At 50.3% G+C, this 143,463-nt stretch overlaps 1 protein-coding gene across 3 annotated transcripts; it reads right to left on the minus strand.

The window, feature by feature from the left end:
• Positions 1-14,793: 14,793 nt before the first annotated feature.
• ACTN1 (actinin alpha 1) lies at positions 14,794-110,331 on the minus strand. Of its 3 annotated transcripts, XM_061180957.1 has the most exons (22): positions 109,847-110,331; positions 57,439-57,553; positions 53,317-53,436; positions 45,919-46,005; positions 44,031-44,118; positions 43,413-43,491; positions 39,484-39,565; positions 38,167-38,252; positions 31,536-31,628; positions 29,967-30,197; positions 28,172-28,319; positions 25,094-25,244; positions 24,540-24,648; positions 23,889-24,029; positions 22,865-23,047; positions 22,443-22,577; positions 21,186-21,365; positions 20,304-20,450; positions 19,263-19,343; positions 18,725-18,790; positions 17,345-17,503; positions 14,794-15,512 (listed from the first exon to the last, which is right to left on the minus strand). In XM_061180957.1, the coding sequence occupies exons 1-22, from the start codon at positions 109,949-109,951 to the stop codon at positions 15,354-15,356; spliced, it is 2,745 nt and encodes a 914-aa protein (XP_061036940.1). In that variant the 5' UTR covers positions 109,952-110,331; the 3' UTR covers positions 14,794-15,353. The 3 variants fall into 3 exon arrangements, with proteins under 3 accessions (XP_061036940.1, XP_061036939.1, XP_061036938.1); XM_061180956.1 differs by lacking the exon at positions 19,263-19,343; XM_061180955.1 differs by lacking the exon at positions 18,725-18,790 and having other exon boundaries at positions 109,847-110,330.
• Between the last annotated feature and the right edge of the window lie 33,132 nt (positions 110,332-143,463).

Consider the following 143,463-nt stretch of genomic DNA (forward strand, 5'->3'; position numbering starts at 1 on the left):
CCTTTCTCTGCTCCAAACTCCGATGTTTTGGTTTGTTTGGCCCCAGTGTGTGTGTCGGGCACACAAACTTGAGTTCGACAACAATACCACCACTCAGAAATAAACACTGAACATTTGGGGTATGTTTCCTGTATACAGTCACTCACTGATGTATAAGCTCAATATTGGGATAGAATGTATTTGCTCTTGTTAAAAAATAGACTGAAGCTATTACAAATTTTATGAGTTTATTTGAGGAAAAATTGATTCAAACTGGGCAGCATCTCATCTAGCAGAGAGAAAGGAGCTCCGAGGAGCTGTACAAAGTGAGACTTCTATAGGCAGAAGGGAGCAGGGACAAGGAAGTTAAACCAGACAAAAAAGCAGATTGGCTATTGCAAGGCCTCTTTCCTTTAGGGGATGGCAGGGGTCTACCATGCAGATCACCTCCCTAGTGCTGATCAGGTGAGTCCTGATTGACTGGTTTAAAATTCCATCTCTGGGAGAGGCCAAAACTATAATTAAGTCTCAGTTTGGTGACATGGGGCTTTGAAACAGGAGAGAAGGGGACAGGGCACAACATTTAAAAGAATGACATAGCCATAGGACATGACAAAAACTGGTTAGAACTAACCAGATCCAAGATGGCGGAAGATTTGACTTCCAGTGAACCTTGAGCCTCATTATACACTCACTGTAATGCATTAGCTAAATGACACACCCGCCAGCGCCATGACAGTTCTGAGGCCGACCATCAAAGATCAAAAAGTGGGCAGTGGCCCAATTCCTGGATATCTCTGCCCCCTTCCCCAAAATACTTGGAATAATCCTCCCGCTCATTAGCCTATGAAATTACCCAGCCCATAAAACCTAACCATGCCATATTTCAGGGCCTCTCACCTTCTGAGATGGCCCATACTCTGTCTGTGGAGAGTGTTTCCCTCTAAATAAATGCACTTCTCACCTATCACTTTGTCTCTCACTGAATTCTTTCTGCGACGAGACATCAAGAACCTGAGCTTCATTAAGTCCTGAGACCAGGTGTGTGATCTCAGATAAAAGACCGTGAGTTCAAGTCCCAATCTGAGTTGCACCGTTTCAGCTTTGCATAAGTGACTCCACTCTGGGCCTGTTGTCTTGCTTTTAACAAACCCCATGAGGAAACGGAGGTTAACAGAATTAATTAAGTTGCCCAAAGTCACACAGACAGGAAGGGACAGAGCCTGGGAGTTGAACATAAGCAGCTAGGCTCTGGAGCCTGTGCTTTCAAGTGACAGGGTTCAGGACATGCTACCCTTAAATACGGCACCTGGCATATTGAACATGCCAAGCTGAAGGATTTGAGAAATTGTACGTGCAGGAAGGACTTTCTGACCTTCCCCTGAAGCACGTTAAAAAAAAACCTTGTGTGAGAGGTGCCCTCCTTATGCCCAGAGGAAAAGAGCATCCTTATCTCTGAAGATGAAGGGACAGAGATAGGAATCTGAAGGAACAGGCCTGGCTAAGTTTCCCCTAGTTTACGACACTTCCCTCATGCTTTCTGTCCTTTCATATTTCTCCATGACTTTCCATTCTTCATCAAACCTAATATAAAAGTGCTCAGGTTTAACCATTCCTTTAGGTCTTCATTTTCCTTACGAAGGCTCTCAGGTCACATAAAATGTATATTAAATAAATAAATATACTTTTCTCTGGTTAACCTGTCTTTTGTTACATGGCCCCCAGCTCAGAGTCCAGAATTTAGATGGGTAGAAGGAAAGATATCTTTCCTCCCCTACATAACTCTACAATTTCCTTTATATCCTACTTTGGGCTTAAATTTTGGGCATTCCTCCATGCCATCATGCATTCTTCTCCTACATTTGTGTAATACTTTGTATTTCTTAGTGAGCAAGGTTTAACCACACCACCAAAAAAACAAAAACAAACCAAAAAACAAAAAAAAACCTCTCAGCATCAGCCTGACACCTGACTTTAGCCTTTCTCAAATCAGGGTCCTTAGACCTTCCCAAGTTCAGGAATCAAAAATCCTATGAGTATTTTTAAGTTTTGTGTTCATTGTAATAAATAATCTTAAGATTTTTTTACAAGTTTTAAAGGTGAGGTTTTTATATCGATATTTCACAACTGAAAGACACTTAAAGTTGAATTAGCCCTTAAATTTTCATGTCAGGGGGCTTCCCTGGCGGCACAGTGGTTGAGAATCTGCCTGCCAATGCAGGGGACACGGGTTCGAGCCCTGGTCTGGGAAGATCCCACATGCCGCGGAGCAACTAGGCCCGTGAGCCACAACTACTGAGCCTGCGCGTCTGGAGCCTGTGCTCCGCAACAAGAGAGGCCGCGATAGTGAGAGGCCCGCGCACCGCGATGAAGAGTGGCCCCCGCTCGCCGCAACTAGAGAAAGCCCTCGCACAGAAACGAAGACCCAACACAGCCAAAAATAAATTAATTAATTAATTTAAAAAAAAAAATTTTTCAAGTCAGAATTTCTCAAACTGGGTTCTGGGAGGTTTTCTTAAAAATCTGTGAGGACGTGTTCCTTTTAAATGAAATTATTGCTCCTGGTGAACTAGCCTGTTTTCCTGAGGATTGCCCAATATGTGCTTTCCCCCAAATGAAAAGTATTTTAATATATGTAATTGTAAAAATAACACTCGCTTCATGTAAAAAAAAAAAGAATCAGGTAATACAAATGGTACAAAGAGGAGGTCGTGAGGAGGGCACACCCTAAAGAAAGGAGAGCTATGGCGGGCGAGGGGGAGTGAGGGGGAGCCCGAGGGGTCCTGGGGGTGGGGAGGAAGTCCTCCTGGTTATGAAAGCGAAGGCAGGGGTGGGGATCCTCTTGCAGGCAAGGCTCCTACTTGGGGACCCAGTGCCTGGGCAGGAACAGCCAGTGTGGCCACCACCCCCAGCCTCTGGTACACCAGGGCCAGGCGGCCCCAGAATTCACCCTCGGCTGCCAGTGCTACCGAACCAAAATCGGGTCCCACGTAAATCACATACACATTCTGGCAACTGCCAGAGGCCGTGCATCAGGTGAAGCAGAAGCCGAGAAACTAGTGCCCCTGCCCCCAGCTCTGTCCTTCCGCAGGCCTCCCCTCCCGGCTCGCACAGCTCACAGAAACTCCCGGGCCCTCTCTGGCTGGAGGGCCTGGACCCCTGGGGCACAGAGGAGGGGTGGGCGCACATTGCCCCCTTGGCCCCTCAGGGCCCAGCCACGGAGGCAGCCCCATTCCCCAAGCAGCCCTTCTCCACAGAGCCGGGTCGGCAGACTCACAGGCTCTGTCTTCTGCCCAAAGAACTGAAGGTCTAGGCAGGGACCCCAAGACCCTTGAGGCCTTGAGCCTGGGTGAACATCAGGCCTGTGGCCACAGCCCCAGAGGGCTTTCCCAACTCCCTCGGGTGCCCTTCCTCGGCTGTTAGGCTGGCCAGGGGCCTCAACTGGGGGGAGCACAGCAACAGCAGTGGCAGCGGGGCCCAGATTGAAAAGCTGGCCTCCCTCCTCGCAGCCTGCCTCAGAGTTTTCCTGCTGCTCCTGTGCAAGCCCTGGGTTTACCTGGTGGGAGCTCTTCACTGCAGAGGGTGTGTCCTGATTGGATGGCACTTGTGGGCTCCCCTGAAAAGCAGCCCCACAGCGACCGGGACTTGGCTCCCAAAAGGCTTGTTACAGCACCTCATCTTCCCCTGTGAGGCCCTTCCCAGGAACTAGCCGCTCCAGATCCCAGGACTGATGCCACCCTAGTGACACCTGGGGCGGCTGCTCTGCAGGCCCACCAAACCCTCACTCAAGCCTGCTGGTGGCAGGTGGGGCGAGTCAGCTCAACAATATTGAAACCCAGTCCCCCAAACCCGAGTTCCTCTGCTGCGTTTACGATTAACCTCTCTATGCAAAACTTTATTCCCTTTCTTGTCCCACCCCTGTACCCTCAGGATTGAGGAGTATCAAAGAAAAGGGGGATTGAAACTGAGCAGGATCCTGTGAGGCCCTCCCAGGTACAAAAACCTCCATTTCTCATTTGCAGAAAAAGGCTTTAGTCTCCTAGACCTTCCCTGAGTTCCAAAGAGCAGATTCAGCCACTTACTAATTAGGGAAGTGAGGGCATGGAGAAACCAAGGAAAAGCAGGCAAGAAACAATAGTGCAGAGATAAAATAGAGTCCTAGTTTCTCTTCAAGGGATGTACATAACAACCTGATATATATCTATGAGTTGTTCTGTGGGAACTAAGGCCCCTACCCACGTGGAGGATGGTAACTACATGCTGAGACCTCGACTGGCTGGAACCAGAAGGCTGATGATTGAGATTCCTGGAACACTGCCCTGTTACCTCACCACCAGCCAATCAGAGGAAAGTCACACACCTGCAGCCCTCGCCCCAAATGTCGCCTTTAAAAATGCTTCCCTGAAAACCCTCAGAGAGTTTGGGTCTTTTGAGCATAAGCTGCCCATTCACCTTGCTTGGTCCTTGCAATAGACCTTTTTCTGCTCCAAACTCCGGCACTTCGGTTTGTTTGGCCTCACTGTGTATTGGGCACACAAACTTGGGTTCAACAAGGATGCCATCCTGTGCTTTCTCCGTGCCTCCTGCCAGACAACACAAAGGTCCCCAACAATGCCAAGGTGCTTGATTTCCATGGGGGTGCAGGGGAGGGGAAAAAATCTTTTTTTCCTCTACCCTTCTTAGGTTCATTGTACAGGGGCCCTGTATATTATACTAACAAAGGACAGATTAACAAGAGAAAAATAAACAGAAGTTTAACATGTGCACCCCACTTGCACATGGAAGCTCTCAGAGTCGAGTAACTCAAAAGAGTGGTTAGAACTTGGGCTTGTGTAGCATCTTAACAAAAGATCAATAAATTTTTAGAGAAGTGACATGCAGCTCGATATCAAAAAAACAAACAACGCAATCCAAAATGGACAGAAGACCTAAACAGACATTTCTCCAAAGAAGATATACAGATTGCCAACAAACACATGAAAGAATGCTCAACATCACTAATCATTAGAGAAATGCAAATCAAAATTACAATGAGATATCACCTCACACCAGTCAGAATAGCCATCATCAAAAAATCTACAAACGATAAATGCTGGAGAGGGTGTGGAGAAAAGGGAACCCTCCTGCACTGTTGGTGGGAATGTAAATTGATACAGTCACTATGGAGAACAGTATGGAGGTTCCCTAAAAAATTAAAAATAGACCTACCATATGACCCAGCAATCCCACTACTGGGAATATACCATGAGAAAACCATAATTCAAAAAAAGTCATGTACCACAATGTTCATCGTAGCACTATTTACAATAGCTAGGACATGGAAGCAACCTAAGTGTCCATCGACAGATGAATGGATAAAGAAGATGTGGCACATATGTACAATGGAATATCACTCAGCCGTAAAAAGAAACAAAATTGAGTTATTTGTAGTGAGGTGGATGCACCTAGAGTCTGTCATACAGAGTGAAGTAAGTCAGAAAGAGAAAAACAAATATCATATGCTAACACATATATATGGAATCTAAAAAAAAAAAAAAATGGTTCTGATGAACCTAGGGGCAGGACAGGAATAAAGATGCAGACATAGAGAATGGACTTGAGGACACGGGGAGGGGTAAGGGTAAGCTGGGACGAAGTGAGAGAGTTGCACTGACATATAACACTACCAAATGTAAAATAGATAGCTAGTGGGAAGCAGCCACATAGCACAGTGAGATCAGCTCCGTGCTTTGTGACCACCTAGAGGGGTGGGATAGGGAGAGTGGGAGGGAGACGTAAGAGGGAGGGGATATGGGGATATATGTATACGTATAGCTGATTCACTTTGTTATACAGCAGAAACTACACACCATTTTAAAGCAAGTATACTCCAATAAAGATGTTAGAGGGCTTCCCTGGTGGCGCAGTGGTTAAGAATCCGCCTGCCAATGCAGGGGACACGGGTTTGAGCCCTGGGCTGGGAAGATCCCACATGCTGCGGAGCAACTAAGCCCGTGCGCCACAACTACTGAGCCTGCGCTCTAGAGCCCATGAGCCACAGCTACTGAAGCCCGCGTGCCTAGAGCCCGTGCTCCGCAACAAGAGAAGCCACCGCAATGAGAAGCCCGCTAGCTGCAATGAAGAGTAGCCCCCGCTCACTGCAACTAGAGAAAGCCCGAGCGCAGCAACAAAGACCCAGCACAGCCAAAAATAAATAAATTTATTTTAAAAAAAAAATGTTAAGAGATGTTAAAAAGATGTTAAAAAAATTTTTTTTAGAGAAGTGATAAGACACAGGAAAAGGACTGAGTTTCTAGGATGGAAAATTGTGGGAAGGCAAATATATGGGGAAGCCAATGGTAGCTAAGAGCTAGTTTTAGAAAGGTTTGTGTGTAGATTCCTCTGATGCTGTCTCTGGGTTGCTGAGGGTCTAGAGTTGCAGCCAGTGATTAACTTCTGGACTTCCTGGTAGAGAGCAAAATTTACAAATGATACATACATTTACAAATTTATGTCCTGCTTTTAGGCAAATAGGAGAAGGGAAGAGAGCTTTTCTTGTATCTTCTTCTTCTCAATTGCCTTCAGTTCAAAATAATCCTTATGTCGAAGTGGCATATTTTGGAGTGGCATCAGGGGCTACCCACCATGATGGAGTGCCAATGAAAGGAGCCTCAAAATAGAAGAAAGGAGAGGAGGGATTTCTTCTCTCTTGGGGGTTCACACCTTGGCATCCTCATCTGCAAATTGGGGCCATCAACCTCCAAGAGTCACCAAGGACGGGAAATGAGATTGCATCTGTGAGCACCTACCAAAATGCTTGGCATGTAGACATTAGTTTGAATCAGAATATATGACTATTATAAAGTTCTTTCTTATGTCCTGACAAATTATCCCTCCTATTAATGAGATCTTAATCTAACGCTTCCCAAAGTGTGGCCTGTGACCCTGCTTGGACTACTTACTAGATTCTACCCATAATGTCCCGGGGACAGATTCCCAGTTGTCTTTGCTCCTCTTAGACCCACTCAATCACAATCTTAGGGGACAGAGCCCTGGATTCTGCATCTTTGACAAACTCTCTAAACAATTCTTGGGCATAGCAAAGTTTGAGTACCACTAGTAAAGTGAATGAAACATTCCTTCTGGAGATTAGAGAGACCTGGGTTCAAATCTCAGCTTGGCCACTAACTTAAGGTTTCTATGTCTTGGTTTCCTGGTTTTTAAAATGGGGATAATAATAGTATGTGTGACGATTAAATGCAGAGAAATTGCTTAAGACTTGGACCAGCACAAAGTAAGTGTCAACAAGTGTTAGTCATTGTTTTTCTCCTGCTAAATGTTGCTTCTGCTGTCCCTCTGTGGCACAGACCATGGCCCCCAACATCCCAGGAACAGCCCAGCTGGGACCCGTTGGGAGCAGTGCAATAGCAAGCAAGGAGGATGTGAGGGCTCGGGCTCGGGTCTTGCTCCCTGCTCCTCTCAAACTGGGAAACGCTGTAAGGACACATCTGGCCACTGGAGGGCAGCATCCACCTAGCTAATTTTAAGAACAGCTTTCTCAAAAACCAGCCTTCTGGTAGCAGTGTGGGGAAGGTGGAAGCCTTAATGGGGGCTTACTGGACACCGGATTAGTTGCTTCATTCTAGGATTTCATTTACATCCACCCTACTCTAGGCAACCCTTAGTGAATAGATGTATTCTAAAATATAACGTATAAAGAGAAGTTTTACGTAAAGAACCCTATTTTCCCATTGCCTTGAACTATAAAATGAGAATTTTGATCCTAACTCTGGGCTCTCCCACAGGTGCCCAGTGACAGTTTTCTGAGTGCCCACATGCCTGACCACGAGGACTCCCCACACCTCCCCAAGGCATGCAGGAATCTCCCTATTTTCCAATCCTGCCAGCTGCTGGCTGCACATGAAGAAACACATAGGCAGCCCAGAGAGAGGTGGCAGCCCCCTTCCCACACCCTTGGTGTTCCCTTCTCAACGCGGCAGCAAGGACAGTTTCTGCAGCCGGCAGGTCCAAGTGTTCTAGTACTGTGTGAGGACAAGGCATGGGGCCCCTGGGCGCCCATCTCAAGAGTCTCAGGTGAAGTCACTCTGCCAAGCATGTCCCCAAGAATGGTCTGTGTCTTAGTTTGGGTTACTTACCCCCAAGGAAAGCTCTAGACGATGGTGTGCTGTGAACTCACTGGACTGAAGCAGGACAGCATGTTTGAGAATGAAGTGCATCCAGAGAAACCAGGTCCTGCTGGCAGCATGTAAGCCCCTGCCTCAGGCATTACCTCTGGACACTTCAGTTATCCAGGCCAGTAAGTCACCCTCTGGCCTTACCAGCTTGGGTTGGGTTTTGTGGTTCTTGGTCTAGAAGGGTCCTAACCAAATAGACAACCTAATAGTTACTGAGCATCATCCTCAAATGACGCTGGGTTGAGTACATGCATGAGATATTACATCTAATCATCTCAGGCTGATTGTGTATGAAACCAAAATACCCTTTTCTCTCTCTCCATCCCCCCTTTCTCCTCCCACCCACCTTGGCTCCAAGCTTGGCTGTTCTGGACAGAGCAGGAAAAGGAAAATGTGTCACGAGGTACCAGGATCCAGTTCATCTCACTCACAGGCTTGAGCTGACATGGGGCTAGGTCTCTCCTCCACTGCAGCATTGCTTCATTTTGTCTGTTAAAGACCAGCTTTCCATGCTTCTCCTGCAATTGGCAGATAATGTGAGCACAAGCGTCTTCTGAGTTTCCAAGCTATTGGTCCAGCCCAAGATCAAATTAGCTCTTTGAAGCTGCTTCTCCACACTGTTCACTCATATTAAGTTGAGGATCTTCTTGGTCTCCTTTCCAGGGTATCTCCCACATCCTGTTTTTTTTTTTTAGACCCACTTTCAGGGTTTTACATGCATTCCCATGAAATGTAACCTTATAAGATTACTCCCATCATTATTGCCTGTTGAGATCTTTTGAGATCCTAATTCTCTCATTTACCTTATAGGCTTCATAGCACCTGTGGGTTTGATGAGTCCAAGTCAGTAGGACTTAAACAAAACAGAACCAACAATCGGTCCTTACAGCCTATAGCAACCTCTCAGAAGTCATCAGGTTCATAAGGCAGCACCCTCTGGGCACGCTATTTGTTTACACAGCCACTTAGCACTGCAGTGGGGCTCTCTATCGTCCCCACCAGGAACAGAGAAGACGCTGCTTGTCTGAATTTCAGCAAGGACTGAGACATCTTTATATTGCTCTTTCTGAAGAGCCCAGTACCAACCCCAAAAGAAGACAATGTTAGTCAAGCAGGCCTGCTGTTCATGGAACCGGGCTGCCCCCAGGGATGACTGCATCCTTTTACAAGTGTTCACAAACCGTCTTTCAAATAGCTTGCTTTCAGAAGCCATCTTCCCAGGTATTAAGAGTTTGCAAAATCTCTCTTGCACTTTCTGTTGGAAAAGTAGGATTCAAGGAGATGTCTAAGAAAAAAAGGATAATTAGAAATGGAAGATGCTAGAGAGGGGCGATTAGAGACCATATATTAAAGTAATCTGTGATAAGAATGGATGTTTTACATTGCCTGAGGATCTCTTAGCTTGCCGAATTACATAGAGTAGGTTTAGGATGAATCTTTTTTTTGTTCTCTCATCAAAAATAGAATCCAGAAGGTTGGGGAGTTGACAGGGAATCTGTTCCGTGGACCGTATTTCATTGAATCTAAAATACGGTCAGATTTAGAAGATGCTCCATTATTTTATAAACCATCAAGAAAGAAAATGTGTAACCAACTAAACTGTAAAACAATGCTTTCTTATCATTCTTTTATTTTGTACTTATGTGCATTATGTACTTATTGAAAGAGCTCTTTTAGACTTTAAACGTTTTTATCATCTGTCACTCCTGTGCAGAGATAAAAAAGAAAGTATGAGCAAAACAAATTTGCTAAAACTTCCTCAAACGCAGAGTCCAGCTCTTCTGAATTCCTTGTCAGAGTCTTTAAGTGCATTTTCCACACGCCATTTCGATCCATAGCATTAATAATGCAGCTTTTCATAAGAGAGAGCTCCACTATGACCTCCAGATTGTCTTTCTGTATACCCATTCTGCAGGCTTTGATCCTGGTGCCTGATCTTACTAGAAGGTGTTAATGGAAGTTTGAGACAAAACCAGGACTCACTTTCCTACTTCAAAAGGGCAGGCAGTGACTCTAGGTCATGACTGCGACCTTGCCGACAGCAATGGTAGGATACCATTAATTCTAACGTGAGATTGGTCATAAGCTACATCCCAATCTCAGAGATGTGAAAATTGATAATGAACTGAGGTAGCTCTTATAAGGTCGCCTTTTGAGTCATCTGTCCCACCCAGCTCCTGACCGATGGCCTCAGCCTCATCCACTGGTAGGCATCACCGTGTCAGACCAGGCCAGGCTGGGCCAAGTGGGTCCTGCAATCTTGGAATTGGGACTAGCTTCTTGTGTAGAGGAAAACACTGGGGTACGTGGGGTCAGCCTCTCCTACCACAGGGGTCATGACCAGAGAGAGCTGGGCCCGAGAGAGGAGCGAAACTCCCACACAGAGAGGGGCCGAGATGAGATGGAGAGATGGCAGGCTCCTGGCTTCCCGAGGGCTTTCTGGGGGCTGTGGCCAGTCCCTACCTGAAGCTGGGCTGCCGCCTAGGCCCTGGGTTCTGGAGACACCCTGAAGCCTATTTCCCCTTCGTCTCTAAGCCGGCGAGGTGGTCCAATCACTAGCAAAGGGTCCCACTGCAGCACCTTAGCTGTGCTTGCTCAGACAGGGGCTCCCCCACCACTCTTGGGGCTCTGAAAGCCTCCATGGTCACAGAGTGGCTTCTAGAGCTGTAGTTTAGCTGAAGGACCCTATCCCACCATGTCTGAGTGTCCTGTTATCTCTGGGCCCTCCCTGCCTCGACGTAGGCTTCCAGTTCTGATGTCCAGGTTTGCCCGGTGCTGGGTGTGAGAGGGGTGTCTGTCCAGTGCCATCCTCCAGGGCACTGCATGTAGACAAGGTTCTTCAATGGTTTTAGTGGCCATGCTGCTGCTTAGTTACCTCTCTTCTGTCCCCCTAGGTTCGGCCTGGTCTGGGGGTGAAGGAGCAGCCTATGACCTCGGGACAGACTTGTCCGTGTGAGGTCATCCACCCCATCAGGGGTTAAGCCCACAGCCTTCAGCCCCTCAGCCAGTGCCACTAACCAGGTGAGCTAATCAGCCTACCCACCTCCTGCTGGGCCTAGTCATTCTGGCCCTTTCGGGGTTTCAGAGCTTTGAAGCTTCCATCTCCCTCCTCTGCAGACTGGCGATTTTAGGGTTAGGAGTTCTGGTCCAGTAGCTGTGACAGCCTCCCAGGGCTGACGTTGCAAGTTCAGGCCTTTGAAGCTGGGGTGGTTTCTCCAAAGCCTCAAGCCTGTAACATGGGTCACTGGCGTCAGGGAGGCAGCCAGGCTTCCCAGAGGCCTGGATAATGGAGCAAGTATTAGTGTCCTATTGTTGCTCTAACAAATTACCACAAATGTAGTGGCTTAAAATATGAATTTATTATCTTACAGTTCAGAAACCCAAAATGGGTCAGCCGGGTTGCATTCCCTCTGGAGGCTCTAGGGGAGAGTCCATCTCCTTGCCTGTTCCAGCTTCTAGAGGACAGCGCATTCCTTGGCTTGTGGCCTCATGTCATTCCAACCTCCACCTCCATCATCACATCTTCTCTCTGACACTGCTGCCTGGCTCCCTTTTAGTAAGAGCCCACCCAGATAATCCAGAATAACCTCCCCATTAAGTACCTTAACTCAATTACCCTCTGCGAAGTCCCATTTGCCATGTAAAGTAACACAGTCACAGGTTCCAGGGATTAGGACAGGGACATCTTGTGGGGACCGTTATTCAGCCCACCACAGAGTTCAAAGACTAGAAGAGGACTCCTCTTAATGGTATTTTCCTAGATGTACATTATATGTTATCACCTGAACCTTTGACCCCAAAAGCCAGCAATGAGTAGGAAAGGGACTTGAAATCGCCTATTTAGAAATAAGTAAACAGATGAAGTAAATCAAAGTCTTAGTACTAATACTTTGGTGGTGTTCAGCAGTTTTGTAAGCATCATGACAACCAGTGGGTTAATTTAAGGTGACTGAACACGTCAGAGAACCTGGCATATATTATTAGCTTTGTGGTTTTTCATCTGAAATGTATAACTGAAATGAGACATGTGATTTTAATTCTGGATGTGTAAGAGAATTGTTAGTAAACAGCTTTGAACTGCTCCAGAGAACATGATTTACTACCTTTATAATATTTCAATTGCTTTGTGCTGAGTGAAACTTTGCCACTTGGATTTGAATCTTCCTGGGTTGGGAGTCTGATGTCCCGGAAAGAATTATTAAAACTTATAAATACATTTAAAATATTTAAAGGAATTTAATAAAATTTGCAAGTGGGGTTGTTTTGGGGGATTAAATCTGTTAAATGTATGAATGATTAGGACAAGGAAGAGTGTTTTTATTTTTACAGAAAAATTACATTATCAATAAAACAAGATGTCCATGATGACCTTAAAAGCTTAAGAAATCAATTTTTAAGATTTTACCTCTTTAACAGATCGAAAATTAATTTAATTATAGTCATTTGCACACATACAAGCACCCCTGAACACTGAGAAACGCAAACTCTTGAAGGCTGTGGAATAACTCTGTAAACACACTTTGTTCAAATGACTCACACATTCTTTTAAAAATTGATCATATCTCTGGAAATTGAGGCTTTTTTTAAAAAAAATATTTTGGCCACGCCGCACGGCATGTGGGATTGAACCCACATCCCCTGCAGTGGGAGCATGGAGTCTTAACCACTGGACCACCAGGAAGTCCCTGGAAATTGAAGCTTATTAAAGCACTTATATCCTGAGTTTAGGAAACTTTCTGGTTGGAACAGTTTCCCTCTCCTCAACTCCTGTACCACCATGCCCTTGGGTAGACTTGCATGTAAATAGCTAAAACAATGTATCTTGCTTATCAGCCTCTCTCAAAAGACTTTGAGGGCAGGCTCTGGCCTTTTTCCCCAGTTTTCCCCACAGAGCTGCAGTCAGAGCAGACCCACCTTGCGCATTTACTGGCTTTTTACCAGCCAGTGGTAAAACCTATAGGAATGTTTCCCAAAGCAAAAGCCAACCTCTCTCCCCATGTCTTTTCTCCTGAGCAGCCTTGCCTCTTTCCCAGGGCAGGGGTGTTCCAGAAACTCATAGAACTAATTCCTAAACAAGAGGGCCTCACACTGAAGAACTTGTTATCTTTGGCCCCAGTTCAATAAGTTCTGATTTAGGCTTAGTCCTCTTTTATGAGGGGACGCATCATGTTGAGGGTTCTCTTTTTAAGAGATCCTTCAAGTGAATCCCTTGAAACTTAAAATAAGATTGACCACAGCTAACATTTATATGCACTAATATTTTAGGAGCTCTGTGTATTATAGCATCAACTTTCCAACAGCACTATTACTCCCTGTTAACAGATAAGGGAACTGTAGTGCGCAGTTAACCATTTTGTAAATGGCAGTCATGAATTTGCACACTGGCAGTCAGACTCCACAGACCCAACTCCCTGTAACCACTACACCAAACTGTTTTACTCCTAGACACAGCCAGAACTGGAACACAGACCTTTAGCTTCCGTTGCTAAGTTACATTTCTGTAAATCACTGCGCTGTTACTATTACTGATATCATCACTGGCAGTCTTCATTGCCTGATAACCTCGAGGAGGAAACACACGTAAAGGGAAAAAACAGGAGAAGCTAGAGCAGTGCACACAGATGTCCCGGGGACCTTGTTATAAGGCAGATTCTGATTCAGGAAGGTCTGGGGTGGGGCCTGAGAGCCTGCATTTCCAACAAGCTCCAGGTGATGCTGGACAGCGGCCATCTGCGGGACAGTGTGAATAGCAAGGGATGAGATGCCTCTGAGAATGTGTCCCCTGTCGCAAAAATAAAAGGAATGGGGGCATGTAGATGTCACAGAGCTGTTTGATGCTGTAGGAAACAAACGAAGGTGGAGTTTACTTTCAACTCAGAGGAGCCTCGTGAGGAAACTACCTTCTCCTTTTAAAAACGAAACTGAAGTGTAAGAAGATGGAACGCGCCAAGGTCAAGAGCATATTAGGGGTGGTCCAGGTGCCCCCACACCATTGACCCCACACACACTTCTGGAAAACAGTAAGCAAGGAGCAAGCAAAGAGCTGACATGGAGTGTTGTTGCTTTAATATGGTGTGTGCCAAGCTGTATCAAAGTGGTCCACACTTGCCAATTTTCTCCTGACCATTTTTTTTTTAAGTGTTGCTTTTTGTAAAAAAGTAATTAATTAATTAATTTTATTTTTGGCCGCGAGGGTCTAGGGTCTTCGTTGCTGTGCGCGGGCTTTCTCTAGTTGCGGCGAGTGGGGGCTACTTTCGCTGCGGTGCACAGGCTTCTCATTGCAGTGGCTTCTCTTGTTGCAGAGCACGGGCTCTAGGCGCGCGGGCTTCAGTAGTTGTGGCACGTGGGCTCAGTAGTTGTGGCTCACGGGCTCTAGAGCGCAGGCTCAGTAGTTGTGGCGCACGGGCTTAGTTGCTCCGCGGCCTGTGGGATCTTGCCCGACCAGGGATCGAACCGTGTCCCCTGCATTGGCAGGTGGATTCTTAACCACTGCCCCATCAGGGAAGCCCCTGTCCCGACCATTTTTAGCGAGCAATATTTTTTTTAAAAAAGTGTGTGCTGATAAATAGGCTAATTACACCTCTGGACTTAAAAATGAGAAGACAAGCCACATAAATTCTCTTCCTTAAAAAAACAGCCATTTCAAAAGATTTTCTTTAATATCATAAAATAATTTCATGGACAGGTGAGCTAGCAAACACACATGCACCAATGTGCCTTTGACAAGATTATCCCCTACCCTCACCCCCCCCCCCCACTCCACATCAAGGTGGACATGAGATTGGAGAAATGAATACAGCAGATGGTACAGATAGAAAAAAAAAATCGATAAAAAGGATGGATATAATATTGTGCTTGGTTATTTTCCTATGTCACAACAAAACAAAACATTTCGGTGCAAATAGTTAATTCTTCCTCTTTTCCATTTAAGTCTGGTGGAGAAAAAAATACTTTTTCTATAATAAAATATGTGGTTTTTTTGGTTTTTTACTTTTTCTAACGTAACTTTTTTTTTTTTGCAGAAAATAATTTTGTAAACCGTCACTTCGCGGGCTGGGAGGCTCGATGCCACTTGGGTCCAGCTTGCCCCTTTGGAGGCAGAGCGTGAACCAAACCCGGGCGGGAGAGGGGGGACAGCTGAGGTGCAGGGCTGGGCGCGCACGGCGGACGGGGGTGAGGGCGTGGACCGGGGGGAGCGGGCTAGAGGTCACTCTCGCCGTACAGCGCCGTGGAGAAGGACATGTAGTCCAGAGCACCGGGCACGGCGTCGGGGCCGGTGTAGGGGGCCATTCGCGCGATGCAGTACTCGGCCTGGTCAGGCGGCAGCTCACGGCGCAGCTCGTCCACAGTGATGTAGTTCTGCGGAGAGAGCGCGGTCAGGACGGCGGGTCAGGGCGGCCGTAAAGCAAAGCGGCCGCAAAGGCCGGAGGCCGTAAACCTCACTCGTGACATTAGGTACCCTGTTCCGTCCCCGTTCTGGCCCTGTCCTCATACTTCTGGATATAGAAATACGTTTGTGTGTGTTGTGTACATACACACACGCACATGTATATTACACATATATATGTACGTATATATGTATGTGTATGTATATAAATATATACGATATATATACATATACACATATATAACCATATACATATGTGTATACATAAATATGTACTATATACATATACACATATATAACCATATACGTGTATATAAATACATATGCTATATATACACATACACATATATAACCGTATACATGTGTAAATATATGATATATATACACATGCACATGTATATTGCACATACATATGTACGTATATATGTATGTGTATGTATATAAATATATACAATATATATACATATACACATATATAACCATATACATGTGTGTGTGTGTGTGTATATTTAAATCCCCTTACAAGTTTTCCACTTCTATAACTACTTGAGGCGGTTTCCAAGCTAACTGGAAGTGCTACCTGCACCTGTAATCTTTCCACGTATTGCTCTAGCCCGCCCCGACCTCAGGCTGGAGCAGGAACAGCAACACCATATCTGGTGGGACAGAGTAGGGCCCCTCACACCCACTCAGCTGGGCTCCGAGGACATCACCCAATTCCTGCAACTTACATGAGCATCAAGTTTTGGGCATCATCGCCACAGACAGCTATCTGAACCGTGTTTGCAAACTTGGGACCTGACCCCACCTGGCCTGGTTCCCAGTCTGGGCCTCTGCTTTCTCCCCGCCTTGGGCTTGCCCATGAAAGTCTACTTGGAAGCTACTTCTTTTGGGAGCTTGAGGCTCCACAGGAGCTCAGGGGCTCTGACCCACAAGGCGGGCCCCCGTCCTATGCCCTACTTCTGCCAGAGTCCCCCAGGAGCCAGTCTGAAGGAGGGAGGGGCTGGCCCTCAGGTCACTTCAAAAGTCAGAAGACCAGGTCCCTTTCTGGGCCCCGGAGACCTCCTCTACAAAATGAGTCACTTCAAGGAGGTGGTTTCTCAGGGTCCTTCCAGCTCCAAAGTGCTATGACTCTAACACGCTGCCCTCGAACTTAAATCAGACCTTTAGGAACCACTTTGTGGGTTTAGTCTTTATTTCCACATAGATTGAGACATTGCAGAAACTATACTCCCTATTGGCTAAGGAAGGATGGTATAAGGATTATCCTGTGAATTTTTCAGAAAGGGAATCTGGCCTGTAGATGCCTCTGCCTCCAAATTCCTCTGGATGCTCCCATGTTTCCACTGTCAGGCAGGGCACTGCAGGGAACTTGGGAGATTTGGAAAATTGAAGCTGACTGCTGCTCAGGGTAGAAAAATGAGACACACGCTTCCTTCCTGCTCCCCACCTATATGTCATACCTTGTGCCCAGAATGATATAGGGGCGAAGTCCAAGCTCTCAGATGGACCTTCCATCACCCACTCACACACTCCACCTGACTGGACTGCCCTCCACCATCCATCATTTCATCACCAGTATCTCATCACAAGTATGACATGCAGTGTCCCTGGCAGGGGACCCCCTTAAGCTAACGCTGTGTCCTAATGCCTTAGCTGATCCCAGGACATTACAGAAATGGGTAGAGGTGACAGCAAGGAGGCCCAGGGCGGGGGGTTGGGGGGGAGGAGCAGTGGAGGTGCTCACGACCACCCCTCCAGATCAGTCCGCCCCAGCATGGTGCCCACACCACAGCAGACCCACCTTATCCCCGGCCAGGATCTTGAAGGAAGCCATGACTTGGTCTGCTGTATCTGTGTCAGCCGTCTCACGGGACATAAAGTCGATGAAGGCCTGGAACGTCACTACCCCTAGGCGGTTGGGGTCCACAATGCTCATGATGCGGGCAAATTCTGCCTCTCCCTGGAGGGAAGAGCCAATCCCAGGCCTGTCATCCTCTCAGCCACGATCTCCTCTCTCTATGGACCTGAAGCCCCTGCGGGCTCGGAGTAGCCTGAGGCTATTAGAGAGGACAAAGCAGACCCCTGACCTAACCTGGGTTGTCTTGAGGGCATGATAGGAACATAATACCCAATAGTGAAGACCCAGTTCACGCTTCCCAACCTCTATGGATGCCTTGATTCCTCTTGGAGCAAAAATGATAATGCTGATAATAATTAACGACAGCAATGGCTAACACTCACATAGCATATACTATATACCAGGCACTATTCTAAGTGCTGTGTATAATTCATTTAACCCTCCTCACAACCATATGAGGTAGGTATTTATTTTATTATTTCCATCAGGTTTCAGATGAGAAACCTAAGGCCCAGACAGGCTTAGTGACTTGCCCAAGGTCACACAGCCAGTAGGTAGAAGAGCTGAGACTTGAACTTGGGTGGTCTGCCTCCACCACACTGTACTTTCTATGTGTCAGACATGGGCACAGCACTCACGTGAGTTCCTTCATTTAACCATTACAACAGTAGGGCAGGGTTCCCCTCACCTTATCCAGGCCCCCAAGCTGGTGATGGCAGAGCTGGGATTTATTCCCGGGTTCCCTGTTTCTAAAGCCCGTGCCCCTGCCCCTCTGCTGGGCAGCCCATGGGCTCTGCACTCTGCACCACAGCCCAGGCGTCGCCGGGCTGCCTGGCTGAGGCCCCTGTCCTGCTCAGAAGGCTGGCACGAGGGCTGGCAGCTGAGAAGGTTGGGGAGGGGCTTGAGGAAACGGCAAAGGGGCAGCAGGCCTGGCTGGAGCCATCACACGGGCAGAGGTGGAAATCTCCACGCCTCATGCAAGATGAAGCAGGACCAAGCCCCACCCAGAGTGCCCACCGCCAGTCCTTCCTGGCAGCCCTGGGGTCAGCCCCACCATCCACAGTGGGAGAGAAAAGGCCCAGCTCCACTGTAAATATCAAAAGATAAACCAGCAGAGAGAGGCGAAAAGGCCAGGTCTCTGGGACACAAACAGGCCCTGCGGCTGGGCTCAGCCTTCAGGGCGCCATCTTCCCCATGGACCAGAATCTTGAGGCCCCTCTGGGGAGGGCACCCTGAGCCCGAGGGCCTCCAGCCCGCCACGGCCAGGACTCGGCCTCTCGAGTCAGCTGGCTGCCCCTGGCCAGAGAGCGGGGTTTACATTACCATGTTGTAACCCATGGAGATAAGGCAGGCGCGGAAATCATCCGTGTCCATCATGCCTGTCTTCTTCTGTGGGGCCAGTGGCACCGAGACACAAGGAGGAAGGGCCGGCCGAGGGCCAGGAAGACATGGCCCAGGTGGCCAGAGGGGAGGTAGAGGTGTACGGTTTGGGGGTCAGGAAGGGGAGAGGAAGGTAGGAGGAGCAGATGCAAATACACATCCGGGGAAAAAGTCCACAGGAAGGAGGAAGACAGAGCAGGGAGATGCAAAAATCCGTCCACAGGATGGAGAGCGGCGAGGAGAGAGGAAGGTGGGCACCGAGCAGGTTCCCACGAAAGACAACCGAGGGCAGAGGTCGGAGTAGTGGGAGGAGGAGCCCGACACGGGCCGGGGTGGGGACAGCAGGAGAAGACGAGCCCCGCGGCCCACAGGAAAGGGGAGACAGCGAGATCCAGACAGAGAGAGAAAAGAAAAAGGAGAAACGCGTTATTTCTCGCCCCGGACGCCACCCCTGAGCGTGCTCCATGCAGGAGGCGAGTACCTGGGGGTCGTTGCCAATATCATAACCCAAGCTGATGAGGCAGGCTTTGAACTCCTCGGGACCCAGCGTGCCGGAGTGATCCTGGGGCCGCCGTGCGCCAGCCAGCGAGCCATGCGGTGCCAGGGAGGTGGAGGCCGTGAGGGGAGGGGTGGGCCATGCCCCGGTGGAGGGTAGCGAGTGTGGGGAGACACAGGGACAAAGGCATGCGGAAGGGGAGGGCGGAGGGTGGAGGGTCGGGGGAGGAGGGGAAATAAAAGTGCACACGGTTAGACACACAGACGAGGCCCAGGGGCCCTCTCCCTGGCACACTCAGCCCTGCTCCGGAAGGCAGGCCACAGGGGAGCACGGTGAGCCACAGGGGTAAGCAGCTGCCTCACAAGTGCCCAGCCCACCTCCGGCCCTGCTGCCCAGACCGGGGTTTCCAGGAGGGTTCCACCCACCCAGGTGCCTGGAGGGCAGTGAAGCAGGCAGGGGGGGTGGGCAGCACCTAAGCCCATGCTCCCACCCCCTGTGGCCACCGCAAAGCCCCAGGGCACTGGGAGGGGCAGCCCACGCAGAACTGTCCTGTCCCAGAGCTAGGAGGAGAACCCAGGACTGACAACTCTGACACCCCCGCAGAGTGTCCCAAAGGCTACACTGGGGGGGGAGGGAAGGAGGGAGCCCCTGCTCTGTCCTGAGGCAGAGGCAAGGGATGGTCCCCACAGCCAGGGGACAGCAGACTTTCCCTTGAGGCTATGGCAGCCTGGCTCCCAGGGGTTGACTCCTGGTCGCAGGAGACCAAGGGTCAGGGGTCAAAGGCCCTCTCCTTAACTCACAATGCGAGCACTCTCTCCAGGAAAGCGGGGAAGCTCATGGGACACCAGGACAGCTTCTAAGGCTGGCTCAGTGCGGTGCAGAGCCAGGGCAGGCTGACAGCAGTTCCTCCCGGCCACCACCCCCTTCACTTGCCCAGGAAGCGGGCCCACGTGCTGGGCAGTGCCCTCCAGGGCCCTGGGGCAGGGGCTGGGGCTGCCCTAAGCGAGTGCAGGGGGCGGGGCTCACCCGGTCAAAGTGGTTGAAGGAAGCCCGGAACTCATTCATCTGCTCCTGGCTGATGCCCTTGGCATCCCTGGTCAGGATCTGGTTCTCCACCTCGTTGATGGTCCTGGCGATGGTGGTGAGGAGTTGCTCCCAGCCCACGCGGATGTGCTGGGGGTGGGCAGGGCCTGTCAGCAAAGGGGTCCCAGGCCTGGGCCACCCCTGCTATTCCTTCCCCTGACCATCAAAATGGCCAAAGCAATCGAACCAGGCCTTCTGTCCAGATTTACAGTGTCTCCAGAGGCAGGGGGACCAGGACAAGGACAACCCACCAGGACAGAGGACCCTGATGATGAAGGGGGAAGCACAGGAGGGTGGTGGCCTCTGCCTGGGATGGCAGAGACCAGAATGACCAGTGTGGTCAGGTCAGGAAGGAGGGCAAAGTTGGCAGCAGGAACAACTAAAGGACAAAAAAGTGGGTAATTCCCTGAATATCCAACTCCATAACCTCACACACATGCCTTCACGGTCAAAACAAGTAGGTCATTTAGAAAGCAGATGCCAAGCCAGTGTTTGGAGACCACCAGCCTCAGAATCACCAGGCTGCTTGTTAAAAATTTAAATTCCTGAGCCCCATCCCAGACCTAGTGAATCAAATTCTGGAGATGGGGCCTGGAAATCTCAACAAGCTCCTCAGGAAATTCAGAAGGCACTGAGGACTGAAGACCCAGAGCTCCAGGAGTGAGGAGAAGCGAGTATCCCCTCACTTAAAAGCCAGAGTTTATCCTACTATGACCAGTTTTCTTGGATGATGGGTAACCCCCCACCACTACCCCAGCCCAGGATGGTGAAGCAGAAGGGGATCTGGGGCTCCCTCTCTGGAGAAGCAAGGCTGGTGCCACCCACCTCCATGGTGTAGTTGGTGTGCTTGTTGTCGAAGATGAGTGCCTCCTGGATGAGCTGGTGGTCGCCCTCCAGCTGGTCGATCTTGGGCTTGTAGTTGACGATGCTCTTCTCGTATTGCCGCAGGTGGCAGAGCTGGTCCTCCAGGGTCCCGTGCATCTCAATGGAGATCCTCCCAATCTCCTGCTCACCCGGGAAGGAGGCCCTTGTCAGACCACCCCACTCTGGGCCCCTGGGGTGGAGATTGGGGCCCCCAGGTCACTGACCAACCCCTCAGATGATTCTTGGCATGGAAACAGCATCATAAAGGAGTATGACCAGCATTGTTATCACCGGCTGAATACCTCCCGTCTCTTGGGCACCTCTCAGCCTCAGGAAGGGGATGCAAGGTCAGTTGCTAACCTAAATGTTCACTCCTCTGCTCAAACTCCCTTCCCAAGCCTATTCCCGGCTACCATCCATCTCAGGCACTCTCCCACTGAGCTGGGTTCCTCACAGGCTCAGCGCACCTCACCTGCCTTCTCAATGGCCATGCTCCTGCTCTTCTGTTCCTAGGATGCCTGCCTTGCCCACCTCAATCCCACCTGTCTCCGTGGTCCAGGACTAATCCCCGTTTCTGTCAGTCTTTCATCCATGTAAACACACCTTGCTTGTAAAAGCACCTTCTGTGCACTCAGTCCAACTCAGCAAATATATCCCGAGCACCTACTATGCACTATGTGCTAAGCAGGTGGGGGTGGGATGCAGGGAAGACACAAACATGAACTCGACGTGGTCTCCGCCCTCAAGGAGCTCAGAGGGACACCATGCTCTAACCCACACAGCGTCCCTTCCTTATCTACATCACCCCCATACCTGGCCCAACAATTCAGCAAAAAATTCCACGCTTGCCCAAAGCTCGGTTCTCTCTCTGGGGAGATCACCCTGTCTGACCAAGCTCACGACTCAGGAGGAAGGGAGACCTGGTCAGCCACATAAGCCAAAGGGCAAGCCGAGTCAGTCACCTAGGCACTGCTCCTTCTGGGGGACCTTCTCATGTGACTCTTTAGTGGTGTCCCTGCGTGGGTCTTTGCTCTCAAACCAGACACCAGAATCACCTCACAGGCCTTCCCCGCATAGACTCCGCCCCTACCCACAGGGCAGACCAGACTCCACAGTCCCCGCAGGTCCCGTCCCAGAGGAGACAGGGCAAGCCTGACGGGCTGGGATGGTGCTGGGAAGGGTGGAAACCCTCTCCCTGCTTCCCACGATGGGACCCACCTCCATCTTGGTCTGGATCCAGGGCCCGATGACGTTGGCCTGGGCCGCAAACTGCTTGCGTAGCCTCTCGTTGTGCTGCTGGCGGGCGTGCTCCTCCGTCAGGGCCTGGTCCCTCCGAGGCACCAGCTGCCATACCTGAGGCAGGAACAACCATGGGACATTGGGATGGGCCAGCCATCTGCCCCCATTTCGGCAGAGGAAATGGAAGAGCCGTGAAGGGAAGGGGCCAGTCAGTAATAGAGTGAACACATTGACCTGTTCTAGAAATTCAGCCATTCATTTGCTTGACAGATAATGAGTACTTACTATGTGACAATGAAATCAATGAAAAGTCAGTGAAAATCAACAAAACACACAAAAATCCCCACCCCTCTGAAACTTACAGTGGCTCCGCCAACGCCCCACCCAGCCCTTGGACTCACATGGTCCCATTTGCCGTTGATCTCCTGAGGCGTGATGGTTGTGTAGGGGTTGGTGCCCGCCATGTTGACGTGGTAGGTCTGGACAATCTTGGACACCTCATTGTGGATGCCTAGGATGGCCAGGCGCTCCTTGTCAGCATCGGGGAGGGTGGCCTTGAACTGCTCATGGGCTGTGGTCAGTCCCTGGACATAGACGGGCATGCAGGAGAAGCCCAGTGACTGGGAGGGAAGTCCCTCCCAGTCACTGGTGCCTCCCGTGGGCAAGAGGAGCCAAGGGAGACCTGCAGGCCCCAGGGTAGAGGTGGGTGGAGGGGCCACTGGAGGCCGGCCCCACACCAGCTGGGAGGCCCAGAGGTTATCAACCCAGGGCTCTCGCGGCTGAGAACCAGGATGGCCGGGCTGGCCACGGGAAGGTGCCGACAGCTTCACGCTCAGGACTGGTGAAGTCAGCAGCAACCCCCCGGGGGGTGCTCACCACCCCACAGTCAGGTCGGGGACAAGGGGTGCTCCAGGTCCGCTCCTCAGGTGACCTCCCCCAACACACGTTCCTCAGCACTTTGCAAAACCTTTTTCATCTGACACTCTGCAGCTGAACAAAAGAACAGCTTATTGCTATGAAATGGGCTCCTAGATAATTGTTAGGTTAAAAATATAAGGCTCGGGATACAGTTTATAATGAACTTTTTGCATAAAAAAGGGGTGTGGAGAAGAACATGTTAACAAATAAATGTGCTTGCCTACGCAGAGACCATGTGGTCATATTGCTCACCTCTGGGGAGGGGCACTCGGAGCTGGGGGACAAGGAAGGGAACTCATTGCTTAGCCTTTTTAGCTTTTAGATTTTATACCATGTGCGTATATTACTGAGTCAAAATAATTAAAATGCAAAGCTTTCAAATCTATAACATCCTGGGGATGCTACCCTCAGTCCTCTCCTTACAGGGGCAATCCTGCAGGACTGTGGGCCGCGGGCAGCTGGGGAGCCGGCCTCCGGGGGCAAGGGGTGGGGGAGGCGGCAGCACACCTGGATCTCCTCGATAGTGTGCACGATGAAGGTGTCCTGCAGGTCCTCCATGGCCCCCTCCATCCAGTTGTTGAAGGGTGCGGCCCGCTTGGCATATTCCAAGTACAGCTGGTCAATGGTCTCCAGCAGTTTCTCTGTCCGCTGGGAGTGCCAATGGCATGGGGGTGGGGAGGTGTTTAGCAAAGTCATGTCCAGAATCACCGCGTCCCCCCACCCCTATTCCCAACAGCCTTCGAGATCCTCCCGGCCAGCCCAAAGGGGTTCAGGTCTGGAAGCACAAGACTAACTCAGACAGAAAGAACAGGCTCTCTCTGAGGTGCTGGTTCTTAATATGGGGCGTATGGACCACCCCCCAACTGAGTCACCCAGCCTGGCCCCCAGAGAGTATGGTTTGGAGAACAAGAAAGTTCTCAAACAGCTGGGGTGGGGCTGAGTACACTAAACCGGGAGGATGGGATATGATTAGGACATCTTCATCAGGGCAAAGGCCAAGTCCAGGGTCAGTGTGAGCCTTCCATAGGCAGGCCAGGCCTGGGGAAGGCCCGGGGAACCCAGTGGAGCCTCTTAGCCCAAAGCAAAGAGAGTCACGAAGCTGGAAGGAGCACACAGAGTTGCTGAAGGCAGGCCTCCATCTCCCTCGGGGGCCCTCACCTCCAGAGCTTCCCTCCGCTTCTGGGTTAGGGCCCCCAGATTGTCCCACTGGTCACAGATCTTTTGGCACCGGGCGTTGACACTGGGTGAGTCGTAATAGTCCAGCTCACTGGGAGGGAGGAGACAGGAAGAGTCAGATGACCCAGGTGACTTCCATGGCCTGCTCTCCTCTCCCTGGGGCTGGGGCGAAGACCTTCCAGGACTCCCCTCCCACTCTCAACTCCTCGGCTTTCAGGAGACCGCTGGCAGGAGACCAGCGAAGGCCAGTTCTCCTCTGCAAGGGCCCCCACCCCAACCCTGCCTGTAGGCCATGCCAGTCTTGACCCCAATGCCCAATGACAGGAAGCCACTAAGACCAGCCGAGAGCTCAGAGCCAAGACTTGGTCATCCTCTGGTCCCACACCAGTTACAGGTTAGGACCGAAGGCCTGGGACAGAACGATCACAGGCTATTCCCCACCTGGGGGGAACGTCCTTAGCCTTCCATACTGATGACTTTTCAGGCCACACTCCCACCTCCCACAGCACCCCCCGCGCCCGCTGGGCCGGGCCTACTTGAGCTCCTGCGCAATGGCGGCGATCTGCTCCACGCGGTCCTGGTGGGCGGCCAGGTCGCTCTCGAAGGCCTCGTGCTTCTTGAGCAGGGCCTTGATCTCTGAGAGGGTGGCCGTCTCGTAATCCTTCTGTCGCAGCATGGCCTCTTTGCCTGGGGTCAGAGACAGGGCACAAGGCTGGGCGGGAGCCGGGAGGCCCCACCTTCTTGACCCCAACTACCCACCCCTCACGGCCCGGGAGCTCCACTTCTGGTACATCCCGAGGAGACGTGCCCTATACGATGATCAATTATCTGCAGTTCGAGAAAGCAGATGTGCAACCGGAACACCCATCCATGATGGGGCAGGGGCGGGAAAGTCACTACTTTCCACGGAGCATGTCAGGGTCATTGGGCGTGGTGATGTACAAAGGCTATGCCGGACTAGGAGGGGAAGTTAGGGCATAACATGAACTTTATAAACAGCAGGAAACAATGATCTATGCCTGTGGCATAACCAGGGAAAAACAAGCCAAGTCCCTCGGGGATACCCCATCTTTAGAGTTTCTCCAGTTATAGTTGTTGGTCCCCAGCAGCCCGGCAGGGACCCCTCCCCTCAATTACACTCTGTGTGGGTAGCATGTCCAGTGCACTCTGCACATAAGCCATCAGTGGCCAGAATCTTCTCCAATCATCAGGTGCACAGCCCTCCCTTTTTAGGGGCAAGGCAGACTTGGATTTCTTGGATTTTAGTTTCCCAGGAGGAAAAGGGGATGAGAAATGACCTCCCAGACTGTTGTTAGACGATGGTTATCAGCTGCCCTGGGAAGCAGCTGCTGCAGGACAGGGGCTGACCTGGCCTTGCGTTGCCTGCACTCCCACCTCCTGTGTTTGCACCCATCAGGGATGCTCAGCCCCTCTCAGTAAATGAAGGCTGGGCTGTAAGGTGACGGCTTCTTTCCTTCTCTCTACTCTTTTTTCTTTGTCAGAATAATAATATGACAAGTTTAGGGAAAAAATATCACAGATGAGCCTACTTATCTACTCCTTTTCAGTCTTGCCTTATATGGATGTTGTGTTAAAACCATCGGGTGTATATAAATAATGTTTCCTGCTTTTAAAATACTCAGCAGCACATCATCAGTTTCTACTCTGGCTCCAGCGGCTTTTACATGAGCCACTCTGATGGCTGCATGACATTCTGTTGCATGGCTGAAACGTCACTGGCGTAACCACTCATTGCCCTACCATGGGGCGTTCAGGCCCCTCAGCTTGCACTATTGTAGATGGTCTCATCGCAAACATCCCAGACACGTGACTTCAGCCATGCTTAGGGTTAATTTTTTAGACAGTCTCAAGAAATGGAATTCCCGGGTAAGCGGGCAATAACACTGTCAAGCGTGAGTACGTGTAGCCAGACTGCTGTGCCCAGCAGCTGTGCCAGCATCTACTACAGGCATGCCAGCACCTCTCATGCCCTTGCTGGTGGCTGGCAAGCTGGCGGGGCCAATCCTTGCTCTGTACCTTTTGGCAATCTGTTCCTTGGCTCCGGAGAGGACACGATAGAAGCATGTGGGTGAATAGGTGCAATTTCCACCATCCCCCTTCTACTCCGCACAACCACGCTTGGATAAATAGCTCCGTACATGCGCAGTGGAACCTCATATCACTGTATACAAAGCTCAGCAAACCCCCTCTGCTGAGTCAAGCACACTCCTATCCCCCACCAAGCCGCGCTACCCCCAAGTGGCCGTCCCTACTCATCTCCAGCCTAATGTCTGAGGATCACAACAGAGCTGAGTGGGAGTGTCTTAGGGCACTGAGCTCCACTGGCCAGTTGGTCTGCCCCAGGGGCTCCAGCTGAAAAGGCTGCATGGCCCTAGGAGATCGGCAGCATGGCCCCCCTCTCCAGCCCCAACCCAGGTTCTGAGGAAAAGACCATTCCAGGTATGATCTTCTCTCTTTGGAGTTAACCTTAGCTGCCAACAAGCAGACACCAGACATGGTCCCAAGAACCTCCAGGTCAGAGTGATGGAGACACACAGGTGCTAAGGCCAGGGCTCCAGGTTACTACAATGGGAGGCCAGAAACAGGAAAAGGGCAGGCATTGGAGGGAAGATATCAAGGGCTACCATTTACTGAGTGTGTTACATGTGCCAGGCACCCAACTAAGCATAAAATGCACTTATGATATGTAAGCATATAACAACCCCATGAGGAGGTATGCTGAGTTGAATAGTGTCCCCCCAAAACTCATGTGCAACCCAGAACCTCAGAATCTGACCTTATTTGGAAATAGGGTCTTTGCAGATGTAATTAGTTAAGATGAGGTCATACTGGATTAGGGTGGGCCCTAAATCCAATGACTGGTGTCTTTAGTAGAAAACTGAGAGGCAGACTGAGTCACAGAGACCCAGAGAGAAGCAGCCACGCGATGATGGAGGCAGAGATTGGAGTGATGCTGCTACAAGCCAAGGAACACCAAGGACTGCCAGCAACCACCAGACGTGGGGAAGAAGCATCAGACAACCTCCCCCTCAGAGCCTCCAGAAGGAGCCAACCCTGACGACAATTCGCTTTAGGACTTCTAGTCTCCTGAACTGTGAGAGAATGCATTTCTGTCCTGTTAAACCACCCAGTTTATGGTAATTTGCAGCCCTAGGAAACTAATCCGGGAGGGTACATCATCACCTGCATGTAATAGACAGGGAAAGAAGACCACTGGTCCAAGTTACATTGCTTCAAGGTGGCAGCGTCGGGGTTTGAACCCCAACCTAATTCAGGGAAGAAGAAATCATTATAGTGACAAGAATAATTAACACATATATAGCATTGTACTATGCCAGGAACTCTTTTCCGTGCATCTAATGTATTAAGTCATTTAACCCTCATAAACCTATGAGGTTGGTACTATTATTGTCCCCACTTTACAGATGAGAAAACTGAGGCAACCAAACGGCTGATGAACTTGCCTAATATCAAGGAACTAGCAAGAGACAAAACAAAACAAATAAAAAACAAGAAAAAAAGGAGTTGTGGCTGGTGGTTCAGCACGAAAGCCAGACCCTTGGAATAGGGGGCAGGGGCTAGGCTGGCCTTACCGTCCGTCCAGGCCTCGTGGATGGAGGCCTTCTGCCGGAACTTCTCTGCCAGGTGGTCGAGCCGCTCCAGCCTCCGTATCTCATTCAGCAGCCACTCCTCATAGCCCTTCTCTGCCTGCTCCAGGCAACCCCAGGCGTTGTTGATGTCCTGTTAAGGGTGGGAGGCACAGGGTCAGCCCGCCTGGCCCCCGAGACCCCAGAGCTGCTCTATGCCTTCCAGGAGGAGCCTCCCCCCCATCTCAGCCATCCCCGTCCAGCCCGCACGGTGTTTCCCAGGGCTCCCGGGCACCAGGCCTCCTGGACAGAGAGTGAGGCCATCCAGCTACGGGGCGTTGGGTGTGCAGCTCAGTGGGGAGAAAGCCCAAGGCCCTCTGTGCTCCAGGACTGGCTTCTGACAGGATTCTGAGCAATCACAGAGGTCACAGGGCCAGCCACGGAGACAGAACAACAGACTGAACGAGGCAGGCAGGTGTGGGAGCCTCCCAGCCTTCCCACATTTCTGGGTCCACCCATGGGCCCCAGCCTCCGGGCCCTGGGCAATAGCCTGGAGCCTGTAGGGACCCTGGCCTGGGTAAGCCAGCCAAGAGTTGCCCAGAGATAGTGACAGGTGCTGAGCAGAAACCCACAGGCCTTCAGACAGGGAACCACTGACAGGGCCATCCCCTACAGTTAGCACAAGGGCACCCCTGGGCAGTGATGGCTGACCCAGCTCGAGTGCCACCCAGGTCACTGCCATGTGCCAGGGGCCATGCTGCGTCCACCCAGAGGAGGGGCTTTAAAGCACAGAGCACCCTCCAGCTAGCAGCAGCTCCGGCCTTCTAAAAACTGCTGATTCATCCTGAAACCTGTAAAAGGACTGCAATTTTCCAAACTGCATGTACAAAGTCACAGCCTTTTTCCTGTCCCCCAGAGTACCCCCCAGGATCCTGCTTCCTTTTCCAATGCTGTTTGCATGCTTCTCCCCTTCCCTTCCATTCCTGCCTTATATGCTCATGTCTCCTCATCAACTCTCCATTGCAAAGGGCAAAAGCTCTATCCTGTTGAATTTTAAATTTTCTTTTACATGTTTCTCTGGCTCATAAAATTTCTCAAGTTCTGAGGAGAGGGTAAAGAGGGAGGAATAACAAAAAGTGACATAAATGAAGAAAATTTTATGACATGGAAACCTGGTCACAATATATTGTGTTTTTTTTTTAAGCAGCTTATTAATTAAAACACGCTTTAGGATTCCCTTAAAAATTATATTTACGGAGACTAAAAGAATCTCTTCCCCCCCAACATCTTTTAAGTTGATCCTGGGTAGTAAGATTATGAATAATTTCTATTTTCTGAATTTTGCTTATTTTTACCTTTGAAATATCCTACCAAAAAAATCTATTACTTAAGGTAATAAAAAAATTTTTTAAGTAAGATTCCATGAAAGTGAAAATTATCCTTATTGCTATTATACCCTGTTTGGTTCAACATGTCAAGAGGGATTTTGTTTGCAAAGATGATTTTTTTTGAGGGGTAGGGAGGAAGGTGCTGGGGGCAGATCCAAGTGGATGTTCAGGGGTCTGGAAGGGCAAGTCTGACCCGGAATGGTGAGGAGAGAAGGGGCTCTGTTCCTGGGGAGGGAGGGAACCCCGCATGGCTGAGTGTGGGCTGGAGCCTGGGCGGTCACCTGGAAGGGAGAACTGGTCTCTGGAGCAGGGTGGGCGGGTAGAGAGCACACGCCCCCGCCCTGCCCCACTCACGATGCCACCTTTGATGGTGACCGGGCACAGCTCAGGGTGCGGGCGGTCCGGGTGCTCACCGAGACCATCCTGCCCTCGGAGGGCATGAAGGCGGGCCGGTTGCTGAGGCGCAGCTTGGTCTGCAGCGTGTTGAAGTTGATCTCCAGCTGGCACTTCTCCTGCACCTTGGGCGGCTTGTGCAGGCGCCGGTAGTCGCGGAAGTCCTCCAGCTTCTGCTGCATGGCGTGCATGGTGTTCTCAGGCGCCCGGTTCTCCAGCCACGGGATGGTGCGGCGGATCCACTCCAGCAGCTGGAGGCAGCGGGGGAGGATGCTGGGATGCGGGCAAGGACTGGCCTCCCTCTCCTCCTGATGCTGGGGGGGCATCTCTCCTGATGGCACACTCTTTCCCAACTACCACCCCAGGCCATTCGGCCAGGTTCCAGGGTGTTCCCTCTGAGAATCAAAGGCCTCATGAAGCCTGGCCGCTAGGGTACGTCAACTCACAGCCAGCATCACTCAACCTCCCTGCTCTGCCAAGGGAAGAGCTGGGGGCAAGATGGCTCAGCTAAGAGCAGGAGACCCGAGTTCTATTTCTAGGTCTACTACCTGGCTGGGCCTCAGTTTCCTCATCTTACCATGGAGGTGTGAACACTCATTCCCTGAGGCTCCTGCCACCTGACCTTCTAGGATTCTAGAATGTGGGTCCCTGACTCAAAAAGGAAGAGGCTGGCCTCTGGGGCACAGGCAGGGATTGTTTTGCTCGATGAGGTGATGGAGGAGGAGGAGGAGGAGTGGAAGTGATGAGAGGAAAGACGCGATCCCCTGCCAGGTACCAGGCACGTGGCCTGAACTAACTCATCTGAATGATGACGAGAGCTACGTGGTCATGGGGTTAAGTACTGTGATCCTGCCTCAGGTGGCGGAGGAGGTAACCAAGACACTGTGAGGCTCTGTGACTTGCCAAGGTGACCATGGTGGAATGGTAGTACAGAGATTAAACCCAGGCACCCGGGCACCAGAACTTGGGTTGTCACTATGCTGGACAGCAGATCTGATCTACCAAGAGGCGGGGCTGGGCTGTTCAGAGGGCTGAATTTCTTCTAAGGAAGAAGCAAGTGGAGCTCTAACCCCAATGCAGCCAGTGGCAGAGCAGCAAATCCAGTCCTGTACCCTCCTGTCCCCTGGGTGGGCCCGGCTGCTAAGCTAGCCTGAGCCAGCACTGATTTCCCCCCAATTCACGTCCTCTCAGAACCGCATACTCCTTTTCTATTCCAAGCGAAACCCCCAGAACAACAGTACACTCACTGATCTCGAAGGGCCTCCGAGGTCCCTTAGCACAGCTTTCACTTGTTAAGTGAAAAAAAAACAAGACCCAGAGCGGTGAAGGGATTTCCCAGGCTTACTCTCGGTGATAGAAAAAGCCTGGAACTCGGCTCTCCAAAGCCCAGATTGGCCCCTGACCCACCCTCTGCAGGAGCAGAGCCGAAGCTGCCCTAGGAGGACTGCTAGGGATGAGGGATGACACCCAGCCTGGGACTGTGCCTGGGCACAGATTTGGAGGTACGGGTTCTGGGGCTCCCTTGTCTCTCAGGGTAGGGCGGCGGGGCCTTGCCGGGGCCAGGCCAGGAGCACCCAGACGGTACCCACATCGCTGGCCAGCTTCTCGTAGTCTTCCATGAGCTGCTCATTCTCCTGGTTGACGGCCAGCACCTTGCAGATGCGATTGGCGGCTGTCTCGGCCTGGCAACAAGACAGAGAGGGTCACGGTCAGCCTCACAACGGCAGGAGCACCTGGCACACGCCTGTGGTGACAAGGTCTCCTCCCACCCCTGCAGGTCACGTGGTTGGAAGGCACCTCCCAAGACTCTGAATTCACAGGCGCCTCACCATCCTCTTTGCCAGCCCGGGCCGAGTCCCACAGATCAAGCGAGCCCAGACGGAGATCTTAGTGGCTGAACTGGGGGCCCCTGAAGAAGAGCCTAAGTTTGAGATCCAACATGTATGTTGGGAAGAAACTAATCCAATGACTGGTATAATCGAAATACTCAGCTCAGGTGGAGGGGTGAGAAAATCCATGCCCATCCCGGGGCATGGAGACCCTGGGATTCCCAAGGCTCAGGCTTTCAGACTGGCTTTGCCAGGATCTTGGAGATGCAGGAATTCAAATCTGGCAGTTCTAGAATAAGGTGCTGATAAGGAGAGGGGCCTCTCAGGACCCCTGCAGAATCTCTCTAGGCTCCTGGCCCAAAGCCCAAAGAAATTTAGAGAAGCTGCAGGAATTAAGGATCAACCCAGCACAGGCAGGATGTCCAGAAAGCCGGCACGGGCACCTCTGGGAAAGCTAAGCGCACATTCCACACCGAGTGCTGGGCCAGCCGACACCCGATGTGGGCCTTGGTGGCGAGAGGAACTAAATAGGACTGAACGGCAATCAGATGCAAAGGCCCAGAAACCCCAGGGGACACTGCTTCTCCCGCTTAGAGGGCATGGTGCACCTGACACCAGCAGGGGCCAGGCGCCCCTAAACCCACTTTGCTCAGGTGATCTTTAAATGCAGTTCTTGTGCACATCCTAACCCAACTGCAAGGGGAGGGGAACTCGAAGCCATTTTGGGGTCCTGTGATTGGAAGATGGCCTAAGGGTGGCAGCAGATAATGCCAATGAGCAAACAGATACGCATCCTGGGGCCCTGGAGAAGCGTGACCGTGCAGACGGCAACGGTTTAAGGGGGAGAAAGATGAGACCTTGCACCCGATTGATGAACAAGACAAAACGGGTATCAACTGCAGCAAGATAAACTGAGGCTAGGCATCAGGAAGAAGTTCCTGAGAATGACGGTGCTTTGACTTGGGAAGGAACAACTGAGAAGATGTAAATGCTTTTTCATTGCAGAACTCTGCAAATAGAACACACGCCCACCAAATCACGTGATGCGTGGGTGACTGCCAGGAGGTGTGTGCGCGCGAGGGGGCAGGATGAGATCACCATAAAGGTTCTTTCAAGCTCTAAGCGAAGACACTGCACCCTCCAGGGTGAGGTGTCAGGGCGGGTGGGCCTCTAGCAGGAGAGCTGTGGGCGTGGCCAAAGGGGGAGCTGAGAGTCCCAGGTCTCAAGAAACTGAGACAAGCAGTCACATCCTTAGATCCTCACCCGCTGTGCCCCAACCTAACTCTGTCCTGGAGATGCCAAGGCCACTTCTCACAGGACCATCAGGAACTCCTGACGGATCGTCCTTCCTCTTAGGAACCAACAAGCAACCATGGGGGATCCCAAGAGGCCACAAGGAGGGAAATTCCTTCCTGGAGCCCGTCCCAGAAGATGCGGGGCCCCGGAACGAGCAGGGTCATGGGAACTGGGCTGATGTCCCCATGAAGCTGCCCCAGGAATCTGCCTGGAGTCACCGGGGCCACTTCCCTTGAAGGCTGGGGAGGGGACCCGGGGGAGGCCAGTGCTCTCCCGTGTGCTGACATGTATGTAAGAATGTGGGGTGGCTGCAAAGCCCCCAGCCCAACGTGCTGATCAAGCAAGTAAGAATCACAGGTAGCCCCTAATCATCGGCAAGAAGCAGCTGCCACTGTGATGGCGAACGGATCAAGCCCACCTTCACCGTGTTATCCTGCTGATTCATCTTGAGATCCTGGGCTCAGAGGCCATAAGCTTTGACTTGTGTGTCAATTTGTGAACTTGGTGGACTGAGTGAGGCCTGTGCTCATGGGATTCTGGAAGACACGTACTGCGGGCCTTAAGGGCCTCGGCCATCCCTCAGAGGCTCCAGGGTCAAAGGGGCCTCCTTTTGGATGAAGTCTAGGGGAGTTCCCGGGTGGGCCTCCTGGGGACTTTTTATAAAGATCATCAAATGGGCTGAGAAAATATTTTATAGAAACAGGCCAAAGGATGACTTCCAAGTGCCAAAGGAAAAGATTACTGGAAATTTGTGTTGACCCTTCCATGGTTTGTTTTTTTGTTTTTTATGACCCACTTTAAGGTGTATTGTTATACAATGTAATACAAAACAATGTGCTTAGTTTTATATTAGTTATTTGTTTCTAAGTTATGGATTATTAGCCCCGGAGCGCTTAGCTATCCCCAAATGAAACCCTCAGCTATTCCAGGCCAAACTGCCACTCTACTAATCAGCATCAAATTAGCTGGTACAGGTACAGTCTGGAGAGGAAGCAGCCTCAATGCCGGTGACATCAAACAGCCAAATGAGGCCAAATGACGCGCCATGGCACTGCCACCCACCACCTACAGAGTCATGCGAGTGCCACGAAGATCTCATCTGTGACATTTTTAGTCAAAAATTTCCCAAATCTAGCTAGAATTGCCCATTTCCTTCCTCCCACAGCTTCCCACTGCCTAGTCTTTCTCCATGTCCCAAGTCAGCTCCCTGCCCTGGTGTCCCTGCCAGCGAGGCCCCCAGACAGAAGGGAGCCAACCCCACGGCGCTCCGCCCTGACCCCAGCTACCGACTCTGGCTTTGCCCCCAATCCTCACTCCAGGAAGCGGGACGAACGTGCTCTCCTCTGGAGGCTGCACTGTCACACCATGAAGCATCGCACAAGCTGTGACCACCTTCCTCAACCTTCCCTGAGCCTTTCAGTTGCAGATCCCCACCACTCAACCCTTAAGACCCTCAAGCTCCAGTGTCTCCTGCTCAAGAAAGCCTCCATGTCCCGCAGCCCTGCAGCGCCCCTCCCCTGCTCAGGTCTGCAGCAGAGCAGAGATTAGACCACAGCATCATGAGCTTCTTTTATTAAGAGTTTTCCCGGATGGACCATGAATCCCTTGAGGGCAGGAACGGGGTTTCTTTCCCTTAGAAGATTCACAACCAGCTGGTGACAAATGGAAGGCTGCAAACAGCATCCAGAACCCCCTAAAAGCATCCAGAACCCCCTACAGCAAGTCCAGTTCGTGCCCTAAAAGGCTGTTTCTCAGAAACAGTTCCCAATAGGCCATGAATGTTAAAGCAACAAACTACACAAACAAACTCTGGTTGCTCACAAGCCATTCTAAATCCCTCCAGGGGAAGAGGAGGGGAGAGGAAAGCTGAGAAAGAATGAGAACCAAAACCAACACGTCAAACAGAAGTTGGTCCTCATCTGACTAGGAACGTCAATCACACACACTTGCATCCATACAAGTACAGTATCCACACAGGCACACAAACACGTGTACACCTGCATGCACGCATGTATTAGACTCGGCTGTCTTTCTAGTTCCACCGCCCAAGGCTTGATAAGAGAAAGACAGTGAAGAGGATGCAGGGCACTGGGCGTGGGTTTCAGGAGACTTTCCCCCATTGGCTCCAGACAGGGAGACAGTCAAGACAAGAAGAGTCTATGAGTCTGAAAGACTCCTCCTTCTTCCACGGGAGAGGGGCAAGATTCCCCTCCCACCGGCCTGCTGAGCTGTAAGCAGTTGTCTGACTCCTTCGAAGTGGGATGGGAGGGGCAACTCTGGGTGAGGCCCCTGACCCAGGAGGTGAGAGGAACACCCCCCCCCATCCACACACCCCCACCCCATCCCCCCAGCTGGTGACCTTGTCCTCATGTATGGACAAAAGGAGCATGAAATGATTGCAACAGGGATGAGTGAGAGGGAAGAGGGCATGGGGGGAGGTGGTATGAGATTCGGGAGGGAGAAAAGCAGGCTGCTTCACACACACACACACACACACACACACGCACACACACACACGCACGCACACACACACGCACACACACGCTCCCTTCCGAGCATCATCAGCCAGGACACAGGGAAGGCTTCAGAGACAGGGAAGGCCAGTGTCAATGGGCATGAAGCCCAGGAGAGAACCCTGCAGGAGCAGGGGAGGAGGAGGAAGGAGAGTTGGAACGAGGGGAAAGACCACAGTAGAGAGCTCAGCCTAGCCCTAGGTGCAGGCAAGAACTCTGTGTGGTTCTCAGGGCTGGAGGCCCAGTGAGGCAAGTAGACAGATGGTGCACACATCCTGCCTAAAAGGTGGGGCGTAAGAGGGGCCAGAAGAAGCTGACAAGAAAGAGCAGCGGCAGAGGTGGGACAAAGAGAAAGAAGAAGCAAGAGGCAGGCCAGAGAAGAGGCTGAAAAGGGCTGGGCCTCCTGGGGATGCTGGGACACCCAGGACGGGGAGCCTCCAGGCGGGGCTGCTTCCTGTCAGGCAGTACCCATGAGGCCTGGAAGGAAAGTGAGGAAGGTCTTGGGTGCCCATCCAGGCAGGGAATGGGGCTGCTGCTAGCCCACATAATGCTTTTATATATATATATATATATTTTAAAGGCACCTCTTCCCCAAGGCACCTCTATTGCAAAATTGTCATACTTATTCTGTTAGAAGACATTTTTACTGCCATTTGCAAGATTATTTTTGTAAAAAATATTCAAATCTTCATGGTCTATGGTGCACACAGGGCACCCTTGGGTAGTACGCAACCTGCACCACTGTCCCTGGCAGGCCTGGTTGGGAAGGATCAGGCAGGACTCTGAGCCTGTGGACTGGACACCAGGGGGAAGGCAGAAGACTTTGCCCTGCCCTGGTTGCTGGGTAATTTGAGAGGGTAGTCTTGCTTAAGTAGATGGAGGGAGAGAGAGAGAAGTGAGGAGGTGCTGGATATTTAAGAGAATAGGCAGGAAGCAGAGCCAGGAACTGTGCTGCTTGGGATAAGGGCTCTCAACTCAGTCCAGGGAAGGAGCTGAGACCGCAAGCTTCTTTCCCGTTTGTGGCACCTATTATGCCCAGCGTGTAGGGGCAGAGATGCAGGCCATCCAGAGGCTGGCGTTCTCAGGCATCTTTAAGTGTCCTGGCCAAAGCTCAGAGAGCATCTTGCCCTCCTACAAGAGGCTGGGGTTGCGGTAGGGGGAGGGGGGCTTTTCTAATCCCGCCTTTCATTCCAGGGGCTGCAGTTCCAAGGGGCTGCGGCTGGAGTATCCAGGGCGGATGGAAGAGATGGGCAAAAGGGCGCTGGGAGAGAGGGCGAGGCCGAGGGAGAGCTCACCTTCTGCGCACCGAGAAGGCGTGGCAGTGACATGAAACATTAGGTCACATGGCCTTCCCATCCGGCCTTAGCGTGCCTACACATCTGCACAGAGAAGGAGAAGAGGTTGAGAGAAGAAAGTAGGCAGCAGCGGCGCAGAACAAACCCAAACAGCCATGGTGGACAGAGCACACAAGACAGACAGACAGACAATGAGAGAATGGGCAGAAAGAGAAAATGAGATGATGGGAGGAGAAAGGGGCTGGGGTGGGAGAGAGATAGGGAAGAGGTGGGGAAAAAGTGGGGGAGAGAGGGGGTGGGGCTGGGGAAGGTTGGGCAGAGGGTCGGGGAGGCAGGAGCATCGCCCCATCATGCATTTCAAAACAGGCCACTCAGACTCCATGCAGAGGGTGGGAAATTTGCCTGAGTATGTGGCAGCTCCAAGGCCCAGAGCTGAGAGGGCCAAGCCTGTGGTCTGTCGTCATAGCGACCTGGTTGTGCTTCTGGGGTCCTGCTTGTGAGGGGACCTGGGGGAGGGGCACCTGCCACCCGAGCTAAGCCTGCTAATGAAAATATTCAAATCTTCGGTGTCTGCAGTGTGAATGATGCCTTTGTGGAGTGCAGAACCTGCACAACTGGAATTTAACCTCAGGCCTCCCTGGGCAAACCTGGGTCAGGACACTTGAAGTATTCACCGCGGCCCACCCTTTCCCTTCATCTCCCCAAGGGGTTGTGCAGAATGACCCCGCATGGGGGCCCCAGGCAAGATATAGAAGGCGCCAAGGCCCAACAGGGCTGTGGAGAGATTTGCTAAACCACGCCTGTGAGCGGGAGAAAGGTGGGGGCTTCGTGACACCTCTGTAGAACAGGTCAGTGAAGACGGGAGGCACCTCCCCAGAGCTGCCTCCGTAAGGGACGCCTGCTGCTCTGTTAAAGCCGTAGCTTCAACAGAGGTGGGCACAGAGGGGCTGCTGCCCACAGCGCTTCCAGGCCTCCAGAACCACCCCTGTCTGATTTCACCCATGCCGCCCTTCCTGCTGAAGCCCGCCATCTGGGTCCCAGAAGGTGAGCGCTTTCCCAGTGTTCTCTGAGGCAGTAGAGGAAGATGAGAGAAAGCAGGGGGGCGGGTGGGAGAGGAGTTGAGCAAGAACGACATGCCACGTTGGCACCGGGGGCTGACGCTACCGAAGAGACAGACCATCGGACCCTGTCGCCAAGGAGAGGCGGGGAGAGGAGGGGCGGGAGGGCATGGCTTGGGGTCTGGCATGAGGTGTGCTGGGCAAGGAAGGAGCAGGGGGCCCCGGGTACCTTCTGGGCTCCAGAGAAGGCATGGTAGAAGCTGGACACGTAAGTCATGATGGCTTTCTCATCCGGGCGGGCGGTTCCGACGATGTCTGTCAAGAAAAATCTGGAGTTAAAGCCAGCTGGTGAACACATGATACGCTTCCTGATGTGATGGGGAAAGCAGCTCTCAGAACCACCAAGTCTTCTTGCCAAGAGGCTGAGCCTGCATCTAACCAGCCATCTGGCATCAACTTCCACTTATGGGAACGCGAGAGGTAGAGGAAGGAGTGAAATGGTACCCAAGGAAGGAAACAGACAAACCAGAGTAAAGGGTACTCGGGACAGCTGGCCTGGGTTCTACAACAAGTTCAATGCCAGGAACGAAAGGGGTCGGAGGGAAGAGAGAAGTGCAGCAGATTAGAAAAGACACAAGAAATAGAACAACGAAATGCCACGTGCAGACTCTGTTTGGATCTGGATCAAAACAAAGCAACTAAAAAGAAATAATGGGGAAATTTGATTCTGAACAGGGCAGCAGATGTATAAAGGAATTACTGTCAATTTGCTTGGTGTGAAAATTATTTTATGATTGCATAAGAAAATATTGCTATTTTTAAGGTATGTATTCTGAAGTATGTAGTAGTGAGATGCTGTGATGTCTGGGACTTGCTTTGAAATATTTCAACAAAGAAAACAAAAGCGAAAAAAAAAGAAAGTGTGACAAAATCTCAATAACTGTTCTATCTGGATTGTGGGTATATGGAAGTTCATTATATTATTCTCCCTGCTTTTGCATGTTTGAAAATGGCCTTACTACTTGACAGACATTGTCACAAACTATCATATCTTCCATCTATTCTCCTAAGGGCCCATTCATCTTTCCAAAAAGTCATTTGTATTTCCACAAGTGCCCTCTCTCCCACTCCCTTTCCCCTGTGAAGTCAGGTATGTATATAGACCCCAAACTCAAATCACCCCTTTGAGTTACTCATCACTGCAAGCTCCCATGTGTGTCCATGATGCACATGATAATAAACTTTTTTTTTCCCCTCCCCTACAACAACAAAGGACCACTGCGCTCTACCCTGGCACCCACTACCCTGACTCCAAGACCAAGACGAGGATCATGCTCAGGCAGCCCTTTTCGACACCAGCTACCACTTCTCCCTCCAAACCTCAGGGAATCTGTCTGTGGAATCCCTGAGAGACAAGTGACCCCCTGGCTCCCCAAATGAAGACCAAGCCTTCTCCCTTCTGGTCTCAGGTGCGGGGCCCGCCCTTCCTGGCTGCTGGACGCAGCCGGGAGAAGAGCCGAAGGCCCAGAAGGAAAGCGCCTTTCACCTTCTGCATCCAACATCTTGGGGATGTCCAGGTACTTCTCTGCCACATCGAAGGCCGTGTTCAGGTTTGTAAGTGGGTCGTCCTAGGGGGTGAAGAAGAAGAAGGCGGGTGAGAGGCACAAGAAGTCTCTGGCTACCCCCATCTCGATGATCACCAAGACTGGGGGCGGGGGGACTGCCACATGCCGCGGAGCAACGAAGCCCGTGCGCCACAACTACTGAGCCTGCGCTCTAGAGCCCGCGAGCCACAACTGCTGAGCCTGAGTGCTGCAACTACTGAAACCCGCGCGCCTAGAGCCCGTGCTCCAGAGCAAGAGAAGCCACCACAGTGAGATGCCCAAGCACCGCAACAAAGAGTAGCCCCCGCTCGCCGCAACTAGAGAAAGCCTGCGCTCAGCAACGAAGATCCAATGCAGCCAAAAAGAATACAATTAAAAAAGAAAGAAAGAAAGAAATGTAAGCTGAGACCAGGCACTGGCCTGGGAGCCATCGGTCTTGGCTTCTGGTTTCAGCTCCGCCACCAGCCAGCTGGACTGGTAAGTAAGCTAACCTCAGTCTCCCCGCCTGTTACTCAAGAGTTGGCCTAGGAGCTCTCAAGCCCCTTGGCACTCATATTCCATGAAATTTGGGGCTCCTTCAAACAGCTACAGTCTTCTGATTATATTCTGGCTCTGCTATCTTCTCAAGAAAACTTATTGGGGATTGGTGAGGAGATGGAGTAATCGGAACCCTTGTGCACTGTTGGTGGGATTGTAAAATGGTGCAGCTGCTGTGGAAAACAGTACGGAGGTTCCTCAAAAAGTTAAACAAAGAACTACTATATGACTCAGCAATTCCACTTCTGGGTCTATACCCCAAAGAATTGAAAGCAGGGACTCAAATAATTTGTACACCCACATTCATAGCAGCATTATACACAATAGCCAAAAGGTGGAAATAACGCAAACGCCCACTGACAGATAAATAGATACGGAATATTATTCTGCCGTAAAAAGAAAACAGATCCTGAGACGGGCACACTACAACATAGACAACCTTGAAAACATTATGCTAAGTGAAATAAGCCATACTCAAAGGGACAAATATTATATGATGCCACTTATATAGGTACCTACAAGAGTGGTCAAATTCATAGATACAGGAAGTAGAGTGCCAGGGACTGGCGGAAGGGGGAGTGGAGAATGATAGTTTAATGAGTTCAGAATTTTAGTTTTGCAAGATGAAGAGTTCTGGAGTTGGGTGGTGGTGATGGGTGCACACCAGTGTGAATGTACTTAATGCCACTGGACTGTACACTTAAAAATGGTTAAAGGGGCTTCCCTGGTGGCGCAGTGGTTGAGAGTCTGCCTGCCAACGCAGGGGACATGGGTTCGAGCCCTGGTCTGGGAAAATCCCACATGCCACGGAGCAACTAGGCCCGTCAGCCACAATTACTGAGCCCGCGCGTCTGGAGCCTGTGCTCCGCAACAAGAGAGGCCACGACAGTGAGAGGCCCGCGCACCGCGATGAAGAGTGGCCCCCACTTGCCGTCACTAGAGAAAGCCCTTGCACAGAAACGAAGACCCAACACAGCCATAAATAAATAAATAAATAAATAAATGGATCATCACATTTAAAAAAAAAAATGGTTAAAGTGGTACTTTAAAAATTATGTATATTTTACCACATTAAAAAAAATTTTTAATGTGGAAAAAAACCCATAACTTAGTCAGGGGAGCTCCTTGCTGGATGTCCCACTCGATTCTTGGTTCCCAGACTAACCTAAAGTAAACTGGCTTTGTCAGCCTACCACTCAGCTTCCGCATTTGCTAAGGTGAGAACCACAGGGTACAAAAGGATAAATCCATTCATCTGGGACGCTTTCAGGAAGAAACTGCTCAAAATAGAGAAGGTGGAGTCCTTCTGGGAAAGTCTCTGACAGCTTCCAGAATAATAAAAAAACACTGTCAAGCAGCAACGGTCATTTCCGTCCAGGCCCTTGGCCATCCTCAGGCCCCGGGTGCACACCCACCTGCCGTCCTCGATTCCCAGGGACCGCCAGGCCCCCCACGCCCACCTAGAGCGGGTGCCGGAAGGAAGTGCTTCCTGGTCACAGCCCTTGGCTCTACCCTGTTCCCAAGCACCAGAGGCTCTGGTAACCTCTGTGCTTTCTGGAAAGAATCCACGGTTCAGTGGGAACAGGTCTGTGCTAGGATTTGGGCTGGATTGTACTGTTGCTACTGACTTAAAGAGAAGGGGAGACAGACACAGAGAAACAGGAAGAAATGAAAAGACACAGAGAGGGACAGAGGGTGAGGAGAGGCTGGCCGGGAATGAGACAAAGGCCCCTGGACTCTCCCTTCCCGAACGGCTGAGGCTCCTGGAGTCGGGGGGCGGGGCGGGGGCCGAGACTGAAAAGCCACAGTCAGCACGGACCCCACTTCATACAGGGGTGGGGAACAGCTGTGCACTGACTGGCTGTTGCCCACCCCGGCCCCCCAAGCAGGGACACAGGCACACGCACGCCTGTCACCACAGGGCATCGGCTGACCACTAGGGCGGTACATGATGATGATACCTTTAAAAAAAGTCTCCGCCTCTAGGATTCCCCCACCTTGGCCCCTGTTTGGTTTGGCCACACAGCTTTCAGGCGGGTCAGGGGGGTTCTCAAATCGATTTGTTTTCTCTTTGCAAAATGGCTGAGTTAGAGGGCTGGGACCACCCCCCCATCCCCCAAGAGGTTAGCTGGACCCTCGCCCACATACACCTGGACACCGCCACGCACAGGGCCAGGCAGCGGGCTCTCTCCTTCGGCAGGTGGGCTCTTCCAGGTGGGCAGAGGCCCAGCCTCAAGTTTCAGGCCCAGTTTGGGGTTTCTGGAGGGGATAGGAAGCTACTCCTTTCCTCCCTCACAAATCCTTTTTGGCGGTTCACCCCACCACACACACCCTAAAACGGAGGTTCTGATGCCACAGAGCTGCTGCTGCACCAGCAACGTCAAGTCTTGCTTGGCCACTGGGGGCAGAGGCAAGGTGGGGGACTTCACTGAACACTGGGCTCTCCAAGTATCAAGGTCAAGGAGACAAATACCAGAACGGTCATTCCTAGAAGCCCTTTGCCAAGAGATTCAAGCACTAACAGGTAACATTCCAACCCGAGCTCCAGACCATATACCGGGGGCATGGGGAGGGCTCCACGGGTGGCCTCTCCTAGGATGTCTGCACCACAGGGCCTCTCAGTGCTGGGATGGGCTGAGAGGGAGGATGCTGAGTACAGTCAGAGTGTCCCGGACAGACCTCTCCCAGGTCAGGCCAGCATCTTGAACCAGCCCAGACACTAAGAACCACCACGAGGCTAGACACACAGCTCCCACCTCCTGGTCTGCTCCTCAACATCTTGTTGCTCAAGAAAACCCCCTAGCAACTTCACACCAAAAGCATAAATGAATCAAGCAGCAATAAAATCCCCAGCCAAACTTCAGCAATGAGGGAAAGCAAATCCATGGTGGGAACCTGCCCAGGACTGTAGAGCAAGTCTTGGACAAGGCTGGGATAGATGTCTCTAAAAATATGCAATATCTTAAATTATGAAAGTAATATATGCACCTTGCACAACCCAGAAAAACAGAAGGGGAAAAGGCCACTTAGTATCCCATCATCCTAACAAAATTGCTTTGGTGGTTTTGATATTTTTCCTGGCAGGTTGGACATGTCAGCAAGTATGTGCTATGCACATACATACTCAAGCAGCCTTGACAGAGGAGGTGTTTTTCTCTTACTTCTAGAAGGGTTGTCTCCTCAGCTAGTCTAAGGAGACTGACACCCCTTCACACTGGGCCATGGGCTCTCAGAACAGGGGGCCCAGTCCTGCCCATCCCCCACCCAACCAAGGGGGACCAGTCGGTAGGAGCAGCTGGGGGAGGGGGCAGGAGGGTCAGGTGAGCAAACGAACCTTCCGCAGCTTCCCGTAGTCAATCAGCTCAGGCCGGTGTCGGTGGATCAAGGCACAGAAGCCAAGGCCGTCCTTCCAGCTGCCCGGGGGAGAGAAGGGGGGCAAGCTGGTGAGTTGGGCCAAGCAGTAGGGGCAAAGCACTAAGCAGGGGTCTCCTTTTTCCAGAGATGAGTACATAACCCTTCGGAGCAGGAGCTGGGAGAAGATACCATGGGAAGGAACTTTCTTCCTGCCACGATCCCAGGCACTGGGGTACGACACTGTGGGGCTTGGTAAGTTGAGATACACCTGCCACATCCAACCCTATCCCCACCCAAGGTCCGGGGCCCTCGTCTGCTCTGTGCCAGAGGCCCAGGCTAGAACTTCCCAGACACTCTCCTTGGGGGGCTCCAAGGGCATCAACCAAAGGTGTATCAGGCAGTAGCTAGGAGGGAGAGGGCTCCTCTCCAGGAGGAAGGGGGCATCAAACGGTGACCCTCCCTTCCCAGAAAAGCGACTTCTTCCCCAAGTGTCTTTGTTCTGTTCTAGAGCTAAGACTGACCCAGCCAAGTGTGCCCTGGGGTCTTTGGGGGAAGCAGCCCAGGTTCCGCAAGGGTCCCTCAGACCCCAGCCACTCACCTTATGTGGAAGTTCTGAATGTTGACGTTTTTGTAAGGGGCTGTCTTTCTCTGACACCACAAGAGCAGCCCTTCCTTCGCTGAAGTCTCTGTGGGGAAGGGGATGACGGGCAAAGAGGTCAGTGGCTGGCTTGGTGGAGGGAGGGGCGTGGGCTCATGGAGGTCCCACCATGACCACAGGGTCCATGGTCCTTCACACAGGGGGTCCACACAAAGACCCCTAGATTTCAACCCTGCTGCTACGAGGCCACCAAATCTATTTCCTTGACAAAGTTTGAGAACTTATTTGAGAAACATAGAAGTAAGCTAGGAAGCGTTTCATAACTGGCCACCTTACACATTTAAATACTGAGAAAATGGCTTTTCAAACTTTCAGAATATCTCCCCTTCACTCCCTTTTATGCAAAGAAATGGCAACAATACAAAATAAGCTGGCAACTTATGTCAGGTGGCCACTTTGGGGAGGAAGGTTTGATTGGTCTGTGAAATCTGAAATCCAGGAATCTTCAGATAGGGGCCCCATGTGCCCTGTGGAGGACACACAGCCACGTGGGAAGAAAGCATTAGGACTTCCGGTTGCATTTAGTATTCATCTTAAAAAAAAAATGGTTTCCTTATATTTAATGCATGGATCGACACTGTTGCTGTGTGTAAAGCAGACATGTGTCAGTAAGATAGGGCAGGTATCTGAGAGGACCCCAGAAGCTCCCAGCCCAGGAGGGCTGCAAACCGCACCACCCCCATGTGTTCATGGCTGTGAATTGTAGGTTATAGTACTCAGTAAAGTGGGTTTGTGGATGATCTCATTTATTTTCGATTCACAAAATGTACTTTAAAATGATGTTAAACAATTCCTGCAAAGATAATATAATAATTCAAGCACAAGAAAACGATTAAAAAATCAGCAAAGCTAACGCTTCTGCTTTTAGTTCAAGCTCTTTGTCAGTCACATTACAAGATGAAAAAACAACGATTTAATCAGAGCTGACAAGATGTCTACCCAAAAGAATAAACTCATCAAGAAAGCTATTTGAAAACCAGATTTATATCTATTATCACTAACAAGCACCATGCCCTAAGTGACTACTGTGGGTATCTTTTTAACCACTTCAGCCCTAAATACCAGGTATCTATAAACCAAACTTAGAACTTCACATTGCTGTATCACCAAGTGTCAAACCAAGATTTCCATAACAGAGCAGTTTAATCCACATTGTTCTCATTAAAAATTATTTTGAACAAAAATCTTTTCAAGATTTGATTTCTAGGCCATTAAAATGAATAAAAAATATTTTAAAAATAACTCCACCTCATCTTTTAAAAATTTGGTTTGGTGTGTTTTATAATATGCATAGAAATACATGCATATAATTTAGTGCAAAATAAATACACACGTATCAGACATAAAGCTCAAAAACTGCTGGAGTGTGAAATCAAAAGTTTAGAGAGATCTCTGCCCCAGACCATGGTGGCCCCTTGCAGATCTACAAGGTGACCACCAGAGGGTGCTATGGGAGCAAAGTGGAGGACCTGGTGTGGGCTCACCCTCCTGTCACTCCCTCCTGACTGCTATTCCTCTACCCTTTCAGATTTAACAACCCAAGAGCCAGGTGGGGTGTTTCCAATACACTTCCCCACAGCAACCTTGGGCTTTCTCAAAGTGAGGGGTTTCCCTGGGGACAACACATCTATGGGGACCAGCACTCCAAACAGTTCTTACTTCCCTGTATACTAGGAGAGAGCACAGATGCCAGCGATGGGTAAGCGGCCCAGGATGTGGCCCGTGATCAAGGCCCTGTTGTCCCGGGGATCAGGGAGGAAGACGTGATGGTGAAGGCACAGGAGAGGTGGAACCCTGGGGATGGCATGGAACAGAGCAGAAGACCTACCTTCCACGGAGATGTCCTGGATGGCAAAGCGGAGGATGATGGTCCAGATCATGCCCAGGGTCATTTTCACGTTCCCATCCACGATTTCTACAGAAACAGCAGTAGGACACATTAAGAAGGGTCTCAGCAGGGACAGAGTTCACACTCCCTGAGTGCCCATGTCACTCCGTGCGCCACTTAAGAAGTCAATGACCACACACTCCACTTCTAGAGGGAAGTCTAAAAATTAGTGCAATTACATGTCACAGGTGTCAGGAAGGAAGTCTACTTGGGGGTGTCTTGGGGGCACCAGGAGAGTGGTCAATTCGACTGGGTACAACAGGAAAGGCAACAGAGAAGGGGGTGTCTTAAACCCTGAGTGGTGTCCACCAGCCTAACAGAGAAGAGGGAGAGAATTTCTATACCATCACAAATGTCCTGGCACCTCTGTGAGCTGAGGACCTCTGGGCAAGCACAGCTCTCAAAACAGCCATCCGCAGCTGGAAAGCCAGTGCAGGCAACAGAAATTAACCAACCCGACAAACTTTTATAAACTGCCACTGGAAGGATCCACTAACTCACAAATCAAGTTCATGATGCCACTAGCTGGGTATTTTTTAATAAAAAACGAACAACAGCTTCAAGATCACAATTAAGAGGTACCCCACTATAGGTTTCCCTTGTGGCACAGTGGTTAAGAATCCACCTACCAATGCAAGGGACACGGGTTCGAGCCCTGGTCTGGGAAGATCCCACATGCCGTGGAGCAACTAAGCCTGTGCGCCACAACTACTGAGCCTGCGCTCTAGAGCCCGCGAGCCACAACTACTGAAGCCCGCGCGCCCAGAGCCCGTGCTCCGCAACAAGAGAAGCCACCGCAATGAGAAGCCCACACACCGCAACGAAGAGTAGCCCCCACTCGCTGCAACTAGAGAAAGCCCGCTCACAGCAACGAAGACCCAACGCAGCTAAAAATAAATTAAAAAAATTTTTTAAATGAATAAAATCTATCTTTTTAAAAAAAAGAGATACCCCACTAAATTCAGTCTAAGCAGCACTTTCTAGACTTTTTAAAAAATGTTATAAATTCTATGAAGTTTTTTTTTTTTTTTTTTCTGTACCAGACTCAAAGGCAGGGAGTACAAAGATAAATAAGCCCTGTCTTTAAGGAGCCTAAGACATGGAGTCATTTATAGTCTTGGGGGTTGAGAAGGGTAACAATCAAATGCAGACTCCTTACCCTCACCTGCTTCCAGACCAGGAGATGGTAACCTGGCCCCATGGTGAGGGACTCTCAGTTAAGACTCAGGCATCCAAAGAATATCTCATTTTTTCCTACCTGCAACAGTAGTTTTAGGGGAGACCCAACAAAACCATAAGAAGGGGCAACTTCCAGGGACTCCTAATCCCCTGAGCCCACATCCACTTGGGTTTGCTTCCCACAAAACAAACCCCTTAAACAAGAGTGGATTCCACTAAGGAAATTAAGATCTCATCCCCTTCCTCAAAAGGGAGGGCAAAATTGCATGCAAGGTAAAGGCACTGAGCAGTGATGCCTGGCCACAGCTGCTTCTGGTGGGGACAGGGGGTAACTCTGCTGAGCCTGCATCAAGGTGCTGAGTAAAGGAAGCATAGTGTCCACTCTGGACATGGGACAGGATGTGACTCTTCCTGTGAAGAAGGGGGTTTGAATGCCCCTCCCAGAACCCTAGGCATCCGCAGGACAATGATCCAAGTTGGAGAACCTGGGTTAGAGAGACAGAGAGATGTAGCAGCATACGACCATCCTCCTTAATAACTAAAACAGCCGGCTGCACTTTGCAGAGCAGGCTTGCGGGGAGCGGGAGTAGCGTCAGTTAATCAGTCAAGAATCAGTTCCTTGTAAAGCAACGATACTCCAATGAAAATTAATTAAAAAAAAAAAAAGAACCAGTTCCTAAAAGTTTGATATTTTTAAAATGCCCTTTCATTTGTGACTCCCAATGGTTTTGCATCTGTAACGTTCAAAGTGTTTATATAAATTGATAAAAGTGTAAATTCATAATACATAAGTAGGCAAAAGACATGAATACACTTCACAAAACACAAAATACAAATAACCAATTTGTAAGAATGTCAGTCTCACTTGGAATTAAAGATATAAGATACCATTTCCCAGCTATTAAAATAGCAAAGTTGAAAAACAAGCAAACACACACCAGGATGGTAATAAGGCTACCATACTGTGGCTAGAAGTTTTTAAAAAAACAAAAAACACCTTTCTGGGAAATAATTTGGCAATAGGGAGCAAGCATCTTGAAGTTGCTCAATTTTTTGAGAGAAAAATTCTCTCTCTAGCCCCAGCCAGTGGAGTGAAATACAGAGTAAGGTTGCTGTGTGAAGGCGCTTGCTGCCAGGGTATTTATCATGACCACACACTGGAAACCCTGTGAAGGTGTAAAGTACAAGGCATGACTGAGCAAATCCCCAGACTTGTCACCCCTCTGCTCAAAACCCCCATTCGGAGCCAAAGGCAGTGGCTGGTGGGGCCTCTAGGACCCCTCCTCCCTCTACCCCTCCAGTCACATGGCCTCCCTGCAGCTCTCCCCCCGTCCTAGGATACCCCTCACCTCCCTCCTGTCTCCACTCACCCTTCATCTTCTCACTGAGCCCTTCCTGGACCTCCCATTTTACTTTTCTACAACTGACATATATATTTTTTTCTCCCTCTTCTAGAACGTAAGCTCCCTGAGGGTAAAGATCTTTTGTTTTGCATCACTGCTTAAGAGCCCAGCATTGTCCCTGACACAGAAAAGGCCCTCCATCAACATTTGTTGAATGAATGAACAAATGAATGAATGAATGAATAGGACACTGGAGGACACTAAACAGGCGGGTGAGCGGGCAGAGAACATAAGAGCACTCAGGCTCCTCCAGGACCGGACCCAGGTCTGGAACAGAGCATAGCTGTGCTCACCAAATAGACAATTAGAACATAATTAAACATTATGTTCACAAGTTTTTAATGACTTGGGGCCAGTGTCCCCTCGCCAGCTGCCCCATTTGTGAAGATCAAAATATCCCAGCCTCCTGCTGGCCTTGAGCTCAGTGTCCTCCCAGCAACAAGGAAGACAAGGCAGCTTCTTCTCTGGGTCTTGCCTACTTACGTCTCTCCTCCTTCCACAGAAACACCCAAGCCCTGGGGGTGTTGCTTACTGAATTCTAACTCCTACCAAAGAAGCAGTTTCACTCCAGAAAACATAGGGGCCAAGGACAGGCAAAGAGAGTGGTGTGTGTACAGTTAACAGCCCATGTACCACCCATCCCCAGTGCCCACCTGATTCCCCACACACCCTCAGGGTGTAACCCTCCCCAGAGGGCTCTCCTGCCCTGGTCCCGAGAACGGTAGATCCTTTCCCCAGGCATCTCTGTGTTTGGAGTAAGGGTGCCCATCTCATAGGCATCTATATGGCCTGAAATGCTGGGTCCGAAAGAAGGGTTCCAAGGCCACAACCGGGCCCCTGGGGGAAAAACCATGACGCTAGATTAACAATGTCTGGGACTTCCCTGGCGGTCCAGTGGTTAAGACTTCGCCTTCTAATGCAGAGGGTGTGGGTTCGATCCCTGGTTGGGGAGCTAAGATCCCACATGGCTTGTGGCCAAAAACCAAAACATAAAACAGAAGCAATATTGTAACAAATTCAACAAGGACTTTAAAAATGGCCCACATCAAAAAAATCTTTAAAAAACCAAACCAAACCAAAAAAACAGTGTCGCTGTGGGTGTGGGAAGAAGCCATTCCTAGACCACAGCTACCTGCGAAGCTGTTCACATCCTGCTTTTACTCAGAACCTGCCTCTCCCCCGGCCCCAGTCCAGGGAGGCAGTCACCTGAGCAGTATTCAGATGGTGGAATGAATGATGCCGAAGGAACTCCACGTGATAGAAACTAGAACCCTGGGGGTCACCATCTCCCAAGACCATTGGGTTTAGCTACTGTACCCGCCGCCCCCTCCATCCGAAGGACAGATGCTAAATCATCGAGCCCACCCCCAGGCTCTAGCACCCAAAGCCATCAAGCGTTCCCTGCCTCAAGATTGTAAAAGGAAAAATCCTTCTCAGGTGCTCTCATCTGGTTAAATCCCAACCACTCACCCACGTCAAGTCCCAACCCCGTTAAGTCTAGACATTCTAGAATCAAGTATCACACAAGAAATCCTAAGGATCTATTCTAACCCCTGCCGCGGTGTGGATGCTTCTTGCCTCTGGTCTCCATCTGAACATCTTTGGGGGCAGGGAACCCGTGCCTTTCCCAGAGCACCCTTTCCCTGCATCCCCTAAAGTTCTGTATGTTATCCACAGTCAGCCTGCCCACAGGGTCTTCCTTCCGGGCCTGGTTCTGCACGTCAGGGTCAGCCAGAGTCGAGACCTTGCCCCATGTGATAACCCTTCAAAGGTCTGGGGCCTTTCACCTGGGCTGGGCCTGGTCCCCAGGGCACCCCAGCCAGGACAATTGGCAACATCTCCCCCACCCCAACCCCAAGAGGGCTCCTTCCAGGTGATCCATTCCACTGCCTTTTATAGTCTACAGCAGTGAACTTCACTTCATTAAAATAAACAAAATCCATTCAGGGCCTCATCCAGTTTCCTGGCTCAGCAGAGCGGCCGTCCTGGCATGATCTCGGTGTTCAGCTTTTTTTGTTTTCTTTTTTTAAATTTATTGGAGTATAGTTGATTTATAATGTTGTGTTAGTTTCAGGTGTACCCCAAAGTGATTCAGTTATACATATACATATATTCATTCTCTTTCAGATTCTTTTCCTATATAGGTTATTATTTCAGCTTGAAACGGGAGCAAGGATCTCAAAGAGGGAAGCCTTGGCCTAAAGGCAGCAAGAAGGTAGGGAATGTCTCATTTTAAGGAGGCTTTAGAAATCTTTTGAGAAGCGAGGCCTGTGCCAAAGGAGCTAGAAAACTCCGGCCAGCTAGGTTAGGTGACTCCCCAGAGATTACAGGGGCGTCGTGAGCGTTTACACCCATGTCAGTCTTTGCTCCTTACCCCTCTGTTGAGACAACACAGCCAGCTTGACCTGCCACTTCAGAGCTGAGGAAAATCAGACATGCAATTTCTGTCCTGGGCCCCTGCAGAGGAGGCAGCAAAGCCTTGGGGTGATGGGAGAGCTTTAGACCTCAGCTCCAGAGCCCAAACCCCTGGGGTTTACTGGGCTCTGCCATATGGAAGCAGTCTGGCCCAGAGCCTGTACTACACACTTCCATTCCATCAACTTCTTCGAGCCTCAGTTTCCTTGACTGTAAAATGTGGCTGGTGACATGACAAGCCTATTAAAGTATCCTGTCTAGTCAGCCACAGATCTGGAACTCAGCAAGTGCTATTCTCGCCCATCTTCTCCTTTCTTTCTCCCCTTTGGTATTCAGAGTCTTTACAAATATATTTTTTTAGGTAGTTGTTAAATTTTCCTCATTAAAAATCTGGATTTCTGGCTTCTTTTGAAAAATTGGAAGATCTAGCAATGCTTGATGAGTATTCCCACACAGCAACAACTGGTTAGATCTACATGGCAGCTGCCCCGCTTAGAAGAACATGTTCTCCCCTCTTCTCCCCACTCATCCCTACCGTTCACCACAGCCCACGTCATACATCCTCTACTTCCCTGTCCCAGCGAGCATCTGAGCTTGCACCAGACGACCTGAGTGGCAATTTCTTTGCCTTCCCATACCTGCTTGGTTGAAACTTTTTCTGCCAAGTCTTGATTCCTCCCTAAGAGAACAAACTATTCTTTTCTTCTTAACAGGCAGCGATTATTTTCCCACTCACAAAGCGAAGTATCCTGCTACGCACAAGCCCTTCGAACATTTACTGAGCACTGACTGTGTGCATCATGCTGCCAGGAGCTGGGGCCACAAGGATGTAGAAGACATGATCTCTGCCTCACAGCTGAGGGGATGGGATGCATAAGGCACCACCCGTGATGGCCTCAAGTCCCCTTACCGGGGACTAGCCTGAGTCCCCGGTAAGGCAGGGGTCAGCAAGCTTTTCCTGTCAAGGGCCTGATAGGAAATATTTTCGGCTTTGCAGGCCATATGGTTTCTGTCGCAACTATCCAATTCCGCCTGTAGCAGGAAAGCAACCAATAATATGTAAACAAATGGGTATGGCCGTGTTCCAATATTTACAAAAACCCGGGTCAGCCAGGTTGGACCCCATGGACTGTAGTCTGCCAACCGCTGTGCTCAAGTTTCTCAGTTTGATGTTGATACATCAAATCCCTCAATTTCTAGAAAAAAAGAGGAGGACTTTAAAGTCATCAACCAGAGAAGAGATCAGCTCCTATGGATTTACTGAAGCAAGACCCTCCAACCTCTGCAAGGAAAGGCCACCCTCTGGGGTATTTCTCTGGAGTCACGCAGACCTGAATTTGAGTTCTGGCTTTACCACTTGCTGATGATGGGACTTGGGACAAGTTAATCTCGTCAGGCATGTATTTTCCTATTGTAAAATGGGGATAATAATTAGAGCCACCTCATAGGGCTGGTGAGGATGAAATGAGATCACTGGTGCAAAGGGCTTCAGCACAGTACCTGCTGCAGAGCAAGTGATCAGTAATCACAGCCAGGGTTATATCTACAATGAAGGAATGAATGAATGCAGACGGTGTCTTACTCACCTTTTGATCTCTGGCACCACACAGCAGATGCCCAATCCATTGCAGAATCCATGGGACACAGTCCTGACGGGGCCTAGTTATGGTATTTTATTCTAATCACCTCACGACCCTCCCTAGAGCCTTCAGAACCATTACAGTGCACACAAGAAATTGTGCGACCTCCTTTTAACCATTAAGAACATGTTAATAATGGTTTAGACTGAGCTTTAAACAATTTTTTTAAATTGAAGTAAAGTTGATTTACAATCTTGTGTTAGTTTTCAGGTGTATAAACAATTTTTTTGTAAGTAAAGGGAAAAGAGTCAAGAAGCTGCTCTGCAGGGAAATGATATTAAAAATGTTCCTAAAGGTGTGTAGACAGCCATCCTGCAGGGGGCTGCCTCCACCCAGCCAGGGTCTGCACACTCTCCCCAGACCACAGAACTCTCTGCTTGGGACAGCGCAGTGCAGCCAGGCCTGTGGAAGAGGGAGGTGGCATTCCACACAGGTGTATCCCACAGCACTAGGATTCAGCGGAGGGGTTGCCAAGGTGCAGAGACTGGATGGAAAGTGCTGTTTTTACATGAAGGATCCACGGGTCGACCAGGTGGAGGTGCTGGAAGCCCCACTTCCAAATGCCCCCAGGGATGTCTAGGAGTGGGTGGGACATAGGAGTGGGTCTAGGAGTCAGGCTGGAAAAGGCCAAAAGAACCAGGAAGTTGGGGGGTGGGGAGAATCCAGCTCCGGGGGGGCAGCCAGGGGCAGACCTTACTCACCTTCAGCTCCTATGGACACCAGCTTGACCCCCTTGCTGGCTATGAAGTCCAGGGCCTTGTTGACATTGGAGATCTTGTGCACCCTCATTTTGCCTCTCTCCGGCTTGGCCAAGCGTTCACCTGAACACAGACCGAGAGGGAGGAACAGGAAGTGAGATGCTGTTCTCCTACTTCTCAGGTCTAAACTGCTTGCAGCCACTCAACAAGTCTGTATTAAGCCCCTAACATATGCCAAGGACTTGGCTGTGTGCTGGGAATATGGGGGTGAACAGAACAGTTTGCTGCCTTCATGTACTTATGGTCCAGGAGGAAAGACAGATCTTCATCAGAGAAACACACAAATGAACAAATAGCCAGAAGGGTAAATGCTTAAAATAAATGCTTTAAAAGAGACAGCAGAGGAGGGCAGGTAGGAGGGTGAAAGAGTTGTGAGGTGGTCAGGGGAGGCCTCTGAGTGGGAGGCAGCCAGGCCCAGACTGCAGGGAATGGTGACCAAGGCAGAAGGAACAGCATATGCAAAGGCCCCGAACTCCTAGCCTAGATTGTTTTGGCCTGGGAGAGTGTTTGGGTCGCTCTAGAGTATTCTGGAAGAGTTCCCTGTGCGCTGCCACGGAGTCCCTCCCTCATTCGAGAACCGCTGCTCTTGTCCAGTTACTGCCTCCTAGGGGTACCCTCGGCTCAGCTCTGAGTCAACCCCCCACCCTCACTCAGCAGCCACTCCCCCACCCCACCCCACACCTCCAGCTTCCACAGGGGAGCCCCTGCTGCTCAGGCTTTTCGGTCAGAAGCTGCCGGGAAACAGGCATTGAGGAACGGGTTCTCCAAACACCCTGTTAAGAGCACAGACCACAGGTGCCCAGGGACCTCCTGAAACCATTTGAAAAATGTATATGTACAACATGTGTGCCCATATCTGGGGAACGGGCGCACAGCGCTCAGAGTCTCTAAGAGGTCAGGGACCCTAAAAGGCTGAGAACCACCATCCTAGGACCCTTGCACCTGCCACGGTCTCCAGACCAGCCCAGCAGTGCCCTCCCCGTCCCCTTCCGACCACATCGACAGTCTGGCTGAGAGATCTCGAGGGGCAGGGTGGCCCTGATGCTGGGCCATGCCCACCCTGTCAGAGCGGCACTTCTCCAGGGGGCCTCCCAACTCCCCAGGGGGCCCCCCAGCTTCTAGAGAACAGAATTCCTGCCACAGATGTCATTTGGCCTGGCAGCTCCCAGGGAAGCACAGCTGGGTTTTTATTATTAAATCAAGACTTTCCGCTCACGGCTTTCCCAAGGCTGTGGCCACTGCCCCCCTCTCTGGCAAGGCACCCTACCGCCCTCCTGAGCAGATGAGATGCCGCAGGGCTCACTTCCGATAGGATGGATGGAGGCAGCACCTCGTGCCCCCAGAAGGCTGCTCCCTCTAGAGCCCCAGCCCTTAGGTCCTGCTAAGCCTGAGCTCGCCAGCCAGCCCGCCAGCCACGTACACTGGCTGGAACGGGGCTTCTCCAAGACAGTGGAGGCAGCAAGGATAGTGGTTTTGGGACTTCAATCAGCACAAAACCACCAGGAGGACCTGCTAACTGCAGACGTCCAGTCCCCTTCCCCTGCTTCCTGAGTTTCTGACTTAGGAGGTCTGGGGTGTGGGCTGGGAATCTGCATGTGGCCAAGCAGTCCTGCTGATTCTACTGGGTGGTCCAGGGACCACACTCAGAGGACCTCTGCAGGGAGCACCCCCTTCCTTCTCCTGTTATCCTACCCACCTCCAGAAACGCTCAAGGAGGAAAAGGCAACATCTCGGTGACTCAATCTCTCCCCGCCCCACAGATGTGCACAGGCCGGCCCGTTCAGTGAGAGCACCTGGTGGGTATGTGGAAAAGCCCAGCGGGCAGTCAGTCACTCTAATATTTGTTGAGCATCACCTACATGCCAAGTACAGGTCTAAGCACTTGGGATACAGATGAGACTGTCCCCGCCCCAAGGGGCTCAGTGCGCAGTGGGGAGAAAACACATGAGCCAAAAATGATCCTGCCGCATGGCAAATGACACACTAGAGGAATCAATGGCCTGTTCCAGGAGCCCAGAGGAGGGAAGCCACTCAAAGCAGGAGCGGGGGGGGGGCGTGGTAGTCAGGGAAGCCTTCCTGGAGGAAATGTCTAAGCAGAGTTTTTGAAGAATGAAAAAGAACAATGCCAGGTTTGTTTAAACTAAGAAATGTTGGAGGAGGAGGTCGGGAAAGACACTCTAAAAAGCAGAGGAAAACATATGGCAGTTCCTAAAAAAAAAAATTAAATATAGACTTACTCTAGGACCCAGCAATTCCACTTCTGGGTACATACGCAAAAGAACTGAAAGCACAGACTTGAACAGATATCTGTACACCCATGTTCTTAGCGGCATTATTCACAATAGCCAAAAGGTGGAAACGACTCAAGTGTGAATTGACAGATGACTGAATAAACAAAATGTGGGATATATATACACGATGGAATATTATTTGGCCTTAAAAAGGAAGGAAATTCTCATACATGCTACTTCATGGAGGAACTATGAGGACATTATGCTAAATGAAATAAGCCAGTCACAAAAGGACAAATACTATATGAGTCCACTAATATGAGGAACCTAGAACAGAATCTGTGAATCAAGTTCACACAGACAGAAAGCAGAATGGTGGTGGGCAGGGGCGGGGGGGAGAAGGGAATGGGGAGTTGGCATTGAATGGTATGGAGTCTCAGTGTGGAATGCTGAAAAAGTCTGGAGATGGATGGTGGTGATGGTTGCACAACAATGTGAATGTACTTAATGCCTCTGTGTACATTTAAAAACGATCAAAATGGTAAACTTTATGTTAACGTATATCTTACCACACACACACACACCCCACCCCCCCTCACAGATTTCACCTGCAATGAAAATATTTTCAAGTATCGGGGAGTGGGGGAAGGCAGTCGGAGCTTGTGCAAAAGCACAGAAAACAGAGAGCGTGCCATCTGGGGAGGACTGCATGTGCCCCCACGTGGCAGAGGGTCTGAAGTCTGACACCTTTTTGGGAATAGTTAGTTGAAAACAAAGCAGGTGCCAGCTCATGAAGGATCCTGCTAGCTATGTTAAGGAATGTGGCTGCAGGCGCAAAGCCCCAGAGGGGCACTGAAAAGCTTCAAGCAGGGAACAGCGCGACCATATTTGGGCCGTTGGATGGACCCTGGCTGCGTGTGGGTAACGGAGGGCAGTGGGAAGGGAGAAGCTGGGAGGAGGGGTCAAAGGCCTCTGGACATTATCTAGGTGACAGCTGACGCAGGCACACTGACACCGTGAGGTAGCAGAGGTAAAAGAAGGATAATAGAAGGAAACAGAATGAATGAAACTTGAATGCCAAAGAGCAAAGGCATTGAACCCTGGGGCACATGTGGGGGAAGATGCCCAGTGAGATTCAGTATTTAAAAGGAGGCTCCAGGGAGAAGGCTGGACGGAGACTAGTCTAGGACTGGCGGCAAGGTGGAAGGTAAAGTGAAGAAAGCAGCTGAGATCCTCCAGTGCATAAGCCAAGGCTAGACTCTCGGGACCGCCGACCTTTAAGGGATGGTGGAGGAAAGGTATCCATAAGAAAAAGGAGGTATGCATTGGAGAGGAGCAGTCCCTCCAGGTATCTGGACACCCAAATTCCAAGCTGGGGGCTGGAAAAGGGGCTGGGATCACCTGGATATAGGTAGCTAGGTAGCAGTGGAGCCAGCGTTTGGAGATGGTCAGCCATGGTTGCTTTCTTGACCACAGAATCCTAGCATTTGGAGGAGAAGAGACCTCAGAGACCATCCTTCAAACCCCTCTTTATGCAAATGAGGATGCTGAGGCAGAAAGGCAGCGACTTGTCCGAGGGCACACAGATGGTCGGCAGCAGAGCCAGGACCAAACCCAGTCTCCTTGTCTGAATTCACACGTCACCCTCAACTTTTTTCAAGACACCCAAAGCTAGCCATAACCAAGGACAGAGCAGACGCAGAGGTGTCAGGGCAGCGTTCCCAAAGTGGCAGAACCCAGTGGGCAGTGCCTGATCCTGGGCCATGGTGGCCCCACCCATCTGGCATCACCTCACCTCTGCTCTGGCTCTCCCACGGCCAGTGGTCCAGCTCACCTGAGATGACCTCCAGCAGCAGCATCAGCTTCAGGCCATCCCGGAAGTCCTCCTCGATGTTCTCGATCTGCGTCCCTGCCTTCCGGAGGTGGGAGTTGCACCATGCTGTAAACGTCTGCGCAAAGGAAAGACGAGCAAGTGGTCAGTCTCTCCCACAAGCCACATGGTCTCTGAGGCCCTTAGGACCCGTCTGTCTCACGCCCTTTTTCCAGTTGTTCTGTATAAGGGGTTGGGCAGGCTGGTGTTGTCATCCTTGTTGGTCAAGACATCTAACCATAAAGGGCGAGAAACCCACTCAGCAGAGCCCATAACACCTCTCAGCGTGGTCGTTCTGCAGTCTCCTTCAGCTCATCGCAGGGCAACAGCTGGGGGGTCGCCCTGCAGGGCCAGTGGCATGGGTGGGCACCAGTGGGATGGACAAAGTAGCACCTTCCTTTAACAGCTCCCCTCCCAACCTTCTTCCCATGATAGACAAGAGGGATGTGCGTGTGCTGTCCCAAAGCTTTGGTAAGCCTGGCACACAGCTTGGGGGTGGGCAGGGGACATACTCTGATTCCTCATCTCCACCCACACTGAGAAGTGGCACGATTCCATTCTTAGCAGTTCACCTCTTAGATTATAAGGCTTAGCTTCGATCTTCACAGTTACAAGGTCCAGTATCCCAGGGGTAAAGTATTAAGCCTCATTAACACCTTAGGGTAAATAAGTTTATTAAATCCTTGTCCCCTTGGCAGCTAGCTAAAGGAAGATTAATCAGTTTTGTTGGGGACAGAGTTCAGAGGGGCAGTGTCAGAATAAAGAGAGAGAGGTAAGTACCCCCATGGTGTATGCGTGTGTATTTGGGGTGGGAGGTGGAGGCACCTTAAGGTGCAAAAGTACGAGCAAGAATTTCAAAAAGGGACTGTCAGGAGACTAAATGAAAGACCATCAGCACTGTAATTTCCTGATCTGTGGGGAGAGAGCAGCAACCTTGAAGCTTCTGTATTAAGCCGACCATCAGGCAGGCCAAGCTATCCTGCGCCAACAGCACCCTCTGGTGGCTCACACGAGGAACAGGGTGACTCAACAAACACGAGAAAGAAAAAGCGTGCACTTCCATTTCGCTCGCCCATCCAAACAGAACTTGGGCAAGTGTCTCTCCCCAGCTGTCACAAACAGAGAGAAGAGCTCTCTTACTTTAGATCCAATCTATTCCTTGGCAACTCAAGACTCCTCTGCACCAAATGGTACTCTCAACTACATGGGCGCTCAAGAGCCAACCTTCCGTCCCCCACAGCAGGGCCAGCCAGCTCTCTCCCCACCTGTCCTGCAAAGTGGCAATGGTGACAGTGTTAGATTTCTCATAACAGCAGCAACCGCCCTGGAAATACTCCTCCTCTTCGGAAAGGTCACCAGACTCATGACCCCCACCACCACGTCCTCTTGCCCTGGGGAACTCCAAAGTGAAGTGGCAATAAATGGGCAGGAGAAGGGGGCAGTGCCACAGCAGTGAGTACTGGGGAGAAGAAATGGCTGCGTAGGCTTATAATCAAGAGTTGACGAGCCTGTGAGCAAGAAGGGGAGACAGCAGCCCACACGAGGTGGGGACAGGGGGCTGCACTATGACACCCCTCCAACACTGGGCCTCATTCTTAAATCATGTCTCACTAGAAACTCAGCAACACAGGGTACTTCCCTCTCCCTGCAAACACAGCTCCACTCTGTAGGCCAGCCACACCCATGATAGACAAGAGGGCTGTGCGTGTGCTGTCTCAAAGCTTTGGTAAGCCTGGCACACGGCTTGGGGGTGGGCAGGGGACATACACTGATTCCTCAGCCTGGAGTGTCCTCTATGTCATGCTTGGCTAACTCACACTCTTCTTCTAAGACTGGGCTAAGATATCACCTCCTCCAGAAAGCCTTCCTGATAGCCACCCATCCCATCGGGCTGATGCGTGAGCCCACGGCACCCTGCAACCCCTCTTATCATTGCCCGTATTCCACTGCATGGTGGCCACCGGTCAGCTTCACACCTGGACTCACCCTAAAGTCTCGGGGCACAGAGTCATAGACACAGCAGTGAACAAAATAACAAAATTCCTTGCCCTGTGCAACGGACATTCTAGTGTATGTAAAAATGAGACAACCGGGCAAAGGAGCAAGTGAGGAACCGATGCAAAGTGGGAGGGTCCTGGAAGATCCAACCACACCTGGATGGTATCAGTGCAGGGGGGTGATGGGCCAAACAGCGCTCTCAGAGACCCTCTGGAAGAGGAAGACAGCTCAGAGGAAAGCGGACGCAACAGGGCAAGAAAGAGTATCTACCAGGTCCCCTTCCTCTCGTGTTGGCATTGCAAACCTAGCAGGGGATGAGAGGCTACTTAGTTTTTATTTTCACTGTGCTGTCAATTTTTTGATGTAAAAAATATTAAAGGATTTTTAAATCTTTAAAATAAATATGAATTTGTTTGTAGTTCCTTATTTTCTCCCAGCTGTCATGTGCCTGTATATGCACTTCTGCCCGGGTGTCATCACACTGTACGTTGACGGGGGCGGGCGGTCATTTACCACCATCTTGCATTTCCACAGCACCTTACTCTCATCTCCCTCCCAGGCCCACACTCAGCTTCTGCCTGGGGTTTTCTGCTGACTTGGCAGGAAGTGGGTCAGCCCAGCAGCTCAAAGGGATAGTTTTCAGGTCCAGTGGGGCCGGGGTCCTGGTGGGAATCCCCAGCCCCCCGCCGCTGGAGGGGCTGTGAAATCTCACTGTTTACCACCCAGTCGTGGAGAGGGGATGGGGTGAAAGGAAGGAGGAAGAGGCCATGTGGGTAAAAAGGTACCACTTTTGCAAGAGGAAAAGTGCTGTTGAAAGCAGCCAGCCCCATTTCCTGGAGAAGCCAGTCCCAGAGCCCTGGAGGCTGACACGCACCTGTGTTTGCTCAGACTCCCCACACAAAGCCCTGCCTCTGAGGCCTCAGGGGCTGCACTTGGTTAAAACCCCAAGCCCCCTTCCCGGCCCCTACAGGTGGCTGCTATGAAGGGGCCTCTGAGCACCTCTCCAGCAAGCAGCTCGAAGCTCAGGCCATGGAGGAAAGGGTAACTCAGTGATTAAGAACATGCACTTGGGGGGCACCAGATCCGGTTCAGCGCCCAGACCCACTCTTTACCAGTCTGCAGGTGAGACCTGCCAACTCACCTCCCTAAACCTCGGGTCCCTTAGCAGCAAAATGGGGATAGTAATAGCATGCTATAAAAGTCAGGCGGATTAACTAGAAAATATTTATAAAGTGCCTACCACGTAACACAAGCTCAATAAATGGTAGGAGGGAGGAGAAAAGCTAGCTCCCCTGGAAGCTCCGGGGGAAGGGGCTCAGAGGACTCGGCCCCCCGTGCTCCCAGCCCACACCCTTCTCCCGGCCTCCAGCCACTAAACTCCGTCCTGGGTTCCACCCCGGCAAGTGCTGCGCTGTGTCCCCAAGATGACACCTTGTGTCTCGGGACTCTTTTTCTTTGAACAGGTGCTGATGTGTTATGGGGGGAAGGCTAAGGTTGCGTATGGGGGCAGAAAGCCTGTGACTTTGACCGTGGCCTTGTGGATCCCCAGCAGAGGAGGCTGACGGGGCCTGAGAGGGGAGACAGCAGGGTCAGGAGCGAGGTCCTCCACGTACACCGCACAGCCACACTCTCTCCTCCGGCACAGTCAGGCCCTAGACTTGAAGCCTGAGCTCCCACATTATGACAGAGGGGGGCACCTGTCCCTTAGCAGGAGGTAAAGCAAACAGCGACAAGGGATGCCCATGGCTAGAGACCCTGGCCCCATGGCCTCCAGCCCAGATGCCCAGCATGGTGGGCAGTGCTACCCCAGCAGGATTATGGTCCAGCCTCATTCAAATAAAGGGCAGGTGGCATTTTGTTGCCTTACTCCCAACCAGGCCCTGCCCTATCTGACCTTCCACTTGCTCCAAGAGCCCCGTCAGGGGATCCTTGCTGCGGCTCACTGCCTGACCAAGGAGATAGGAGGAACTGATGGGCCTTCCGTGGACCCACTCTGTTGCACAATGAGCTCGGGTATGCAGACAGGTCTCAGGAAAAAGGGCCTGGGCACCATGCTGGAAGTGCTCCCAGAGCTACAGTGAGGGCTACTTAGCTCTCTTCTCAGCAGCCTCTCTCCACACTTCACCTACCTCCAGCCCCACTGCACAGCCTCGGAGGGCCCTGGACAGAGAGGGAGGGGCTGGCAGAGAACCCAGACTCCTGCTCAACTTCTCACTGACCTTGAAGCATCTACCCATGTTTAATCTGGCATAAAGGTGATTTTAAGGAGACACAGAGTTTAACTATCCAGTACTGTAGTCCAAGGTTGCAAATGGGCCTGGCCAGGCTCCAACACAACAGGGGGTGAGGGAGAGTACAGGACACTTGAGCTGGGCCAAGGTCCATGGAGTTGATGGAGAGAGAAGCATCTCTGTCTACCTTCTCTGTGGGTCTCACAGTCCTGCTTTCACACAGAATCCTCTAAGGGCTTTGCATTATATCTTTAACAAGTATCCTATCCATACATTTCCCTTTTTTTTTTTTTTTTTTTTGGCTGCCCCAAGTGGCTTACAAGATCTTAGTTCCCCAACCAGGGATCAAACCCAGGCCCCAGGCAGTGAAAGCGCCAAATCCTAACCACTGGACCGCCAGGGAATTCCCTATATTTCCTTTAAAATGTGTTGAGAAGACAAGTGGCTTTTGAGAACATGCTCTCCCTACTCCCCAGCTCGTATGCACTAGAATGTGACTTTAGCCACACAGGCCTCTTTGAGCTTCAGCTTTCACACTGTAAACTAGAGACAACAGCATCTGCCAGGCAGGACTGCAATGAAGATTAAATAATAATACAGTGTATTTTACCACAACCAAAAAGACTAGGAAAAATGATAATGTTAACATATTAATATTGTTAATTTATATTAATAACGATAATATAATATTAATGTGTGTTTGAAATACATTAAGTGTGTAAGAAGTAGTCACTACCGTCATCATTATTATGTAAACTTTAGATTCTAAAAGGTGTCTGAATAATCACACTTAGCTGGGATCTGGGGTACAGAGGATTACCCCATAAGCATGAGTCAGGGGCTGAGCTTTTGAAGTCAAGTGGCATTCAGAGTCTTGACCTTGGTGGGAGGAGGGAGTGGTAAAACACAAGACGCTGAGCACAGGAAGATCACAGGACTTGCTTAAGATCACTCCACAGAGGGAATTCCCTGGCAGTCCAGTGGTTAGGACTCCGTGCTTTCACTGCTAAGGGCGCGAGTTCAGTCCCTGGTTGGGGAACTAAGATCCCGCAAGCTGCAAGGTGTGGCCAAAATCTTTTTTTTTATTTTTTTAATTTAAAAATAAAAATCACTCCAAAGAGCAAGAATCCAAGAGCCTGGAAGGATTCAATCACTCTGAAGAAGTCAAGGCAAACCTCAGTCCATCAGCTTCTAGCCAGGTGGTAACCTTGGGCAAGTGAGTCAACATGGCTCTGCCTCAAGGCACTAGTCTGTAAAATGGGGTAATAACAGCATGGGGTTGGTGGAGAATTCAATAAGATAATCCACTTAAAATACGGAAAAGAAGGTCTGGAACACAGTGACTGCTCCATAATTACCTATCATTACTGGTACCACAATAATTAGAGATAACTATTACAAGTTCATGCTGTCCAACACATGTCATCAAAGAATGTTAGAGCTGAAAGAGATGCTTGGCACACCTGAGTCAAAACCCTCACTTTACAACTGAGGACACATGGACCAGAGAGGGTGAGTGACTTTTCCCAGGCCACACAGCTGGATATGTTCACAACCTGGCCTCCTGACTCCCAGTCCCGTATACTTTTCTGCTCCACCAGGACGACGTGGATTTCAGGTGCAAGTGTGGGTGGGGTGCTGGAAGGGAACAGCAGAACCAAGGGCAGACAGGTGGGCTGAATCTTGTGGCATGTCACTGAAAAACAGGTCACTGTGAAGTGAAAACACCACACAGAGGGAACCTGGGTGACTCCGGTCAGCACTGGCACAGAGAGTCTTGAGTTGATGGACCATCAACTGGCATGGGAAGGGCATGGGATGGGCAGCCTCTCTGGAGGCAGCGTGATGGAGAGAGGCAAAGGGAGCATAGTCCCGAGGCAGGTAGCTGGTTGTCCAGAGGTGGGAGATCGTTCTGGACGGTGAGCAGATCAGAAACATGTCTTTGAGGAGAATTCTGGGAACTGGGGCTCTTTGACCAGGAGGAGAGAAGAGTGGTCTCAGGGACTCATCCTAAATATTTGAAAGACCCTCCCATGGACGAGCGAATAAACTTGTTGGGTGCAGCCCCGGGCAGAACAAGGCAGGCAGTAATGGTGAAGAACGTGGATTCTAGAGCAAGACTCACCTGGATCTAATCCCATCTCTGGCCCTGAGTAAACTTGGGCAAGTGACATCACTTCTCCAACCCTCAATCTCCACATCTGTAAAATGGGTATAATAATAGAACCTGCCTCGAAGGGTTGTGTGGATCAGTGCAGCAACACATGGCAAGTGCTAAGCACAATCACCCACACATGAGGCTCGATAAATGGTAGCTACTATTATTAGGATCAAGGATAGGAAGCTGCAGGGAAGACTAGAGTTCAATGTAATAAAGAACAGACCAAACGCTGGATATACAGTGCATTACCCACCAAAGGCATGTGTTTGGTGGGGGTGCTGGGAGAGGATTCAAGCTCCCCCTGGGGGCTGAGCTAAGTAGGTCCCTTATAATGCTGATTCTTCGAGAGCCCAAGGTAGCCCTTGAAAAGTTGGGTTAGAGATGTGTTTGAAGAGTTCAGTTAGACCAAGAGTCACACACTGAAATGTCTGAGCAGGGTTTCTCAACCTCAATACCATTGATATTTTGGGTTAGTTACTTCTTTGTTAAGGGTTTGGGGCCTGTCTTATGCATCATAGGATGTTTAGCAGCATTCCTGGACCCTACCCACTAGATGCAGGTAACATCCTCCACCTCAAGTTGTGACAACCAAAAATCACCCCTGGTTGAGAATCTAGTCTGGAGGAGACAAGCACATATGCCATTAATAATAATAATAATAATAATAATAATAATAATAATAATAATAATAATGGCAGTATCTAACATCTGTTGAGTACTTGCTCTTGCTAGACCCTCTTCTGAGTGCTTTACCTCCTTTCACTCAATCTTCAAAACAACACTACAAGGCAGGTGCTATTATTTTCCCCATTTTACAGATGAGAAAACTAAGGCACAAAGAGGTTTAATAAAAGGCCAAAGGGGAAAGTGTAAGGAAAGTGGGACTGGTGAGCGCCCTTGCCTCCATGTGCACTCATGGATTTCTCTTGAAACAGTGGCCCTCTCGGGCTATCCTTTGGGTTTCCACTCAGGAGAGCAACAGTGGGCACAGAGAACTGGTCCCGAGCATACACGGTGATAATGGCAGTTAGAACACAATCTCGGTATCAGGGCAGGTGTGGTGAGGGGACGGGAGGCGTCTCTCCTTGGCTCATATGGGAATGTGCGGCCTCAGGTGCCAGACCTCCAATGAAGAGGAGCCAGAAATCTGGACTTTTATGTGAGTCTTCTCATTTTTAAACGCTGGTCCAACTTAAAAATAAGACATCCCACAGCCCCTCAAAAGATAGGGGCAGGCTAAATCTGAATTAAGACTGACAGGGTCTCTGGTTCCACAGTGGGAAAACGTGAAAACTTTCTAAGTCTCCTAACAAAAGAGTTACCACACAGGAACGAATGGCGTGTTAATGCAAGCAGACAGCTGTGCACGGTTAGCATTCCTCGCAGACCACCACCGGCATCAGCCATCCGGGAATCTGCAAGCAAAAACTGAGAGAACTTTCCGTGAGGGGCCACAGGAGCTCTCCTCGTTTGGGTTGATCAAGGACCCGCACCTGTCACCAGGGACGACAATCAGATGTGCATCCCCCCCCATACACACACACACGTGCACACACACCACGTTTTGTGAATTCAAACGAAGGTACCAATTTTCATTTATTACATCTGCAAAAATAAGTTTCTGCTGATTCCCGTTAAAGGGTGGGTACAGTGGCCAAGCCGCAACACGTCACAGCAGGTAGGCTGATTCGGAACAACTCCGGTGGAAGGCAACTCGCCGAGGGGAGCTAAAACGGGCATAACCTTTAGCCCAATGCTGGGACACTATCCTGGGTAAATATCGCTCAAGAAAGAGAAGGGTCATGGGCACAAAGACATCCTCGCCAGCATTACTTGAGAGGAAACAATTAGAAACAGCCCCAAATTCTATTAATAAAGTATTAGTTAAATAAATTATGGTTCATCCACTTAATGGAACACTAGACGGCCAAAATGATGGGTTCTGAAACTATATATTATTATGGGAAAAGGCTGATATGTAATTACCAAGAAAGCAGGATACGAAACTGTATGTACCACAGGCTTAAAACCACGTGAGCGATCACAGGAACGAGAGAAAACGATGGAGACAAAACCCATCCCGACACAAGCAGTGCTTGTGCTCCTGTAACTGAATGGTGATGACTTTCTTTCCTTGCCCAGCCGTCTGCAAATGTGGTTGGCAATCCCCATCTCCTCCCTGCCCTTCTCCCTGCTAGCACTCCTCTGTGATGTGTACTCTCCTCAGCGCACAATCCAGGCCATCCACACCTGGCTGACCTCTCCACTGGTCCTGAGTAAACGAGATAACCCACCTGCAGCCAAAATGAGGCCGGCTCAGCGGGTGGAAGGACACCAGTGCCACCCCACTGGCCACCAGGCCCCAGGCTCGCGTACCGACCACACCTCTCCCAGGCACATCCTCCTACTCCCTTGGGATCCTGACACCAGACACCAGCCCCGGTTCACTCCAGGGGAGTTACTGTTCAGAGCACAGGGGTCAGGAAACCTGGGCTCTGCCCTGGCTCAGCCAGGCATGCGTGTGACCTCATATGTATCACCTCAACCCCCTCCAGCTATGTAACCCCAAATGAGTCCCAGACCCTGCAGGTCAGAGCCCAGCAACTTGTCCCATCATAACATGCAAAAGTCAAAGACACAACCAAGTAGAGCACCCAGGGACAATCTTCAGCTCCCATGTAGGGCTGATTGAGATTGATGGGCTCTGCTCCTTGTCAGAGGCCAATAAATCCCACAGGGGCAGTTTCACCTCAATGGCTCAACGCATGATCAGGGTTTCGGTCTCAAGACTGCCTACCCCTCACAAAAAGACACCTGTTATTAGTTTACTGGATAGTCCATAAAAGCTTTATGCCAGAATATCCCTGGAAGGACACACAGGACTTGGCACGGTGGCTGCCTCCGGGAAGGGGAGCTAGGAGGCTCCTGACAGGGGAGGGTGGGGCGTTTTCTTGTCACAGAATACCCTTTTGTTTCCTTTGAATTTTATACCATGTGCAGTCATTATCTGTTAAAACAAACAAACAAAAAGCCATGCAAATCTAAGAAAAGTCTGTGTGGACGTGTATACGTTTATCTGCTGAGTCAGACCTCTGGATGGGATAGAGGGAACTTCCTATTTCTCTGGGATTACTTGGGATGGGGGTGGACTGGGGGGGCAGTCAGGGCTCATGAATTCCCCGGGGGGAAAAAACAAATGTTTCCAAATTTTCAAAGAATAGGAAGAGATGAAAAAGGAAAAATTCTTCCATCTATTTAAAAGAATTAGTAATAGAATAAAGTATTATATAGAGAAAGGGTTGTGAAAAACTTTGAAGTGCCTTATCAGTGTAAACTATTATAAGGAAAGTCATAATTAGGGACCAGGACGTGAAGATAAAGCAGCAATTACACCCAAACGTCCACCCCAACAGACAGCAAACTGTTAACTGGCGGGGGAGATGAAGGGCAGTACCCCCTGGCCCAGTGGCCCAGAAAAACCCATGCAAGTTTCTAAGCCTCTTGCAGGTGGTACAGGACTTCCTGTATAAGCTGGCTTCTCATCAGATGATTTTCCCCTCTCTGGAGCACAGCAACCAGGACCCTGGTCCTGGTCTAGGCTCATCAACTGAGAAATCAGCTCAGCAGCCCTGCGATCTCCACACCCTTCTGGGCAGGTGCCCTGCCATGGCTGTCAGTCACAGCCCACCCTCCTCTGCCACTCTTGGCCACCATGCGCAAGCGTCAGGCCAGGGCCCCTTGAGAGCTCAGGGCCGAGGTCTCTGCAGCATTTGCCAGCCCGGGGGAGGTCACTGTGGACCAGCCAGGGAGCACTCTCTCTCGCTCAGGCCACCGTGGAGTCCCTCTGACCCCCGCACGTGGCCAGCCTGGCCAGGGCGTGGGCACTGGGTGGCTTGTCTAAGCAAAGGCCTGCCAGCAGTGATCTCAGATGCCCAGTGTTCCGGTAACGTAAATAGAAGTATCTGGTTAACTTATCAAGGGCTGGCTGCCAGCCTTTCAAAGCAAGCAGTCAGCTGGTTCACTCACAGAAGAAAAGCAGAGTCCTCAAGAACATCTCCACCCAGATCTGTTTACTTTCCACCCCTGGGAGTGGTGCTGAACCACCAGGCGGTTTCCTCTGCTCTGAAAGGGCACCTCTCTAACCGCTTACCCCCAAAGCCATGCAAATGTTGGGGCCCTGGAAACTCAGAGGCAGGTGGCTGGAAGCTCCCAAAGGAGCTGGACTTTGTAACTGGAAAGAGCTGAGCCCCCACCTACACCTCTCATTAGCTCTGTCTCTTTGTACAAGATTCTCATTCTCAGCCTCAGGATGCCCATCTGTAAAATGGGGATAACAAGACCTATGACGGCACAGCATTAAAGAGGACCAAATTAGATCTCATGTACTTAGAGACTGTCTGGTGCTCTGTTCACAACAGATGCTTAAAAAATGTTAATCCAGCTGGCCTTTGTCACTCAGTGGCTGTGTGGCTTTAATGAACCTGTCTAGGCCTCAATTACTTCATCTGACAAATGGGGATACATAATATCACGAGTTTGTGGGGTTGTTGTCAGAATGAGGGCAATGGAAGCAAAATAGCCAGCCGTCAGAAAAGGGCAGGAGCCTCATAAATGTCCTCTGTCCTACTGCTCTCACTTCCCATTCCCTTTCTAGTCAATCAAAGTTAATCATTCACAGAGCTCTACAGGTTGGGAAGAAAGAGGTCTGTTATTTCTCTCCTACTGACTGATGAGGAAACCCTGAGACCAGCCCCCGGCCAGGGTGAGGAGAACAGGAGTGGGAGGAACAGGGGCCTGTGTTTCCGGTTCATGTCCACCTGCAGCCCGTTTCGGGAGACACAGCACCAGACACCCGGAGGGTCGCCAAGGCCACAAGGCCAAAGCACAGGTGGCCAGACGGCTCATTCTAGGAGGTGATTTGACCTAATGACCACACCCTGGTGGGAGAGAGGAGAGCTGCCAGCCCCTCCACGAGGCCCAGGCACCCCTTCTCACCAAGGCCCTTGGAAAGCAGCCCAGTGCCTTCCCGCAGGTGCAGGCAGAACCTGGGGCTCCTGAGAGAATTCAGGGCCGCTTTAAAAGTCAGGTGGCGCGAGATTCCAGTGAAGAAACAAGGCCTGTCCTCTCAGCTCCTGGCCAAGGAGCATCAGCTGCCCCCACCAGTCTGCCACCATCCACAGCCTGGCCTCTCCTGGGGACCAAAGAGCCACAGCAATGGTCTAGCCATCGGCAGGCTCTGTCACTATGGCCTTTGGGATCCTGGACTCGCTGAGCCTCAGTCTCCGCATCAGTAAGACAAAGACAAAAAAGAGCGTCTACCCTGTGCGGCTATCCTGAGGGAGGGTTGTGTGAGCTAAAACAGAAGGCTTAGCCCAGTGCCAGATGCAGACTAAGCGCTCACTGGATGTTAAAAAACCAAAAATGTATCTACAGAGGCAGAAATAGAGTAGTGGTAGCTTAGGGCTGGGGGGGGGGGGTGATAGCTAAGGGGGATGGGGTTTCTTTTAGAAGTGATGAAAATGATCTAAAATTGACTGCAGTAATGGTTGCACATATCTGTGACTACGCTAAAAACTTTACATTGTATACTTTAAATGGGTGAATTGTACAGTATGTGAATTATATCTCAATAAAGCTATTATTAAAAAAAAAAACACTAAAATATTCCAGAACCCCACTAAGTCTTTTATCAAGGGGTTTTTGTTTTGTTTTGTTTACCCATTTGGCCCACTGGCAAGAAACCAGGCTCAAAGGCAGGCCCCAGACACTCACTCTCTCCAGGTACTGAGGTAACTGAGACCAAGATTCTAAGGTGGGAGGTCTGGTCTCACCTTCGGGCATATGTAGCACTTGGGCCAGGCCTGAACCGTGTGGGCTTTAGGTGCCACTGGCCTTGTTGATGCCTCCCCAGGGAGTGGTTACTCTGAAGAGCAGATCACGCCCCAGGACATCTGCTTAACCATCAAAGGCCTGTTGGCTCCTCCTGGGCACACTTGACACTACTTACGGAGGCCAGTGTGAGAACAGCCTGCTCCCCACTGCCGACCCCAAGGTTGGGCCTGCCTATGACACCTCCCACACGTCTGGAGTCCGATTCTGGCCCTTGTGGGTCTGACAGCACACAGGTCTTGTGGGCTGCAGCTCACAGGAATGGCCCACACATTCCTTCCCCAAAGAAGGAAAAGTCATTCACATGTGAGGTCATCTGGTTTTTCTGGCACAATGCTGAGAGCCATGGGCCACTCAATTCCACAGAGAACTTCCCCCCATGACAAGAATCTGGCCCAGCCTGGTATTCATAAAATATGGGGAGCTGTGGTCTGGCTGCCTCGAGCATCTAAGCTGACTCCTCTGTATGGTTGAGCTGTGACCCTCAACTTCACAGCCCCAAGCCTCGATGGTCTCATCTGTGAAATGGGAATAATCAATCTGCCCCCTCCTGGGGTTGTGGTAAGAATCAAATAGCACAATACCTGACTTATGGTGAGGGCTCAAAAAGTAAAATCAAGTACAGCTAGCTCCCCTGCTCTCGCCAGGGTCATTACTACTGAGTGTAATTTGCTGACTGGGAACAAGGGTCCTGCCTAGGCTCCAAGCCCCCCATGTGGCCTCTCCAGAGGCCAAACCATTATTACAAATTTGCAAGAAGGAAAGAGATATGCTTGGATAAAGAAAATTTCCAGGTCTCTTCTCTGTGTCCCTGAATAACCTGCTGGACTGGAGCTTCTGTTCTGGCCTGTCCCACAGTCCACCGCTGGGACCCCCGCCCTCTCGAGGCATCTCCTCTGGCACAGTGCTGGGAACTCTGACCCCCGTGGTGGCCACCGTCGTCAGGCTTGCAGCTGGAGGCAGCGGAGGCATCAGCTCTATCAAATGCTTTCAGGGACTTGGGAGGGGTTCCTGGAGGCCCCAGACCCAGTAGGGACAGACACTGTACCTCTTAGAGTGGGCATGAAACCCATGAAGAGAAGCCAAGGCCCAAAGTCTGTGCTTACACTGACTGGCCCAATGACACAAGCGCAGGGCAGAAAAAATAAAGGAGAAAAAGGAGAGCAGAATAGCTCCATGTGGTGGTTCTCAGATTTGAAGGTGCACCAAAATCACCTGGAGGGCTCGTTAAAACAGATTTATGAATCCCCCCAGATTTCTGATTCCATAGTTCTGGACAGGCAGAGAAACTGCATGTCCCACAAGAATCCAGGTGGTACTGATGCTGCTGGCCCAGAGATCACACTGAGGACCAGGGGCTTGACGGTTACGAGGATGGGTTTAGGCACAGATGACCTGGATGTGATCTGGGTCTGCCACTTAGTAACACTGGGACCTGAGCAAGTTCTTGACCTTTCTGAACCTCAGTCTTCTCATCTGTAAAAGGGGTTAATACCTTTCTCACTGGGGTATTAAGGGGTTTCAGTGAGCTAACATTTGCAAAAAACCAAGCACATGATAAATTGTTAATAATATCTAGAGTTCATTATTAAAATACAAGAAGGAAACGAAAAAGGATGCTCACAGAAAGGAGTGAGATAGAACTACTCGGGGCCCATGGAATTGCCCATGTGTACTAAATGGTCACCTGGCACCATCCTGGGGTTATAGAGGTCACCTTCATGCCCAGTGTGTGCTTGAGTCTGGGCCAGCATGCACCAGCCGGCACTGTGCCCCAGCTCTCCCTGGCCCTAGGCTCCTTGACCCAATCAAGGACATAAGCTCAGTAAGACAACCTCAGCCCAGACCCCACGCCAATGCTATGATGCCACCCGCCTCCCTCCCGAGGGACCGCCACATGACCTCACACCGGAATGCAAGTAGACACGCAGCCTCCCAAGGGAAAGGTCAAAACTCCAGGGAACCCAGAGCCTTCAGGATGCCAGAGACGCCGGAAGCAGAAAGCAGGCGGCAGGGGGCACAACCTCAGAATCCAGCAGCTGTGTAAGCTGTGTAGCCACAAGGAATCCCACGAGTGATGTGCACTCTGGGTGGGGGTGGGGAGGTTGGGTCATTAACAGGCTCCCTATAAACCGCCACTCCCTGGGGAGTGGGGGGCTTTCTGCAGAGAACCTTCGTGACTCTCAGCTGTGACAGCAATCACCCCATGCCTAAGAGGAAGTTTCTGGTTCCAGGAACTCTGAATGGAGGAAGGGAACAGAGAGGCTTGGCACTTTAAGAGTTCCTCCTCAGTTGCATATAAAACAATAATTTGTCCTTTACGCCTAAGAGACTGGTAAACAATTAGAGAGGGGATTACCCCAAATGTCGCTGTGGTGGAGGAATCCAGGAGCCCTCGTGCCTGGCTGGAAGGGTGGGCTGTGCAGCCATGCTGGAGAGCAAGCCAGCACTACATCATGAAATTCAACACGTACCTGCCCAACAAGCCACCCGGGAAATCTCCTCTCAAAGAAATCCTCACATGGTGAACCCGGGGGTCCGTAGGAGAATGTTCATCGTTCCGTTATCTGTGTTGGCAGGGAAGGGGTTGGGGACCCCCTACGTGCCCATCGTAGGGAGACTGTGGGGTGAAACGTGATGGACGCACAGTGGCCTCACGTGGGTGGACCCACAAGGGGGCCATGAGCTGAGGGGCCTCATTAAGCCAATTCTCTTCACCCGAGGTCCAGGAAAATAAAGTTTCTTCTCCCAAAATACAGACACAGATCAGCACATTATAAAGCGGCACAGAAACCCCAAAACCCCTTTCTGAAGAAATCACAGGCAACCTGTGGGCCATGAAAAACCGCACCCAGGCCCAGGCGGACGTGGCCCGACACCGTCCCTGCCCTCCCAGCCTCCACTAAGACCCATCAGCGACCTGGTGCATCGGCAGCCCAGCGCAGTGGGCCTGCCGGCCAGGTGGCTGGCCAACACCTCAGCACGGCCAGCCCGGCTCACGGGACAGGGCGGCAGGGGGGTCAGGAGCAGGGAGCAGAGGCTAAGGAATAGAAACGTGTCTGTGGAAACGTCCACATTTCCAGAAGGTGGGAAGAAGTGCAGCTGTAGGCAGATCTGGCCAACTAACTGCTGGGATGGGGTGGGACACGGGGCTTCTGTCTGTGGGTGAGTGTGCTCACAGCCTCCTGGGAGCTCGGAGATCCATACCCGCTCTGTCTCCCAGCACCGGGCTTAAGCTCAGAAAGTGTGCAGTGAGGGGGAGAGGGGGCCGCAGAGAACACGGGCTGCCCAAGGGCACCGCAGCCTCCCCCTAACCTTGTTCCAGGGGAAAGTACCATGTTAAGCCCTCAACTCCAAGACGGGGACACGGAAGGCAAAGTGGACCTCTGGGAGCCCCAAGGGGAGGGGAAGAGAGAGGGAATAAGATCTTGGAGTTGCTCAAAGACGTGGGCTGTTATTACCACTGGGTGAGGCATGCACCGTCTCAGCAAATCCACTCAACAATCCTGCGTTAGGGGAGGAAAGCGAGGGTTAGAGACATAGAGCAACCTTCCTAGCCACACAGCTAGCTAGTGAGAGGCAGAGCTGAGATCTGAACTGGGGTCCACAGGATGCCAATGTGTGGGCCCTTTCCACTGTGCTGGGGGCTGCGGCTCTTCCAGATAAGCCTTCCACCTTTGCTCAGGCTGGAGAATAATAAGGAATCGGCCAGCACCAGTCCCAGGTTTGCCGAGAACCACACGGGGACGTGTGCAGCTAGCTGTCCCCAGGCAGTCCCTGGGCCTGGACCAGGGAGGGCAGCCCAGGACACTGGGTGAGAATCACGCCAGCACTCATATCGAGCCATGCGAGAAGGTCCTGGACCTTGTGGCTCCCTAGAGATACAGAATGGGCCAGGCAACTCTTTCTCCTAAGTCTCAGTTTTGGGGAGGTGGAAAGAGGGTTTGAACTCTTGTCTCTTTTGGCTTTCCAAACACAAAGCCCGTTGAGAGAGGTCATGAATAATTATAGGGGCAGCCAAATCAGGGGGTGTGTATGCCAGGGTGTGGGCAACCGGCTTGTTTGGGCTTGGATTGGCTCGATGTCAGCAGCTTCCCTCAAGGCGGGCCACTGCCCATGCTCCTGACCCACACAGGCTCCAGGCTCCCCCTGCCAGTGAGCAGGAGAAGGTAAATTCATTCATTTGTTCATTCACTCACTCATTCAGTAAATTCTTACTGAGCTGTGTCAGTAAGGAACTGTGTCAGGAACGGGTCACATTTTGGGCAAGTAAAGACACAGTCCCTTATTTATTAATTTTTTTAAAATTTATTTTATTTATTCTTTTTTTTTGGCTGTGTTGGGTCTTTGTTGCTGCATGCGGGCTTTCTCTAGTTGAGGCAAGCGGGGGCTACTCTTCATTGTGGTGCGCGGGTTTCTCACTGCGGTGGCTTCTCTTGTTGCGGGGCACGGGTTCCAGGCATGCAGGCTTCAGTAGTTGTAGCACATGGGCTCAGTAGTTGTGGCTCACGGGCTCTAGAGCACAGGCTCAGTAGTTGTGGTGCACGGGCTTAGCTGCTCCGCGGCATGTGGGATCTTCCTGGACCAGGGCTCGAACCCGTGTCCCCTGCATTGGCAGGTGGATTCTTAACCACTGCGCCACCAGGGAAGCCCAAGACATAGTCCCTTAAATCAAGGAGCTTTTGGTCTAACAAGGATGACAAATGTTAATCAAAGACTCATATCAGTGAGTATATATTTGCAAGCTGAGCTTCAATGCATACAGGAAAAGTTCTGGAAGGCATGAGGCTAAAACGGGTCCCTAACCTGGTCCAGGGTGTGTGTGTGTGTAGTCTGACCACTACTTTGAGGAAGTCAGTGAATTTTTAAAGCTGAGGAATTTTAATTAGATGAAGAGATTGTAAATGTGAAAGGGGGACCACAAAGTTCATCATCCAAACTGGGGCACTTGAAAATAAAGGGAGGCGCTATTAATAAATACATCAGAACAACAGGTGCAAACCGAGATGGACAGTACCCAATGCACGTGTGTGGGGTCCTGGATGGTCAGGAGGGTGGTGCCGCCCAAGCAGAGGAAAGAAAATATCAGAGGCCCCAGGGGTCAGTGAAGAAGGCCTGCTCAAGCCACTGGAAAATGACCACTGGGGCTGATGCAGGAGGAGAAGAGTGGGGTGCCAGAGGTCAGCATTACCGCAGAGGCATGGGGTCCCATAGGATGTTAGGACGGTGTCTCCTGAGAACAACAGGAGAGGTTTTATTTGATTTCAGCTGAGGGTTGAGGGGTGGGGGTAGGGTGGGTGCAGGAATCAGGTGCTAGTTTACACATAATTACACCTGCATCTTAGAAAGAGACTCCTAAGTGCACCGTGACGAGCAGATCAGAGATGGGCCAGAATGGTAGCGGAGACCAGTCAGAGGGCCATGCAAAGGTCCAGGCAAGAGACAAAGGTGGCTTAGACCAGGGAGGTGGTGGCGGGGACAGAGAAGTGGGTGGATACAAGAGATACTCAGGGAGGGAGGGAGGGATCAGAGGTCACACCCAGGTTTTGGACCCGAGCCAACCGAGCAAGGAGTTATGGGTGAAGGTGCCATCCACTGAAACGCGGCTCCCTGCCCGCCAGACACCTACAGCACTCACCACAGTTACAGAAGAAGGCCCACAGTCCTCAGCCTGACCATCTAATTTGAAGGTCAGCGCAGAAGGACTTCAGAGGCCAGGGATGCCCTCCCCAGCTCACTCTCCCAAGTGCTCTGTCAGTATTAACACAATTAATCCCCCCAGCCACCTTATGAGGTAGGTGCTATCATTAATCCCATTCTACAGAGGAGAAAACTGAGACATAGAGATGCTCACAAGGTCACATCAAACAGTAGCCAGAGGAGCCAGAGAACCGGGCGCAGAGCCCATGCTCCTAACCCCAGGCTCGGTCAGCCTGGCTCTCCTCCCTCTTGCCCCTCCCAAGGGCCCAGCAGCAAGTCACGTCACGTGCACCAGCCCGGGGCAGGGCTCCTCCTCTCACACTGCGCACCAGCCCACCTCACCCCAGCGCAGTCGGATCGCCCTCCGGGGGTGGGCCCAGGCAGAAGCAGCTCCCGGAGCCCCCAGGTAGAAGTGACGCTGCTGTGCAGTCACGGCAGCCCACCTCCGCCTGCAACGCCCTAACGGAGCAATTCCAGTGCCTCCCACCCACCCTCCCCAAGCCTCTCCACCAATACTGGGAGAAAATCAGCCTGAAAGCATCATTAAGAGCCACTTAAGGGGAAACTGGAAAGGGGGGTGGTATACAGAGGACCTAAACTAGTTTTCCTTTAATGGACCAGGCCAACCTTGGGAATAAGGAAGCAGGGAGGCAGTGGGCCCCTGTACCTGGCATGGCCAGCTGACCTTGGTCACGCCCGTTCCTCTCTCCCCACACAGGCCGCCTTCCACCATCTGAGCAGGGGAGCCAGCCCTGCGTGTGCTTCTAGAAGGCTTCCCAGACCTAATCATAAAAGGCGGGGAAGGAAGGGAGAAGCAGACCTACCTGCACAAAGGACTTCCAGGACTCCGCCAACAGCCCCGGGAAGGTGTTCGGGCACCTGGCCCAGGCCACCCCCTAACCTCCTTACACCTGCTGACTCCCAGTGGCTCTGGGACAAAGCCCATGCTCATCATGCTCACCTGGGCCCTGATTTTCAGAAGGCACACCTGGGGAAGTATCTTGGTGGGGGAAGGGCTCCAGCCCAGCACCCTATACCCCTGCCCCTGTGGCTGGTCTCTGCAGGCCTCTCTCAAGGGGCAGCAGAAGGGCACCACTGCTGCCCCTCTGCCACCACTGCAGCCTTGTTACTCACCTCCTTCTGGTCACCCCATTTCTCTCCATCCCCCACCTTTTCCATGCTTTACTAGAATGTCTGCAGGCACAATGGACACACAGCACTGGGAGATCTGAGTTCTAATTCTGTTTCCACCATGAGGGAACCAGTGGCTCAGACCACCACCACCTCGGGTCTGTCCCTTAAACTTCACCACCTCACCTATAAAGTCTCCCATTTACCTGCCTCAGTGGCCTCTAGTGAAGATCAAATGATACAGCCACCGGGAGGGCAATCTGAGGGAGGCCAGTTCTCCCAAGTTGGCCTACTGATAAAACATGATGAAAATACAGACCCCAACCCGACAATCGCCATTCTGGTTCAGAAGTTCTGGGGTGGGCGCCGAGAATCGGTATTTAACAAGTCACAAGTGCTCAGGTGAATCCTAGAATCAGGCGAGTTTGGGCAACTCTGGGCTGTGGAAACGAACAGGAAGTCTTTACCACCTTGCCTTCTGGGTAGAGAAGGGAAAGAAGAGTTTGTGAAAGGGCTCCTTGGCTTTGGGCTCGCTTCCAAAATAACAAGCCCTGCCCCCGCTCAGGGAGCCCACCAGGTGCAGGACACCATCATCTCCTTAGTCCTGGCAGTGATCCCGCAAGACAGATTGCCTTCTTTTTATAGATGAGGAAACTGAGGCTCAGAAGGAGGACCTGTTCAAGGACACAGCTAGTAAGATGGCAGAGCTTCCCCCAACCCCAGAACTGGCAGCTCCGAGGCCGGGCTTTTCCCAACACCCCGAAGCCTCTGCAGGATGGACTCTCCTGCAGGGAGGGGCAGAAAAGAGCCAACAGCTCCAAGCGGGATTCGCAATCCTGTTCCCTCCCCAGAGCCTAGACAGGACCCACGCATGGGTGGTCCCAGCCATCCCATCCTGCAGGAGAAAGGAGAGCTCTACTGCATGGCGCTGGAGGCTGCAATTTCCTGTCCTCAAATATGAGGGAGACAGGGGTCCTGGAGCCTGCAATCTACAAAGGTAGGTAGGACCCCCCCTAAGAAACAGACATACAGCAACCACGGCAGGGGCAGTTCTGAGCCAGACCTCCTGGTGCTGGGGAGAGGGGCTCCAAGGAGGTCCGGCAGGGAAGGGTGCTGAGATCAGAAGACATGTCACATCTGGAATGAAGCCCAAGGTACCCCGGACCCCTTCTTCCCCCCAACACACAATCCCTGCTCAGCGAGCAGCAGCCAGCCCCACGGAGCGTTCCGAGCAACTGCAGACTCCCTGGAGAGGAAGTAGTTTCCTCCTGCAGAGGAAAATGCCACCACCCAGCCAGACAGCATCACACGGCGCCTTCCTTCTCTCACCCAGCCTCTCCAGGGACCAGACAACTGAGAAGCAAAGGGAAAGCGCCATGGCCATCCTAAAACCTCGCCTTCCTGCAGAGTCCTCACCCAGGCCTGGCAGCTGATGACGTCTCTCCCACTTAGAGGGCACAACAGTGACACAGCTGACATTTAGTGACACTTACCAAGCACTTTGTACTGATTATCACATTTACTCTTCACAAGAGGTAGATTTTTTTTTTTTTTAATTTATTTATTTCGGCTGTGTTGGGTCTTCATTGCTGCATGCGGGCTTTCTCTAGTTGCAGCGAGCGGGGGCTACTCTTCGTTGAGGTGCACAGGCATCTCATTGCGGTGGCTTCTCGTTGCGTAGCACGGGCTCTAGGCGCACAGGCTTCAGTAGTTGTGGCGTGCAGGCTTCGGTAGTTGTGGTTCGCGGGCTCTAGAGCGCAGGCTCAGTAGTTGTGGAGCACAGGCTTAGCTGCTCCACGGCATGTGGGATCTTCCCAGATCAGGTCTCGAACCCGTGTCCCCTGCATTGGCAGGTGGATTCTTAACCACTGCGCCATCAGGGAAGCCCTAAGAGGTAGATTTTGATCCCCATTTTAGAGATGGAAAAACTGAGGCTCCGGAAGGTTAAGTAACTCAGCTGGCAAAGAGCAGGCCTCAAACCCCAAACCAGGAGTTCCCTAACCAAATTCCAAATTCTTTCCACTTTCTCTTTCTCTCACTGAGCATCCACTAAGTATAGTGCACTAGACCAGTGACTACTAGAACAAGAGAGGGCCCAGCTCTCAGGAAGCCATGGCCAAGCTGACAGATAACTACACACCCCGCCAGTGAAACACAGACTGAGCACCCAGGGGAACGATACACAGATCCCTGCAGGGGGCAGGTATGCGGCACGTGGTGGAGGTCCATTCCAGACGGCAGGCAGCAACCAGTTTGCTCTCCGGTGTGAGCATATTTGGGGGCCTGACTTGAGATAGTGGTCGACTGTGGGTAGAGCAGGCAGCAGGAGAGGAGAGCCTGCTCTGTTAGCAAGAAATAGACCTTTTCTCCAAAGGCAGCTAGGAAGTGTTGCATTAGTCTCTGGAACTCCCCGGCCAGCAATCGTTCACACGCTAACCCTCTGGGAGAGAAATGGCCTGGGGCAGGAAGAACTGGGGGAAAAAAAAAAAAAGCGAATGGGGAGAGTGGGGCCAGTTGGCTCTGGGGTCCCCGTTCCACCCCAGGGCACCCAGGAGACTACAGCCCCCTTCCCCAGATCTGCAGCAGAAGGGATAGGAACCTGGTCCAAAAAGGCCCTTCTTCACCAGGAGATGCCGGAGCTTCACACTAGCTCAGCAGCTCCAAACCTCCCTAGTGCTGCAGCCAGCCCCGGACACGGTACACAAAGGAGACCCAGCTGGCCAGCCCGCCCACCTCTGCCGACAGCTACCAAAGGAGACCAGCGGGCCAGGGACCTAGCCCTGGGGGAAAAGGAAGGAGGGCGGGGTCGGGGGGGAGGGGGCAGGTGCCCAGGGCGCTGTGCTGACCTATCAACCCTGCCACGGGGGCTCAAAGAGCCTGAGAGTCGCAAACAGTAATTACATAAAATTTAGCAATTCCATTTCTGGGTATATACAGAAAAGAAATGAAAGCAAGGACTTGAACAGGTATTTGCACACCCATGTTCACAGCAGCATGATTCACAATAGCCAAAAGGTGGAAGCAACCCAAGTGTTCATCAACAGATGCACGGGTAAACAAAATATGGCACGTACATGCAACGGAATATTAGTCAGCCTTAAAGAGGAAGGAAATGCTGACACACACCACAGCGGGGATGAACATTACAAACATTATGCTGAGTGAAATAAGCCAGACATGAAAGGACAAATGCTCTCTGATTCCACTTTAATGAGGTCCCTAAAGCAGTCAAGTTCACAGAGAAGAAAGTAGAACGGTGGTGGCCAGGGGCTGGGGGAGGAACAATGGGGAGAGCTATTGTTTGATGGTACAGAGTTTCAGTTTTGCAAAATGAAAAAGTTCTGGAGATGGATGGTGGTGATGGTTACACAACAACGTGAATGTAACTATTGCCACTGAACTGTCCACTTAAAGGTGGTCAGAATGGTAAATTTTATGCTATGTATATTTTACCACAATTAAATAAATAATATATAAATTAAATACAAAATCTTATGTGTGGCATAGAAGAATAACCGTGTCACCTGTGGGGAATTGTTTTTTTGTTTTGTTTTGTTTTTTTACCATGAGCATGTCTTACTTTCATAATAAAACCAAAAAAGAGATTGAGACTTATAAGGCAAAAACATTTCAGATCACGACGCATGAGGGGGTTTAACAACTCCCAGTTCTTAGAATGGGACAATGCTGTCACCGGACTCCTCCCCTTGCTGCCACCACCAGCCTGCCCTGCAGAGGACCACAAGAAACACCCCCCCAAAGGCAGTAAGGCAGACTTGGGGTGGGGGACAGCAGTACTGTCGCCCGGCCCTCCTCCACCCTTCATGAAACCAGCAGGAGGGAAGTGCCCCCGACCCAGGGCCAGAGGCGGTGGGAGGGTTGGGGGCCCCTCCCTGGGCTCTGACTCCAGGGTGACTCCAGCTCTGGTTTCCCCGCGAGGAAATGAGCCCGCCCGCCCTTTTTCCCCTTCTAGGACAGCACAAGGGAATGACGTGGCCCATCCCTGCATGCCCCAGCCTCTCCCCAGTCGGCTCTGGTGAAACCACCCTCCCCAGTGGGGAGGAAGCTAGAGCGAAGAGGGAGGCAGACGAAATGGCTCGTCTGCCCGACTGAGGAAGACACGGGATGGGGAGGCCAGCGGACCCTCAACTCCCTCCACGAACACGCCAGGCTCGGGCTCCAGTCCTGTGTTCCCACTGACCAGCCGTGTGGCCTTGCCTCAGTTTCCTTACCTGTAACTTGCAGGGAACGGACCCTTTGCTATCGAAGGCTCCTTTCGGCTCTGAAACTCGAGACTTCCCTGAAAGCTGGGTGATGTGCCGGAACTGAGCCAGGGCTGGAGAAGACAAGACCCAGCCTTGGAACAGGACAGCTTCAGAACAGATGCTCAGAAGGAAGCACAATGATTCTAACTGGAACACCAGCACCTCCACCCTCAGGCCAAGCCACCCACTCATCCATTCATTTAATTTTTTCTGAGCTCTTCCCCTGAGCCAGGGACCATGCCAGGGCTGGAAAACGGCAGTGAGTCAGCCAGCCTTCGAGGCGCTCACAGCCTTGTGAATGTTGCCACCAAATTTCAAGACCGGCCATCACAAGCTCTGTCCCCAAAGCCGGCCCTTTGAGGAAGCAGAGCCTGGAAGAGTAACAGCAGGCAGAAGGGGAAGCCATACGGGGCCCTGAAAAGAGCACTGAACCAAACTGGGAGTCAGCAAAGTCTGGTTCGAATCCCGAGTCTACTGCCGACTCTCTGACCTTGGACAAGTTTCTTCAGCCCTCGGGGCCTCAAGTTCCTCATCTGTCAAGAAGGGACTGGATCTGGTCTCTGCAGGACCTTCCAGCTCTGACAACCTGGGCCTCCTGGACGCAAGCCCTCAATCCCGGAATCACGGCCGGGAGGCCTGCGGGAGCCAGCAGCACTGCTGACCCATCGGGGACCCTCAGACGCCAGACAAGCCAAGCTGACAGCTGGCCAACTCCGCGAACTCTGCAGCTCCGCCTGCAAAGCCCAGCTGCTGGAAGCAAATGCCTGCTTTAACCTCAGGGATAAAATGGATGTCGAAGTTTTCTCAAAGTTGGAACCATTTATCTTGGGATGGGGTCGGAGGACCAGAAGGAAGCTCTGTGCATTCCCTGTGCCCCACTGCCTAGTACGGGAAAGTGGAGCCCCTCTCGCCCCATCTCTGCCGGATTTGAACCATAAACACAGCCCTTTTCTGAAGGGAAGGACTTAACACAAACCAGATGCAGTAGGGACTTTCCCCCACCCCCTCCTGGCCCTAAAATTAAACATTCAGTGTCCCTTCTGCCAAAATTCACTTGAAGGCCAAGCCTTAAGGAGCCAGCACCTCCGGTTCTCACCCTCACACGCTCTCAATCACACCCCCTCTTAAACAAAATGTCAAGGTCTCCAAATGGAAAATGGGGATGGGCAGCCTCCCAGCAGTGCCCAGCACCCCTGCAGGCCAGGGAAAGATTTAAAAGGAGAGATCACTGGGGAAGGAACACTGATCCTCACCGCCAACCCAAAAGGGACCAAAGGGCAGCCTCCCAGGAGTGGACCCTGAGCAGGGGATTTGCCCCTGGGGAGGGCACGGGTGGGGCTTGCAGACGGGGCACAGCAAACACGCGGGGAGCGGGCCTATGCAGCAGCCCTGTCGCAGGGGACTCTGCAGAGTCCTGGAAGAGTTCGCTTCCTGGACTTCAGTTCCCAGTCTCTAGAAATGGGGTGAATCACAGGCATTTATTTAAATAACTCTGATCTCAGTCAAAGCGGTGAGGACCTGGATAGAACCCATGTTAGGAGAACTGGACTCTTCTTGCTGGGCTTTGCAGGCTTCCCGGCTGCCAGGCTGGTTGCTCCCTGGTCCTGAAAGCTCTCCTGGTCCTACAGATCCTTCCAACTCCGGCTGAAGGCCCAGACCATCCACCCACATGCCCCCTCCCTTCCCCACGGCCCCTGGCCGTGCTAGGGCCAAGCCTCAGCACCCAGCACTAATCAGCTTGCCCAGCACATTTTGTCTCCCCAGGGAGAAGAAACCTCCCTCTGAGCTCTCAGGCTCAGGGGACCATGTCTTACCCCCTCTGTGTGCTCCATGGGGCTCAGCAGTGCACAGCACACACCAAAGTGCTCAGAACGGACAGTTAAATCTCACTGAGCTGCCATTCCTCAAGAAAAAGGAGAGGTGATAGCAGAAAAACATTTGAAGCAGGATGTTGCCTCAGATAGCAATTCTCTGACTTGCTATAAAATCTGAGTACTATTTTTTTAAGTATTTAATCCTACAACTTCAACACAGCCATTTTCACTTTTGTACATTATCTTCCTGTTTACATGGGTTTTACAGTTGCAACCGATTATAATGTACATGCTACATAAAGTTCTCCTACTTTCAACAGTCTGTTGAACATTTCATTCCTGTGTAATCTTCCTAAATGTCATTTAAAGGCTGTAAATATGTTCCACCACTGTCACGTGTCAGGACGGTTTGTTAAATTCGTCCCCTGACGTTAGCGAGACACAGAAGCCTCCCTTCTGCTCCTGTGGGGAGCACAGAGAATATTCTGAAGCATTTCTTTGTTTCAGTTGGACAGTTTCCTCAGGACACTATCCTGGGGGTGGAATTACCCAGCCCAAGGGTAAGAACATTTCCGTAGTTTTTGCTACATAAACAAGCCAGATACTAACCCAGGCTGCACCAATCCTCAAGGCCTTCAGAAAAGAGCGCAAGCATTTATTTGACTAGAAACTTGCCCTGATCGGATTTTATTTTTACCTTTTTAAAGTTAAGTTGTACTGACTGGAAGAGTTCATCTTCTCTGGGCCTCCAGGTTCAGCGCTCTGGAGATCCTTTTTCTAAAATCTTACCTCCTCTATAGCCATCCTTCTTGTAACCCTAGTCTACTCTGACATCAGCAGACCTGTTGTGGCCCCCTTGACGCCTTCCCTACCAGACTCAATGCCCCCCCATTTCTGAGGCCCCTGATCCCCTTCTACGCCATGACCTCCACAGCGCCACATCTCCCCTGCAAAACTCCCACTAGGCAGAGAGGCTGCCAGAGGGTTTCTTGACCTAGAACTGCCGAGAGGACCCCTAGTGGTGTGGAGTCATTAGGGAATTGCCTGTTGAGCTCAGTCCTACAGGCCTTCTATCTTCCTGCTGCTGGGACCCCTGTCTCAAGGGGGCAGTTTGAGTCCGTGCCAGCAAAACACACTGCTGCTGGCAGACCCGCAGGCTGAAACAATCCAGGGTCATAACAGTGAGGAGGCGTTCACGCAGTCTAGGGCCAACCCAAACTCCTCTTGTCACGCTGTCTGGATGAAAGCTAGAACCCAGACAACAGCCCACAGGCAGAATTTGGCTCAACTGAGTGTAGAGGACCAGAGGTCACTAAGGTGGGACAGGGAGAGGAGCCAGGCAAGGCAGGATACACAACACTGAAAAGCCCTCCCTCCACAGGAAACCAAACAACAGAGCTGGCAGGTCACTGCAGGACACAGATGTTTATGCTCAGTGGCAAGGCGGGCCCTGAGCAGGCCCGGAGGGACTGGAGGGCAGGATGGGCCGCCTGTCTGATACAGACACCCCTCCGCATGCCCGGGATGAGAAAAGTGGCTTCCACCATTATCACTGCAATACTGCTTTAACACAGCCTTGCAGACAGTCGACTGGCCCACCTGCTCCAAAGCCAAAAACAATCACAGTCAGAGAAGCAAGAGGAGATTTTATTTCCTTTCTTTCCTTTCCTCTATTAATATTCCCCCTCTGGGTCTGGGGTCCAAAAGAGATGTTTGGCTTACATTTTCGAGAGCTAGTGAATTTGTGGTCTAAGTCTACAAGGAGACGAAGCATCACCAGGATGTCCCAGAGGAGGAGTGAATGAGAATGAAGGAGTTGAGTTTGTTTAGTTGAACTCTTGCCATTCAGACTGAAGCAACAATATTTCCAGGTAATCCTTCGCAGAGATATCTAGTGTTACCTAAAAATTAAGGCAGGAGCTTGCTAGAAATGCAGATTCCTGGGCTCTGAGCCCAGTGTACTTGGTTCAGCAGGTCTAGGCAAGGCCCAGGAAGCTATAATTTTTACATGAACTCTAGGTGGTCTGTGGACCACCCTTTAAGAAATACAGCCTTGGAGTGAAACTCTCCACTTGCGTGGCAGAGGGTGGATGTGCCCCCGGGAACCTACCTACAGGGAAGCCTACAGGGAAGCCGTGGTCACCTGGAGTCGGTGGTCATTTAATAAGGTGTAAGGAGGAGGCCCTTAATTGCTACTTGCCTCCACTCCTCACAGCAAAGAAACCTCTCCTTCACAGAGCAAAGCACAAGTCACTGCCTCCTCAGGAGTCCCTCTCTCCCTCCAATTACCATGAATTGTAATTGGACCAGCCTTGACAGTTCAGGTGGTTTCCTGGGTGGGGAGAGGCAAAGAGGGTAGAATGTCTAACAAACCAGACAGAACAAATCAATCCCAGCCTTTCCACATGGCCGCAAGCTGGAGAGCCTTACAAGGCTCCAACAGGGAGCTCTTTACCCAAACAACTAGAACAGTAGCTGAGACATTCTGATGGCGTCCCCCTTCAGGGCCCCCAAGGAAATGTCCCAACACGAAAATTCTCTGTGGTGAATCCCATGGTTCCAAAGTTCTGATCATCCACAGACCCCGGACGTTGGAAAACTGTCCCCAACTGTGTCAGATGGGCTGGCCATAGGACAGACAGCACTAGGAACATCAAGCGTCCTCTAGGTGCACCTCCTAGAGGCCTGAGAGTCCCACACGTGGGTAACTCTAAGATGCCATCATTTAAGCATCACTTCTTCCTCCCCCAAGAGACATCTATGAGCCTCCAGCTATGGTCCCTGCCCAAATCCCACCCAACTCAAGGGGAGGGCCAGAGCTGTAGGGAAAAGGAAGCTTCTGTGCACCACCTCCTCCATACTGAAAATAACACAATCATCCAGGTGTGTCCTACTGTATGCACTGTACCAGGCACCCCCAGTATAATCACCCATTTTGGCATTTGAAGCCACGTAAGAAATCGTTAGTCAGCTCTTAGAGTTCTTAGGGACTGAGGCCTCCGTCCCTACTTGAAGTCAAGTCATATCATGAACAGACCTTCTTCGTCCTCTCACTCCAGCATCTGGGGAATTCAGAGCAGATGCGTAACTGCTCGGGTGACAGAAGTATCGCTGTGGGTTGGAGGTGTCAGCAAGCCTCAGCCCAGCACCAGCACCCTAACCAAGAGTTCAGCAAGGGCCCGTCCAGATCAGGAAGTGGTCTCCCCTGCCTGGAGGCTTCCTCCTGAAGACAAGCGGTAGAGGAGAGGGTCACCTGGACCACGGGATGCTCGGTTCAGAGAAGTGAGAACCAGCACAGAGACGGCAGGCGTAGGTTCTCACTTACGACTCGTCCTACTTCCCTTCCATTTCACCAAAGACCCTGGCTCTTCTGACGAGCCTCACAGACAGACAGGAACTTGGGGAATGCGGTCAGGAGCCAGGGCTGGGCAGAATCTTCTCAGACACAGATTCTACATTTTTTTCTTTTTAATTTATTTATTTTTGCCTGCGCTGGGTCTTCGTTGCTGCGCGCGGGCTTTCTCTAGTTGTGGTGAGCGGGGGCTACTCTTGTTGTGGAGCATGGGCTTTAGGCGTGCTGGCTTCAGTAGTTGTGGCTCGCGGGCTCAGTAGTTGTGGCTCGCAGACTCTAGAGCCCAGGCTCAGTAGTTGTGGCACAGGGGCTTAGCTGCTCCGCGGCATGTGGGGTCTTCCCGGACCAGGGCCAGAAGCCGTGTCCCCTGCATTGGCAGGCAGATTCTTAACCACTGCGCCACCAGGGAAGCCCTCAGATTCTACTTCTTGACAGCCTGTCCCACCGGCACTCATCAGCTGTACCCCCCCGGCCCTTAGATCTCACCTGGTATGTGGCAGCTACTGAGGAATCTGCTAAGTTGCCACTAGGTGATAATATTTCACATTTTCCATCCAAATATCTAAATCCTGACAGTTTCCAAGCCATCTTCTTATGTATCTAGCACTAGATGAAAATGTTATGAAGGTCTTTAGAACCTTAGAAATGTAAGTCCACAGCCAGACAGGCCAATGGCTGAAAAGATATTTTGGGTCAGAGGAAAATCAGGCACCCCCCTGCCAGGTAGGGGGGCCTAGGGGCAGCCATTAACGGAGGGACTGTCCCAGCTCAAACTCCTGCCTGACAAGAGGCAACAGGTTCACCACAGCAGACCATCAAAAGACACACCTCCGTGCTCTCAGGTGGTAGAATTTCAGGCAATCCTTATTTTCTTCTTTGTATTTTGCTGTATTTTCCAAATCTGCCACGATAAAAATTACTTTCCTTTTTAATTAGTTTAAAAAAAACAGGTTGAGTGTGCAGTCTATAAAAATTTTAAATCGCTATGTTGTACACTTGAAACTAATATAATATTGTAAATCAACTATACTTCAATAAAAAATAGGTTGTGTATTGCTGGTGGCACACTAAGCTAGTCTGCCTTTTATTTTTTTTTTTTTAATTTTTATTAGTCTGCCTTGTAAAGGCAACTGATTAATATGTAAAAGGACGTATAGAAACGATCATCTCCTTTGACTGATTAACTCAGCTCCTAGGTATTATCCTAAAATGCAGGAAAATGTCCATGAAAGGAATATTTATAGAGGAATTATCTATGAGAGCTCAAAACTAGAAACCATGGGGCTTCCCTGGTGGTGCAGTGATTAAGAATCCTCCTGCCAATGCAGGGGACATGGGTTTGAGCCCTGGTCCGGGAAGATCCCACATGCCATGGAGCAACTAAGCCCATGCGCCACAACTACTGAGCCTGCACTCTAGAGCCCGCAAGCCACAACTACTGAAGCCCGCGCGCCTAGAGCCCGTGCTGTGCAACATGAGAAGCCACTGCAATGATAAGCCCGTGCACAGCAATGAAGACCCAACACAGCCAAAAATAAATAAATTAATTAATTAAAAAAAAAAAACTGGAAACCATGAAAATGTCCAATAATGGGAGAATTAAGAGGAGACGTATGGCTGAGGAGTGGGGCAGCCAGTAGAGGTCCACGCCCACGCCCAGGCCCAGGCCCAGGCCCAGGCCCAGCCCCGACTAGACGGCCTCCTCCCTCCTCTGTGGCAAAGAGCCTGGGGCCAGGAGCACCTTGCTGAGATGCACAGCAGACCCCCAAGTGCTTCCAAAGACAGCTCTGGCCTTGACAGCTTTCCTGTGAAGAGGTGATATAGGCCAAACTCTCATTTTCCTAACGAAATAGCAGCTTTGGCCCTCATGTGCCCAGCACTGAAAGCAAAAGTTCTCATCTCAGTAAAGGCCTCAGAAAACCTCTGCACACAGGAGTCCACACAGACTGCCCTCCGGCTCCTGTCAGACAACTGCATGTAAGTCTCCGGGAAACGCTGACAAGCATTTCCAAGGACTGGGGCCTCGCTCAGGTTACACCTCCAGAAACAGTAGAACAAGATTTCATTCTTCAGCTCCCCACAGAAATGCCTTCACACCAGTGTGATTTAACATCATGCCTTTGGCTCTACTGGGGTTGATTTAAGAACCAATATACAGGGCTTCCCTGGTGGCGCAGTGGTTGAGAATCTGCCTGCCAATGCAGGGGACACGGGTTCGAGCCCTGGTCTGGGAGGATCCCACATGCCGCGGAGCAACTGGGCCCGTGAGCCACAACTACTGAGCCTGCGCGTCTGGAGCCTGTGCTCTGCAACAGGAGAGGCCGCGACAGTGAGAGGCCCGCGCACCGCGATGAAGAGTGGCCCCCGCTTGCCGCAACTAGAGAAAGCCCTCGCACAGAAATGAAGACCCAACACAGCCATAAAATAAATTAATTAATTAATTTAAAAAAAAAAAAAAGAACCAATATACAAAAAAGGTCTCTATGTTCCATGAAACTAACACGATGGCACCATCCACCACACTGCTCTCCTAAAATGGAAGAACCCTGGGTGTTCAGTGCTTACACAGAAAGGCAAAGTGTCTCTTTCCAATGAACTGGTACACTTCCCTTTACTAGGAAATAACAGATGTGAATTCTAATTTCTTCTTTTGTTTTGGCTGCCGGGAAGCTCAAAACTAGGGTCAGTGCTGACTTACAAAAACAAACCTTTTTTTTTTTTTTTTTTAGTATTTATTTATTTAGCTGCATTGGGTCTTAGTTGCCACACCCAGGCTCTTCGTTGCAGCACGCAGGCTCTAGAGCGCGCAGGCTTGGTTGCCCCATGGCATGTGGGATCTTAGTTCCCCGACCAGGGATCAAACCTGCGTTCCCTGCATTGGAAGGCGGATTCTTAACCACTGGACCACCGGGGAAGTCCCAAGACAAACCTCTTTTAACACTATTTTCTCAATTACCTCACCCCACCACCATCAACCTGACAAAGCTCTGGGTCGTCTAACTTTCATTTAAAACTCTGTTTTACATGAGCCTTTTAACGTGTCTCCTCAAACGTTTTTTGGAAAGAGGCAGGAAAATACAAATAAATATTTATTCATGAAAAAATCCCTACACTTTCTCCAGGGAAGGAACATAAAGGCTATGAGGCTATATAAGAAAAAACATCTTTGATAAAATGCCAAGTGGGGAAATATAAAAGCAAACTAAATTGTAGATCCACTGTGATTACCACTATCAAAATAATACAAGCATGAGGATAAAAAAAAAAAAAAGTTTTTGAAAATATAAGTAGTTGTGTTTAGGTGAAAGGGTTAAAACGGTCATTTCCTCAAACCTCCAAAGTTGTTTATCTTCTCAAAAGGAAACAGAGGCCCATGTAGGTGAAACAAGTAGGCAAGCCAGAAACTAGTTCCCCTAGCCTTTCCAATGTCATCCCCAGTCTGCCACACCAGGAGGGAGAGAACAGGTTAGGGCCCTCATCTGGATCCTTAGAGACTGGAATCCAGTGGATGATGGTCTACATTTCATAGGGTCTTGAGGAAGATGCTTGGTGCCCTGAAATCACAGTTGTTTGAGATTCTGGCCATCCCCTGGCAGTCAGTGGACATGCTCTGCGCACTCCCTCACAAGAACAACAAATCGCACACATGGTGGGTGGGGAGGAAGGAGATGAGCCACAACCCCAGACCTCCAAATACCTAGGACTTGATTGGCAAACTAGTGACCCCTCAGCCTTCCAGTGTCAGATCAAATGCCACTCCCTCCCGGAAGTTTTCCTCATCCACCCTCAGAAACCAGCCCACACCTGACCAATATACATTCATGAACAGTCTGAACTTCTTCAAAAGCCTCAGCACACCTGAAATCACAGCATCCATCCAGCCTACGGGACTGCAGGCCCCAGGCCCAGCACAGGTGTAGTTGTTGCCCCATCGATGTGAGCTGAGTGGCCTGCAGAGAGCATAGTTCAGCCCTGCTGAGCGCCATGGTTTAGCCAACTGGACTAGAGGCTTCCTCCTGCCTCTACCGGAGTCAGGCTCCCCAGGGCCACCAGAATGGCGGGTGGCTTCCACTACTGCCCCCGTCTCGTCTCTAATGACAACAGCCCACATCAGGCAGAGAAGTATCAGTGGTCCGAGGAGGGGCAGAGGCAGGGTCTGCCACTCAACTTCTTGCCCAGCCCTGGATAGCAAGCAGGACTTCGGAGCAGGCTGACTCATCACCTTGCAGGTGGAGTGAGCTCATTCCCTTCCAGGGCATCCTTGGAACTGGAAACCCACAGCAGAGATGGTTCCCATGGCAACAGGCCAGCACCTCCTCCACGGCTGCGTTCCTTGGAGCACCATTCGCCTGTGCCCACGGGTCACTTAACCCACTCTCCCCCAGCTTATATTCTTAGAACCCAGAGTGAGGAGGGGCCTTGAAGGCCCAGTGCCCCCCCTCCCTCCACATCCCTCCCATCTCATTTCTTTTTGGGTTAGTTGAATACCTCAACTACAAGGTTTTTTTAATTTTGTTTTGTCTTTTTGTTTTTTGGCTGCGCCGCACGGCTTGCAGGATCTTAGCTCCCCGACCAGGGACTGAACCCAGGCCCTTGGCAGTGAAAGCGCAGAGTCCTAATCACTGGACCACCAGGGAGTTCCCCCATTGCCGTTTCAATATCTCAGGTCTACCTAATCACATTCAAGACCAGGAAACTCCCAACCTAACAGTTCATTCCTTCTTTGCAAAGTCTGACTATTAGAAATTCTGAGCTAGACTCCATTTCCACTCAACCTCCCCCAAGGCCTGCTTCTCCGAGCCCTTGGGGCCACCGAACATAGCAAGTCCAGCACAGCCACTCTTCCAGCCTGCAGCTTCTCCCAACAGCCAGGTTCCTTCAAATATTCCTCTGCCGCAGTTCCCACCCTTCCCCAGACTCCACAGGGGATTATGTTGGTCTCTAATCCTCTCAGTGTGCAGTGTGCAGTTCAGACAGGCCCAGAGCCTGCTACTGCCCCACAGTCCAACTCCCCCTGGACTCACTGTCACCCACCCTCGGGCCTCTTCCTCTCCGCCCCTCCCCGCCCCTCCTTCACACTCATCCCCGGCCCCTCCCTTCCCAGAACTTGACACTCACTGTCTCAAGCCTTTGGTCACACACGGCCTGGCCCGCCTGGCCCACTCTTCACCACCACCCCCCTTGCCTGACTCACTCTGACATACTCTAGATTTAAATTTTAGCTCACATTATCACCTCCTCCAGGAGGTCTTACACCAGTCTCCTCCAAGGTGGCCTGGGGCCTTCCTTGGGCTCCCTTCACTATATGGGCTGTGACATCTTTGAACATGACAGGGAAATACTAGTTCATGGGTCTCTCCCCCACTGGCCTCTTCAGAGGCAGACATCCTGCATCATCTGGCCCTAATCTGAAAAGAGTGAGTGCTTAATATTTCTTAAATCTGGGTGGCAAGCACCTGGGTATTTGTTTTACTATTCTGTACTTTTTAAACATTTGAATGTTTAAAAGAGATCCACAATAAATGTGAACTGAGTGGATGAACTATCGTTGGCTGCAGTGCCTTTAGCCCCAGCGTACATGTTTGAGCATCTCATGGATCTGCTGAACTCATCCTTCAGAAACTTTCCTCCCACCCTGGGGCTGGAGCCCAATGCCACCTGGTCCAGTTATCAAGTGCAGTCAGGTCAAACCTTCAAATAAGCACCTGCAGCGTGCCTGGCACAGTGGCATCACGAGGGCACCATTTCATCTCCATTTGTCCTTTTCCACTTGAGAAGGTCTTAGCAGTTCATCCTAGCATGCTAATCTCATTGTAAAGTATCCCAGATGGCTACATACGACAGACAGGTTCCGCTGCTAATTGTTGAAGCTGGGTAATGGGTACATGGGGATTCATTATACTACTCTCTACTCCTGTGCTTGAATTTTCCATAATAAGGTTTTTTTTTAAATTCATTCATTCATGCAACTAACATTCCTCAAGTGCCTACCACATGCCAGGCATCATGGATAAAGAGAAATAAGAAACCACCCCTGCCCCCCACTTGTATGAATTGATAACTTTATTAAATTCTAAATTATTTGCTATCTTATCCCTCCCTGGGAGTTAAACACCTAATGTCACTTATGACAGGAAGACGGGGAGACTTCCCAAAGGAACAAATAACTAATGAGGGGCTTCTGGGCTCTGTGTCTCCTGGGCTTTTCTTCCCAGGCTTGCCAACTCCATCTGCACTTGAAGTCTCCCCATACACGGCGCTCCCCCCATTCAGTAAGTGGCTGCAGGAGCCCCAGGGTGGGCCTCAGGGCTGCTGCCCATCTCACACCCCCATAGGAGCCCATGCCAAGATCCCTGCAACTTAAAGGCAACTTCCTCTCAAAGGGCAGGATCCAAATGCCCTACATTCTATCATTGCAACTTTTCCTAGAGCCTACTCAGTATCCGGTGCTAGGCCAGCTTTGGGGATAGAAATAAAAGCCATAAGGAGGTCTCTGACCTCCAGGGAATCATGCATGGTCTTACTGACTGGAAATCCTTGGATTCAAATCCTAGTTCTGCCACTGGCTAGCTGTAGGGCCTTGGGTGAATAACTAAACCTCTCTGGGCCTCAGTTTTCCAATCTGTAAAATGGGGATACTAATGCCCACCTCACAGGGTTGTTGTGAGGAATATATATGGGTTAGTATATGGAAAGTCCTTGTCCCAGTGCTTACATGTAAAAAGTTAAGGACAATGCCAGGCACACAGCATTAGAAGAGTCAGTGCATATAGCTCTTACAGTATTATTATTATTTATTATTATTATTCACCAGGCTCCCGCAGCCCCTATTAACAGGTCCCGATGACAAGGGGCACTGAAACTCTCTGAAAAGAAGGAATCACAGAACAAGGCCAGACACAAAGGACAGGCTCTGACTGGCTTCTGGCTGCCCTTGCATCATGTATTCTCTTGAATGAGCTTTTCTGAGCAATGCCCCAGCCACAGCTTAGTGAGTAAGAGGTGCCCACAAGCCTGTAAATGCTTTCCATCTGCACTCTTCTCTCAGAGGAGGCCAGCAAGCTGCCTTCATCAGGGAGATACCCCAGCCCACCTGGACCCAGGATGCTATAGCCGGGCTGGGAAGTGTTTTGTTGTTGTTGTTGTTGTTGTTGTTGTTTGGGGGGGATTCTGTTCAGCTGCCACTTTCTGCTCACACTGGGCTATAGCGGATGTGGACACTTTGGCCCACAGACCTGGGCGTTAACCTCAATCTGCCGTATACTAGCCTCAGCGCATTCTTTGACTTCGCGGGGTTTTGATTCCCTCACCTGCAAATAGGGCTGATACCTCCTACCTTGTTGTCGGGAGGAAATATGATCGAGGATGTGAAACAGCCAGTACAGGAGCTGCAACAAAGACGGGGAAACACAAGCGTGGCTATTTCAGAGGGTGGGGGCCTGGAGCACCTCTACGGACACAGGAGCAGCCCAACCCTGACACAGCCAAGAAGATGCCCCGCTCTGGGGCAGCCAGTGAAGGCAACCAGCACCCTGCGCCCCCCAGGAAGGCAAAGAAAGCCGCCCCTCCCCAGGGGTGAGGCCTGGCCAAGCCTCACCTCCCAAGGCCATCCTCGGGGTGGCCAGTGTCTGGGGTGGCACTGCGGGGCAGGAGGGAAAGAGAACAGCCAAGGAGAAGAAAGGAGGAGGGCAAAGAGAAGTATGGAGGGGACATAAAAAGCCCCCATCTGGCCCTGAGCTCCCCCAGCCACCTCCACTGCTTGACACAGTGCTGGGACCTGCAGCGTCGGGGACCAGAGAGATGCCACTTCCTGGTTCCTCAGGAATGCGCAGGAATGTGTGTGTCAGGAGAGAGGTATTTGGGGCCCAGGGAGGGTGGAGACCCAGCTCCTTCTCTGGCGAGGGGCTTCCCTTCTCCAGTCAGGGCTGACTTGCCGTCAGGCAGCTTGTCCTGGCAGAGAGGAGACAGCCAGGGCGCTGGGTAGGAGTGCAGGCTCTGGCCCGGCAGCCCTGGGTTCACAGGCCAGAGCCCAGGAGTTGGTGGCTTGGGGCGAATTATTTAATCTCGATAATGGTCAAGGGCTTCTGTAAAGTGAAGATGAAAATGTATGAGGACCTAGATTTTATGGGGTGGTTATGATGATTCATTGATATAATACGTGTAACGGGCTTAGCATGGGGCTGGGCGTGCGGTACTAAGTGTTAATATCAGGACCAGGACCACTAGTGCCACCAGCACCACCAGCACCTGTCCCTCTGACTCCTTTCTTGCTCCCCTCCTCAACGGCAAAATCAGAAGCCAGTGCCAGGAACATCTGAGTGTAAGGGCAGCCATGCACAGGGCCCATCTGTCTGTCCATCACTCCCTCCAGCCTGGCAGAGCACAGCTGCCAGCATGTGTGAAATTCACCTGAACTTGACCACCCACACACCAGCCAGAAACCCGTCAGCCCCATCTGCCTTCAGAGCACAGAGGCTCACCCGCCTATCTGTCAGCAGGTGTTCCGGAGCCCACCGGCAAGGATGACTTCAGAAGATGATTTATATGTACCCAGAATAAATTCTTTACTAAAACCAGCCCCACAAGGAATGAACTCCTGGCAGTGTGTCCTTGGACAAGTCAGACCACCACTATGGACCTCAGTCTCTTCATCTAATGGGGGGAAGGTCAGGTAACAGTATAGGTCCCTTCTGGTCAGGCATTCCATGAATTGATTTCTTCAAACTGCTACAAGGGAAAGGAAAGAGCTGGGTTCTGGGAGTAAACAAAGTGAAAAACAAGGCCGCCCATTGACACCAGTCCCTTGGGCAGATACCCTTGCTCCGGCAGGAGTTTCTCCTACCCACTGAACCCACAGGCAGGCCGCCTCCCTCGCACCAGGCCTTGGGTCAGCCAAGCCTACACAAAGGACTGATTATGAACCATCCACCTTGCAGTGGGCAGAGATGCTCTCCCCGCCCCTCCAGAGCCACCCCCAGTATCCCCACCCCCAGACCATACCTGGAGCATCCAGGCTACAAGGCAAAGCTAAGGGGCCCATCACCAACCCAAACAGGGCTCCCCACTCTCCCCTCCCCAGGCACCTGGCTTTCCACTCGGCCACACCCCAAGCAGGCATTTCCAGAGTAAGAGGGTCCATGCAGGGCCCAAGACACAGAGCACTGTGGGTCCATAAGGGAAGCTCATTCACCAGGCCCCACCCATGCCCTCCCTAGAGGGTGGGAACAAACTGCTGAAAGCTGAGGACATATAAGACTCTGAAAGATAAGAGACTGTGTATTAGCAGGTTATCTTCAGGGCCAGACTGGGAAGCCCAGGGATCAACCTCAAGGTCACCTCAAGAAGTGCTAGACTCTGCTGAGTAACCCCCCCAAAGAGGACGAGAACACAGAATACTGGCACTGACCCAGACCCTGGAGATCATCTCCATGTGATAATCCAAGCAAGACATTTACAGCAGAGCACCACCGTCATCCAATAACCCAGCCCATTTTGTAGGTAACGATCGGGTGTGACTTGTCCAGCATCACACAGTAGCCACAGGAAGCTCTAAGAGGAGACCTCAGGTCTCCTGAGGCCCCGGTACATCATGTACAACCGTTCTCCCTGTTCCAGGGAAAGAGGACAGGGTCCTCCCAAGCAGCTCTCTGGCCTAACAGTGCAAAAAAGGGGGCAGTCTCTCCATACCTATCCCTCTCCTAAATGCCACCCCCCAAGGTCCCAACGGAAAGGGAGCAGCAGGCAGGTGGACCAAGGTCCTGCCGAACCCCGTATCCTGGTGAGCCGGAGAGCCCAGCGTTCTGTCTGCTTCCACACCCCCAGGAGGTCGAGCCCAAAGACAGCCGGCTGCTGATGTCCAATAATGGAGAGAACCCTTGGCTCTGGGCCTGGAAGGAGAAGGAAAACTGAGGCCCAGATTTTACTTCCTTTGAGGTCCACAAGCCCACACAACAGGACCAGAAACTCCCTAAGAATTTCTGAAGTAGAGGCCTCAGCCAAATGCAACAGGGCAGGGAGTGGAGGGATGTGTCAGCAAGGCCAGCTCCTCGGGAGAGGAATCCGAAGGGGGCCGCTGGCCAAAAGAGGAAGAAAGGCAGCTGGACTACCTAACAGGGAGCTGGAGCCCTGCGCTGGTTCCCGCCTCCCCGCAATAGGACACCCGGGGAGGGGGTCCTGAGCAGAGCAGCAGCAGCCTGGCAGGCTCAGACCCCATCCCGAGCAAAAGGCCGCTTCCCCGGCTCGGCCTCCTCTTGACCCCAGGGCACACTTCTGAGTCCTGGGAGCCAGCCCTGCTCTGGGCCCTGGATTCAGCCCCGTCACTGGAGTGACCCTTGGTGACTTGGGAGGTCATCACACCCAGCACCTCGGCATCTGCAGACATCTCCTGCTGGACTTAGGCTACCACACCCCCCTTGAAATGCACCCACTGTCACCGTCCATCCAATATTTGGTGAGTACCTACTATGTGCCGGCAGGAGGCTCCTGAGGAGTCACCCTTTCTTGGGGTGCAGAAGCACATCTCCCTCCCCAAGCCTGGGCCTCCCAAAGAGAGAAAGAACATGGTTTTTCTTTCGGGGGAAGGGAGAGAAGGCGCTAGGTAGACATTATCAGCAAAGTCACAGTCTGATTTAAGGCCTCTACAGTAGATTGCAAAAATAGCCCCAATTCTTCACCCCTGCCTACATCTACCCCCTCTGCGAGTAACTTTAGAGTGTCATCTCACTTGTTAAAAATGCAAATTCTCAGGCCCCACCCCAGACCCACTGAATGACCAACACTGAGGATGGGGCCCTGCGACCTGTGTTTTAACAAGCCCTCCAGGTGATTCTGATGCACATTTTCAAGTTTGAGAACCACTGATCTACTCCACAAACCACCCCTATCCTTCTAGGCTTCAAGGCTCTGGGATGAGGTGGCATGAGTGTCTGGATCCCAGTGGCACAGCCTTCAGGAGCCCCAAGTAATGGATCCCTTATTAGGAGGCCCCAGGAGACCCCACAAACCCACCTTCACTCATCCGAGGAGTCCCAAGTCAGTCACAGATGAGTGACATCCCCTGAGAACCCTCCAAATGTCCTCAGAGCCAAGAGTTTCACAACAGTGCCCTAAGCAAATGCGGTGAGGACTGCCAACACAGCTGTCCTTTCCCGCTCTCTCCAGCCCATCCTCTACCTAGGCGCTAAGTGAGCAAGGCAAGGGCTGAGTGGCTGAGAGCCACGGGATTAGGAAGAAAGGGCCAGAGCCAGGAAACCAAGCGGGGACAGAGAGACATAACTGGAATGCCACTGGCTGCCCCTGGGATCCAGGCAAGACGGGCTCAGCCATGGCTTCCCACCTCCCGCCTCTTCCAAAACTCTATGTGCAGAGAACAACTAACTTCCAAATGTTGCAAGAAGCCACTGTGAGACATACAACACACATTCATCTAGAAGCATTCCCAAATTCATAGTAGCTTTCTGTCGTTGCATATTTGCTTCATCAAGGAACAATAAAAGCAGAAGGGCTCTCTCCTGGGAGGAGAAAAAAACGGCAATGTGGTGTGAGTCCCTAAGAACCTGACTCTCGAGCCCCAGAAAGAGGGCAGCAGACAAGGGTACAAGTGCCCCAGGGGACGAGAACCAGGTGTCAAAAGCGCACGTGAGAGGAAAGAAAATAAGAAACAGACTGACTGCTCCTGCCCTCCCTCACCAAATACCAGTGAGTCTTTGAACTCCGATGGGGCAGGGAGCTGCAGGTGAACACAAACAGCCACCCGCAGAGGCAAGAAGCCCAGCTTCTGGTCCCACCTGCCACCTGTAAGCGGCTGTGTGACCCGGGCAAATCCCCCAAGTCCTCCAGCCCCTCCAGACCTCAGCCGTCTCATCCACGCAAGAGGGGTCGGAGCTCCTGCCACGTGGGGTGCGGGACAAGTGAGAGCAGAAAGGGAGGTGTGCATGGCGACACGTTGTGTGTGACACCATCTGTCACACAGACAACTACACAGGCAAGAACTGTACAAACAGATGTTTAGGAATGAAAACACCAAACTGGATAGCGGTCAGTTTCACTGAGGGACAGGAATGGGACTGGGGAGAAGAGCACCGTGACCTCAAATCTGGAATGTTCATCGTCTTTGTGAACTGGCCTCAGAGCAGAAAATGTGGAAATAATGGCTGTAAGCACCTGAGCCTTTGCAGTCCTTTCTAAATTTCCTTACCCCCAGCCAAATCATCTCACACAGGAGTTGTGAAGATTAAATGAATTAATATCTGTGAAACACTCAGAAACGTGCCTGGCCCATAGCACAGCACCAGCTTGCCTCATGCTTGGGGGAGGGGGTAGATGGTCCGCTGTATATAATTCCAGACATACTCCCTGGGCCACAAGGTGGGCCTAAGCTGGCCTTGTCCTGAACCAGCAGCTTCCATGGAAAGGGACTGGGGGCAGGTCCCCTAGCCGGGCACCCCTGGGCCCCAATGTGGCCTCACTGCCTGCACCAAGCAGCCCATTAAGGGGGTTCCAGACAGGCCCAGAGAAGTGAAACCCCAATGTGGAATTCCTTAATTTTTAAAAAGCTGATTATATACAATGAAACTCAATTTACCACTGCATAACTTACCAAAAAAAAATAAATATACATAGGTGGCTTTCTTTGGGGCTAGAGTTTGGGGCGTCCTCAGGACTTCATGCATGCAAAGATACCTCCAAACAGCCCCGGCCAGCACAGCATCCAGGATGAAGGGCAGGAAACCAGGGGTCTGGCCCCCACTTCCCCTGCTCCGGGAAAGCAGGATTCCTAAGCCACCTCCTCCATCTCCCAGCTCCCGGGGCCAAGTCTGGAAAAGCACTTTGCGTTCCTGGAAAGAAAGGCCTTTCCGAAGTATCGGGAACTCTACTGGAAAGTGCCATTATATATTATCTGGAGGATGTCTGTGGTGTTTGAAAGGGGGCCACTCCCCTGCCAAAGTCAAGGCAGTGGCCAAAAACAACAGCGGGGCTTCTCAGAGCCAGACACACACACGTGAACACACACACACACACACACACACGTGTGCCTGCATTCACACTGACATACACATCCTCGCTCACTCACCCACAGAACTAGAGGTCAAAACAGACACGGGACCTCAAAGCCACTGGCCCTGTCCCCACCAGACCCTCCCACGGGGGGAGGTAGTGATCCCATTTCCTGGTCTTGGGACTTAGAAGAATTAAAAGCCCCACTTCTCTCTCCATCCTCAAACCACAGGCTGTGACATGTGCACATTTCCACACGGGACATGAGGAGAAAGAGTCTGACAGTAACAAGTCCCTTCCCACCCACATGCAGGACCTGCTACCCCTCTTCCAAGATGGAAAGCCAAGTTCCATTAGAAGACCTGCCTGAAGGGGGCCACCCACCTCACCGCTCCCTCCCCTCGTGTCATTTCCCCTACAGATGATTTGAAAACAAGAGCCCAGCACCGCTCTGTTCTGCTCTGTTCTACTCCCGTCAGTTATAATCAGCTTTGCCGATGGCTTTTAAAAAATAAAATTTCAGGCCCATAAAAAACGCTCCCCTGTAAGCCCTGGCTTCAAATCACAGGGCTGCGACCACGCTCCACAGTACCAACCACCACGGAACAGTAAACACAAGGTAGAGAGGAGGCTCCCTTCCCTTCCCCACCCCCATCACTTTTCTGCCCTCAGCTGAACCATTCAGGGCCTTTGATTTAGACCCTTAGCTGCAAGGTTCAGAGGGAAGAGGGGGCAGGAAGGGCACTGTCCTCCCCTCAGTGCTGTCCTCTGGCCTGGCCCGTGGCGCTGAAAGCCAAAACTGCTTACCCCAGCCTAAGCCCCCAGACTTTCCCTCATCAGCTTTCTTAACAGCCTCAAAGCTCAAACCAGAACCTCCACCTTTGTGTTTCACACGCACAGGCTTCTAAAATCAAAATAAACACTGAGCCTCAGCTACCTGGTTCAAAGGGTGCTAGGTTCCCCTGGCGACCAAACAAAGGGGCCGGCAGGAGCAGGTGAAGCTGAAGGAACCCAAGCAGCAGAGAAGGAGGGGTCGTGGCTGAATTTCATAGCGGGGGAGCCAGTCCCCCAAAGCTGGGGTCAGCTCCAGGAGAGGCCACCGGGGACCTGAGTCTATCCCTGACAGTAACTCCTACTGAAAAGTGGGGAGAAATACAACTAGAATCCTCCACTACCTTTTCAACCGAGAAAAGGAACTTCGGAAAGGCCCACACCCACCCCTTTAGCCTCACAGACCCTCTAGTCAAAGACCTGGATTCAGAACCAACTCTACCCCATTCAGGTTGCGAGAGGTAAAATCACTCCCCCTTTCTAAGCCTCACTTGCTCTGTCTATGAAATGGGGATAAGGCCTCACAAGTCTATTCATCATGATGAATGGAGAGAAAAACCATATGTGAAAGCGTAAATGTTAAAAATCATGAACCATATGATGAGTACTTGGTTATAGTCCATCTTGACTTGTTCCTTATTTCATTTATATAAGCCATGTATCAATTAAAACGTAACCTCCAAAATAACAAAGGGTGCATCTGTACTTATGGTTAAGGGTGGAGTTCCAAGGTCAATCTGCCTGGGTTCATTCATAACCTGGCTTATTACCTGGTCAATCTTGGGCAAGTTACTTAACCTCTCTGAGCCTCAATCTCCCTATCTGTAGTAACAAGGGAAATAAAAGTACCTTTCTCAAAGGGGTTTTTGACAGATTGAGATAATCCAAACCATGCAACCTTCAATCCATGTGAACTATCAGTCTTTTTACTTATTTGGGGAACCAAGACTTTCTTAATAAATACTACTGGCTGGTTGTTGGATATAAAACAGACAACTCTCCTTTCCAGCCTTCCTTCTCTCATCTTCTCTTCCCTTCCCTGAAGGTGGATAGTGTTTACATTACCTCCCAGATCCTGGGCATGTGAAATGCTTTAAACTGAAATGAAAGGTTTGTTTTAAGCACCAAGGGTACCAGCACCTTCATTCCCAGCCCCTTCTCACTGTGAGCCTTCGGTGTGAGCCTGTTATTTTATATCTCTAAGCTCAGGATCTTCATCTATCAAGTGTGATCATCCCACATGCCTTACAAGGCTGTTGTGAATGTTAAATGAGACCGCAGAGAACACATCCACCACAGAGGCCATGTGCAAGAGGGGTTTCTCTACGTCCCCCTCCCCCTGACACTGTGGGTGGCAGGCCTGGAGAGGACCCCACAACCTCTCAATGAAGAGTGGATCCCAGCCCAGAAGTAGCCCACTGTAGCCAAGGACCAAGCAGGCAGTTTCTAGGGTAACAGCATCCTCTGCAACTACTCCCGATTTCTATCCTCGGCTGCCTTTTATTCTCCTCCTGCCTCTGTAGTGGGCTAAGTCACCTGTTCCCATTATTGCTAGGCAACCTCTGAGAATGGGCAGCTGCCTCCTGGGGTAGGACCCTGGCCCTGCCCTCCCCTCTTCATGCCTCAGGCCCTGGGGAAAGCTGCCCCACTTGGACCCACCCTGTTGACCCTGGGGATGGCAGAAGGTGAGAAGCAATCCCAGGCCAACAAGGCAGGTCCCATGGGACTCGGCCTTGGAGAAATGAGGACGGCCACCTGTCCTCCCCCAAGCCCAGCCTTCTGTCTGCCTGTTCTTATCTGTGATCTATTCTTAAGCAGTTTCCAAGAAAAAGGCCACATGATGCTTTTTATGAAAGCCACCCTTCTTGATTATTTTCCTCTTCTCCCACTCACTCACCATGAACCAGGATCCCTGACCTTAGCATAAACAGTGAGCAAGACAGAAAAGGTGGGCTCCCAAGTGAGAGGAAGAGGGGTAAGGATGGAGAGAGCGCACCCCTAGGAGGTGGGATGACAGGCAACTGTCATTCTCTTCTTATATTAGCATTTTCTGAGGGTTTTTAAAAATTGAGATATAATTCTTGTACCATCAAAGTCACCCGTTTAAAGCCTACAGTTCAGCGGTTTTTAGTATATTCACAAGGCTGTGCAACCACCACCGCTATCTAATTCCAGAACGTTTTCATCACTGGGTTTTGTTTTGTATATGTTAGGCTTTGGTTAAATTGTTCCTAGATTCGCAAGCAGTTGCTTTATAAGCAGGAGAGCACAGTTTGCGGAGGCAAACTCGGGAACCACACTGCCCAGCTACAGACCCCTGCTCCATCTCTCGCTGGCTGTATGATCTTGGAAAAGTCATGCGGCTGCTCCAAGCCAGTTCTGTCATCTGTAAAACAGGGTAACAGTATCCCCCTCGCAGGATTAGATGTGTTAATGCATGCAGAGTCCTTAGCACAGGGCCGGATACTTAGCACGTGCTCCGAAAGGGTGAGCCACTGTGATCACTATGAGAAAAAGAATTTCTTCAACTTAAAAAAAAAAAAAAAAAAAAAAAATCCAGTCCTGTTTCTGGTTCTGCTCTCGGGCTGCCGGGACGGCAACCTTCTGCACATTTGTCTGGGAGGGGCTGGAGCTGGACGAAGGCCTTGCACCATTTGGGGCGGCTGAACAGGGCACGAGGCGGGAGCAGGTGGGGGTCGTGAGTGTTGCCCGCGTGGCTTTGAGGCCAAAGCGTCACTACCCGGGACTCACTGCCCTGCACGGACGTGATGGGGGGTGAAGGAAGAACAGGAAAGATAAGCAGGGGAGTGCCTGACCAGCCCTCTCCACGCCATTACCCTCTACCCGCTGAGACGGGAGGATTCTCGGACCTGATGCTCGGCCTGAGAACCAGCGAGCAATCTTGGCCGTGTGTTAAGAGGAAGGTGGGCTCCCAGGGTGGCTCTGAGGGTCTCCTGCCCCCGCCACTCCCCAGGTGCCTGGCGTCGGCCACGTTTGGGCAATTAGAACTTAGCAGGACACTGCCTTGGCCGATGGAGACAGCACCCGGGGCTGAATCCCGAGTCCCAGCAGGGTGACCCCGTCTGACCAGGACTAAGGAACCAGGCTAGGGGGGTTCCTCTGCCTGCCGCTTCTTAGCCGAGACTCCTCTGGGGAGCTACAGACTGGACTGGGCTTCCAGCACCCCAGGTGAGTAACTCAGCCCAGCTCCTGGGGCCCTTCCTGCAGCGATGTGGGCCCACTGACCACACTCCGGGGGGATAAAAACAGGGCCCTGGGAAGGCTCCCTGACACCACAGCCCTGGGCCGCACGCACACCAGGTCCCAGGAGAACCTTGGGCGGGTCGCACATGGGGGCAGCTCGGGTGGCGGTGGCGTTGGTCCCAACTAACACCGCACCTGCGCAGAGGTGTGGGGCTCCAGAGCCCAACCCATGAGCCGTACAAACAGCCTGGCCTCTCAGGAAGGCGACAGGTCAGCTCTGGGAGGGGCAGAGAGAACGGGGGGGGGGGGGGGGGGGGGGAGGAGAACAATGAGGGAAAACCACGGCAGGGTGTTCCCGGCCTGCAGGAGGCCCCACAGGACTACTCACTGCTGCCTGGGCTCCTTCCAGCCGTCTCCCTCTCCCCCACTGTCCTACCCTTCTGTACACACACACACACACACACACACACACACACACACACACCCCTAACTGCCAGGGGAAGGGGAGGCTTCCCAGCAAGACCTTCCCTGTCACCCCAGGCAGCAGTGGTGGCTCCTGCTCTACAGTGGCCAATGCCACGCCCCCGGCCGTGACTGGCGTGGCCTGGTGGGATTTTCTGTCTTTCTGGTTCCCTCTGCACCTAAACTGTCATTTCCACAACCCCACATGGGTGGAGCGTCTGATACCTAACAGGGGTTCGATCAGCGCTCACTGATTTACTCCACAAGGAGAAATGGTCCATGTTCTTACACTGTGAAGGGACTAAAAGGTAAGAGGCAGAGACACGGCTCTTCCCTAGAGACACACAGTAGCAGGTCTGTGGCTGGGTCCTGTCTCAGGCCGCCCTACCCTGGCAGGGCAGGAGGCACCAGGTCTCATGTGACAAGTCCTCCAGCCAGGTTTGTGGTTTGTGGCCACTGGCCAGGCGCCCAGCCCCAGGTCTTCCTCGAGAAGCTGGAAAAAGGAGGCCCAAATCCCAACCACAAATCCCAAACGACAGGACGCCCACTTGGTTTGACCTCCTCACACAGAACCGCCCCACAAGGAAGGTCCCAGCGGTGAGGGCCTCTCCCAGCCCCATCCCATTGAGCACAGCCTTGGCAGCCTTCCTCAAGAAGTCAGACTTCAGGAAATGAGTTTCCTCCTTTTCCCTTTGAAAAGGCTGGATCCTACAAGCCCATCTCGAGTGACCAGCAGGCCCTCAACGTCTCATCATTCCTCAGAACTGGAAAGTCTGGTTCGCCCTGTGCTCCGGGCACTCTCACATCTATCTGTCCAGGGCAGGGAAGGTGGCAGCCTCCACCCACAGCCCTGATGCTCCAGGCCTCGTCCATCTCTTCTCTCTTTCAGGCTCTGTCAATCACTTCACCAACCAGTGGGGCACCTGTGCTCAGCGCACCCATGTGGGACAGGTTTCAGAGAGGAAGCAGCTGTAACCGGTCCTGGAGCAAAGCAGGGCTGGGTAAGCAGCTGGGGGTGTGGGCCAGACCCAAAGAATGGCCCCAGCTAATTATCAGAGGGGGCTGAAGACATTCTAGAATTGTCTCTTTTAGAGGAAATTCATTCTCTGAGGTCATTTTACCTGTATTACAACCAGCTGACAAAGTTTTTAAGCACTTCAGCATTCATCTCTTCATCCTGGATACCCAGGGAAGTAGGGAAAGGGTAGGCAAAGGATTCTATACCATTCTATAGGTAAAGGTACTGAGCAACCGGAGAGGTCAGGTGACATTGAATGAGCCAGAGCTGACTTCGGGGTCAAAGGTCAAGGACAACACAACTCCCACACACTTCTAGTCAGTGTCTCCTTCTGAAATGGGTTTATATACTACATCTTATCTCAGAGCATCATGGGTAAAGGCAATAGCAAATCTGGTTCCTCAAAATAGTTAACATTTATTGAGCATTCACTATATGCTAGGTGCTATGCTAAATTCCCTACATACATTATTTGGTTTAAACCTCTACGCAGCTATTTCAAGTGGGAACAATTATTATCCCCATTTCCCCCTTGGCATCAAGAGGCACAGAGCAGGTAAGTGATTCACCCAGGATCACACCACTAGTCAGTGGAGGGGCCAAGACTTGAACCCAGTGCGCCCAGAGCATGTCCACCTGCAGAGGTTGGAGCCGGGGTCCAGCCCCAGGATGGGGTGTTTTATCTGGAATGTAAAGCATTTCATCCCAATCTCCACCCCCCTGGCCTGGAGTTGGGAGCCATGCATGATGCCATTTATCCAATTATTCACATCATTTCTGGACCATGTACAACAGGCCTGACTCTCTGCCAGGCAGAGCACAGGACAGGCTGGGTCCCTGCTCCCATGGACACTGGCACGGAGTGAAGCAGGAAGGAGTGAAGAACACTGGGGGTATGAGGATGGAGACGATGGCCAATTCTCTCCTCTCTTAGGCTTTATCTCCACCAGGCATCACTCTGGCTTTAGAAGTCCTAACCTCCGGCCTTCAGGGTAAGCAGACGTCCCACTCCTCTCCAGGTAAACCCACCCACAGCAGGCCCTCCCCTCTTTGCAGTCCTCCATCTTGATCGGTGGCCTTGGTAGCTCCTGTGATGATGGTCTCACAGCCCAGAAGCAAGTGTAAACAAAGTGGCCTCTCTTCCTGCCATATCCCCTGACAACCTGGCTTGACGTGGGTACAGAATCAGCATCTGGGCCTATTTACTACCACCTTCTTTCACCTGCCAGGGCCGCCTCTCTGTTTGAACTTCCATCAGCTCAACAAATATTAATTAAGGTCCTACATGTTAAAAAAAAAAAACAACAGGGGCTGGCACCTGTGGGAATACACATTAAACCAGAGCCTCCAGGATTTAAGAGGGAAGAGTGAGAATAAAATTGAACAGCAGGGGGACTTCCCTGGTGACGCAGTGGTTAAGAATCCGCCTGCCAATGCAGGGGATGCGGGTTTGATCCCTGGTCTGGGAAGATCCCACATGCCATGGACCAGCTAAGCCCACGAGCCACAACTACTGAAGCCTTTGCACCTAGAGCCCGCGAGCCACAACTACTGAAGCCCACGCACCTAGAGCCCGTGCTCCGCAACAAGAGAAGCCACTGCAATGAGAAGCCCGCGCACCGCAACAAAGAGTAGCCCCCGCTCGCCGCAACTAGAGAAAGCCCGCACGCAGCAACAAACCCAACGCAGCCAAAAATAAAAGTAAATTAATTAATTAAAAAAAAAAATTGAACAGCAGAAGCTGCCATTTTACATATTCTCTGCTGTCAGCCCAGCAGGGGGGTATTAGCTCCTTTTTATAAATAAGAAATTGGAGGCTGAGAGAGGTTAAGTAACTTGCCCAGGGCCACAAGCCTAAAAGTGTAAAGCTAGGATGCTACTCAAAATCTATGCTCTCTCCAGCCCACCTGACCCCGGGCATGCGTGCGCGTGCGCACACGAGGACGTGGGTGAGATCCACATGAGGGAATAAAGTGGGGACTATGGTCATCCCCCCAAAATGGGCATTCAGACCTGGGGCCCCTAGAAGAGGTGACTTTGGCGCTCAGCCTCCAAGATCAGAAAGACTGTGAAAGCCGGTAAACTTTCCCAATCCACTGCATTTTGTGTCTGGAGGCAGGGAGTCCAGCATGATGAACTCCGCACTGAAACATTCTTTGAAGGGACAAGCCGTGGCCAACCTGAGGCAGGTTCTTGAGTCATGCCTGCTGCCTGCACGAACTTCTACCTGCATCTGCATCAGCCTTACCGTTTGCCCAAGAAGTCATTTAATCTGATGCCTGTTAAGAGCCCCGAGGGGTGGGCAGGGCAGGGCAGGCACACAGCCAGAGAAGGAAACAGAATGGAAGGGCCACAAGGACAGGGACCTCACCTGTCTAGTTCACTGCTCTACCCTCCGCACCTGGAACTGGGCCTGGCCCAGACTAGGTGCTCCAAAAGTATGTGCTGAAGTTTCTAATAACAGCTCAGAGAAGTGAAATGACTTGCCCGAAGTCTCACACATAGCACTGATTGTACCAGGGCTAAAAACAGGGTCTTCAGCCTCCCACCCAGTGGCCTTTGTATCCCACGGCACTGTGTCTTCCTCCTCCCAGCCCTCACCCCCAGACTCACTCTCCAGCCTGCATCTGGAATGGTCGGCCTCTGTCCACTCGTTAACTCTGGTCCCACTCAACCCTCACCTCCCATGGTCAGCAGGGAGGGTGTCAAAAGCACCAAGTTACTTTAAGTCTGATCCACCACTTGTTGTACCACTTTATATCCCCACCAGCCCTCTGAGAACATTTCCCTCTGAGGGGAAATGTGCAGAAACTGAGAGGTAACAGAATTAATGGCAGGAAAAAAACAAACCTTGGACCAGATTTTCCCAATCAGGCCCAGAGCTTGTGCCGTGTACCCCTCTCCATCAACCCCACCAAAGCAGGTGTTGGCTCCTCTTGGTCTGAGATCTTTGCAGGGTTGGACGCCAGACCCAGCTTTCCGGCCTCTCTCACCAACAAGGAACAAGTGAGGGGAAGCTGCCTGCCCAGAACACGGCTGCATCGCAGCCCCACCGTGCACCCGTCAGGACGCTGGGCTGGTTACTTCCCCCTCTGCCCCTTATTTCTTCATCCTCACGTGTGCCCAGCTCACAGAGCTGTTGGGAGTAACAACTGAAACAATATATATGATTAGAAGAGTGCCCGGCACACATCAGCCAATGCCAGCTCTTGGAACTGTTGAGTTTGTCCCTAGATAACCAACTTTCCCAGGTGACCCTGTTCCCACCTGGCTGCCCAAAAGCCTGGTGCACACCCACTACCACCCAGGTCAGAGTTTTTGAGTGTGAGTGCGGGGGTGTGTGTGTGTGGAGAGAAAGTGACTATATAATTTTTCTCCCCAACTGCTTTTAGTATATTCACTCATTCATTTGATAATAATGAGTACTGTGTGCAGGTCCAGTGCCCAGTGCTTAGTCCCACAGTCCTTAAAAGGACCTAATTCCTAATTCTTGGGCAGTCCTGTCACTCCTGCCCCACCAGGCACACAGTAGGTGCTAGGCAAACAGGAATTTTTCCTCTTCTACTGCCCATGGAAGATCCCAAGAGATATCCACCACACCCTAATCCCTAATTCCACCCCTCACGTCCAATTTAAAATCTATTCTCAAGAAAGCTGCACCTTGGGGGAAAAAAAAAGAGCCCCACCCTTTCCCACATAGGAATCTCCAAATCACTCCCTTCTCAATTCCACCAACAGCCCAACTGACCCAGGAGATAAACCAGGTGAAGGAGGACTCACCTCTCCCCCAGCTCTCCCAGAGGGGCCGACAGGAAGAGGGGGAGGGGTGTTTAAGCAACTGCCACATGGCAAAGAAGTCAGCTGAAGCCCGGGAACCCTCGGATGCGGCCAGAGGGCTGGGTCCAGGAGAAGCCAAGACCCTGGAGCTCAGGTCGCCCGGCTTTGGGAAGCCCTTTGTGCGCGTGTTTTAAATTACCTCTTCTTGTCTGATGAAGTGAGTAAAAGGGCGCCGTTTCAGGGCTTAGGATTCCTGAGTGAGCTAATACAGGATGCCTTTGGCTGAAAAAAAACTTCAGTCGGCTCCCTAAACTCCCCCCCCTTTTAAGTTTAAAAAGGGAATGAATGTTACCATTTTTGGACATGAGCTTTCTCCCTCAAGCCCAGCCCTAACCGCACTATCCAGAGGGACGGCCATCCTGTCCCCCCCCCCCATTCCCAGATCAGCAGAGGGGTGGAGGTGGGGGGTTGGGGGGTAAGGAGGGACCGGATGGGAGCGGGGGAGGGGGAGGGGGGTGTTCAGGGTACGTGGCCGCCTGGGGCAAGAGCTCACCGCGCAGGCAGGAAGCAGGGGCAGGGTTGGGGCGCCCTCCCCCCCCAACAAGAGTGGGTTGTGAACTCTTCCTGCCACCAGCCACTGTGCCCGGGTCCCAGCGCCGGTGGCGGAGCGCGCCCTCGCACGCGGCGCCTGGGACGCGCCTCGCTGGCTAAGCATGGAGCCCCAGTGACTGACTCCAAATATCCCCGGAGACAATGCCTTGCCCTAAAGCCCCTCGCCTCAGATCAAGTTGCCCAAATTCGCGATCTCCCGGGAATCAGCGGGGGTCAGAGAGGCAGGACGCAGACGCAAGCCCATCTCCGTTCGCAGCTACCAACCACTGAGTTAAGCAATAAAACGGTTTGCCGTCCTGACCCCGCCCCCCCAGGGCCCGCTGGGGAGCTAGCGTTTGCGCCCGGGTCCTCTCGGCCCCAACCCCACTCCGGCAGGTCCACCTCCAGGCAGACCCAGAGGAGGCTGCCAATCCCGCCGGCGCCCGCTTCCCCCTCGGCCTGCGGGCAGGGGCTGGGAGGACCCGTGCAGCATGTCCCCGCCAGGTACCAAGGCGACCCAGGAAGCGCGCTGCCACCGCACGCCATATGGAAAGGCGGTCAAGGGGCGGGGAAGGGAAGGGAAAATCGATCCGGAGCTAACAACCACCGAGCCGGGGACTCAGCCCCAGCCTCCCGAGCACCGCCCCCGCGCCTTGCCCTCCCGGGGCTGGTGCGATTGTATAGCCGGGTGGCCTGGATAGTCCGCCCCAAGGCGACCTGCCCGCCGGCGGCCCCACCTCCCCGCGCTTGGCCTCGGCGTTCGCGGGCTCTGGGACCGGGGCGCTCCCCCTTCCGCCCCGCGCCTGTAACCCAACACCCCTCCTCGCTGCGGCCGCGCATCCCCCGCCCCCGCTTGTGCGCGCCTGGAACCGGTTCGCAGCCGGGAGCCCAGAGCCCCGCGGGCGGAGTGGCCCGGGGCGGGGAGTTGCGGTGGGCTGGGGCGGTTGCTGACCTTTCTCTGCTGCTTCTCCCAGGCTGGGTCCAGGAGCAGGTCTCGATCCCAGTCCTCCTCGGGCTGCATGTAGTCATTGGTTTGCTGGGAATCATAATGGTCCATGATGGTGAGCGCGTGCTAGAGGCTGGATTTCTTCCTCCACCTTCTCTCCCGGTGGCGGCTGCTGCGGCTTGCTGCCCCGGCGTGGGGAGGGAGTCGGGGATGGGCTGAGCTGGGCTGGGCTGGCGGGGCCGGGCTAGCTCCCCTGCACCCGGTTCCGCCGCGGCGCTGCTCGCGAAGGCGGCTGCTAGGGGCGGCGGCGGCGGCGGCGGGTCGAGCTCGCTCACTGCCTGCCTCAGGCGGCCGCTCAAACCTAATCTCCACGCACACTGAGCGAGGCGGACACACTGGCGCTGCGGGAGCAGAGGCGGGCGGGGGCGAGGGGAAGGGGCAGAGCCCTCCCGAGGTTCTCCATTGGCCAGGCCGAGTTGCCCAAACTTCCCCCCATCGCCTCTCATTGGGAATTCCTGGCATCCGTCAGCCGGGCCGCGGCGCATATAGGTGGACTGGGCGGCCCCCTCCGGGCGCGCACGCCCCCGCCCACTCCCCGGGTTCCCACTCCCCCGCGGCTCATGTGACACCAGCTTAAGCTGAACGGGACCGAAGCCGGGGGACGCCTCCCCGAGCTCGGGGACCGAGCGGGCGCGCGCTCGGGAGCCCCAGGAGCCGCCGGGGGATTGGACACGCTCCCCGCCGACACGAAGGCCCCGAACTCCGGCGCGCCGGCGTCCTGCGCTCCCGCGCGCGCTCCAAACCCGAGAGTGCCAGAAGCTGGAGGACAGACGCTAGGAAACCCGAAAAGCATTCCATTTTCTCTTTCCCAGGGTCCGGAGAGGTCGGCACCCAAGGAAGGGGGGCGGGAAGTGCCGGAATGGAAAGGAATTTCCTGGGAATTTCCTGATTCTGCCGCCCCGCCCCGCCCTGCGCGACCCCGCAGACCCCTGACCTCCCGGAGCCAGGTTTCTTGCCAGCCAACTGCGCTCAGAGGCCACACAGCTTTCCCGCCTCGCCGCGGGGTCCTTTGCCGCCCGGCCTTGGGCTCAGGGGCTATGTCGCTCAGCTTCCCGGGATCCCCTGCGAGTCCCCGCGGGCTGGCAGGGCTCGAGCTACCCTCATATACACCTGGGCAGCATCCCGATAATTCCGAGTGATCTACCTACGCCACGTCCCTCCAACATACACACCCCTGACCGATGGAGAAACTGAGGTTCAAAGAGCTGAGCTTAAAAAGGGTTTATCAGGTTCTCAGGACTCCACAGGCCAACCCTGTAATCTTATGCCTGACAAACAAAGCCATATTGTTACTGGAGAAGGAGGGAGGGCAAGATTGACGAAACACCTTTAACTTCTTGGTGCCTGCCTGGGCTTCCTTCCTCGGGCCTAGTAAGAGGGAGGTCTACCCGGTGGGCTCCAGCAGTGACAGACACCAAGAAGAGGCAGGCCTCACACCCTGGTGGGCTCCTCTGAGGGGTCCTGGACTGGAGAACAGTAGCAAGAAGGCCTCCAATAGCTTATGCACAGAGTAGCGCTTAATCTATATTTGTTCCCCTGAGGGATGACTGGGTCTACTGCAGAAGCGTAAGTGTGTCAGTCCAGAGGTGAGTGAAGAAGTTAGAAAGGGCCGTGAATTAGGATACATGAAAGGCCACAGATGGAAAAGGTGAAGAAACTGCCTGTGACTCCCAGGAGAGCCAGCTGATGCTGTTGTAAGCAGATATGGGTGCTGCAGATATGGGTGGTGCTGTCGCTCCCTGCATCATTAGTCAATCTCGCACGTTTATGCAAGTGTCACTGGTCAGCACTGTGCCTGCCACAAGTCCCTGGCTGAGGAAGCACTGCTTCAGAACCACGGAGACAGCAGATTTGTGGACTATTTTATATCCACTTCTAAACTATGGCTCTAAACCTGACATAGAGGGTCATGATGGCGCTGTATCCATTCATTCACTCAAATATTTGCTGAGTACCATCCGTGTGTCAGGGGATGTGCTGAATGTTATGTATCTAGAGATGAAAAAGATACACTCCCTGCCCCCATGCAGCCCTGCAGAGACAGACACAGAAACAAAAATATACTGCAAGGAGATAGATAGTTCCCCGACCAGATACAGAGTGGGGTACAGAGGACAAGCTTTGAGCTCAGCATAGGAAAGGAGGCTCCAGGTATCACTTTTTGGAGGAGGTGAAATTCAAGTGAGCCTTAAAGAACAAGAGTCAGCCAGACAAAGAAGAGAGTGGGAGGTTATTCCAGGCAGAAGGAACAGTGTGAGCTAATACATGGGGGCAGGAAACCATGGTATAAAAGGCATGCCTAGCATTTCAGCATGGCTAGACTAGAAACTCAAGGCAAGGACGGGCAAGAGGTGGGGCTGGAGAGGTAGGCAGCAGCCAGACCATGAAGGCCTCCTGTGCCTTGTGAAGTGTGGCCCTGAGGGGAACAAGGCTGGCTGGAAGCTGTGACAACCAGTTGCAAAGGAATTGCAGTAATCCAGATAGGAATGGTGTCTTAGCCCATTTGGGCTGCTATAACAGAATACTGTAGATCATATGGCTTAAACAAGAACATTTATCTCTCCCAGTTTTGGAGGCTGGAAAGTCCATGATCAGATTTGGTGTCTGGGGAGAGCGTGCTTCCTGGTTTAAAACCAGCCATGTTCTCACTGTGCCTCACATGGTGGAAGGGGCAGGGAGCTCCCTATGGTCTCTTTTATAAGGGCACTAATCCCACTCATGAGGGCTCTGCCCTCGTGACCAAATCATCCTCCTCATACCATCATATTGGGGGTTAGGATTTCAACATATGAATTTGGTTGGGAGGGACATAAACACTGAGTATTTAGCAAATGGAGAAGAGTGGATAGACAAGAAATACTTGATAAAACTGAGAGGCCTAGGAGTTTGGATGTGAGCAGGAGAGAGAGAAGCAGGAGAGAGAGGAGTCTTTGCTGTTCTCAACAAATGTTTTTGTTTGGTTGGTTTTTTGTTTGTTTGTTTTTGTTATGTTTTGTTTGGCCATGCGGCTTGCAGGATCTTAGTTCCCCGACCAGGGATTGAACCTGCACCCTCAGCAGTGAAAACACAGAGTCCTAACCCCTGGACTGCCAGGGAATTCCCTCAACAAATGTTTGATATGGGACAGACCATGCACTTTACCTATATTATTTAAGCTCCACCTTTGATGTGAGAATGTCTCCGTCTTACAGAGAAAACCAACTAATGCTCAGAGAGGTAGCTAACTAGTCCAAAGTTATATGTGACTCCTAAAACCATGCCTTTAACCCAGTGGTTCCCAACCCTGGGATAATTACACACACACACACACACACACACACACACACACACACACACGATATTTGGCAATGTCTGGAGACATTTTTGGTTCTCACAATTGGTGGGTTACTATTAGCATCCAGTGGATAAAGGCCAGGGATACTGCTAAACATCCCACAGTGGACAGGACAGTCTCCCTACAACAAAGAATGATCCAGCCCAAAATATCAGCCATACCTAGGTTAAGAACCAGTGTTTTAGCCATAGATTTCTAGTTTAGAGAATCTGGTGAATGGTGGAAGTACAATCAATTGAGATAAAGAATTTTAGGTTTGGGAGCAGAATCATGGATTGAGTTTGAACCCACTGAACTGGAAGTGCTCTGAGAATGTCCAGAGTCAGCTGTCCAGCAAGCAGGTGATGGCACAGCCCTGACCTGAGGGGAAACAGTGTCTGAAAGTCATCTGACTACGGATAGTATGGACACCATGAGGGCTCTTCTTCTGCTGAGAAGAGCGCCCAGCAGAACCCAGAGGATCAAGACTTAGAAAGGAAGTGTAAAACACAAGGACCCCTGGAAAGAGAGGAAATGGTCGGCAGGAGCGCAGGGAGCCTGGACAACATGGTGTCATAAAAATCCAGAATGAAGCTTCAAAGTGAGGGGCATCAGCAACATCAGATATGGCAGAAAAGCCGGGAAAGTAAGGCCTGAAAAGTTGTTTTTAGACTCATACGGTATGCACACTTTGGTTTCTGGATTTTTCACTCAGTTTAATGTCTGTGAGATTTGTTTATGTTGTGGTTTGTATCGGTAGTTGATTTTTTTCTTTGTTTTTCGTTTTCTATTTTTTCTTCCTGTGTAGTATTCCATTGTATAAGTATATGCTAAGTAATTTATCTACTGTCCTGTCAATGCATTTGCATTGTTTCCAATTTGAAACTATGAATAAAGCTGCTATGAACAGTTTTATATTTTTATGTGTGTTTTTGATGAACATATGCATTAATTTCTCTTGGGTATATATATACCTAGGAAGGGAACTGTTGCATCATAGAGTAGATATATGTTTCATTTTAGTGGATATTGCCAGTTTTTCAAACTGGCTGTAACAATTTACTCTCCAAGCAGCAGGATGTGAGAATTGCAGTTGCTCCACATTCTCCCACCACTTGGTGTTATCAAAAAAAAAAAAAAATTTTTTTTTTAAATTTTAGCCTTGAAGATGGGTGAGTAGTGGTCTCTTCGTATGGGTTTAATCTGTTCATATGCTTATTGACCATTTGAATCAATAACTGTCATTCCCACTGCCATTGATAATAGCAATTGATTTTTTTAGCTGCTTGAGATAGATGATGACATGCATATTTTATTAATTTCCCCAAATTTAATTCACTCATTCATTCATTCAACAAATATTTATCAAGCAACTGCTCTGTGCACAGCACTGGGTTGGAGAGTAAAGATACAAGAGCAAACAAGAAAGATGTGGTCCTGTCTCTCTTAAAATAGGTAATAGATACTCAGTAAATATTCCATGAATGCTTGTCTGGGGAGGCTGTTTGGCCCCTGATGGGAGCTGTTTTGGTTTCCATTGGAGCATGTCCATTATGACTTTTCAATAAAAGAAGGTTAAGAAAAACAGCTCCAAAAAAAAAAAAAAAAAATTCCCCAGGGTCACATGGGCAGCCCAAGTGAAGTAAGGTAAGATCATAAAGGAAAATGAGAGGGTTCATCTGGGGAACCACCCTGACTCCTTTCTTCCCAGAGGCTCAGCCTTTCTTGCCCCTTTTCCATCCATCCTTTGGATTTCTCTGGATACGATGACAAAGGAACCAAGATTGTGGGCAGAGGTCTTGCCATTCTACAGGCCAATGGGTGTGAATCGAGACTGAAGGTGTCTGCTCAAGTCAGTGGCCGGGAAGCTAATACTCAGGTCCTTTCCACCAGCTGGGGCTTTCTCTGGAGCTGCTCAAGGAATGGAACTCCCGGCTCAACAGCAGCAGGCTCTGGGACGCTAGCCCAGTCCATTACCAGCACTCCAGGCAGCCCCAATCCAGCTGGTGATGAATCACCCAGAAAGCCAGAAGTGCTTTGCTGCTGAAAGAACCTACCTCTGGAATAGATGACCCAACTTCCCTTAGAAAGAGAGAGGAATTACGATGTCTGTGAGTTCTGGGAGTACTTACCAAGCACCTGCTTTGTGCCAGGCAGAATACTAGGAGACTCAAACAAGAGTCCTGGTCCTCCCAAACCTCCAGGTCTAGCTGGGACCAAACCATGGGCGTCCTCTCCTAGAATTCATCCATCCAACAGAGAGTTACCGAGACACAGTCTGAGGGTAAAAATGAACTGGATGACATATGCAGGGACATAAACAATGCAGAGTGCCACAGCCACTCCAATGCTCCTCAGTCCCTTCTTCTTACCCCGCCATGAGTAATTGACCACACAAGTCCCTGTGGGGAAACAGAGACATGTAGGATCTGCAAGATTCTGGAAACTAAAAGTGCAGAGATCTGGGGGTTTCCTTCATTGTGTCCTGAACCTCTGACCTTACAGACTAAGGCTCCTTATGGGCTCTTCCTAAGAGCTAAGGACATGGTTGTATTTGTAGAAGGCTAGAAGAAGAGGGGAAATCACTATGGTTTCTTGGGTTTCTAGCTCAGAAGGTCAGAGGCCTCAGTTTTTTCCAGTCCCAATAGCAATCTAATTCATTAACTCGCTTTCCCCTGAGCTCCCACAGGACACCATTTGTAACTGAGATAGCATTTTTTGCTTTATTGTAGTCCTTTGCCCACATTTCATCTCCTACTGTTCCTATGCAGTCTTACCCCTCTACTGGCCCCCACATAGCCTACTACAGGGCCTAGCACACAAAAGGTGCTCCAGTTCAATCTTTGCTGAAAGAAAAATGGCCTGAGTCAAATGCCATCTTTGTGCCTCCTTTTCCCCCATCAACCTGTGGGAGGCTCTGGGAAGCCAGTCCTCTGCCATAGTCCATGTAAGCATTTCACCAGTCCCCTGACCTCCCAAGAAACCAGTGTTGGAGAAAGTGACTAGGCCATCGTCCTCCTGCACCCCAGCCGGCAGCTCTCAGACCTCAGGCCTAAGTCCTCAGACACCGGTACCAGTTCCTTTCCCTCCCACCTCAGGCCCATCAAGGGAGGAAAGAAGACAATCAACAGCGTCCCTCCTGCAGAATCTTTACTAAAAGACTGGCCTGGAGCAGGCAGAAAACTTTCTTTGGTTCTCATGCTCTGCCCAGCTCTCAGGTCTTAGACCTCAGGTGATGTAACATCTGGCCTGTCTGGTGCCCTCTTTTCCATCTTTTCTGCGTATATCTCTCCCCCAAAGTCCAGGGGTCAATCCAAGCAGAAGCCTCAGAAATGTCCCCCTCAGATAGCCACCCTGAGGTCAGCTCTGTGAGCAGGAGATAGTCGTGCCTGGTGGCTGCCCAACCTGAGCCCCCCAAGGAGCGGGGGGAGCTCTCCCCCAGCTACCTCTAGTTCCCAGCAAACACTGGAGCAAAACACCCAAATCACAGCTGGGAAATTCCTGGTGAGTAGTACACCCCAACCTCCACCCCCTTGGGAGGTGGCAAGGGAGTGAGTTCCATGGGAGTCTGATCAACCCCAGCTTCCCCCCCTTAGCAACTGGGTCCCACTGGTCTTCCACAGAAGCTCAACCCTAGAGACCTTCTCAGGTCACTCCATGGAAATAAAGGGATAGCTTTTTGGGAGCAGGTGTCCTTAACTGGGCGCAGGAGCGGGTGAGGGTGTCAGAAGACATGAGCTCCTCAGTTTATTCACCTGCAAATTGAGAGAGCTGGACTCACCGGATGGTCTTTAAGCTCTGAGCTCTGTTCTAAGAATATCTTCCTTAGGCTCCTCCTTCAGATCTCCAATGACAAGAGGGTCTGTCTTTGGAAACAGTGTTTCTCAATCTGGAGTACTAAATTCCTTTATAAAGGATACAAATTTTCACAAAGTTACTTAATTTTTGTTTTAATGTTCCTTAAATGTGCACAAACATAAAACTAGGCACAAGCTCTTTTCTTTTTGGCCACACCACACGGCATGCAGAACTTCCCCAACCAGGGATGGAACTCGTGCCCCTGCAGTGGAAGCGCAGAGTCTTAACCACTGGACCACCAGGGAAGTCCTAGGCACAAACTTCGTAAGGTTGACGATTGAGATAAAATCAAAACAAGCTTACAAATTGTATTTAACAGAAACTATAAAACCAGTAAGACTCAAACAAGCCATATTAATTTAAATGTGACTGTTGCTATTTGCTGAAATTAAACTACAACTCCCAGCGTGATGTAAGTTCTGACTGTGGTAGAGCAGGTGCTTCTTTCGCATTCAGGATACCTGTATCACCACGTGCCAGGCGATGACTCAATTCTCCTATTAATTTCTCTATTTGAACCACCACATCAGGGCATCATTTAACCTTCATTTGGTAGGAACACACTGTCATGCACTAAGTTCTCCTCTGCTGTTTTCTCACTAGCACTCCACAATTAAAGTTTTAAAAATTCTTTTTAATCTTTTGCCAACGGGAGCCTTCTCTCAGGTTTCAATGTCCTTACCTCTAACAGAAGGAGAATCACCTTCATCCCACCTACTTCCCAGGATGGCTGTGAAAATTCATTCATTTATCCAACCATTATGTACTGAGTACCTACTCTGGGCCAGATACAGTTCTAGACTCAGAGGGTATAGCAGAGACCAGAACAGACAGAAATCCCTGCCCTATGGAGTCACATTCCAATGGGAGAGACCAAGAGTAAGATAAACGAGGAAAATAATATGATAGCATTCAGGAAAAAATTAAGCAGGGAAGGGGAATAGAGGGTGTGGGTTTTCCAACAATACCACGCAATTCTTCACCACCAGCTGGGTGTCCTACACATAATTTAACTCAATTCTGACACCATCTGCTTGGAGACAGTGTCAGATCTCACAGGTCAAGGCTCAGTCCTATGGGACTTCAAATGCCAATCGACAGTCAGGGTTGCCACCTGTGATTCTGACCCACCAGCTATAGAGTCTGAGGTCCTCACGTCCGCCTCCCTGGGTTTGATTAATTTGCTAGAGTGGCTCAGAGAACTCAGAGAAACATTTTACTTACTAGATTACTGGTTTATTATAAAAGGATATAATTCAGGAAGAACCAGATGGAAGAGGTGCATAGGGCAAGGTGTGGAGTTTTGTTTTTGGTTTTGTTTCTTTGGCTGTGCTGTGTGGCATGTGGGATCTTAGTTTCCTGACCAGGGATTGAATGCGCACTCCCTGTATTGGAAGGCAGATTCTTAACCACTGGACCACCAGGGAAGTCCCGGGGTGGAGTTTTTACACCCTCTCCGGGCACACCATCTCCCCAAATCACCGTGTGTTCACCAACCCAGAAACTCTCTGGAAACACCCTCCAACCCCAACCCTGTCCTTGTTGCGTTTTTATGGAGGCTTCATTACATAGGCATGATTGATTAAATCATTGGCCACTGGTGACTGATTCAACCTCCAATTGCTCTCATTTCCCTGGAGGTCTCAGGAGTGGGGCTGAAAGTTCCAACCCTCCAATAACACAGTCGTTTCCCCTGGCAAACAGCCCCCATCCTTAGGTGCTTTCCAAAAGTCATCTCATTAACATAAACTCTGATGTGGTTGAAAGGGATTTGTCATGAATTTCAAGACATCTTTATTGCTCTTACCACTTAGGAAATTTTGAGGGTTTTAGGAGCTCTGTGCCAGAAACAGGACAAAGAGAAAATATATATTTCTTATTATAAATCACAATATCACAGAAGAGAAGTAAAGGGAGATTACTTTTTTAAATGGGGTATTCGGGGCAGGTTTCATTGAGTAGGGAATATTTAAGACCTAAGTGACATGAAGAAGGAAAAGCATTTGAGGAACAGCCAGGAGGCTAGTGTGGAATAATGCATGCGAGACACAAATGGAAAAGTACAGGGCAAATGTGGGTATAATAGATATTCATTGTTTCACTGTCCAGAAACCATTTCCTCTTCTGGCAACTGTACCTTGATCTTCCTCTAGGGAGGCGCTTCCCCTACCCCAGTCCCTGTGCTGCAGGTAGAGTTGACCCCACCCCTGAACACCAGGGCTGGGCAATGACGGGCCTGGCCAATCATGCACAACGATTGGTTTAGGACTGCGCACGGGACCCAGTCAGAATGAATGACACGCAACGAGACTCTTGCTGGCACTCCTGGGAGAGAGGCACACAGTCTCTTCCCCTGGAGATACCAGCAGTAAGGATGATAGGAGCCTGGAGCTTTCAGGAGCTACCACATGGAATCTAAGGGGAAAAGCCAGGGCAGAGGAAGACAGTTCTAAGAGGTGAAGAAAAACTGAGTCCTGGTGACATCTTTTGAGTCCCTGCATGAAGTTGTACCACTTCTGGAATTCTCAGTTATGTGCATCAATTTATTAATTTTTTAAATTTGCTGTGTTATTCATTTCAATATTTGAGAATAAAACCAGCACACTATAGGATACGGCAGATAAATTCAGTAAGATTCTCTTAAAGATTTTGTACACTTTTACCCATGGAAAAATTACAGGGTTTTTGTTGCATCTATAGTCACATGTTTTCATTTATTTCTTAATATGTTTCCTTTTTAAAGGATTTTTGTTAATCTAAATCTGGTGACATGTTCTCTTTCTCTATCTTTTTTATTTTTTTTAATTTTTAAAATTTATTTTATTTTATTTTTATTTGCTTAAGCTGGTATATCAGATTAGTTATTTATTGATGCATAATAAAGTACTGCAAAACTTAGTGGCTGAAAAGAGCAAACATTAATTATCTCACCGTTTCTGTAGGTCAAGGTTTGGGAGTGGCGTAAGCTGAATGATCCTGGCTCAGTGTCTCTCACTGGATTTCAGTCTGGATGTTCGCAAGGACCCTGAGGGCCTGACTGGGCTTTCATGATGGTTCACCCATGTGGCTGTTGGCAGGAGGCCTCATTTCCTGGTCATTGAGCTCTCTGTAGGCTGATTGAGTGTCCTTACAACATGGCAGCTGACTTCCTCCACAATGAGTCATCCAAAAGAGCAAGTGAGGGGGGCCTTTTATGACCTCGACTCTGAAGTGCACATTGTCACTTCCACTTGTTCTATTTGTTAGAAGTGAGTTACTAAGTCCAGCCTACAATCAAAGGGAGGGAATCAGTCTCTACCTCTTGAAGGGATGAAGACCAAAGAATTTGTGGACATATTTTAAAACCACCACACCTAGTTTGAGTTGGGTATTCTGTCACTTGCAACCAATAGACTTCTGATTGATAGATATTCAGGAGTTTAGTACTATTGTATTAGTGGTGTTATAATGTGGCTTGTGGTAAAACAAACAAACAAAAACCCAGTAGCCAAGAAAGTGCAACAAACCTTATCTTATAAATGCCAATTTGATCCTGTACTATGTAAGCTCAAAAACCTCCAATGGCCCTCATTGTCCAAAAGTCCAAAATTCTTTGCATCAGTCACAAAGCCCACCATGGCCTGGTCCCTGTGTCCTCACTCCCACTCTCCCACAAACTCCCTGCTTCAGAATCTCCAAGCTGCTTGCTCTCCTCTGAATAAGCCATATTTCCATGTGTCCAGGCTGTTCAAACTTCTCCCCATAGATCTCTGCTCATCTCTCAAACTCAACTCAAATGTCACCTCTCCTGTGAAGATTTCTCTGACTTCACCCTCAAAAATGATGATACTACTATATTGATGTCTATTGAGTGTCAGGTGCTTCATATTTGATATGTCCAATTCTTAAATCCATAACCCTGAATTTATGTGCTATTTCTGTTATCCCGTTTTACAAATAAGAAGATTCAGTTTCCTTCAGAGAGGATGAGAAATGTGTTTATGGTCATCCAGCTGGTAAGTGGCAGGACAAATATTGGTACACCCTAGATAGTTAGTTAGTTAGTTAGTTAGTTAGTTAGTTAGTTATTCCTTCCTTTGCTCCTAAACCACCATGTTCATACACCCTGAGTATAGTTATAGGTGAATCTGGCTCCCCTGAGGACCATGAACTTCTTGGGGGCCTGGACCCCCTGTCTTGTATAGCCACCCTTCATAGAGCATTTCACTGCATGTGTTAGACACAGGGATTAATGTTGTCCATTTTCCAGATGAGGAAATCAAGCCTCAGAGGAATGAAATGGTCGAGGTCTGACTCTAGATTTCCTGCCCTTACATGTAATGGTGCACGAGGCGTAGCAAGTGCTTGGTGTGCACTCATTGGAAGGCACAACTGGGGTGAAGGAGCGAATGAGAACCGGGCGGCCACCAGGTGCCCATCCCCCACCATCTCCAGCTGGGGGGCTGCTGTTTACCTGCCTCTGGTTGAATGGGGTTTGGTGGGGTCGGGGGCCCACAGACAAGAAAAGTGGAAATAATCCAACTGGAAGCCAAGGGTCGGCTTCCGGTACTGGCTCAGCTTCCATCCAACTGGGTGACTTTGGGTCGGTCCTTCCACCCCTTGGGGCCTCCTTTTCTAATGTCACATGAAGGGGAAGTGCTAAGATCCCACCAAGTAATGCCAGGTGGGATTTGAGATGACCCCACACAGAAAGGGGCAGCCCAGACCCTAGTGGGGTCCAGCAACTCCTCAGGAGGCCAGGGCCCAGGGCTCCTCTACAACTGGCACGCTGCTTGCTCTGGTGACCAAGGTGGGCCTCTGGCCTGGACCGAGTGATTGCCCACTCCCCGTGGGTCACCCCAGCTTCTCGGCACTCCACTCAGAATCTTCCGTCTCATGTAAGAAGCTGAGATGAGCTTTCACCCCATGTGCCTTACCTTGAATGTGTTCAAGTTAAATTTTAGCTGCCATCCTTGCCTGGGACCCCAGAGGACATGAATTCCATCTGGAGCTTCTCGCAGGCCTCCACCACCTTGCCTAGCCAAACCGTGCTTGGATCAACTGCATCAACTAATCTCCAACCCCAACCCTTACTAAATGCATTAGCGCAACAAGAGCCCCAGGGTTGACCTTTGTGGCATCCATTGTTATGGCTGTTACACAGACACAAACAAGAGCCGGGGTAATAATTCGCAGTGAAGTGGTTCTTCAACCAGAGGGCTGGAGGACTCTGGAATCATGACCTCCTGGCCTGCCTGGCAGCCTCCCACCAGCCTTTTCTTCAAGTCCCTCTTCCAGGCTCTGCCTTCTGGGAAGCCCTCCTCCACATTCTCTCTAACTCTATTTTGGCTCCAGCTTAAGACCATGTTCCCAGGTTCCAGCCTGGAGGAGAAGCCTCATAAGGGACACTGTCCAGGCCTCAAAGATCTTCCTGTCTCCCACTTGCTCCATCATACTGAGTAAGTCCCTTCACTGACCTGTTTCTCTAGATGCTCAGAAGGAAGAATTATTAACAGTGAATGTGTTGAAGTGTTTTCAAATGCTTAGGATGGAAAAATAACCTGGGTAAATATAATCTTAAACCTGGTATATGGCTCACTGGTTGTTGGTGCCCCCTGTTCCTGGCTGGCCCAAGGTAAAGTACAAGCTGTCCTTAGAGAATTATTATGGTTACGTTCATATAAACTTAGCTGTTGGGCGTTGCTATTGGTGTCTTTCTCATTTTCTTTCCTTTCCTTTGTTCTTCCTCCTTTCCTTTCTTTCTACCATCTGAAAGTCAGAATACATTTGCCGTCACACCAAAACTACCCAGCCTATGGCCAAGAAGAAGCTAACCTACCCCGTAGATCTCTCCAAAATATTTTGGGAACCACAGCAGGTCAAAATGTGTGAGCCAGTCAAACACCTTCCCTTGAATTATTTTGGAAATAGACCTGCAGGCAGAAGGAGATTATCTGGAGTGAGAAAGGAATGTGCAAAGTGGTAGGGAAAGAAATGGAGATTAGAGAGACAGGGTCTCCAGCAAATACAGCCTTCCCTACAAAACAATGGTGTGGCTTGACAACCAAAGGAATAATGTGGGTTCTGAGATATTTTCAAGTGTTTAAAAAAAGAAGTGACTGCAGAATCAGGGAAGGCCAGTGTGTGTGTTTAACTCCCCCATAAATATCGATTTGTCCAACTCCCTGTAAAGAACCAGGGAAAGAATCACAGCTCTTAGATCGAGGTACATGCTGGCCCAGATGGGGAAGGGGGATGGAGATGGAGCTGCCACCTGGACAAGATGAGCTGCAGAAGGGACAGAGACATGGGGAGGAAGGAGGGAAAGAGGCGAGCAGAGCTGGAGTGCGCAAGATCCAGAGAGGGCAGGGCAGCGCACATCGGAGTGGGTAATGGTGGCCCTGACTCTGAAACATTTTCTCCATCTGCAAAATGGGGATATTGGCAATGTCTCTGAGGCAAGGTGATGATTAGTCAGGATTCTCCAGAGAAACAGAACCAGTGGGATGTATATAAATAGAGAAAGAAGTTTATTATAAGGAATTGGCTCACGTGATTAAGGAGGTGAGCGAGTCCCAAGATCTGAAGGCCAGCAGCTCAAGACCCAGGAAAGGCTGATGTTTCAGTTTGAATCCAAGGGCAGAAAAAAAGCCAACATCCCAGTTTGAAGGCCATCAGGCAGGAAGAATTCTCTCTTACTCAGAGGATGGTCAGGCTTTTTTGTTCTACTTAGGCCTTTGACTGATTGGATGAGGCCCACTCACATTAAAGAGGGCAACCTGCTTCACTCCATCTACTGATTTAAACGCTAATCTCGTCTAAAAACACCCTCACAGACACCTCCAGAATAATGTTTTACAAAATATCTGGGCACCTGTGGCTCAGTCAAGTTGACCCATAAAATTATCCATCACGCAAGGTTATGCTGAGGATGGACAAAATGAACTTGCATCTGTGGAATCAATATATTTGTATCCATGTGTATAGATGGTAGTCAGTTGAGTTAATCACTACACCTGTGCCTTTTTCTTGGCCTGAAATTCCCTCCTGTTGTTTTCTAGGTAAAGTATGTCCTGGAGCTGAGAGAACGGGGTAGGGACAGCCATGGAAGGGAAAGGTAAGGGGAGTAACAACCGGATAAATATTTCTCTTAGTGGCAGAAGGGTAATGGAGAGGCAGGACCACAGCATCTGGGGCTTAAGAGAAAGAGACATCTAGAGAAGCTTAAATATAGGGCTACAGGGAGAGGGACTGAGGCCAGGCCTTGGCGAGTCGGTGGACTCTCCCCTGCGGAGCCACAGTGGTGACAATCCCTGCCTTGGCTCCTTGAGGCCTGTTATTCCTATCAGTCTCAGTGCCAGGGCCAGGAGGGCAACCCATCCTCATGTCCCCAGCTACAGGTTATATAAAACATGCGCTTTTTTTTTTTTTTTTGGCCCGCGCCACACAGCATGTGAGATCTTAGTTCCCCAACCAGGGATCAAACCCGTGCCCCTGAAGTGGAAACGCATAGTCTTAACCACTGGACCACCAGGGAAGTCCCAAAACATCAGCATTATACGTACACAGTACCTATAAGGTTAGAAATTAAATTAGACGAGGATTCAAAATCTTTGTTCTTATCAGAAACAAGACAGCAATAGAGGCGGCCTCACTCCACAAGCTTCCTCTGGCCCTCAGAATTCTGAAGGAGGTGGGCAGGGGTGCCTGCCTCAATGCCTGGGAGGTAAGATCTCCTGGAAAGTTGGATATCTTACTCCATTAGAGTAGGGCTGGTGTCATGGTTCCAGAAGTGTGTACTTCTAACGATCTAAGTGCAAGTCGAGAGAAGGTCCACAGACACGGGCCTCTCGTGGTTCTGGACCCGACTCCACATCCCCAAGTCCACGTCCTCATGTGGGAGCTGAGCAGAGTGGCACTCAGGGGTCCCTGGGCATCACCTGCGCCTAGCTCTCCAGCATTCCTTTTGTCACAAGAAATCAAACATTACTGTGAGTGATAAGCAACACTTTCAGAACTGGGCAGATTGCAGAGACCGTCATTCCCCTGCTGTCCCTGCTGGGACCCCACGGTCAGGGCACCCATTTGGGTCAAGTAGGGTGGGCATGTCCAGAGGAACCAAGGGGCAGGCGGACAGTGGCTAAACGCCCAGCTCTACAATATGGTTCCTGTGCTACCCTGGGCTAGTTACCCAGCCTCTCCGGGTTTAATGTCTCCTCTCTTCTGAACACAGCAGTTCTCAACCCTGGCTAAAATCACTTGAGGAACTTCAAAAAGACAACCACACCTGGGCCCTAACCCAGGCTGATAAAGTTAGACTCCCTGGGGGTAGAACCTGGGCACCGGTACGTTAGAATCATTTCAGGTGATTCTAATGTGCATGTCCACTTGTTTCTATTTTGCAGTTTCTAATCTGCTGGGTTGGCATCCAGATAACTACGCTTGTGAGGATGGAGAGGAGTGTGGAGAGAGGTAGCGAGGAGGCCGATTTTATGTGGCTCCAGGATTCGAACTGGAGTCCCAGGAGCAGATTACAAGGAGGCAGATTTTGGTTCAGACTCGGAAGAAATTTCTGACCATTCCTGAAACGCCTCTTCTGGAACTGGCTTCAAAATGACCAGCCTGTGAACCACACAAGATGATCTGTTGTGTGTAAATTTATATTGATCACGCCTAATTTTGCAGATAGATACATTAACTAGTTGAGTAGACTTTACTCCAAATAGCATTTGGCTGTTTCCAAAATTCAAATCCATTCCCAAGAGCAATCACAGTGTCACTTACTGCAAGTTCCTTAACCTCTCTGAGGGTCCAGGGCTCCCTCCCTAAGATGGTTGTGAGGCTCACCCACACGCCTCACTGTGGTAAGATTTCAGTGAAATAAGGAAGGAATGTGAAAGCCCCAGATTCCACTGATTGAACCTAAATGAAGGTGAATCCTCAGGCCATCAGTGAGGATCTGAAAAGACGGCATTTATTCCTAGTTCTGAAAGTAGTTTTAAGCCTGGAGTGGAGAAATCTGGGCCCGGGGTGGACTCCATCTTCCTCACCCAGGAGTGACGTGACTTGATCTCTCTGAACCTCAGTTTCTTCCTCTATTAATGGGACTGGGAGGGTCAAATGGGAAACACTCGCACAGATCTTAGCACAGAGCCTAACATTTGGCAAATGCTCCATACATGCTGATAGCTTGTTAATTATTATCACCCTTGAAGTGAATCCATAGCCTACCTAGGTGAAGGGGATAAGCCTTGTGTGGATGTGTAAGTCTGGAATGTTTGTTAGGACACCCGCCCCACCTCTCTGTGGTCACAGCTCCTGGAGAGTCTGTTGACTTCCATTCAAGTCCCAGGCCTTTGGCTCAGGAGCTCTACTCCTGTAGAGCGTGTCTGGGCGTGAGAACAGAAGCCAAGGCAAGTGTTTGGTTTGGAACAAAGAAGGGACAAGGATGGATTCCTGGAGGCGCTCGCCATTTCCCAGGAAGGAGTCATCTGTTTCTCATAAGGTGGAGAGGTGGGGTGGAATCCATTTTCTTGAACTGTCTCGTACAGCTCCTGTGGCTCAGGAGAGGGGCTGAGGGAGGAGTAGAGGCCCCTCCACAGCCAGGCCTAGACTTTGAAAATGGACTTGCATTTCTTCTGTGTCTTCCAAGGCTAGGTGAAAAGCATTTCCGAGCTCCCATCTTCTCCATAACTGGATGAGGGTGTGTGTGTGTGTGTGTGTGTGTGTGTGTGGAGAGACAGTGTGTGTGCAGGGGAATTGTTGCTGGGGAAGGTGTCTAGGTGAGCAATCCTGAGTCACTGGCTCTGGAAAATACCACCAGAGCCCTGATTTAAATTTCTAAGGGCTCTTTAACTTCTCTCCCTCACTGTGGGGTTCAAGAAACTGCTTTTCTGGACTTCCCTGGTGTCACAGTGGTTAAGAATCCGCCTGCTAATGCACGGGACACGGGTTCGAGCCCTGGTCCGGAAAGATTCCCACATGCCGCGGAGCAACGAAGCCCGTGCACCACAACTACTGAAGCCTGGGCGCCTAGAGCCCATGCTCTGCAACAAGAGAAGCCACTGCAGTGAGAAGCCCACGCACCGCAACGAAGAGTAGACCCCGCTCGCCGCAACTGGAGAAAGCCTGCACGCAGCAACGAAGACCCAACGCAGCCAAAAATAAATAAATAAAATACGTAAGTTTAAAAAAAAAAAAAGAAAGAAGGAAACTGCTTTCCTGATGTAGCTAAAAGTGTCAGCCTGGTTGCACAAACCCCCGCCCAGAACCACCCCTCAAACACACCCAGCCATCATTAACAAGGGAAAGGTGATTTTCCACAGGGGTTTTGTTTCTCCCCATTCAGCATTCAGGTTCATGTTTTGCTTTAGCACCACCAATATTTCATTAAACCTTACTCCAAAAAAAAAAAAAAGGCACCCACAGCTCAGAATCTGTTTTGAATTAATTATTTTATTTTTATTATCTTGTTGTTGTTAAATCGTCGAGGCATGGACCAGGTGAGGCTCAGAGGCCCTACTGCATGCTGATATTCCCAAATGTTTCTTTGCGCTGCTTGGCATGGAGGGGCAATGGTAGCTCCCTCCCAACTCCCAACCATTCAGCAGCCCCACCCCTGCCCCCTGCTGTGGATGGAAGCCGAGCCGGTGGCAATGGTGCAGGGAAAGCGGAGTTGTCACAGCTCATTGTAAACAGATGTCAGGGGCTGTCAGTGCCACATCTCTCAACAAACTCAAATTACCACCCCAGGATTTCCACAGAAAGAACTGGGAAGTGTGGAGAGACAGAACTCATAATACCTGCAGCTTAATAAGGATGGCATGCCTGCTTCCATGAGGAACTACTGATCTCATAGCTATGCTCCAGAGGTCCAAGGGAAAGTCTGGTCGGGTGGCCTTGTGTGACTTTACCAAGAATGACCATCTTGCTAGGGGTGGGCAAGAATTAAACATTTAGTGAGTCCCTTCTATGAGCCAACATTGAGCTAACAGCTTGACACATATTCTCTCATTAAATCTTCACCACAGACATGTGAAGTAGGGGAGGGGAAACTGAGACTCAGGTTGTGTGTCAGTCAGGATAGGCGAGGTTGTGCTGTAGTAACAAACAGTCCTAAGAATCTCAGTGGTTTTATGCAATTAGTGTGTATTTGCCACTCACAGCAGCCTTCCATGCAGTGACTCCAAGACCCTGGCTGCTTTGATCTCTTGGCCCACCATGTAAGCTCAAGGCCTCTGCCACAGGTGCCATGGCAGAGGAAGAGAGAGACTGGAGAATCATGCATGAGTTTCTTCTTCAGCCTGGAAGTGAACTTCTGCTGTCATTTCAGTTGCCAGAACTAGTCCTATGGCCCCACCTGCCTACAAGTGGGCTGAGTCTTCCATGTGCCAGGAAGGCGAGAAGCACAGGATACTGGTGAGCACAGGTGACGTTGAATACAGGGAGGTTTAATAACTAGCAGGTAGTAGTTGGCAGAACGAAGGTGTAAACTGAGTTCTGCCTAGAATCAAAGCTCAAGGTCTGTCCATGACACTTGGAGCCAGTGAGAGGGCCCCTTCCCTCCAACCTCGGTCAGCAGGCCTTGTGTCAGCATCCTTGTGTGACCCGCTGGGCACAAAGGCAGTCATTAAATAGCAGCAATAGGCCCTTATATTTCTACAAAGCCTCCCCGTTTTCAAGGCTTCTTAAAGTATGTTGCTTTACCAAATCCCTAAAACACCATAATGAAACAGAAAGGGAAAATTTCGTAGCCCCGCCTCTTGAGCTCCACATCTCAAGAAACCAAAACCAGAAAGGTGAAGAGACCGGACATGCTCAGAGCTAGTTTTTGAAAAACCCAGACTAGAACCTAATTCTGATAAAACCTCACTTGAAACTCTTCCTAACCCATCTCACTCTCTGTAACTTTAGTATCGGGAAAGACCACCCTTTCCCCCCAAATTATCTCCTCTCCTCTAAAATGCCACCCTCAGGACACCATGCCTTCACTGGACCCTCCTCTGGGGGATGTCATCATGAATGCATGCAAAACAATTAATGTGTCACACTGTAAAGCCTTAGGTTTAAGAACATTTGAGACAGAATTTAGATAATGGACAGAACAGGGTAAATGAGAGAGTCCAGGAAGGCTATACTGAGAAGCCACTGGCCTTGGTGAGATGTGGATAAAGGGAGAGTCCATTCCAGGTGGAAATTCCTTCCTAATTCTCTCTTTCCTCTGTTCTAGTCTATTGCATTTAAAATTTTACTAAGTGCCTTTCCACGTACTATTTTATTTAATTTCCTGAAAAATTCTGTTAGGGAATTGAGAGCTTGGTCAGATCTTTCTTCTCATTGGACAAAAAACTGAAACCTACAGAGGATAAAGTGATTTGTCTAGCATCAGAGCAAACGAGAGCCTGAACCCAATTAAAGAGGCAAAAATATTAAAGAGTAATAATCGTCATTTCTTGTGCATATGTGGTGAAACTGTCACATTTAGAGCTACCTGGTAGTGTATAAATTAATACATTTTATAAAAAATCAAGCTTTTAGTATGAAGTATTTCATACATATAATGGATTTATATATGCATGTGTGATATTTAGAACAATAAAACACTATATCTATCACCCTGCTTATTACCAGTGTTCTAAAACATTAGGTCACTTTAAATTATAAAAATGACGTATACTCTCGGCACAAGATTCAAATCATGCAGAAGATGGAAACTTTAAAGTCCCTTTTCTCATCCTGTCGACCTCTGAATCCCACTCTCCGGGATAATCACTGTTAACAATTGAACACAAGATCTTAATTAAGTTCATTTTGGAAACAATCCAGAGAGATATATATGTACACACATATATATATATATCAAGAGTCTAAAAATGTCTATAACTTTTGGTCCCGTCACCCCATTGTGGGAATTTATCCCAGGAAAAGACCTCCTAGGATTCCCTCCTTTCCTAGAAATGGCCAAGCTCATTCCCACACAAGTCCTTCCCCTTGTTGTTTCTCTGTCTGGAAGCCTGTTCCCCCAGATTTGCTCATGGCTGGAAGTCCACTCAAGTCTCAGCTCAGATGTCACCACCCCTGAGAGGTTGCCATGGTCACCTGTCCAGACTGGCTCCCTCTCCCCACAAAACCACCTGGCACAGAGTAGGAACGTACATCTGAGTTAAGAGGATAAGTGTCCACTCATGAAACCACCAGCTGGTCTACTTAGATAAGGGATATTATTTGACTCACCTTGGAACCCAGGCAGCTACTACTGCAAAGAAACAGTTCTTGCTGGCTTTCAAGACTCTAAGGACCTGGCAGTGTGGAAAGTCACCAGCCAGAGGCCATCCCGACTGTCCTTTCTTCCAGCAGAAAGGCTGCCTTTCAGATGTAGATACTGCAAGGCGGGCTGCCTTCCCTCTCAACCCTTTTCATTCTTGGCTTCTAAAACAAACAAGAGGTACAGAAAATCGATGGGCGAGAGTCTCTATCAAAACAACACCTAGTCCTACTTAACTAAGATGAATAATTTGAACACTCTCAAGTCAGACAATGGAAACATTGAGAGTTTCCACCAAAACAGAAACTTGGCCAAGTGGGAGGGGTATCCAGAAGCCTCCACAGCATTCTGAGTTGGCAGGGGAAGTCTTCTTGCTTAGCCTGGGGGTAGGGAGAAGGGGTGAGAAAGGGAAGCCTAGGTCCTAATCAGAGCTCCACAAACCCTCTCTAACTTTTTTTTTTTCCTTATAGCAAAATAAAACATGTTTACAAAATAAATTATGTGAGGAAAAATTAAAACCTCACATAATCCTGCCATCCAGAAAGGCAATATTTTGTGGTGTGTCCTTGCAGTGTTTTTTTTTTTCATAGCATAATTATGTTTTAAAAAATTAAAATGTGATTATACTATGTACTTATTGCCTCATAAACTGCTTTTTTCACTTAATAATATATTGCGGACATTTTCGCTTGCCATTAAATACTACTCAACGCTGTCAATTTTTTTTATAGCTGTTTAGTATCTCATTGTATGACTGTATCATCTAACAAACACCCAGTCATTGGAGATTTAAGTTGTCCCCAGTTTTTATAAGCAGCTTGTCAATGGCTGTTTCTGAAATGCATTCATGATTATTTCCTTAGGACTAATTTCCAGAAATGGAATTTCTGTGGTAAAGGGTATGTAAAATTCTAAGGGTTTTTTTATGCAGCTGTTGTGGACAGCACATTTATATGTTTGAAGAGCATTAATAGACGAGGTTGACTACGTTATTCTTGGTCTCTTCACCTATATTTTTACTGAGTGTAGTGACACAGAGCTAGGAACAGTACATTCAGATGGGAACTTCTGCCTTCAAAGAAGCTTGTAATTTTTTTTAAATTTATTTAATTTATTTTATTTTTTTGGCTGTGTTGGGTCTTCGTTGCTGCATGCGGGCTTTTCTCTAGTTGCCGCGAGCGGGGGCTACTCTTCGTTGCGGTGCGCAGGCTTCTCTCTGCGGTGGCTTCTCTTGTTGCGGAGCACGGGCTCTAGGCACACAGGCTTCAGTAGTTGCAGCACGCGGGCTCAGTAGTTGTGGCTCACAGGCTCTAGAGCTCAGGCTCAGTAGTTGTGGTGCACGGGCTTAGTTGCTCCACGGCACGTGAGGTCTTCCCGGGAAGATGAAGAGGTCTCCATCTTCCCGAACCCATGACCCCTGCATTGGCAGGCGGATTCTTAACCACTGTGCCACTGGGGAAGTTCAGAAGCTTGTATTTTAAACAAAACCTTTTGATTTTTGATCTGGACAAACATAAAGCAAATGAAACAGAAAAAAAAAAATGATCTATTAATTGATCGAATAAGTTAAAGACAAAATTAATGGGAGACCCTGATCTTCTTTGTTTTCTATCATTAAATAATTACTTAACTAATTACTTAATTATTTACTATGTTAAGTTTGCCATATGTGCATTTATGGTTCACATTTGCCTTTTATGGCACACACTGATGACTGGCTGCCTAGTAGCCTTTTCCAATCTCCTCCATATTCTGCTTCTTATTATGGACAACGAAAAGCCAGAAATTCACTTTCCCAGATGCCCCAGCAGGTGAGGGAGGCAAGTCTTTGCCCAATTAGAACCAAGGGGACATTTCTTGCAGGGATCTGGGAAAGTCTTTTCCCTGTTTGACAAAAGGAGAGAGTTCACAAAACAAGCTCTTATCACCTTGGCCCTGCACCCCATTCCCAGGCTTTGAACCTTGTCGTATCAGTGCATGATTCCAGGAGCTGTGGCAACCATCTTATAATCATGAGGCAATAAGCATCAGGATTAAAAAAAAAAAAAAAAAACCCTCTGATAATTGTTAGTCCTCAATTACATCAGGGGGGCTGCTGAATCTACCCTGGATTCTAGCTCCCAAAGTAAATATCTTTATGGCTTAAGTTAGTGGTTCTCAATGTTAGTGGTTAGGTGAACACATTCGAATCACTTGGGAATTTTGTTAAAGTGAGACTGATGCAATAGGTCTGAGACTCTGTATTTTTATCGAGATCCCAGTTGATGCTGATGCTGCTGGTTCAGGGACCACACTTTGAGTAGAAAGCATCACTGTTTTATTGGCTTGAGGCATCTTAACTGGTACGTCCTTTTTCTGGATGCAAAAGTCACCCTCATTATTTCACAGGTGCGGCTCTGGGAACCATGAAACAGCAGGAAGGATTCTTTCCTACCGAGGGTCCATTAGCCCTTCTGAATCATCAGCCCCTAGTCAGAACTGGGGGATTCCTAAATTAATGCATCATCCAGTGGTAAAGTCCTGGGTCCTGAAGCTGTAGACTGTTTGCAGATGTGCTGTCCTGCCCTCGCTGCCCCAGCCAGACCAGCTTTTCTGACCAGATCCACCCTGACAGGCAGCCTTAGGCCAAAGGGGCTGTAACTAGAGCTCATCCTTTCTTTTGGGACCTTTCTCTGCCAGCCTCCATCTTGGCTCTGCTCTTTAGGTGGCATCTTTCTCTTTGGTTGCTGAAAGTCAGGTTTCCAAAAACAGTGATGGTGAAATTTCAGGCCACAGAGAAAGAACACTGGCAGAAGCCCTCCATTTCCTTCGGAGATGTCTACACATTTACGCTTTCTTCCCTCTTTCCTTCAGTCTCAGGGAAGACATGCCGGCCTCCTGCCTAACACAGCAGTCCCCAGTCTGTCACATCTGCTGCTCTGAAACCTCTCAGTAAGGTCATCAGCGGCCATCTGGGTTCTCCTTCTTCTCCCAATGGGCTAGTCCATTTCTCTATTCCCTTGTGCAGCAAAATCCCTCAGGTAGATTGGTCTGTCCTTGTATCTCCATCTCCTTCTGTCCCATTCACTCTTGTACTCACTCTTGTGAAGTCTAAGTCCCCACCACCCCTCTGAAGCTCTCTTGTCAAGTTTGCCCATGACCTCTAACTTGCCAGTCTCAGCGTTTTAGGTCGGTCCCTATCTTACCAGCTGATCGAAGCTTTTGGCACAGTTAAGCCCTCCCTCTTTCCTGCCTGTCCGAGCTCACTCCCATCAGCACACCCCACTCACATGGTTTCACTCTTACCCTCACTGGCTCCTCTTTCTCAATCTCCTGGGTTGGTTCAGCCTCCTCTTCCTGACCTCTCCATGGTGGAGGCCTGGGGCCCAGTCCTCACTTCCCTTCCCCTCCCTTTTAAGTTTCTCCAGGGATCCCACCTCTCCCATGGCTGTCAGTCCCATCTACAAGCTGATGAAATGTATCTCCAGCTTACCTCCCCTCCCCGGCCCCCACCCCGGGTCCAGACTCGAAGATTCACAACTCCAGCTCAGAATTCTCAACTTCTCCTCACCTGCACCATTGACTTAGAAGCTCACGCAGCGGGACTTCCCTCGTGGCGCAGTGGTTAAGAATCTGCCTGCCAATGCAGGGGACATGGGTTCGATCCCTGGTCCGATCCCTGGTCCGGGAAGATCCCACATGCTGCGGAGCAACTAAGCCTGCGCGCCACAACTACTGAGCCTGCGTGCTGCAACTACTGAAGCCCGTGAGCCTAGAGCCTGTGCTCTGCAGCAAGAGAAGCCACCGCAATGAGAAGCCCACACACTGCAATGAAGAATAGTCCCTGCTCTTCATAACTAGAGAAAGCCCACGCCCAGCAATGAAGACCCAATGCAGCCAAAAATAAATTAATTAATTAATTTTTTAAAAATCTCTAGTGTTTGGACCCAGACATCAATATTTTTTAAACATCCTCAGAAGATTCCAGCAAGCAGCCAAAGTTGGGAATCAGTGCCTAAAACTCATTCCTCATGTGCAGGAGAGGCAGTCCTCTGGTGGCCAGAGACTGGGCATGGGAGTCAGACCCGTTTGGCTCTTGACCTACCAGCTACATGACCATGGCCAGGTTACTTAAGATCCCTCTGACTCAGTTTCTTTACTTGTAAAGTTGGGGGAGGGGTACCAACCTCACAGGTGTTGAGGAATTGTATTAAGTGGGATGCCTGACATGTAAAAGGCATTTAATATATCTCATTATTTTTAGTCCATAGCTCAAAGTTCCCCTCATTGGTTGAGTATACTTTCCAACATGCCCAAGGAGACCCCCCTCACACACACACACACACCACATTTTAAATTATTTTTCCTGAGGCTACATAAACCGTATTGTAAGCCTTGTCAGTTCCCTTCTTGCCTCTCACCATTTCCACCTAGTTTCTTGAAACTATAATACTTATAAGGTTGGCCTTGGGTGCCATCTTAGAAGTCCCTGTCTGTCCTCTTTGGTTCTGATTTGCAAGGCACTGCTGCTGTTGGTGGGTCCCCCTGGGCAGGACTTTCTCATTTGGAGTCTTCAAATCCCTGGGTTAGAAATGGGAGGCGAGTCCACACAGCCAGATTAAAATATTATGTTTCCTTGCTTTGGGCTAAAATTATCTCACCCTATCATGCTGATTGGAAGCCCTGGCAGTTGAATGCCTTCGGTTAATTAAAATGCAAAAATAAATCAATGATTACTTATTAAATGCATTTTTCCTCAACAAACCTCTCAAAGCTGAGATTTCTAGAGAAAATCGGCCGTACAAGGGATCACTGGTAATGGCGTGGTCAGGGATCCCTAGACAGGACAGGACTTTAGCCAATTCATATTCAGGCCTTGGGGCTCAGGTTAAAACCCAGGAGCTAGGGCTGTTCTGGTGGGAAGGGCTGACCTTTGTACTCTGAGGAAGTCAGGAGGCCACACCCACAGAACGTGTCTGCTATCCTAGGCCAGGCAGGACTAAAGTCTGAGGTGAGGAGTGAGAGCTGAATTACAGGGAAACCATCATGGTAGAGCCTTTGACTTAATAGACATGATTATTTTAATAAACACCGTCTCTGAGCTCACACCATATGCCAAGCATTTGACATACTTTCTCTTGCTGAGTTCTCCCAACAGCTCTATGAATTAGGTACTAATGTCTCCAGAGAGAGTATCTTCATTCATTCATTCAAGACTATTTATTGAACTCATATGCTCAGTCCCTTTTGGAAACAAAAGCCAACACATTCCCTGCCTCATGGAGTTTACCATCTAGTGGGGGAGACTAATATTACTTGGATAACACACAGATCAATGTATTAGAACACTTTTGGCCACATGCTAGATTGAAGTATTTCAGGCAGCCCCTCTCTTGCTACCATATAGAAGTGCTGCATAAATACAAGTAAAACATTTGAAAATACACAGCTGAACTCAAAAGAAAAAAAGGAAAATCCTCAGATTCCAAAGATAGTGCAAGAACTCAAAGTCAGAATGAGGAGTGAGAGCTGAGCCTATGATTCATGGGGTTTTGACTAGATAAAGGCCCTAAGTCCTGGAGCCTAGAGTTCTAAGGCCCTTTCAAAGATAGGAGGTAGCCCTAGGCTGTTTGAGGCAGGAGGACAGGAATTTATCCCTCTGAACTTATCCTTTTAAGGCTTAGAGATTTAAAGAGAGAACTAGTCAGGGAAAAAGAAGTCTGGGAAAACTCTACCAATCAGGCCGGCAGGAGGAGCAACAAAATTTTCTCACTGTCCTGAGCTTGGGTAGGAGAAAAGTTCCTGTGAAAGATGGAAGGTCCAGGCCTGCCCCACATGGAGGGGAGAGTTAGATGGCTCCCACTGCATCCCCTCCTTGGTGTGCCACCAGTCCCAGGACTCCTGTGCCAAAAAGTTAACATAAAAGTTAGTCCAGGGACTTCCCTGGTGGCGCAGTGTTTAAGAATCCACCTGCCAATGCAGGGGACACAGGTTTGATCCCTGGTCCAGGAAGATCCCACATGCCACGGAGCAACTAAGCCCGTGCACCACAACTACTGAGCCTGCGCTCTAGAGCCTGCGAGCCACAACTATTGAGCCCGTGCACCACAACTGCTGAAGCCCGCACGCCTAGAGCCCGAGCTCTGAAACGAGAAGCCACCGCAATGAGAAGCCCATGCACTGCAATGAAGAGTAGCCCCCACTCTCCACAACTAGAGAAAGCCCGTGTGTAGCAACAAAGACTCAACGCAGCCAGAAATAAATAAATAAAATTAATTAATTAAAAAAAAAAAAAAGTTAGTCTGGAACTTAGGACCCGGACAGAAGCAAAACCTAAAGTACTCTGTAAGGACATTCTCATAGACGTCCCACAACAAAACAACTCCCACTGAAGTTCCCAATCAAAAATTACAAACCACAGAGGGAAACAAACTACCATAAGAAATAATCAGTAAATACAAAAGCATTTTTTAAAATAAACAAAAAATACAGAAGAATTCACCCCCTAAGAAATGGAAAGAATACAAAAAAATCTGAAAACCTAAAATAAACATTTTAAGTGATTATAAAGAATTTTTTAAAGAAAAGAAATAATAATAAAGAATAGGATACTATGTCCCAGTGCCTTGGGACAAAATTTGGTCATGAAATGTCTCCCAAATATTGGCTGAATTCCTGACCAAGAGGAGGATCTGAGAAATGGAATATTTCCTGCCATATCAGTAAACAAAGGATATCACAGTCATCAGCGATTGCAACGCCCTCCAACGAGCCGGTGAGCCTTGAGGAAACTCAGGAAGGAAAGAATACCTGCCATCTAGCAGCCATCAGACTGTGGCCACTCCAAACAGTGAGACCTGAGGAAACTCAGGATGTGAAAACCCTGAGGAAACTATGGATGTGAAAACATAGGATACTGGCCCCAGATAGCTGATGTGCATATCAAAGGAATGATTTCAGTGAGCCCAGACTCTTGCATCTTCCCATACATAGAAAGACGCTAAATTTCTTAACTTGGGATATCTGGTTTTCTTTAATTAACAGTAATCTTTTGATGTTCCCAACTACCTGCCCCTTGTTGTAAAACTCCTCCTTGGAGCAGTTCTCTCAGGGTTACTTGAGATGCTGCCTCCTGGGCTTGAAGTCCTAAAAATTCCTGCCGAATAAAATATAACTCTCAAAAAAAAAGAATAGGCGACTATGAAAAAAATTGATGGAACACAAGCCAAATAGTTTTAGAAATGAAAAATATATTGGGTTGGCCAATAAGTTCGTTCAGGTTTTCCTGTAACATCTTATGGAAAAACCCGAATGAAGTTTTTGGCCAACCCAATTTTTAACAAATTATTTATTAAAATTGATAGATTGAACAGCAGAATAAGATACAGCTAAAGAGACATTTAGCAAGTGGGATGATTCCTCTGAAAAAATCACTCTGCCATTAGCATAGTGAGAAAAAGAAGAGAGGAAAAATATGGAAGCAACCATGGCTAAGAGACACAGAGGGGAAAAAAATGACAAGATCTAGCACACCTTAGCTAGCATACCCAGGAGAATAGAGAGAGAATGGGAGAGGAGCAATATCTGAAGAGATAATGGCTGGGAATTGATCAAAGTTGAAGAAAAACCTAAATCTTCAGATCGAATAAGCACCCCAACCCAATTTCTGAGAATAAATAACAAAAATTCACACCTTAGGCACACAGTGCAAAATGTGGAGAACAGCAAAGCTAAGCAGATAATATTAGAAAGTGTCATAGTTCTATGAAGGAGAGAGTCACAGTCCTAGAACAGCATGTAAGCAGGAAGCGGGGGAAGGAAGGGGGTGCTTATCTTCCCTAGATGTCAGGAAAAGTGTGATTATTAATTTTATGTGTCAACTTGGCTAGGTTATAGTACCCAGTTGTTTGGTCAAGTACCACTTAGATGTTTTGGTGAAGGTATTTTTTAGATGTAATTAACATTTACAATCAGTGAATTTTAAGTAGGTAACACTTCATACTGTGGGTGGGCCTCATCCAATTAGTTGAAGGCTTTACGAGCAAAGGCTGAGGTTTCAGAAGAAGAAGGAATTCTGCTTCAAGGCTGCAACATAGAAACCTTCCTTGTCTGGGTTTCTAACTTGCTTCCCTGTGGATTTCGGACTCAAGACTGCAGCATGAACTTTTACTGGAATTTCCAGTTGGCCGACCTGCCCTACAAATTTCAGACTTGCCAGCCTCCACAACCTTATGAGCCAATTCCTTAAAATCTCTCTCTCTATCTACAGAGATAGAGATGACAGAGATATTGTTTCTCTGGGGAACCCTGACTCATACAGAGGCCTTCCTCAGGCAGCTGGGGGCTTGAGTGAGGTCTTAAGGCTGAGGAGGCTGCCTAATTCTGTTAATTACACAGAAGAGAGGGAGAGGAAGAGCTTGAAGAGAGAAGGGATGGCTCAGGCCCAGGCCATGGGTCTGGGGACAGATAAGAGACATGAAGCAGGACCAGATCACACCAAGCCTTGAAAATATTTGGGGCTTTTCCCTAGGAGCAGCCGGAAGTCTGGGCGCAGCTATAAATGGAGGATGTCCACAGTTACAGAGCAGATGTGATAAGCCTGGGGTCATAATCAGGTGTCCATGCCCCAGAGTCCACGTCTTTCCACAGCAGCACCCTCCTCCCACAGAAACCAGTTGGGGACGTCTGCTGTTATCCATCTATCCAGCATATATTCTGCCCTGCTTTAGAAAGCAGCACCCAGATTTTCTTTTTAGGGGGAATCTCTCTCCTTTTGGCAGTCTTGGTTGTCACTCCAGCTCCCTCCCCCAGAACTTTGAGCTCGGAGTGGAGTGACGGAAAGATGGACACAGGGCTGGAGCTCTCTGCCCGCAGCAGGGGGGCCCAGCACTGCCCCGCGGGACCTGCCATGGGGAGTGCTGTACCATCCCTAGTTTGATAGGTTAGTCATTTTCCTCCATTTCATGCTAAAATACATGCCTAACTATTAATCCCCTGGAGTGATCCCGTGTTCACTTCAGTTTGAGAACCACTGAGCGAGAGGAAGGCAGATCCTTAGGCAGAAGCCCAGGGCCTTCCAAATACCCATCCACCCTGAGTTGGCCACAATCTCACTTGCCACAGGGTTTCCTCTACTTTCTTTAAAGTGAAGCTTCTTTAGCCTGAAGTGTTTGTGAATACATTTGCCACTGTGAAGCCTAAATGAGACGGTGGGGGGCTGAGTCCCAGAGCCAACTTCAGGGCCCTGTGTGCATAATGCCTCTGCCCTGGACTCCACGCAGTGACAATGACCTGCGTCCCAGACCCTCAGGGCACACTGACCTTGACCAGTACCAACCTGACTCCTCTATAACCTGGTATTGGCGCCGGATTCCTGAGAGAATATCTCTTAGAAAAGGAGGACAGGAGCTCCTGGGGTGCAGACAGAGATCCGGATTTTAATGTCTTCAGTGTCTAGTATTGTGCCTGGCTCTAAAGGGCTCATCTACAATGCAAGGGCGTAGGGGACAGAGGAAGGACAGAGAGAGGAGCTTCCTCACCTTCTACCTCTGAGAAGATTGAAAACACGGGGATCCTTTGTACAAGGCTGACATGCAGAATGTGCCAGAATTATTTAAATATTGAAATGCTTCCGTGCTGGTTTTTAAACAGTCACAGCCCTGAGCCCCCAAACACCCTCAATGCTCTGGCCACCCCTGTCCCTCCACAGAGGCCCTCCCCCACCTCCAGGACCCTGCCCCAGTACTTCAAATTGAAGTCAGTTCTGTTTGATCAATGCCCTTGCATGCCAGTTGCTGTGTGCAGTGTCACCCCACTCATGGGATTTCCATACACAAGACACCAGCTGCTTCCTGGCTGAGGGGTTTGGCATGGAAATTGGCAAAAGAATCACTTAGCTAAGATCACAGGGTAGACCCATATGATAACAGCCACAGTGAAATCTGGTGTCACGTGGCATTACTGCTCAGGTTCTCATGTGCAAGGAATGGCTGCCACAGGGTTTTGGGGGGTGCCGTGCTGTCTGAACTTTAATGGAAAAACCCTTGACCTGGGTCCTGCTCTGGTTCTGAATATCCTAGCGGTGCAAACTTGAGCAACTTATCTAACCTCTCTGAGCTCCTACAAAATATCCCTTGCACAAGGTTGCCAGGGAGATGAACATATTGAAAATTTAGGAGCTCGGTCCCCCGCCTCAAGGTCCTGTGCTAAATCCAGACCTGTAAATATAGCAATGGAGGACCTGCCCCCGCCTGCTGGCTTCTGCTGTTCCCAGAAGTACTCCCAGTCCCTGGTGATGGTTACCAGGACACCAGCTGTAACCAGGTGCTCCCGTGGCCAAGAAGAGACTCCCCCACACCCCTCCTCTGAGGGCCTGCGGATAATAAGCAGGAAGCGGCTGAAGGGGATGGTGGCCCACATGCCTTTTCTTTGCCCTGCCTGTTTCCTGGTGATCAGGGCTCACTGTTGGGGGGCAAGGGGAGGTGGTCACCTCCCACTATGACTCATCACTATGTAGCCAGTCTAGTCTTCCTCCAGCCCCATCCCACCCCAACACTTACACACACTACACGGTCAGGAACACATACACTTACACACATTCAGACATATGCTCACATATTCATATACACTCACACATACACACATGCACACACCTACACTCACCTGCAGTGCACCCACACTCACACACACACTCATACATATTTATGAACACTTGCACATGCTCACTCTCACCCACCCACACACACCTTCAGACACACACATACATGCTCACGCCCATTCATACACATATTCACAAGAACCTGTAAAAAGTGCAGTACATGAAATAGTTTTAGGTTTTTCACACATTAAAAAAAATTTAATAGTTAGGGACTTGTTTTAATATTTAATAGAGAAAAATGACAACCCTATCAAACTAGGGATTTCACAGCAAAGATTGTTTAGGACAAAGCTAAAAGAAGGTTGGACAAGATTTAAGTAAAAGGGAGTGAGTTGGTTTAAAGGGAAATGCTGAGTAAATAATGGCAGAATTTGTGTGAATGATCCCCCAAAGTCCTCAGAAACATGGTGCTGATGGGAGTAGAGGGTGAGGGCTCTGTATGGAACGTGTCGGGAGAGGAGGCATGCCAGCCCTGAAGGGAGACTCGGGGAAGGAGAGAGAAATTTATCAATTTTTTCTTTTATGGCTATTGCTTTCTGTGTCTTATCTAAAAAATCTTTGCCTGTTCCAAGCTTGTGAAGATAGTCTCCTATGTTTTCTTCCAGCAGCTTTAAAGTTTTAGCTTTTCATGTTTAGGTTTGTGATACATTTTGAACTAGTTTTCGTGTGTGGTACGAGATAGGAGTCAAGGTTCATTTTTTTATAAGTAACTTTTTATTCCAGCACAATTTGTTGATATAACTTTCCTTTACCCATTGAATTGCCTTGATGTCTTTTTCTTTTTTTTTAATTAATTAATTAATTTACTTTTGGCTGCATTGGGTCTTCTTTGCTGCTCGCAGGCTTTCTCTAGTTGTGGTGAGCAGGGGCTACTCTTTGTTGTGGTGCAAGGGCTTCTCATTGCGGTGGCTTCTCTTGTTATGGAGCACAGGCCCTAGCTGAGTGGGCTTCAGTAGCTGTGGCATGCGGGCTCAGTAGTTGTGGCACATGGGCTTAGTTGCTCCGTGGCATGTGGAATCTTCCCGGACCAGGGCTCGAACCCGTGTCCCCTGCATTGGCAGGCGGATTCTTAACCACTGTGCCACCAGGGAAGTTCTGATGTTTTTCTCAAAATCAATTGACTGTATTTTGGTGGATCTGTTTCCAGACTCTCCTGTTCCATTGGTGTATTTGTTTATCATTTGCCAATACCACACTGTCTTGATTATTATAGTTTTATCATACGTCTTCAAATCAGGTAGTGATTTGCTCTACAAAATTTCCCTTCTTTTTCAAGATTATTTTGTTTATTATAGGTCCTTTGCATTCCGATATAAACTTTAGAATCACCTTGTCCTGATGGGATTTTGATTAGGATTGCATTGAATCTATTGCATTGGATTTGAGAACACTGATCTCTTTATAGTATTGATTCTTTTAATCCATGAACATGGTATATCACTCTACTTATTTAGTTCTTTAATTTCTCTCAGCAATGTGTTGTTGTTTCTATTGTACAGGTCTTACACTTCTTCATTTAAATTATTCCTAGGTATTTTATGTTTTTATCTGTCTGTCTGTCTCTCTATATATACATATATATCAATTTTTTTAGATTGTGTGCATTTTAAAAATGACCTAAATGTCATTGTGTTATGGATCTCATTCCGTTTCTTAGTTTTTACTCTCCATCCAATATTTTAAGATCCATCTGTGTTGCTGTGTGTACATTTAGTTCACTATTTGCAACTACTGCATTATACTTCTTTTTAAAAAGTATTTATTTATTTATTTATTTATTTATTTTTGGCTACGTTGGGTCTTTGTTGCTGCATGCGGGCTTTCTCTAGTTGTAGGCTACTCTTCGTTGTGGTGCGTGGGCTTCTCATTGTGGTGGCTTCTCTTGCTGCAGAGCACAGGCTCTAGGTGCGGGGGCTTCTGTAGTTGTGGCACGTGGGCTTAGTAGTTGTGGCTCATGGGCTCTAGAGCACAGGCTCAGTAGTTGTGGTGCACGGGCTTAGTTGCTCTGTGGCATGTGGGATCTTCCCGGACCAGGGCTCGAACCCGTGTCCCCTGCATTGGCAGGCAGATTCTTAACCATTGTGCCACCAGGGAAGTCCCTGCATTATACTTCTGATCGATATTCTGTGTCTGCCCCTTCAGCTTCCTCCTTCCTGCTATATGCTCCCTTGCTCTCCAAATTTCAATTGGATTGGCCAACAGGGGGCACTATCAAGAGATAAGAGGGCAGGAAGAGAGAGGTCAGGTATTTGCTCCCTGGCTCCTTTCTTGCTAGTCCAGTTTGTCAGTAGCTGCATTTCTCCACATAAGCCACAGCTTTTGTCAGGTGGCCCTCCCTTAGGACTCCAGTTCTGGTTGATTCAGGTTGTTCTCGCCACTTGCCCCTCTTGCTAGAGATTGGGGCTTTACCATTCCTTATTGGTTTCCCTGAATCATGCCCATACCTTGACTGAAGACTATCTTTAGTCACCTTTTTTGAGCCTGCATCTGGTTCCTGCAGGGACCCAACTGAT

This window comes from Eubalaena glacialis, chromosome 2 (assembly GCF_028564815.1).
Source record: "Eubalaena glacialis isolate mEubGla1 chromosome 2, mEubGla1.1.hap2.+ XY, whole genome shotgun sequence".
In the NCBI taxonomy this organism is placed as follows: domain Eukaryota; kingdom Metazoa; phylum Chordata; class Mammalia; order Artiodactyla; family Balaenidae; genus Eubalaena; species Eubalaena glacialis.

Bases quoted from the DNA above. Each gene is read 5' to 3' on its own strand.
- ACTN1 (XM_061180957.1), bottom strand. From the start codon at position 109,951: ATGGACCATTATGATTCCCAGCAAACCAATGACTACATGCAGCCCGAG. The intron at 57,554-109,846 runs GTCAGCAACCGC...TCCTTTGCGCAG, and splicing joins GGGAGAAGCAGCAGAGAAAG to ACGTTTACAGCATGGTGCAA. The intron at 15,513-17,344 runs GTGGGTCTGCTG...CTCTCTCCGCAG, and splicing joins AGATCCTGGCCGGGGATAAG to AACTACATCACTGTGGACGA.